This window comes from Bos taurus, chromosome 1 (assembly GCF_002263795.3).
Source record: "Bos taurus isolate L1 Dominette 01449 registration number 42190680 breed Hereford chromosome 1, ARS-UCD2.0, whole genome shotgun sequence".
NCBI lineage: Eukaryota > Metazoa > Chordata > Mammalia > Artiodactyla > Bovidae > Bos > Bos taurus.
In genome coordinates this window covers 142,309,415-142,453,593 of record NC_037328.1, presented here as the reverse complement: position 1 = coordinate 142,453,593, position 144,179 = coordinate 142,309,415, and the positions used below count along the sequence as shown (strand labels likewise).

General features: G+C 49.1%; 1 protein-coding gene and 1 pseudogene across 1 annotated transcript; one reads left to right on the top strand and one right to left on the bottom strand.

The window, feature by feature from the left end:
- Positions 1 to 50,338: 50,338 nt before the first annotated feature.
- On the bottom strand, positions 50,339 to 125,844 carry UMODL1 (uromodulin like 1). Its single transcript, XM_059889935.1, has 23 exons — positions 125,549 to 125,844; positions 120,804 to 121,046; positions 112,972 to 113,133; positions 111,424 to 111,545; positions 108,880 to 109,066; positions 106,723 to 106,855; positions 96,719 to 96,726; positions 93,062 to 93,316; positions 90,345 to 90,457; positions 88,174 to 88,393; positions 82,476 to 82,702; positions 80,600 to 80,754; positions 80,106 to 80,245; positions 79,223 to 79,510; positions 77,253 to 77,365; positions 73,717 to 73,930; positions 71,981 to 72,118; positions 69,920 to 70,239; positions 59,338 to 59,483; positions 58,620 to 58,856; positions 58,003 to 58,162; positions 55,668 to 55,752; positions 50,339 to 50,565 (listed from the first exon to the last, which is right to left on the bottom strand). The coding sequence occupies exons 1-23, from the start codon at positions 125,835 to 125,837 to the stop codon at positions 50,384 to 50,386; spliced, it is 4,137 nt and encodes a 1,378-aa protein (XP_059745918.1). The 5' UTR covers positions 125,838 to 125,844; the 3' UTR covers positions 50,339 to 50,383.
- On the top strand, positions 59,536 to 61,103 carry LOC112447007 (ubiquitin carboxyl-terminal hydrolase 1-like; annotated as a pseudogene).
- Positions 125,845 to 144,179: the final 18,335 nt, after the last annotated feature.

The following is a 144,179-nucleotide window of genomic DNA, read 5'->3' as shown; positions in this document are numbered from 1 at the left end:
TTAAATTCTTCCATCAACAGACAGATGGATAAGGAAGAGGTGATCTATCTATCTGTCCATATCTATCAATATATATACAACGGAATATTAGCCATAAAAAGAATGAAAATTTTCCATTTCCAACATGAATGGACTTGCAAGTTATTACGCTTAGTGAAATGTCAGAGAGAGAAAGACAAATACTATATAATACCACTTATATGTGAAATCTAAAAATATAAAACAAACTAGTGAATATAACAAAAAAGAAACAGACTCCCAGGCTGGTAGCAGTTATCAGCTGGGAGAAGGAAGAGGAGAGGGACAAGATAGGGAAGGGGATTAAGAGGCACAAACTACAACGTATAAAATAAATAAGCTACAAGGATATGTTGTACAGCACAGGGAATAGAATCAATATTTTGTAACTAATTGTGAATCACTATGCTTATTTAACTTATATGCGGAGTACATCATGAGAAACGCTGGGCTGGAAGAAGCACAAGCTGGAATCAAGGTTGCCAGGAGAAATATCAATAACCTCAGATATGCAGATGACACCACCCTTATGGCAGAAAGTAAAGAAGAACTAAAGAGCCTCTTGATAAAAGTGAAAGAACAGAGTGAAAAATTTGGCTTAAAGTTCAACATTCAGAAAACGAAGATCATGGCATCCAGTCCCATCACTTCATGGGAAATAGATGGGGAAACAGTGGAAACAGTGTCAGACTTTATTTTTCTGGGCTCCAAAATCACTGCAGATGGTGATTGCAGCCATGAAATTAAAAGACGCTTACTCCTTGGAAGGAAAGTTATGACCAACCTAGACAGCATATTAAAAAGCAGAGTCATTACTTTGCCAACAAAGGTCTGTCTAGTCAAGGCTATGGTTTTTCCAGTGGTCATGTATGGATGTGAAAGTTGGACTGTGAAGAAAGCTGAGCACCGAAGAATTGATGCTTTTGAACTGTGGTGTTGGAGAAAACTCTTGAGAGTCTCTTGGACTTCAAGGAGATCCAACCAGTCCATCCTAAAGGAGATAAGTCCTGGGTGTTCACTGGAAGGACTGATGTTGAAGCTGAAACTCCAATACTTTGGCCACCTGACGCAGAGAGCTGATTCATTGAAAAAGACCCTGATGCTGGGAAAGATTAAGAGCAGGAGGAGAAGGGGATGACAGAGGATGAGATGGTTGGATGGCGTTGCCAACTCAATGGACTTGGGTTTGGGTGGACTCTGGGAGTTGGTGATGGGCAGGGAGGCCTGGCATGCTGTGGTTCATGGTGTTGCAAAGAGTCAGACAGCTGAGCGACTGAACTGAACTGAACTGATGTTGTATACCTGAAACTTAGGTAATATTGTAATTCTGTAGGCAAGAATACTGGAGTGAGTAGCCATTCCCTTCTCCAGGGGAATCTTCCCAGCCCAGAGATCAAACCCAGGTATCCGCCATTGCAAGTGGATTCTTTACCATCTGAGTCACCAGGGAAGTCCGTATTAACTCTATCTCAATTAAAAATAATTTTTTTTAACCCTCAAAGCTTATGTTAGAAAAAAAAGCAGAGACTAAAATGATAATAACATGTTTCCAACACAAGAGGTTAGAAAAAGAACAAACAAATAAACACAAGGAAAACAGAAGAAAGGAACTAATTAATGCAGAGCAGACATTAATAAATCAAGAGACAAATTGCACCAGATGCCATGTGCAGCTCAATTCAGCTTGGCCTCTGCCTGTTGCCTGCTGTGGTCTCAGCTTCCAGCTGATGGCCCTCACTTCACCCCACATCTCCCAAGTCTTCTCTGATCAGGAGCCCACTCAGTTCTCACCCCAGAGCAGCCCAGAAGTACAGGAGGTTACCACCCAATGGGATAACTGCCCCATCCCCACCTATGGGAAGCAGGAGTCCCAGTCTTTTATTTCTTGGACAGAAATGTCTGGGAGAATTCTACACCCATCTCAATAGGTCCCAGCCAGGCCAAGTCCCAGTTACCCACAGCAGTGGCCAGCAGAAAACCTGTACTCCTTCAAGTCCATGCGGAAACAGGTTAATGAATGAGGTTTCTTTAAGTTTCAACATTCTTTTTATTTTTTTTTATTTAATTTATTTTCTTATTATTTATTGTTTTTAGTTCTTTAAAAAAATTTTATTATTACTATTTTTTTTTTTTTTACTTTACAATATTGTACTGGTTTTGCCATACATCAACATGCATCCGCCACGGGTGTACATATGTTCCCCATCCTGATCAACATTCTTTTTAAATTGCCATCATCCAGAGCACATTCTCAGACCTCAATGCAATTAAATTACAAATCAACAACATAAACTCTTCGAAGATGTTTAGGAAATTTCAGTGTTCTCATAAATGACTCGAGTTAGGAAATTGCAATAGAAATTGTGAGATGCTGGTCCCACCAGAATGGATGATTAGCGCAAGAACACAAAATTTCATAATGTTACTGAGTCCAAGCTAGGACTGCTCACGGCACAGCAGGCAAATAAATTGAGAGATGAGTTTTTGGAGGCAAGAAATAACAACTTTATTCAGAAAGCTGACTGACTGAGAAAGTAGTGGACTAGTGTCCCAGAGAACCATCTTACTCAAGTCAGAATTCAGACATCTTTCACACTCGGAGGGGAGGGAGTGTGGTTGGTTGTTGCAAGCTTCTTGGTGTCTGAATCCGTCCATCTTGCAGGGGTCTCCTGAGTTCTGGTCACAATATTCCAATAAACCTCTAAGACAAATGTTATTCCCTGATCTGAAACTTTTCATCTTTCTGTGAATGGAAAATGTTATACTTTTAATTGAGGTCAAAGCCTTGAGAAGGGACCACCCTGTATGTTTCAAGCTACAGGCAACATTCTTAACTTGTAGCAAAAAGGATAGAATAAAGGTTAAAGTATAAGAAACAGATCTAATATGGAGTCCGATCTGTTCTTCCCTATGACAGTAATAGTCACATATCGCTAGAAACAACAACAAATCAGTAAACTTAGAAGTGAGTTCTTTGTAAAAAGAAAAAGCTAAGAAAACAGACAAACCTACAGCCAGAGAGATATAGAAGAAGAGGCAGGGGCAGGAGAGAGGAGTAAGAGGAGGGGGAGAAGAATGACTCAGAGGAATGAAAGGTGGGGTTTAACTGCAGTGAAAACTAAAAACACATTTAAAAGATACTATGAATAACTTTATCCAATGAATCTGAAAACAGCAATGAAATGGATAATCTTTAGAAAAGTAAAAATCACCAAAATTGAATCGAGAGGAAAACAAAAGCCTGAGTAAACCTATGACCTCTTACATAAAGTCAGTAGTTAAAAGTTTCCCACCTTCCCAGGTATCCCAGGCAGATTTTCAGGTGAATTTTATCAAATATTCAAGAAGTAGATCATCTTCATTTTATACAAATTGTTTCAAACAACAGGAAAAGAGGGAGTGCTATTACAGTTCATTTTAAGCTGCCAATACAAGTTTGATGCTTTTGAACTGTGGTGCTTGAGAAGACCCCTGAGGGTCCCTTGGACTGCAAGGAGATCAAACCACTCTATCCTAAAGATCAGTCCTGAATATTCATTGGAAGGACTGATGCTGAAGCTGAAACTCCAATACTTTGGCCACCTGATGCAAAGAGCCAACTCATTGGATAAGACCCTGATGCTGGGGAAGATTGAGGGCAGGAGGAGAAGGGGACGACAGAGGATGAGATGGTTGGATGGCATCACAGACTCAATGGACATGAGTTTGAGCAAACTCTGGGAGACAGTGAAGGACAGGGAAGCCTGGTGTGCTATAGTCCATGGGGTCGAAGAGTCAGACAAGACTTTATTGACTAAACAACAGCTACAACAACAAGCTTGATAATGAACTATGACTAGGAAAATATATTAAACCCAAGTCTCTTGCGTCTCCTGCATTGCCAGGTGAATCTTTACTGTGGCACCACCTGGGAATCCCCTATATATGTGCAACTCAACCGCAAGGAGTACATGAACTAGGTAAAGAAATTCTACCAACTAATAGCAAAAGAATCTGAACAATCTAACATTTAAAGTGTGCAAAGTTGATGAGCAAGAAAATCACAGAAGTAACTCAAGCGTCTAATAAACAAAACATGAAAAGATGCTCAAATTTGTCAGGAAACACTGACCTAGAAAGTAAAACAATGAAATACCATTTCACGCTCATCAGACTGGCAAATAGCTTAAATCTTTAGACAAAATATTACAACCACTTTGCAGAGCGAATGGCAGTCTTTGGTGAATTTGAAGACACCTGTCTTCTACAATGTGGCTCTTTTAAGGCCGACCAAGCCAAACCACTCACTCCAGGTACACATTCAGCTCAAGACAGGGCCGGGCTCTGTCCATCGGCCTGCATCTCTCTACTCAGGGGGTTCATCCTGAGTGGTGATCAATTTCTAACAGCACTTGGACACTTTGATAAGGTAAGGCTTTTGTTCATTCTAAGGGTGTCTCATAACTTAAAAAAAAAACACTTCTAAAGTGTTTAATCCAAATAGAAGATCTAGCCATCAGATGCCACCCCCTTGAGTGTGTCAATATAAAGGATGTCAAAATTGCAAGTAGAGAAAAAGACAGTGGGTGTATTTTTAGCTTTAATGCTAACACAGATCATCCAGTGCAATCATGTGAAAATGTTTCCAAGAACATTTTAACCACTCAAAAGTGGCCTGTTTTCTCAAAGGAAACCGAGGCTATTTTACTGGGGGAAATCCATGTTTCTAAGAGGCCAAGTCAGATTCTGGGTGAATGGCTAGACCACTTTCGGGAATCATCTAAATAAGGGACCACTTTTAGGAGTCATGTTCCCCGATCCTGCCACATAGACTACTGGAGTAGGTTGTCATTTCCTTCTCCAGAGGATCTTCCTGACCTAGGGATCAAATCTGCATCTCTTGTGTCTCCTGCATTGGCAGGCAGATTCTTTACCACTGAGCCACCTGGGAAGCCCTTAAGTTCATTTAAAAGCATTTATCCCTGGTGGTCACGCATTAAGACTTCACCTTCCAGAACTTCCCTGGTGATGCAGTGGATAAGAATCCACCTGACAATGCAGGGGACACGGGTTTGATCCCTGATCCAGGAAGATCCCACATCCCACAGAGCAACTAAGCCCGTGTACCATGACTACTGAAGCCTACATGCTCTAGGGCCCTCGAACCAGAACTAGAGAAAGCCCTCATGTAGCCACAAAGAACCAGATCAGCCAAAAAGTAAATAAATAATAAAAACATATTGCCTCCCAATGAAGGGGGCACGGGTTTGATCAGCACCGGTCAGGAAGCTGAGATCCCACATGCCCTGCGGCCAAAAAAACAAAACATAAAACAAAAGAAGCATTGTAACAAATTCAATAAAGACTTTATGTTTTAGAAAAAATGTTTTAAAAGCATTTATCGAGCAGAGGCTCTAATGTAAGTCATTATCCAAGGGAGGTGCTGAAAGGGTGCTGATTTGGGGACACTTTACTCCCCCTTTAAAGGGTGCTTGCTCCTTGGAAGAAAAGCTATGATCAACCTAGACAGCATATTAAAAAGCAGAGACATCACTTTGCTGACAAAGGTCCCTCTAGTAAAAGTTATGGTTTTTCCAGTAGTCATGTTTGGATGAGAGAGTTGGACTATAAAGAAAGATGAGTGCTGAAAAATTGATGCTTTTGAACTGTGGTGTTGGAGAAGACTCTTGAGAATCTCTTGGACTGCAAGGAGATCCAACCAGTCAATCATAAAGGAAATCAGTTCTGAATATTCATTGGAAGGACTGATGCTGAAACTGAAGCTCCAATCCTTGGGCCACCTGATGTGAAGAACTGATTCATTGGAAAAGACCCTGATGCTGGGAAAGAGAGAAGGCAGGAGGAGAAGGAGATGACAGAGGATGAGATGGTTAGATGGCATCTCTGACTTGATGGATATGAGTTTGAGCAAGCTCTGGGAGTTGGTGATGGACAGGGAAGCCTGGTGTGCTGCAGTCCATGGGGCTGCAAAGAGTCGGACCCGACTGAGCAACTGAACTGAACTGACTCCCCCTTTGCTCAGGCATAACTGTTTTGTAGAAGCTCAGAGGAGAAAGTACTGCCACAAATTGGAGCAGCAGGATGTCTTCCAGAAAGAAGTGGGAATGTGTCAGGTGTGTGTTGGAGTTAAATTCACAGGGATGCAGCCGCTGGGTCAGATCACCAAGCAACCTGGCATATGGTCCCTGGCTTTGACCATCTAGAGCAGTTCATCCCTGCTTTACAAAGCCAACTTCAAAACTACTACTGAAGTCATTTCTTATGAAAACACATCAGATTACCTATTTGCAGGGCAGAAATAGAGATGTTGGTGTAGAGAACAGACATGTGGGCACCAGGAGGAAAAGGCGGATGGGATGAATTTGGAGAGTAGCGTTGGCATATACACACTGTGCGTGCATGCTAAGTCACTCAGTCGTGTCCAGCTATTTGTGTAGCCCGCCAGGCTCCTCTCTCCATGGGATTCTCCAGGCAAGAATGCTGGAGTGGCTTGCCATGCCCTTCTCCAGGGGATCTTCCCAACCTAGGGATCGAACCAGCATCTCTTCTGTCTCCTGCCTTGGCAGTACAGTTATTTACCAGTGACACCCCCTGGGAAGCAAAGCAGACAGCTAGTGGGAAGTTGCTGTATGACACAGGGAGCTCAGCTCAGTGCTCTGTGACGACTTAGAGAGGTCGTCCAGGGGGTGGGGGGAAGAGGGAGGTCTAAGAAGGAGGGGATGTGTATATACAAAGAGCTGATTGTTGTATAGCAGAAACTAACACAACAATGCAAAGCAACTATAGTCCAATTTACAAAAAGGGAGGCATTGAAATTGCTTCCAATTATTTGATGTTAGGAATAAAAAAAACTACATCAAATTAAAACATCTAAGAGAAGTTATGAGGAGCCAAGAAGCTCTGAGAAGTTGTGATGGGAAGGGTGCTGATCACAAGGTCTCTGCAGCAGGCAGAGGGCCCAGGATGAAGGGGAACAGGCAAGGGCTTGATGACTCTGGGGAAAATGTGGATGTTTTTGAGAACATTGCCTGTGATGAAATAAAATTTATCTTTAAGGCAGAACAAGAAAATTAAACATACAGTTCTCTCCAGGTGTTTGTCTGGGGCTCCTCCCTACCTCCCTAAAGTACAGGGTGTCTCTGCCTTACACATTGACCACACCTTCTCCAAGGAGGGAAGGGCTGCTCCACTGTAAAGATCCATTATTTTTTTTCCTTTCTTCTGACACTAGCAACATAACTTCTTGAAAGAACACAGTTCTTTTCCAGCTCCACAGTGGGTCATGGTGACCTGCTGCTTGCTTGGTATGAGTTTACCTGGACTATGTTTCCTTGGTAAACTTGATGTAAAATATTAGCATGTCATTTTGACAGACGATCCTTTGTCTCAAAAATGTATATGACTGTGCCTTGACTTCTAAGGGACAGAATAGTCCTCAACGTTTATATATATAGTCCTCAGTGTGGGAGAAGGCAATGGCACCCCACTCCAGTACTCTTGCCTGAAGAACCCCACGGACGGAGGAGCCTGGTGCCCTGCAGTCCATGGGGTCGCTAGGAGTTGTACACGACTGAGCGACTTCACTTTCACTTTTCACTTTCCTGCATTGGAGAAGGAAATGGCAACCCACTCCAGTGTTCTTGCCTGGAGAATCCCAGGGACAGGGGAGCCTAGTGGGCTGCCGTCTATGGGGTCACACAGAGTCGGACATGACTGACGCGACTTAGCAGCAGTGTGGATCAAATAAAATTCTCTTTTTTCCTTCTTAACTTGAGAGTTAATTGAATTTTCATCAATACCAGGAAGAGCAGGAATACCCACGTTGCTTAGGTGTTCCTGGCAGGTTGAAGGTTGGTGTGTCAGGGAACTCAGGTGGCCAAGGGCAGCAGGTGGAAGAGTATATGTTGCAAAGACATCCCAGAGCTAAAGCTCCCTCCTTGGAGGTGTTGCTAGATCTCTCTGAATTCTCAAAATTGAGGTTGTGGTACCAGAACTAGTGTCTCTACCTGAACAAAGGTAACGAGACTGAAAGTTAAATAGGATTGTTGTGGATGGACCTAGAGCCTGTCACATAGAGCAAAGTAAGTCAGAAAGAGAAAAACAAATATTGTATATTAATATACATATGTGGAAACTAGAAATATGGTACTGATGAAACTATCTGCACAGCAGGAATATAAACACAGACATAGACAACAGACATGTGGAACAAGGAGGGAGGTCGGATGAATTGGGAGATTGGGATTGACATGTGGGCACTGCCTTATGTAAACAGATAGCTGGTGGGAACCTGCTGTATAGACAGGGAGCTCAGCTCAGTGCTGTGTGATGACCTAGAGGGGTGAAATGGTGGGGGTAAGAGGGTGGGAGGGAGGCTCAACAAGGAGGGGATATGCGTATACATATGGCTGATTCACTTCACTGTACAGCAGAAACTAACACAACAGTGTAAAGCAACTATACCTCATTAAAATTTTTAATTAAAAAAATTTAAATAAAAAAATAATTAAAGCATGGGTGACAAAGACATTGGCAACAAGATTTCTATATGAACCACAATATATGTTTACACATATGTATATTAGGGTCCACACTTGTTCCAGAAAGTGAATGGCGCTATTCGTGAGCCTGTTAAGATAATTTAAGGGCTTCCCGGGTGGCTCAGATGGTAAAGAATTTGCCTGCCATGCAGGAGATGCAGGTTCGTGTGGGAAAGATCCCCTGGAGAGGGAAATGGCACCCCACTCCAGTATTCCTGCCTGGAGAATCCCATCAATAGAGGATCCTACAGTCCATGGGATCACAAAGAGTTGGACACAACTGAGTGACTAACACTTTAACACTTCAAGATAAGAGCTGAAGAACAGGCTCTGACTCTGGCAGGCTTTGTGTGTCCTGCCTTCTTTCAGTTTACCAACCCAGTAATGAAAAATGTCCCTCCAACTGGCTCAGGCAGGGCTGACTTGCAAGCATGTGGTCCAGCTCTGAGTAATCAGAGCCCCGCCATCTCGACCACAGTGATTGGTTTGGACACAGTCATGTGACTCAGCCCAGCCAATCAAAATCCCTCCTGGACCTCTGCCATGTGCCAAATGATGAGCCTGGGTTCTGCCAGGGGCTTTGCCCTAGCCTAGTATGAGAGATGACATCATTGGTGCCCTCCTGGGCGCCTGTGTGCCTGGACTTCCCACTTACGGGAGCCAGCAAGCGCTCTGCTCTGCTTAGGCTAGTTTGAGATGGTTTCAGCTCAGAGAGAGTCCTGAGTAATCAGCCTTTTATGATAATGTCTTTTTAAATGACTTTTAATGGAAATTATAGCTAATAATTGCCCAAAATAGAAACAACTGGCTATTAATTCAGGCCATTGAGAGAGGAATGTTCTACATTTTAGAGGCACAAATACACCTTTGCAGTATACATGTTTCCTCAAACACACACTCTCTCTCCCTGTCCCCTTTCTCTCTCTCTCACACACACACACACACACTTAGAGAGTGTCAGAAGATAAAATCAATTTTCCCAGGTTCTAGGATGTCATCAAGTACTAGAGAGTGGTAATTTACTAAATGGCCTTCTCCCTTTGGAAGAGTTAATAGAACTTCTAGAACAGCACCTGGCTCACTTTCTCAGAGCAGTTTTTGAATTAGTTGAATCAGGCCGAATAGTTCCAGAAAATCCCCAGCTCTGGCAGTAGGCTGCATTATGAATGTAAAGGAGATATTGCCCTACTTTGATGCAATCACTTGGGGTCTCAGATGACAATCTGGAAAGGTCTTCCAGACCAGATGTGCTACCTCTTCCCTAACGATCCATATAAGGGGTTTCCTGAGGGAAAAGCCCCACCCTGATTCCTGTCGGGGGATCTCTTGGATGTCTCTAGGTCAGGAGTCCCCGTGCCCCTTCCCACCACAGCCAGCAGCCCTCCTTGCTGTCCGGAGCCCCCAAAGACACAGAACAGGCATTTACGTTAGGACCTGGACTAGGCATCCAGGCTCAGAGGGATCCCACTTCAATGCCCCCTGGACACCCGGGAATCCTGACCACTGACTCAGCCAGTCACACCGCTGCAAGCCCCTGTCCAAATGCCAAGCCCCTGTGCAAATGCCGAGGTGCTGGTCATTTTCCATGACTGCCCCCTGTCTCCCTGCTCACACCCCTGGCCACCACAGAGGGACAAAGCTCTGAGAATAAGGCAACACTGGCCCAGGAGTCACAAGACCCCACATCCAGACCAGCTCTGCCACAGGGGGCTGTGTGGCCTTGGACAAGTCACTGAGCCTCTCTGGGCCACAAATTCCCCATGGGAATTTGGACTAGGTCAGTGAGGGAATTTGGACTGGGCCAGTGAGGAATGTGGACTGGGCCAGTGAAGGAATTTGGATAGGTCAGTGCTTTTCAAACAATTACTGCCTACAGCTCGGGCCAGATGGCAGGGCTGGAGGGCAAAGGCAGAAGTGTGAGTCTCCTGCCCCCTCAGCAGTCAGGTGATTCCTCTTCCACCAAAATCGCGGGACCATGGACTCCTTGGCTAAAAGCAGTTTGAACCCCACCTCCCACCCCCAGCCCAGTACATTATCCTCAAAGGCCTTTCCAAGTTGTGATACAATGAATGGGATTTACCCACCAGGGCATAGAAGATATAATCAATCCAGAGAGAGCCATTAATCAGCTGGAGGGCAGGGGCGCTGGCCCTGTCTTTGGGCCTGAAACACGATTGCCTGGTTCCACAGTGACGTCACCTCTCTCACCCACTCTCACCCATCAATGAGTGCTTCATACATACGTGCTAAATATTAACAAAACACAAAACAGGAAGCTTGGTTTTCTTTTTTTTTAGGAAACTTGTTGAGCCTAATTTTAATTTCACATTTGAAAGAGAATTCTTTAGCTTTATAAGAAATTTTACTTCTGTTTGCATTTAAGATCTCTCTTGGAAATGAAAATAAGTAGTAGTGTAGCTTTTACTGACTGTGATATTCAGGTTTTTTTTTTTAATCCCTCTTAGAAAAATTTTTTCCCTATCATACAGGGTTAAGACTGACTAACTGGAAGGGGGAAATATTATTCCAGGGTTTTATTTATTTATATGGAACATTTTTAGAATCTACCCAACATTTTAAGAATTAGAAAATTAGAGAAAGGTCAGAGAAGCAGGCTAAAACCCACAATGCTCTGATTGTTCTAAATTCAAAACCTAGAAGAGAAAATATCCCCACACTGTCATTTCCAGAAGAACTCCCGGTGGCTATTGCCAAGTCGCCCAGCCGCTTCAGGAAGCACTCAGGATATAACTTCCAAGTTGTAGGCAGGGGATTCCCTCGTGGCCCAGTGGTGAAGACTTCACCTTCCAATACAGGGCCTGTGGGTTTGATCCTACATGCTTCCTGGCCAAAAAAAAAAAAAAAAAAAAAATCAATAGAGGCTTTAGAACGGTCCACATCCACAAATAAACAAAAAAAGCTGCAGGTCTGACTCCACATCCCAGACAATTACACCATCTGCACTGTTAAACAGCCTTCGCTCTAGCTTAGCTGCAGAGAATTCTGCATTTGATAATACTTTGGGCCTCATTTTCCCCAGGGAGGTTGGGAGCACTCGGGTTTTCAAAGATTCAAGCACTCGGGTCCACAAAGATTCAAGCAGCAGGCACGGGCCACCAGGCCACTTCCAGGCCACCTAGAGCACGTCCCAAAGTGACCTGCTCTCCATTCCCAGACCCACCCACAGTCACCTTTGTTCACAGCACACATGTCTGAGGCCTCCAGACATAGTGACATATCCAACCAGAAGGCAGGGCCCAGAAGGCAGCCAAAGACTCTCTCCACACTGAGCCCTGACTGTGACCTTTTAAGGTCATGTCTCCTTGGTTTTGTTTTTTACCTGGCCCAAATGGTCACTGGCAAGTTCCACAAAACATTTAAGGTAGAGAAAATACTAATTCTTCATAATTTTTTCTGAACAATAAAAGCGAAGGGAAGACTTTCTCCTTATTTTTTTTTTTGTTATACATACACATGTGTCTATTCTTTTTCAAATTCTTTTCCCATTTCAGTTATTACAGAATACTGAGCAGAGTTCCCTGTGCTATACAGTAGGTCCTTGTTGGTTATGTATTTTATAGATAGTAGTGTGTGCATGTTAATCCTAAAACTCCAGTCATGTCTCTTTGAAGCGAACTTTGGAAATCCATGTCTTCCTCTTCCCACCTGTCAAGGTTTGAATGGTAGGCTGATGGTAACAGTGAAGACAGAAGGGAGAAGTTCCACACATAAGGAGTTATGTAGGTGGTGTGCACACCTGTCTGCCTGATAAAGTCTGCTCCATCTATGCTCAGTATTTGTATGTCAGCAAGTCAGTTGGGAAATTAGTGAGTGGTAGAACATTTGTTACGCTCCTCTGAGCTCCAGGCACTGTGCTAAGGTTACCCGATGAATAGATATTGTTTCAGCTCTCAAGGACTTTATTGTCTAAGGCGGGAGAAGGACAAACAAATAATAAGTGCATAAAAAAGCTTCAATCACAGCACGAACAGTACATTTCTGGAAGCAAGAAGCCATGCATTTGTATTATTTTGACATTTTGTGTGAATATTTTTACTTGAAATGTATTTAGTTTCTTTAAATTGTGATTTAAAACAAAAACCTTTAAAAAGTGATACCAATTATTGTGGGATCCCTAATACGTGTGCAGACAGTGTATTACAAAGCAGAGACATCACTTTGCTGACAAAGGTCCATATAGTCAAAGCTATGGTTTTTCCAGTTGTCATGTAGAGATGTGAGAGTTGGACCATAAAGAAAACTGAGCACTGAAGAATTGATGCTTTTGAACTGTGGTGTTGGAGAAGACTCTTGAGAGTCCCGTGGACAGCAGGGAGATCAGGTCGGTCAATTCTAAAGGAAATCAGTCCTGAATATTCATTGGAAGGAACTGATGCTGAAGCTGAAGCTACTTTGGCCACCTGATGCGAAAAGTGGATTTTTTGGGAAAAGATCCTGATGCTGGGGAAAATTGAGGGCAGGAGGAGAAGGGGGCAACCGAGGATGAGAGAGTTGGATGGCATCACTGACTCAATGGATGTGAGTTTAAGCAAACTGAGGGAGATGGTAAAGAACAGGGAAGCCTGGCGTGCTGTAGTCCATAAAGTCAGAGTCGGACACTACTGACCGACTGAACAACAACATGTGTGCAAATGAAAACAGTATTACAAAGGAAAGGGTGTGGAAAGGAAGACACACCACTGCAGGTGCAAGGTTTGAACACTCTGAGTGAAGTGGTGCAATGTTATCTGAAGGTTAAAGATACAAAAGAACGTAACACTAGTAACAATACCATGCCCACAGAGTAACAAAAGATGAGAGAACAACTAATAAGCCAGTGAAGTGAAGACCCTCAGTCATGTCCGACTTTGCGACCCCATGACCCCATGGACAGTAGCCTACTAGGCTTTGTGATCCATGGGATTTTCCAGGCAAGAATACTGGAGTGGGCTGCCATTTCCTTCTCCAGCCAGTCAGATCAGATCAGATCAGTCACTCAGTCGTGTCTGACTCTTTGCAACCCCATGAATCACAGCACGCCAGGCCTCCCTGTCCACCACCAACTGCTGGAGTTCACTCAGACTCATGTCCACTGAGTCAGTGATGCCATCCAGCCATCTCATCCTCTGTCGTCCCCTTCTCCTCTTGCCCCCAAGCCCTCCCAGCATCAGAATCTTTTCCAATGAGTCACCTCTTCGCATGAGGTGGCCAAAGTACTGGAGTTTCAGCTTTAGCATCATTCCTTCCAAAGAAATCCCAGGGCTGATCTCCTTCAGAATGGACTGGTTGGATCTCCTTGCAGTCCAAGGGACGCTCAAGAGTCTTCTCCAACACCACAGTTCAAAAGCATCAATTCTTCAGCGCTCAGCCTTCTTCACAGTCCAACTCTCACATCCATACGTGACCACAGGGAAAACCATAGCCTTGACTAGACGAACTTTTGTTGGCAAAGTAATGTCTCTGCTTTTGAATATGCTATCTAGGTTGGTCATAACTTTCCTTCCAAGGAGTAAGTGTCTTTTAATTTCATGGCTGCAGTCACCATCTGTAGTGATTTTGGAGCCCAGAAAAATAAAGTCTGACACTGTTTCCACTGTTTCCCCATCTATTTCCCATGAAGTGATGGGACCAGATGCCATGATCTTAGTTTTCTGAATGTTGATATTTAAGCCAACTTTTTCACTCTCCTCTTTCACCTTTTTTAGTTCCTCTTTACTTTCTGCCATAAGGGTGGTGTCATCTGCTTATCTGAGGTTATTGATATTTCTCCTGGCAATCTTGATTCCAGCTTGTGTTTCTTCCAGTCCAGCGTTTCTCATGATGTACTCTGCATAGAAGTTAAATAAACAGGGTGACAATATATAGCCTTGACGTACTCCTTTTCCTATTTGGAACCAGTCTGTTGTTCCATGTCCAGTTCTAACTGTTGCTTCCTGACATGTATACAAATTTCTCAAGAGGCAGATCAGGTAGTCTGGTATTGCCATCTCTTTCAGAGTTTTCCACAGTTTATTGTGATCCACACAGTCAAAGGCTTTGGCATAGTCAATAAAGCAGACATAGATGTTTTCCTGGAACTCTCTTGCTTTTTCCATGATCCAGCGGATGTTGGCAATTTGATCTCTGGTTCCTCTGCCTTTTCTAAAACCAGCTTGAACATCAGGAATTTCACGGTTCACATATTGTTGAAGCCTGGCTTGGAGAATTTTGAGCATTACTTTACTAGCATGTGAGATGTGTGCAATTGTGCAGTAGTTTCAGCATTCTTGGGCATTGCCTTTCTTTGAGATTGGAAAGAAAAGTGACCTTTTCCAGTCCTGTGGCCACTGCTGAGTTTTCCAAATTTGCTGGCATATTGAGTGCAGCACTTCACAGCATCATCTTTCAGGATTTGGAATAGCTCAACTGGAATTCTATCACCTCCACTAGCTTTGTTCGTAGTGATGCTTTCTAAGGTCCAATTGACTTCACATTCCAGGATGTCTGGCTCTAGGTCAGTGATCACACCATCCTGATTATCTGGGTCATGAAGATCTTTTTTGTACAGTTCTTCTGTGTATTCTTTCCATCTCTTCTTAATATCATCTGCTTCTGTTAGGTCCATACCATTTGTGTCCTTTATCGAGCCCATCTTTGCATGAAATGTTCCTTTGGTATCTCTGATTTTCTTGAAGAGATTCCTAGTCTTTCCCATTCTGTTGTTTTCCTCTATTTCTTTGCATTGATCGCTGAAGAACGCTTTCTTATCTCTTCTTGCTATTCTTTGGAACTCTGCATTCAGATGTTTATATCTTTCCTTTTCTCCTTTGCTTTTCACTTCTCTTCTTTTCACAGCTATTTGTAAGGCCTCCCCAGACAGCCATTTTGCTTTTTTGCATTTCTTTTCCATGGGGATGGTCTTGATCCCTGTCTCCTGTACAATGTCACGAACCTCATTCCATAGTTCATCAGGTACTCTATCTATCAAATCTAGGCCCTTAAATCTATTTCTCACTTCCACTGTATAATCATAAGGGATTTGTTTTAGGTCATACCTGAATGGTCTAGTGATTTTCCCTACTTTCTTCAATTTAAGTCTGAATTTGGCAATAAGGAGTTCATGGTCTGAGCCACAGTCAGCTCCTGGTCTTATTTTTGCTGACTGTATAGAGCTTCTCCATCTTTGGCTGCAAAGAATAGAATCAATCTGATTTCAGTGTTGGCCATCTGGTGATGTCCATGTATAGAGTCTTCTCTTGTGTTGTTGGAAGAGGGTGTTTGTTATGACCAGTGCATTTTCTTGGCAAAACTCTATTAGTCTTTGCCCTGCTTCATTCCATACTCAAGGCCAAATTTGCCTGTTACTCCAGGTGTTTCTTGACTTCCTACTTTTGCATTCCAGTCCCCTACAATGAAAAGGACATTCTTTTTGGGTGTTATTTCTAAAAGGTCTTGTAGGTCTTCATAGAACCGTTCAATTTCAGCTTCTTCAGCATTACTGGTTGGGGCATAGACTTGGATTACTGTGATATTGAATGGTTTGCCTTGGAAACGAACAGAGATCATTCTGTCGTTTTTGAGATTGCATCCAAGTACTGCATTTTGGACTCTTTTGTTGACCATGATGGCCACTCCATTTCTTCTGAGGGATTCCTGCCCACAGTAGTAGATATAATGGTCATCTGAGTTAAATTCACCCATTTCAGTCCATTTCAGTTTGCTGATTCCTAGAATGTCGACATTCACTCTTGCCATCTCTTGTTTGACCACTTCCAATTTGCCTTGATTCATGGACCTGACATTCCAGGTTTCTATGCAATATTGCTCTTTATAGCATCGGACCTTGCTTCTATCACCAGTCACATCCACAGCTGGGTATTCTTTTTGCTTTGGCTCCATCCCTTTATTCTTTCTGGAGTTATTTCCCCACTGATCTCCAGTAGCATATTGGGCACCTACTCACCTGGGGAGTTTCTCTTTCAGTATCCTATCATTTTGTCTTTTCATACTGTTCATGGGGTTCTCAAGGCAAGAATACTCAAGTGATTTGCCATTCCCTTCTCCAGTGGACCACATTCTGTCAGATCTCTCCACCATGACCCACCCATCTTGTGTTGCCCCACGGGCATGGCTTAGTTTCATTGAGTTAGACAAGGCTGTGGTCCTAGTGTGATTAGCTTGACTAGTTTTCTGTGAGTATGGTTTCAGTGTGTTTGCCCTCTGATGCCCTCTTGCAACACCTACCATCTTACTTGGGTTTCTCTTACCTTGGGCATGGGGTATCTCTTCACGGCTGCTCCAGCAAAGCACAGCCATTGCTCCTTACCTTGGACGAGGGGTATCTTCTCACCGCCACCCTTCCTGACCTTCAACGTGGGATAGCTCCTTTAGGCCCTCCTCCAGCCAGTAGAGGCAAGCAAATGGAATTCTAAATAGCATTCAGTTTAAAACAAATGTTATGTCTATTTTACCAAAATTTTTAAAATATCCAAAGCTCAGCTGATCAAATAAGTGAGAGAAAAAAAGAAAAAGTAATAAGATGATAGATTTAAACTGGACCATATCCTAAATTGAGTAAAACATTCCAATTAAAAGTCAGATATTGTCAAAGTGGATCAAAAAACAGAACCTGAATTCATATTTCTATTAAAAAAAACCATTTAAAATATAATGATACAGATGGAGTAAAGGTAAAGGAATAGAAAAAGATATACCGTGCATGTACGAGGCATGAGACTGGCTGGAGCAGCCATATGAATACAGACAAACTGGCCTTCAGAACAAGGACCATCACCAGGCATAAAGAAGACATTCCAGAGACTTCCTGGTGGTGCAGCAGATAAGAATCTGCCTGCCGATGCAGGGGATGTGAATTTGATCCCTGGCCTTGAAAGATTCCACGTGCCACAGAGCGGCTAAGCCCATGTACCACAACTACTGAAGCCCGTGTGCGCCCTAGAGCCTGTGCTTGGCAACAAGAGAAGTCACGGCAATGAGAAGCCCATCGGCAACGAAAACCCAGCGCAACCAAAAAATCTATAATTTTTTTTAAAAGTACATTTCAAAATGATGGAAGAAGTTCATCATGAAGATATAACAATTCTAAATGTGTACACACCTCATTATAGGTCTTCAAATGTACATAAAGGGAAAATTGCAAGATCTAAAAGGAAACAGACAAATCAATAATTGTAGTTGGTCGTTTAAATGTTTCTCCCTCAATAACTGACAGAACAAGTAGAGAGAAAATTGGCAATAATATCACCTTTACTTGAGAACACAGAATGAACACACTTCCCTAATTTATGGTTTCAGACACTCTGCCCAATCATTGCACCATCCAGTCTTTTCAAGTACACATGGAACATTTACCCAGAAAGACCATGTGCCAGGCTAGGAGTCACAATAAATATAGTGATTCACATTACGTAATGTCCATTCCTTTACCATAAAAGAATTAGACTAGAAGTCAATAACAGAAAATTATGTAGAAACTCTCCTTAAAAAAAAAAAAAGGAAATCTTCTAAATATTTGGAAATTAATCATGCATTTCTAAACAGTCCATGGACTTCCCTGGTAGCTCAGTGGTAAAGAATCTGCCTGTAATGCAGGAGATGTAGGACACTTGGGTTTGATCCCTGGGTGGGAAAGATCCCCTGAAAAGGAAATGGCAACTCACCCCAATATTCTTGGGCTTCCCTTGTGACTCAGCTGGTAAAGAATCCACCTGCAATGTGGGAGACCTGGGTTCAATCCCGGGATGGGGAAGATCCTCTGGAGAAGGTAACAGCTACCCACTTGAGTATTCTGGCCTGGAGAATTCCATGGACTGTACAGTTCATGGGGTCACAAAGAGTCGGACATGATTGATCAATTTTCACTTTCACGTTCTTATATTCTTGCCTGAGGCATCCCAGGGACTGAGAAGCCTGGCAGGCTACAGTTCACGAGGTAGCAAAAGAGTTGGAGACAACACACACACACACAGGCCAAAGAAAAACTCACAGAAAAAAAGAGGAAATATCCTAAATAGAGTGCAAATGAAATCAGAGCATATCAAAATTTGTAGGAGGTAGCCTAATTAGTTCCCAGAAGGAAATTTATAGTTTTCAAGACTTTCATAAGGAAAGAACAAAGGCCTCAAATAATTGATCTAATTTTGCCAGTCAAGAGAAACCCAACTTAAGAAAAAAAAATGACTGGTAGTGAGCACTTGCGTGCATGCTCATTCACCCAGTCGTGTTTGACGCTTTGGGACCCCGTGGATGGCAGCCTGCCAGGCTCTTCTGTCCATGGGATTTCTCAGGCAAGAATACTGGAGTGGGCTGTCATTTCCTCCTCTGGGGGATCTTATGGACCCAGGGATCAAACCTGCATCTCCTGCATTGCAGGTGGATTCTCAAGCCATCAATGAACAAACAGTGGTGTCTTCATACAATGGAATGACACTCTTCAGGACAATGTCTTCATTACCAGTACATACAACAGCGTGGCTCTCAGAATACCATGCAGAGGGAAAGAATCCTTACATACAGAAGTACCTGCTGTGCAGGTCTGTTTACATGAAGATCTAGAACCAGCAAACTAAGTTGTTGGGAGCCGCGTTAGGCATTACTGACAAAATAGAGGCACGGCCCCAACCCCCTTTCCTCATCTCGCAGGCATGGTCCCGAGAAGAAGGAGTTCAGTTTTGTGATTCTGACTTGTTCTTTCCTTTCTTCGGTTGAGTTGGCTGGAAAGAATGTTAAAGTGTTTATTGTTCTTGAGAGAAGCATGAAAAAGCACAAAGACTTCTGCAGTTGTGCCCAGAAAATAATCTATAAAGTAACCACTGACATTTGTTCAAGGATCTTTACAAAGAATGTTCCAGGATGAGCACGTAGGCCGCAGCTTGAGGCCATGGGAAGGATTGTTATCTGAGACCTATTTGTGAGGGGAATGTTTATGGCAAAGGAAGTTTGTTGAGCTTAGGGTTTAGAAATAATTAAGAATAGCTAGAAACCTTTTTAGGAGATAGTGAGCTTAAGATACTAGGGGCAAGCAGGATTTAGAAAGATAAGAAATAAACTGAGGAATGTGGTGTGCAGCCCAGACATAAGCATGAGTTACAATGTAATCACAGGTAAACAGAATTCTGAAAGAATCACTGAAGCAGGAACTCTGTTTGAAGGGCAACAATGAGACAAAAAATCTGGGTGAGGGGGAGCTGAAAATGTAAAACTGCTGACCTAATGCTTTTGTCAAAGTATAAAAGAAGACCTGATGCTTGAAATAAACATATAGTCCCCTACCTTGAGTCAGAGGCTACATCATCCTTTGCTGACACTGCTCATCCCTTCAGGCTGAGTCCCTGGCTGCTAGAGCTGGACTCCGGCAAGTGGCGCCCAAACAGGGACATCTGAATGGTAAGTAACTTGGTGACTGCTACGCAGAGTGGTTAGGATTGTACCTGTGGGTGGCCAGCACCCCTCTGCAGTTTAGGCAGGGTGAGGGGGGTACAGAAGGAATAAGAATATTCTCTAGGAAAATGGGTCTCTCTGCATCCAAGAATAGACAAATGTTTATTGAAATATTACTTCACATGTTAGCCCACAGAGGCGTTAAGGTAACCAAAGGAAGACTGTCTAAATTTCTAATTTTCGTCCAAGAGCAATGCCCATGGTTTCCTGAGGAGGGCACCATAAATCTAGAAACCTGGACTAAGGTTGGAAATCAGTTACATTTGTTTTATACTTTACATGGGCCAGAAAATGTTCTGGAAGATGCTTTTGCTCTGCGGAATATGATTAGGGACGTCCTGGACCCTCGGCATGAGGCTGTTAGACAGCCTATGGGAGAGGCTGCAGCAGCGGGTGGTGGGCCTCCACCTTCTGCACAGATCATGTTTTCTGCCATTGACGAAAAAAAGGAGGGAGACTGTGCTCAACCTCCTGAGGAAGGAGTGGACTTGCCGGACGCTGCGGCCGGGCACCTTAGCGAGGCCCCTTCTCCTCTACGCAAACCTTTAAAAATTTATCCATCACTTTCTGATTTAAGGCGATCTTCGCTGCCTCCGTTTGCGCCTCCCAGGGCCAAGGAGTTCCCCACTTTGCCCCCAAAGCCTCCCAGAACATTGCCTGAGGCAGATAAAGAGTTTTCTGAAACAAAGGAGCTCTTGAAACAGACGCATGCACAATATATGGAGCGTGCTCCTTGGAGAAAGCCCCCTTAGGGGGCCCCACCCAGACTAGAAGAGAAGCGGAACAGGCGGACTTGGAATTCTCTATGGCCTTTCCAGTAGTTTTTACCAAAACAGAAAGGGAAGGCGAAAAAGAGGGAAAATAGGAACCGGTCCCATATAAGCTACTAAGAGCTTAAACAAGCTTGTCCTGAGTATGGGTCCCCCTTCCCCACTAGCTGTGCCCTTTCAATATAATGTGATAATTATAGATCTACAGGGTTGTTTGTTTACCATCCCCCTGGCTGTTCAGGATTGTAAGCAGTTTGCTTTCAGTCTCCCTTCGGCTAATTTTAAACAGCCCTATAAAAGGTTTCATTGGAAGATTTTGCCTCAGGGAATGAAAAATAGCCCCACCTTATGTCAGAAATTTGTGGATCAAGCTGTGCAGAACATTAGAAAAAAGTATAAAGATGTATATTTGATACATTATATAGATGATATTTTGGCTACCCATAAAGATAGAGCCTTGTTACAACAAATCTTATCTAAATTGATTCAGGCCTTGGAAAACTGGGGTTTGAAAATAGCTCCAAATAAGATACAAGTAAATCCTCCATTTTCTTATTTAGGGAGGGTGTTAAATACCCATACTGTGAGTCATGCCCCTTGGCAGCTGCGGAGAGATCGTTTACTAACTTTAAATGATTTCCAAAAATTATTAGGGGATATTAATTGGATACGCCCACATTTAAGACTGACTACTACAGATTTAAAGCCTCTGATTGCTTAAAGGGTGATCCTGATCCCAGTTCTAAGAGAAAATTGACTAGTGAGGCAGAGTCGGCTCTTGTTAAAGTGGATGAGGCTTTAAATGATCAGTTAATTAGGATTAATATTACCACAAGATGGGATTTAATTATTCTCGCCACAGAACATACACCTACGGAATGCTTGTGGCAAGAAGGCCCATTGGAACAGCTCCATCTACCAGTGACCCCCTCAAAAAATAGTTTTGTCTTATTCCAGCTTGGTGGCACAATTAATTATAGAAGGTAGAAAAAGAAGTGTGGAACTTTTTGGAAAGGAAATAACAAATATAGTGATTCCATTTAATAATGATCAACTGCAATTTCTTTTACAAAATAGTGATGATTGGCAATTTGTCCTGATAGACTTCAGGGGTCAAATTTTGTTTCATTTGCCCTCAAGCTCCTTTTTGCATTTTTTGAAAACACATTCTGTGATTTTTCTGAGGAAATTTTCTATTCAGCCTTTAGAAGGGGCAATTTTAGTTTTCACAGATGGTTCCTCTAATGGTAAAGCAGTCACAATTATTAAAAGAAAATCCCATGTTCAGGTAACTGAAGAGAAATCTGCCCAGAAAGCTGAATTAAGAGCAGTTATTTGGGCTTTTCAACATTTGAGAGACCGTACCTTCAATCTTTTGACTGAATCCTAATATATTGTAGGGTTGTTTCCTCATATTGAGACTGCTAATATTCCGGAAAATAAGACTACCATCTTCTCCTTGTTATTTGATTTACAGAAGGAGATTAAACACAGAGATAAAAAATATTTTGTGGGACATATTAGAGCCCATTCTGGCTTGCCCAGTCCTTTACATAAAAGAAATGCTTTGGCAGATACATTAACTAAAGAAATTGCTTTCAGTTCAGTTCAGTTCAGTTCAGTCACTCAGTTGTGTCCGACTCTTTGCGACCCCATGAATCACAGCATGCCAGGCCTCCCTGTCCACAAAAACTCCCGGAGTTCACTCAGACTCACGTCCATCAAGTCAGTGATGCCATCCAACCATCTCATCCTCTGTCGTCCCCTTCTCCTCCTGCCCCCAATCCCTCCTAGCATCAGAGTCTTTTCCAATGAGTCAACTCTTCACATTAGGTTGCCAAAGTACTGGAGTTTCAGCTTTAGCATCATTCCTTCCAAAGAAATCCCAGGGCAGATCTCCTTCAGAATGGACTGGTTGGATCTCCTTGCAGTCCAAGGGACTCTCAAGAGTCTTCTCCAACACCACACTTCAAAAGCATCAATTCTTTGGCACTCAGCTTTCTTCACAGTCCAACTCTCACATCCATACATGACCACAGGAAAAACCATAGCCTTGACTAGATAGACCTTTGTTAGCAAAGTAATGTCTCTGCTTTTCAATATGCTATCTAGGTTGGTCATAACTTTTCTTCCAAGGAGTAAGTGCCTTTTAATTTCATGGCTGCAGTCACCATCTGCAGTGATTTTGGAGCCCCCCAAAATAAAGTCTGACACTGTTTCCACTGTTTCCCCATCTATTTCCCATGAAGTGATGGAACCAGATGCCATGATCTTCGTTTTCTGAATGTTGAGCTTTAAGCCAATTTTTTCACTCTCCACTTTCACTTTGATCAAGAGGCTTTTTAGTTTCTCTTCACTTTCTGCCATAAGAGTGGTGTCATCTGCGTATCTGAGGTTATTGATATTTCTCCTGGAAATCTTGATTCCAGCTTATGCTTCTTCTAGCCCAGCATTTCTCATGATGTACTCTGCATATAAGTTAAATAAGCAGGGTGACAATATACAGCCTTGATGTACTCCTTTTCCTATTTGGAACCAGTCTGTTGTTCCATGTCCAGTTCTAACTGTTGCTTCCTGACCTGCATACAAATTTCTCAAGAGGCAGGTCAGGTGGTCCCAATAGAATGGGAAAGACTAGAGATCTCTTCAAGAAAATTAGAGATACCACGGGAACATTTCGTGCAAAGATGGGCTCAATAAAGGACAGAAATGGTATGGACCTAACAGAAGCAGATGATATTAAGAAGAGGTGGCAAGAATACACAGAAGAACTGTACAAAAAAGATCTTCATGACCCAGATAATCAGGATGGTGTGATCACTGACCTAGAGCCAGACATTCTGGAATGTGAAGTCAAGTGGGCCTTAGAAAGCATGACTATGAACAAAGCTAGTGGAGGTGATGGAATTCCACTTGAGCTGTTTCAAATCCTGAAAGATGATGCTGTGAAGTGCTGCACTCAATATGTCAGCAAATTCAGAAAACTCAGCAGTGGCCACAGGACTGGAAAAGGGCAGTTTTCATTCCAATCCCAAAGAAAGGCAATGCCAAAGAATGCTCAAACTACCGCACAATTGCACTCATCTCACATGCTAGTAAAGTAATGCTCAAAATTCTCCAAGCCATGCTTCAGCAATATGTGAACCGTGAACTTCCAGATGTTCAAACTGGTTTTAGAAAAGGCAGAGGAACCAGAGATCAAATTGCCAACATCCGCTGGATCATGGAAAAAGCAAGAGAGTTCCAGGAAAACATCTATGTCTGCTTTATTGACTATGCCAAAGCCTTTGACTATGTGGATCACAATAAACTGTGGAAAATTCACCCCTTATCCTTTAACAATTACTAGGTGACATGTTAATAGATGGGTTCCTCCTTCAGTGAGTTTTGATGGAACAGGTCCCATACAACCTGAATTATGGAGAGCACCGGCTGCTATGACACCGGTGATTTTACGTAGACCTTTAAATGAACAAAGATATATTGTACAGGCCTGCATACATTCTCCATATGCCTTTTTGTTGGCCAAAAATCAGAATGAGTTGAGAGTTTTTGAAAGAAAAACTGTTTATAATGTTGAATGTATAAACTGTTTTATATCAAATTGTGTTGATGAGAATGATTATAGTAATTATAAGGCTGTGATGATTGTAAAACAACCACCATACTTGATGGTTCCTGTAAAATTAGAGGGGCAATGGTTTGATGATTATGCATTGAAAGTTTTGTATAAACTTAATGGCTTATTTTCTCGACCTAAGAGATTCATTGCAGCTCTGATTGTGGGAATAACTGCCTTGATTGCTGGAATAACTGCCTTGATTGCCATAATTGCTTCAGTTATGGTTTCTGCTGTTGCCCTGTCAAAAGGAGTGCATACTGCCTCGTTTGTCGATCAACTGTCCAAAAATGTCTCCATAGCTTTTACTACACAGGAAATTATAAATAGGAAAATAGAATATAAGGTCAATGCTTTAGAAGAAGCAGTCCTGCTTATAAGACAAAAAATTACAAATTAAAAAATTAAGTTGTCTTTAAAGTGCCATGCTGAATTTAAATGGATGTTCATTACTCCTCTACAAGTGAATGGTTCTGTACGTTCTTGGAATCACATTAAAAATCATATTTTAGGCATTTGGAATCATTCAGATTTTAGTATTGATGTTTCTAAGTTACATCAGGATATTCAAAATATGAAGCAGGCGGAGTCTGACTTTTTCTCTCAATGGCTTTCTAAACCCCTTTTAAAAAATATGGAGGGATATCTTTCCCATGAATCCTTTTTTACAATAATGATTAATGCAGCCATGTGCTTATGCCTGTTGGTTCTGATTTGTGTAATAGCCCCATGACTTTTCAAAATACTCAACCGAAATTTTTCTGCTTTATCTGCTGAGTTTCATACTTATGCTCTGAAAAATAAGAAAAGGGAGATGTCGGGAGCCGCGTTAGGCATTACTGACAAAATAGGGGCACTGTTCCAACCCCCTCTCCTCATCCCGCAGGCATGGTCCCGAGATGAAGGAGTTCAGTTTTGTGATTCTGACTTGTTCTTTCCTTTCTTCAGTTGAGTTGGCTGGAAAGAATGTTAAGGTGCTTATTGTTCTTGAGAGAAACATGAAAAAGCACAAAGCCTTCTGCAGTTGTGCCCAGAAAATAACTATAAAGTAACCATTGACATTTGTTCAAGGATCTTTACAAAGAATGTTCCAGGATGAGCATCTAGGCCGCAGCCCGAGGCCATGGGAAAGATTGTTATATTTGTGAGAGGAATGCTTATGGCAAAGGAAGTTTGCTGAGCTTAGGGTTTGCTGCTGCTAAGTCACTTCAGTCGTGTCTGACTCTGTGTGACCCCATAGACGGCAGCCCACCATGCTCCCCCGTCCTTGGGATTCTCCAGGCAAGAACACTGGAGTGGGGTGCCATAAGCTAAAAATGTAAAAGTGCTGACCTAATGCTTTTGTCAAAGTATAAAAGAAGACCTGATGCTTGAAATAAACATGTAGTCCCATACCTTGAGTCAGAGGCTACATCATTCTTTGCTGACACTGCTCATCCCTTCAGGCTGATTCTCTGGCTGCTGGAGCTGGACTCTGGCACTAATTAGAGTGGAAAAAATCAGAACTGGGTTGCCTTAGTGTTGGGAGAAGCCTGGGAAAGACCTTGAGGGAATGTTAATTTTTTTTTTTAGATGTAAGGATTTTTAAAAGTTGTATTTTATTAAAATATAGTTAATTTACAATGTTGTGTTAATTTCTACTGTATAGCAAAGTGATTCAAACATTTCACATATTCTTTTCCGTATGGTTTATCACAGGATATTGAATATAGTTCCCTGTGCTATACACTAGGACCTTGTTGCTGATCCATTCTAAATAGTCTACATCTGCTAATCCCAAACTCCCTATCTATCCCTTCCTCACCACTTTCTCCTTTGGCAACCACGGGTCTGGAATTTTGTCTATTTTGATAGAAGTTTGGGTTAGGCTTAAATTTGATATATTTTGCTGCTTAGAAATTTTATAAAAAAAAAACCCCATAAACTAATACAGTAAGTCCCATATCATGAGCCTTCAAGTTGCAAACTTTCAAAGATGTGAACGTGCTTTCCCATCAAAGTCTGTCATGAGTGACATTGTAGCTTGCCCTTTGTCTCCTATCTCCAACGATCCTTCAGTTCTACCATCTCCAATCTCCTCTCCCTCCTCTAGTCAGTAACTCTGCTTGTCTGTTCACTCAATACCAGCCCCTGTATGTCAGCTGTTGTACTGGACTACTGTACTTTTCAAGGTGCTATCAGTTCAGTTCAGTCACTCAGTCATGTTCAACTCTTTGCGACCCCATGAACTGCAGCACACCAGGCTTCCCTATACTTCACCATCTCCCAGAGCTTGCTCAAACTCATGTCCATCGAGTCGGTGATGCCACCCAACCATCTCATCATCTGTCATCCCCTTTTCCACCTGCCTTCAATCTTCTTCAGCGTCTTTTCCAATGAGTCCGTTCTTTCCATCAGGTGGCTAAAGGATTGGAGCTTCAACTTCAGCATCAGTCCTTCCAATGAATATCCAGGACTGATTTCCTTTAGGATGGACTGGTTGGATCTCCTTGCAGTCCAAGGGACTCTCAAGAGTCTTCTCCAACACCACAGTTCAAAAGCATCAATTCTTCAGTGCTCAGCTTTCTTTATAGTCCAACTCTCAAAACCATACATGACCACTGGGAAAACCATAGTTTTGACTAGATGGACCTAATACACTATACTCAGAGGTTAAAACTGTTTTCTTTATTGTGTGTGTGTTTTTTATAATTATCTGTGTGGAAAATATTATAAACCTATTATGGTACAGTACTGTAGTGCTTCCCAGGTAACACTAGTGGTAAAGAACCACCTGCCAATGCAGGAGGCATAAGAGACATGGGTTTGATCCCTAAGTTGGGAAGTTCCCCTGGAGGAGGGCATGGCAACCCACTCCAGTATTCTTGCCTGGAGAATGTTACCACGGAAAGGAAAAAATAGGAATGAGTTTTTCTCTTTTCCTTTCCTGAGAACAAAGAAGATAAATAGAACAATGACCGGGCCTGAACATTCCTATTTTATTTTATGTTTTTTTACTTTAACTGCTCTTAACTCTGCATGTCTGTAACTAAGTTTGTTTTTCTGCCCCCTAACTCTGCAGGAGCTACACTTCACATTTTTTTCCTTTGATTCTAAGCTAAATACATTCCCTATCTGGTGTTTATCCTTGCAACACCCTTCCCCTTGTAGGTACATATCAGAGAGAAGGAAAGAAGGCTGCAGAGCGACCGAACTGTCAGACTCAATCACTGGGTTACTGATGCCAGTTTATGACTGTCTTTGAAGCAATGCAAGAGGAAGAAATCAAGTTCCTCCCATCTTTGTTCCTCATCACTGACTCCTGGCTGCAAGTCCTTGCCTTATATACATCCCTAGACTCCTCATGGAAGTGGGGCACAGTTCTTGAAACATGAGGCTACTGTGTTTCAATCTCTGTTGGCTATCAAAGCCACCTTTTTATTTCCTCCAAACTCTGTCTCTGTATGTTTTTTTGTTTTGTTTTTGTATTCAGCTTTGGTGGGCAGAGAAGGCCAAGAGTTTGGCCAGTAGAAAGGATCCCATGGACAGAAGAGCCTGATCGCAAACAGTCAGACATAACTGAAGCAACTTAGTAGAGGCACAGTTCTGTCTTGTTGACTGTGTTAGTTGGGTAGCTGGGCTAACGTTGTTGGACTTACAAACAAATTGGACTTATGAGCATGCTCTCAGACCGGAACTTGTTCATATGTTGGGGACTTACTGTAATGAACTCTAATTAATGATATGCATACTGAATCATTTAAACAGTGAAATATATTGCTATCTAAAACGTTAAGGTGATTCCAAAACAGTCTGGATTAATGGATGGAGGGATAGACAGATGTGTGATAAAGCAATTATAGAAAAATATTAACTTTAGAATATAGGGCAGGGGTGGACAAACCTTTTCTGTAAAAATCAAATAGTAAATGCTTTAGACTTTAAATACTATCTGATCCATCCATTTAGCTCATTCATTGGTGCAAGAGATCCACCATAGACTATATGTAAATGCCTGAGCTTGTGTTTCCATACAGCTTTATTTAGGGATGCTGAAATTTCAATTTCACATGATTTTCATATGTCACAAGATATTTTTCTTCTTCTGGATGCTTTTTCACCATTTAAGAATATAAAGACAGCAAAAAAAAACTGTAAAGTAATTATCCTCCAATTAAAATAGATAAATTAATTTTAAAAAAAGGAACATAAAGACAGGTGTTCTTAGCTCACAGGTCCTATGAAAACAGGCAGTGGTGAGGTTGGGCCCACAGACCACAGGTGGCTGACCCCTGATCTAAGGGATGGGTATATGAGTGTTCAATGTGTATTTATTTCAATTTTTCTGTGTGTTTGGAACTTTTTCATAGTAAAATAATGGGAAAAATACCAAAAAAGGGTAGAAAATTAACCACAGCATGTATTTTCTTAAGTCGGCTATTAGCACATTGATCCTATGCATATGTCACTACATCTCCTGTAATTCTTACTCTGTACATGTTGAAACCTGTCCTGCATGTTAATGCCTGGGACTTGTTTGTGAACAAGTTGGTTGTGAATTGCATTCTTGATTCATCAAAAGAGCCCTTCTTGGTCTTGCTCAATGTTTTTCTACTTAAACCCAGCCTGGCCTGACATAACTGACTTCTCTTCACACCTATCTTATGGGTTAGAAGTGCCCCCTGGATAAGGCACAGAATTGTGTTTTTAATTGTTGAGCTTATTCCATTTCTAGAAGACCTACAAGACCCTTTAGAACCAACACCCCAAAAAGATGTCCTTTTCATTATAGGGGACTGGAATGCAAAAGTAGGAAGTCAAGAAACACCTGGAGTAACAGGCAAATTTGGAATACGGAATGAAGCAGGGCAAAGACTAATAGAGTTTTGCCAAGAGAATGCACTGGTCATAGCAGACACCCTCTTCCAACAACACAAGAGAAGACTCTACACAAGGACATCACCAGATGGTCAATACCAAAATCAGATTGATTCTATTTTTTGCAGCCAAAGATGGAGAAGCTCTATATAGTCAGCAAAAACAAGACCAGGAAATGACTGTGGCTCAGACCATGAACTCCTTATTGCCAAATTCAGACTTAAATTGAAGAAAGTAGGGAAAACCACTAGACCCTTCAGGTATGACCTAAATCAAATCCCTTACAAGATTATACAGTGGAAGTGAGAAATAGATTTAAAGGACTAGATCTGATAGAGTGCCTGATGAACTATGGACGGAGGTTTGTGACATTGTACAGGAGACAGGGATCAAGACCATCCCCAAGAAAAAGAAATGCAAAAAAGCAAAACGGCTGTCTGAGGAGACCTTACAAATAGCTGTGAAAAGAAGAGAAGTGAAAAGCAAAGGAGAAAAGGAAAGATATATCCATTTGAATTCAGAGTTCCAAAGAATAGCAAGGAGAGAAAAGAAAGCCTTCCTCAGTGATCAGTACAAAGAAATAGAGGAAAACAATAGAATGGAAAAGACTAGAAATCTCTTCAAGAAAATTAGAGATACCAAAGGAACATTTCATGCAAAGATGGGCTTGATAAAGGACAGAAATGGTATGGACCTAACAGAAGCAGAAGATATTAAGAACAGATGGCAAGAATACACAGAAAAACTGTACAAAAGGGATCTTCAAGACCCAGATAATCATGATGGTGTGATCACTCACCTAGAGCCAGACATCCTGGAATGTGAAGTCAAGTGGGCCTTAGAAAGCATGACTATGAACAGAGCTAGTGGAGGTGATGGAATTCCAGTTGAGCTATTTCAAATGCTAAAAGATGATGCTATGAAAGTGCTGCACTCACTATGCCAGCAAATTTGGAAAACTCAGCAGTGGCCATAGGACTGGAAAAGGTCAGTTTTCGTTCCAATCCCTAAGAAAGGCAATGCCAAAGAATGCTCAAACTACCGCACAATTGTACTCATCTCACATGCTAGTAAAGTAATGCTCAAAATTCTCCAAGCCAGGCTTCAGCAATATGTGAACCGTGAACTCCCAGATGTTCAAGCTGATTTTAGAAAAGGCAGAGGAACCAGAGATAAAATTGCCAACATCTGCTGGATCATCAAAAAAGCAAGAGAGTTCCAGAAAAACATCTATTTCTGCTTTATTGACTATGCCAAAGCCTTTGACTGTGTGGATCACAATAAACTGTGGAAAATTCTGAAAGAGATGGGAATACCAGATCACCTGACCTGCCTCTTGAGAAATCTGTGTGCAGGTCAGGAAGCAACAGTTAGAACTGGACATGGAACAACGGTTCCAAATAGGAAAAGGAGTACGTCAAGGCTGTATATTGTCACCCTGCTTATCTAATTTATATGCAGAGTACATCATGAGAAACGCTGGGCTGGAGGAAGCACAAGCTGGAATCAAGATTGCCAGGAGAAATATCAATAACTTCAGATATGCAGATGACACTACCCTTATGGCAGAAAGTGAAGAGGAACTAAAGAGCCTCTTGATGAAAATGAAATAGGAGAGTGAAAAAGTTGGCTTAAAGCTCAACATTCATGAAACTAAGATCATGGCATCTGGTCCCATCACTTCATGGGAAATAGATGGGAAGACAGTGGAAACAGTGTCAGACTTTATTTTGGGGGCTCCAAAATCACTGCAGATGGTGATTGCAGCCATGAAAGTAAAAGACGCTTACTCCTTGAAAGGAAAGTTATGACTAGCCTAGATAGCATATTAAAAAGCAGACATTACTTTGCCAACAAAGGTCTGTCTATTCAAGGCTATGGTTTTTCCCGTGGTCATGTATGGATGTGAGAGTTGGACTATAAAGAAAGCTGAGTGCCAAAGAATTGATGCTTTTGAACTGTGGTGTTGGCGAAGACTCTTGAGAGTCCTTTGGACTACAAAGAGATCCAACCAGTCCATCCTAAAAGAGATCAGTCCTGGGTGTACATTGGAAGGACTGATGTTGAAGGTGAAACTCCAATACTTTGGCCCCCTGATGTGAACAACTGACTCATTGGAAAAGACTCTGATGCTGGGAGGGATTGGGGGCAGGAGGAGAAGGGGACGACAGAAGATGAGATGGCTGGATGGCATCACCAACTCAACGGACATGAGTTTGAGTAAACTCCAGGAGTGGTGATGAACAGGGAGGCCTGGCATGCTGCAATCCATGGGGTCGCAGAGAGTAGGACACGACTGAACAACTGAACTGAACTGATTCCACTTGTATTTAATGACCCAAGGTGTGTCTGATCCTCCTTCTCTTGTATTTGTGTAGGGTATGTTTCCTGTTTATGTAATAAGAAGACGGGACACCCACACACAGACTCCTTGTAGTGTGAACTGCTAGGCAGTTCCTCACTCACTCAGCCCCACATGCTCAGCTTCTCAGAACCAAAGCAGGTTTGAGGACCGCCCTCCCATCAGCCCCTCCATCTAACCCAGCCTCCTGAACCCACCCACCTCAGCTCAAGGCCACTTGCAGGGTGCCACCTGCAGGCAGCTCCCCCTCCTCGTTGCCCTCCATTTCGCACCCCCCTTCCTTTCTCCCTCCCATCCTCTCCTCCCCCTCCTCTCTGTGCCCACCCTGCCCCTCCCTACATCTCTTCTTCCTACCCTGTCCCCTTCTCACAGGGGTCTACTGAGTCTTTATTTTTTTAATCTGAAAAGCAAATGAGAATAATAGAAACTTCCTCCTGAGACTTTGGCATGAGATTAGGACCACAGGTATTTTGAAAATTCAAAGGGCTATGTTTGGTAGTGTTTATGCAAATAGAAGCAGCCTTGTGAGCAGGGTAGCAGGTAAACTGCTGTGTCCTGGCCACTGGGGGTAGCCACAAGTATGCACCTCTGTGTGTGTGTGTGTGTGTGTGTACGTAACCTGCTGAAGAAGCAAACAAGTTGGTTAACCTTTGCCTGTGAGCTGCTGCTACCTCGAGCCCATCACATCTCTGATTGGAAGTGATTCTAACTATGTTTGCAGTCATGGTAAAACCTGGCACTGTTCCCAGTCGGAGCTGTTCGGAACATCCTTCTTGCCACTTCTTGCCTGAGTTTAGCTTCTTCACACCGTAAGAGAACGTATTCATATCTCTTGTGGCCACAGGCACTCAGCCATACCCTGAGACGTATGAGGGCATCTCAGGGAATCCTGCAGCCAACAGTGCTGGAGCCATCCCCCTGGAGGCCTGTCCTTCTGCCGTCTCCCTGTCTGTATGTCTCCCATCTCTCCTTCCTGTCTACCCCGGTCAGCAGGCCTTCCTGGAGGAACACTGCTTTCCCACCACTTCCCAAGTCCAGAAAGAGGCCACATGTCCTGCCTCTTCATTGGTTCCCTAACTTACCACCTGCCTCGATGCCCGCTGGCATTTCACGGCTTCGTCCTGACAGGACAGACAGACAGCATGAAGGCCCACAGCTGGGAGGGGCCTCAGGGACCCAGGGGTCCTGCCCTCCCACCCCGCATTCCCAGGTGGGTGTGTCCCCCTGGGGATCAGGTGGGGACAGTAGAGGAGCCCCCAGTTAGTGACGAGCACAGAGGATGTTGCGGGCTCACAGTTCAAGGCCAGGAGCTTGCAAATGGCACCCCGTGTCTGACTAGCACGGTCAGAGAGCATTCTGTGGTATTTTGTCCCAGCCTGTGTCTGGGAGGCCATCGTGGTGCTGACATTCATCAGGGACAAACATTCAGTATTCCATCTGCAAAATGAGTGATCCTGAGAGTCGTCCACATGGACCTGCACATAAAGAAGGCCCCGTGCCAGCAGGGCAGGGTGCCCGCCAGCACAGTCAAGGCACCCCGCCCGACTTGGTACCTCTCCTGGGATTCCATGTGGTCTCTCCTCCACCTCTACCCATCACCCTGCCCACCAGTAACTACACAAACACGTGAGGCAGGTGAGGCCTGCAGCCTTCATCAGTGCCTCCACCATGTGCCTGGTGGGGCTGGGCAAGTGGGGAGGTGGGGCAGTGGGGAGGGCCCCCCACGGAGGGCCCCCACCCAGACAGTCTCCCTGCCTCCCATCTCACCAGGGTCTCTGGGAGCTGTCTCCTCATTAACCACCTCACTTTTGCTCCTGCTGATCCTCTGAGCATACCTGACCCAGGATCTCAGCTCCCAGGATCCCCCAGGAGGCTACTAATCTGGTCTAGACCCCCAACGGATCCCTAGATCCCCAACCCCTGTGGGTTTGCATCCAGAAGCCCTTTGTTGGGGATGTTAGATGTGGAGGCGGAAGGGTAGGGGCTCCCTCCAGACTCAAGGGGATGGGGTAGGGGGCCGTTCTCTCACCCCCTTGACATTCCCTGGAGAGCCTTATAAGCTAGGAACTGGCTCCCTCCACAACCGTCAATAGCAGGGCTTCCTCCGGGTCCTGGGAGAGACTCGAAGGCCTTACCCATTGAAAACAGTCCCAGCTCCTTCCAAGGATATTTGTCGAGAACCTGCTATGTTGGGGTGGTTTTGGGCTCTGCACAGCCAGGGCCAGTGGCAGAGAGAGAGAAGTGGCTGGGTTCTGAGTCAGGGGTAGGGGGTGGGGGGCACTGTGAGCTGAGATGGGAGAGGCCAGGGGTGGGGGGCAGTGAGCACCCAGGACGGGCACTCCACCCCACCCAGGGCCAGGAAGGCTCCCAGGAAGGTGACTCCAGCGTGGTACCTGCAGGGCCAGCTGGACAATGGGACAGGCAGAGCGGGAAGAGGTCATGCCACACTGTGCAAACAGCGTGTGTACAGCAGGGAGGATTCTGGAAAGTGTAAGAGGTTCAGAGGACGAGGGCAGGAAGCAGCGGGACAGGCAGGAGAGTCTGCGGCGGGGAGGAGTAGGTGGGGATGTGCTGGTAAGTGATTAATAACCAGCTGTCTGCAAAGAGAAGCATGGGCAAGCATACAGATGTCAGTTTAGTCTCCATTTTCCTGAGATTAAGAAAGTATAGTATGCCGTTTACACATAATAACAAAGGAGAAAGTACTTTTTGTTATGAGGTCCCTGTGGCCATGATTCACTCAGAATGCTTTGGTTGATTTTTGCCTTTTTTTTTTTTTTTTTTTCTGATAACTTTATTCTGACCACAGGGCATTTAGAACTTTCCCGATCAGGGACCAAATCCCTGCCCCCTGAATTGGAGGCATGGTGTCCTAACCAGTGGACCACCAGGGGAGTCCTCATTTCTTGCCAAACTCTTGCATCTGTAGCCAATCTGGAGTTGCAGTTCAGCTCTGATGGGACAATTTTCTATGCTCTTCACAATGTAATAGTTACAAACACGATACACCTTTAGGTCAATCTGCATTACTAATCTTTTCTCCGCCACTTTCTAAAGACTAAACCATCAACCCAAAATATAGCAAGCCCTAATCTGTAGCCTCTGCTGAATTCTGGGATGTAAACACTCCCCCCGTGGCCAATTTCAAGCTGCTGCCATGATGTCACTGAAGACAGAGTCAAAAGAGTTGTGCAGGGAGGGGGCTGCGGGGAACGGGCATTAGCTAGGACTTCTGCCCCTCAGATGCAATAGAGGCAAATAACCGGAAAGGCAGAGGTGATAGTAACCTGCAGTAAAAGGATTAGGAAGTGATGAGTCTTTTTCCTTTAAACTTTTTATTTTATATTGGGGTATAGCCAATTACCAACGCTGTGATAGTTTCAGGTGGACAGCAAAGGGACTCAGCCACACAAACACATGTACCCATTCTCTCCCAAACTCCCTCCCATCAGGCTGCCCCAATTCACTGAGCAGAGTTCCCTGTGCTATACAGTAAGTCCTTGTTGGTTATCCATTTTAAATATAGCAGTGTGCACACGTCCATCCCAAATTCCCTAACTATCCTTTCCCTGCCCCCCACCCCCACCCCAGACAGCCATAAATTCATTCTCTAAGTCTGTGGGTTTCTTTCTATTCATTTGTATCGTTTCTTTTTAGAGTCCACATATATGGGATGTCATACGATGTTTATCCTCTGTCTGACTTAAGGAAGTGATGAGTTTTGAGCATTTCTTACCTCTGTTTTTTAATATATTTCATTGCACATTTATATCCACTTTTAATAACAACTGTTTCATAACACTCAGCTCTCAAAAGCTAATCTGCAGGTAGAGACTGGACCTTGGAGGGGCGGCCAGTCCAAGCGACAGAGGGGAAGGTGGCTGTGGAGACACAGATCCTGCCATGCCTCTCCAGGTCCCCATCCTGGAATTCGCGAATGTATTATTTTACACGCATGAAGGATTAAGGGGAGCAGATGGAATTGAAGTTGGTAATCAGCTGGCCTTAAAATAGGGAGCTTATTCTGGATTATCAGGGTGGGCCCAGAATAATCAACCAGATCCGCAAACCTGGCAGAGGGAGGTGGCAGAGAGGCTCAGAACGATGGGACATGAGGAGGCCATGACCTGCCATCCTGCCCTTGCAGATGGAGGAAGGGCTACAAGCCAAGAACTGAGGCACCCCTTGAGTTGCAAAGATGAATCTTCCCCTGGAGTGTCCAGGAGGGCCGGCCTGCCCACACCCTGATTTGAGCCCAGTGACTCACGTCAGAGGTTTAACCCCTGACATGTACGATGATCGATTTGTGTAGTTTTAAACCACCAAGTTTGTGCTGGTGTGTTTCAGCCACAGGAGAGGAGCGCACCACCTTCCATATTTCTAGCTCCTGTTCTCTGAGTCCTGTGAATAGCCCAGCAGGGGAGCAGCTGGGGGTCTGTGCTGACCCACCGGGGCCTTGGGCGGGACTTAGCTCCTGAAAGAGGACCCGGAAGAGCCGCCTTGACCTTGGTGGGTTGTTATGAGGATTAAAGAAGATCACAAGTGCAGAGGTTTTAGTGCATGGTGAAGCTCCGAGTGCCCATGGGCCACGATTATCTTCGCAGCTGCAGAAACTGGAGGCGGGAAGGGGCCAGTCCTTATGAAGCCAGTTTTTCTGGGAGGTTGGGTCCAGAGTCAGCCACAGATGGAAGCCAGACCTCCGGCTGGCATTGTTCCCCACAGCTGTGGCTGCAGCAGCTCCCCAATCCTGACCGCAGCGTGGCCCCTGGCCAGCGAGGCCGCTGATGTGTTTGCCTGCCTTTGTCCTTTAATGTCTTGGGCAAAAGCCATCTCTGGGCAACACGTCCTTCAAATGGATCAACAAAGCAGAAAATACCCCTTTTCTCTGCCACAGCTGGATGGGTGGAGGGGGCGGGTGGGGGAGTGTCAGCCCCCCCCCAGCTTCCAGCACCCACATCTCGGGTGCCCAGGGCTCACATGGAGGTGCCCACCTTGAGTCCTGTGCGTGGTCTCACCTGAAAGCAGGTGTTGGAGGCAGAGCAGGTATAAGCGCTGGCAGAGGCTAGGACGTGGACCAGCAGACCACACTATCCTGTGAGAGAATGAGGGATAAAGACCAGAAACCAAGACAACAGTCTGCTGTTTCCAACATTCCTCCCACCTGCCACAGCAGACCTGGCCGAGTCAGAGTCCCTCTGGATTCACAGATACAGGCCAAGGGGGACGCGGACAGGAAGGGACAGACTGAGAGTTTGAGGCTGGGAGGTGCAAACTATTCCATATGTGATGGATGAGCAGCAAGGTCCTTCTGTAACGCACATGGAGTGAGTGCTCAGTCGTGTCTGACTCTTTGCCACCCCACATGGACTGCAGCCCACCAGGCTCCTCTGTCCCTGGGATTTCCCAGGCAAGAATACTGGAATGGGTTGCCATTTCCTCCTCCAGGGGATCTTCCCGACCCAGGGATCAAAGCTACGTCTCTTGCACTGGCAGGGAGTTCTTCACCGCTGTGTCACTTGGGAAGCCTGTAACGCAAAAGGAACTATATCCAATTTCCCAGGATAAACCATAATGGAAGAGAATATTTAAAAAAGAATGTCTATATGTAAAGCTGAGTCACTTTGCTATGCAGCAGAGATTGGCACAACACTGTAAATCAACTATACTTCAATTTAAAAAAATACAGGCTTCAGAGCCTAGAAAAACCCACAGAATTGAGCTGCTGCAGCAGGGCACACTGAGAGCAAAGTGGGGAGCTGGGGATGAGCTGCGGGACGCCAGGCTCCCCTTCTGCCTGTCCTCCCAGCCCCCTCCTCCCACCCTGCTCCTCGTCTCCCTGTGCTGTTGGACTCTTCCCCAAGGGGCCCCGCATAGGTGCCACCAGCGTGCCACCCCCCCCAGACCCACTCTCAGGAAAGGCTTCCTGCCACGTGCCCGCTGGCCCACCTCCAGCACAGCCAGGCTTCCTGCCACGCGCTCTGGTTCAAGTTCACACTCCCCCTGGTGCCTGTATAAGGGCTTCACAGTGGGAGGAGCTGCCAGTGCCCCACTGGCCCCAAGGACCACCAAGGGTCGCTGATGGCGAGCACCCGGCAGGCTGGCCCTCCCTCAGCTTGGCCACCGTGGCCACAGCACATTTGAGGTCATAGAACTTTCTGGACTGCACTGGAAGGGGAGGGCAAGGCCACAGGAAGGAGATGTGGGGTCCTGTCTGCATTTTCCAAATATTCTGAGATCGTTTTCACAAAACATTTCTTCTAAGGCTGCCAACCCCAGCTTAGCTCATGCCAAGAATGCATGCATGCCCAGACCTGAACACTCAGACCAGATGCTGACCGTGCCCAGGCCCCTCTCTCCTCCCAGTATCACAGTCCTTGCTTCCTGGGGGGTGTGCTCCCTGCTGGCCCTCTGTCATGCTCCCCCCTGCCTTCTCTGCCCCATGGTGCCTCTGTTTCCTGTTACAGGGTGGAGAGACCTCCATATCACACCTTAGCATAGACGTGGTGCCCAAACTCAGAGTCACCCTGCAGGGCTCTCCTCTCACCTTACCTGGCGTGGATGTGATAAGCTAGTTGTAACTTGTACCAGATAAAAGTCTCCATAATTTGTGGGGAAGTTGTCGACGATTTGGGGGTAATTTTCCACTGAAAATTCTGCATGCTAATTATATATTTTTTTCTCTCTGTCTTAGTCCCTTGGGGTTTTATTGTTGTTTTTCATTCTCTCTCTCTTTTTTCTTTAATCACAAAATCCACAGAGAGAAGGCTGGAGTTAGCTGGTCAACTTTGCAATACCTGGGCTTCCTGGCAACAACTTTGTGAAAAAGAACCAACAGCATTGGGCCACCGGGAAGGAAGCCTGGATGTGCCGTGTGCAGGACTCGTCCCAGGTGGACAGAACTTGTGCCTGGGGAACTCCTGCCTGTGGCCTCAGGGGACCGGCCTGGGGCTTCAAAGGTTGTGAAACTGGACAGACACTCTGCAGGAGGATGAAAAACACTGTGAAGATCTTCAATCTGATTGATTCCACCTGGAATCAAACCCCAGGATAACCATTAAACCTTGAGTCCGCCTGCTGTGGTTTCTGCCCTGGACTGAAACACCCAAGTCCCCATGATTACCAGCATGTTTATTTCACTGAGATGATGGCAAATTCAGCAACATTCTAAAACATATTTATAAACACTTGGAGAGATGTGTAAAATCCAATGCTGCCCAAAATGATGGAGGGAATGTCTTCCCCTGCGTACTCTTATGACCCCATCCCCCCAGTGCTGGCTGTTACACGTGGCCAGGTCTGGGGCTTTGAGCTGAGGCCGCCCCCACCCCCTTAGCCCAGCTCTGCCTGGGTCATGGGGTGACTTCTCTGCTCTGTAAGGAAATCAGAGCTGGGGCAGAAAAGGGCCAGTCTCCTGGCAGCCTGAGCATCTCTTTAGCCAGATTCGGCTCTCAGAGGGGCCCTCGATGACTTCAGACACCCGGCCCCTTCTGCACCACCCCCACCCGCCCCTATGCAGGAGAGGCTCAGTGGGGCTAGGGTGTTGAACCGTGCACTTTTCAGTTCTAGCTGGGTCCTAGGAATGTCCACAGTCAAAGCTATGGTTTTCCCAGAAGTTAAGTATGGATTTGAGAGTTGGACCACAAAGAAAGCTGAGTGCCAAAGAATTGATGCTTTTGAACTGTGGTGTTGGAGAAGACTCTTGAGAGTCCCTTGGACTGCAAGGAGATCCAACCAGTCAATCCTAAAGGAAATCAACCCTGAATATTCATTGGAAGGGACTGATGCTGACGTTGAAGCTCCAATACTTCGGCCACCTGATGTGAACTGACTCCTTGGAAAAGACCCTGACGATGGAAAGACTGAAGGCAGAAGGAGAAGGGGATGACAGAGGATGAGATGGCTGGATGGCATCATCGACTCAATGGACATGAATTTGAGCAAGCTCAGGGAATTGGTGATGGACAGGGAAGCCGGGCATGCTGCAGTCCATGGGGTTGCAAAGAGTTGGATGTGACTGAGCGATGGAACTGAACTAAACTGAGGAATGTCCACCTGATGATGCTGTGTGTGCACCCAGGGACCCAGGTCCTGCTTGGTATTCCTGCTAATGCTGTGAGTGATGAGGGAGCTGTGGGCTGAGCACCTCAGTCTGGCCTGGCGGGGGAAGGGCCTGGGGTCTGAGTAGTTCACAACACCAGTGTCGGTGCTTCATGCCTATACAACTAACCAGAAAAACTCTGGACACAGAGGCCTGTGAGCTGCCCTGGTTGGCAGTGACCCCCATGGGTCATCACATGCCATTGTCAGAGCTTAGCATCATCCACAAGACAGGAGCCAGGCCAGCTGCAGTCCACGGGGTGATAAACTGTAACGTCTGTGCCTGAGTCTTTCTAGAGGGTCATCAAACCGAAAGGTGGTCTTGGGAACTCCCGCACACCCTTCTCCACAACAATGTCCCTGACTGGTTGCGCTGTGCTTAGTCACTCAGTTGTGTCCAACTCTTTGCGACCCTATGGGCTGTAGACTGCCAGGCTCCTCTGTCCATGGGATTGCCCAGGCAAGAATACTGGAGCTGGTTGCCATGCCCTCTTCCAGGGAATTTTCCCAACCCAGGGATCGAACCCAGGTCTCCTGCATTGCAGACAGATTTCTTTACTGCAGACTGAGCCACCAGGGAAGTCCAAGAATACTAGAGTGGGTAGCCTATCCCTTCTCCAGGAGATCTTCCCAACCCAGGAATCAAACTGGGGTCTCCTGCATTGCAGGTGGATTCTTTACTAGCTGAGCTACCAGGGAAGCCCATCCCTGACTGGAGCCTAAATCAAAACAAGATCAAGATGATTCCTGCCCTTTATGGGGCCTTCTCACATTCTCATGACAGGAGGAGGGGTGGGCAGTTATGAAGGGGAGGAAAATGACATCACCTCCTTTGGTGCTTCCAAGACTTGAGATCCAGCTGATGCGGCCCAGCCCTCGTCTGCAGCACGAAGCCCGGGACAAGGCACTGGGCCTCTCTTCACGTGTTCTAGGACAGTCAGAACAGCGCGGTGCCCATCCTGATTACAACCGGGGTCTTGCTCCCAAGCTGGGGCTCCTACACTGAAGCCACGCATGGTGGTCGGCCACTCGGAAGCCCGGCCCCGCCACCACCCTGGGCCTCAGGCAAGTTCCTTCCTCCCTCTGGGCTCAGTTTCCCCACCTGAAGAATGTGGAGCTGGGTTCCTGCCTCAAAGGGTGGATGAAACTAAAATCTATGTGAAACCTGAGGTTCTGTCAGTGTGAGCCCTGGAAAGAGTGCCCACGCTCAAGTCAGAGGCAGAGTCCAGCCCTGAACTCTGATCAGGGCTGCAGTCACCCCCCTACCAGGTTACTCAGCCACAGAGAGTTGAATCTGGTCACTGATGGAACCACTGGGAGATGACTGAAGACTAGTCAGAGGGGCGGATGGGAAATGATCTGGGGGAACCCATGGGCTTAGCCTGGGAGAAAGACACCTGGGAGACACTTCAGCAGGCTTCAGGGTGACGACTCTCAGCAGAGGTCTCCTCAGTGGCCTGATAGAAGCATCTGGAATGTCACAGTCCCTGGTCTCAAGTCCAGATCCAACCCTCTCCCACTGTGACAGGATAACTTGCTTGGAGTGGTGAGATGGTTTCTGAAGTGGAGAAGCCTCTTTTAACTCCAGGGATGTTTAGAACAACGGGCAGGTGATAAAATAAAGCAAACCCATTGTGTTAATTCTTTCCTGTTACGTTCAGGAAGAGTCTGTATTTGCTTTAAACTCTGCAGAATTTAAGAGAATGAGGCATATTAGAGGCTCCCACAGCATAGATTTTTTTTTTTCTAGTTTATCCCATAGAATAGCTAAAAACTGGCTTAAAGGTCAACGTTCAAAAAACTAAGATCATGGCATCCAGTCCCATCACTTCATGGCAAATAGGTGGGGAAGAAATGGAAACAGTGAGAGACTTTATTTCCTTGGGCTCCAAAATCACTACAGACAGTGACTACAGCCATGAAATTAAAAGACGCTTGCTCCTTGAAAGAAAAGCTATGTCAAACCTAGACAGTGTATTAAAAAGCAGAGAGAGATTTTGCTGACAAAGATTTGTATAGTCAAAGCTATGGTTTTTCCAGTAGTCATGTATGGACAGTTGGACCATAAGAAAGGCTGAGCGTCAAAGAATTGATACTTTTGAACTGTGGTGTTGGAGAAGACTCTTGAGAGTCCCTTGGACTGCAAGGAGATCAAACCAGTCAATCCTAAAGGAAATCAACCCTGAATATTCATTGGAAGGACTGATGCTGAAGCTTCAATACTCTGGCCACCTGATGTGAAGAGCCAGCTAATTAGGAAAAAAACTTGATGCTGGGAAAGACTGAGGGCAAGTGATGGGGATGACAGAGGATGAGATGGTTGGATGGCATCACCAACTCAATGGACATGAGTTTGAGCAAACTCCCAGAGATGGTGAAGGATAGGGAAGCCTGGTGTGCTGTAGTCCATGGGCTTGCAGAGTCGGTCACAACTGAGCATCTGAACAACAATGAATAGAAGAGCTGATTCTAGTTTAAAATGCCCTGCTCCTTGTAGGCTTGTACATTCAAGTTGAAAGGCATGAGAGAAATGGATTAGATATGTAAAGAGAATCCGTATGTGCCTCAGACCCTGAGACCAAGCTTCTAGGCTTGGTCTGTTCTCAGCAGCCTCACTGGAGATTTTTAAAGCACAGGGGTCATACAGTTGAAGCTCCTTAGAAAGAAAATCAAAGAAATAAAATTTGTAAATACAGTTTTAAATGCCCAATTTAATTAACAGGATTGGTCATGACAGTTTCTATCACTTTTCACCAAACTCCAAGGTCCCCTTCAAAGTGATTGGCAGAAGTCCCCAGATGCATGCAAAATAAATTTAAAAGATTCACAAGTTGAATTTAATTAAGGAAAATGAATTGTCTTTTAAAAATCAACCTCATAAATGACATTTTAAATTTTCAGTCCCCATGAAGGTGTTTTCTGCACCTAGCAGCCTCCCAGGGCATCAGAGCCCCAGACCTTGGTCAGCAGCTGGCAGGAGTGGGACCAGACGGTCCGAGGACTGGAGGCCGGAAGCCCCAGGGTGATGAACAAGCCAGGGCAGCAACCTGGATCCTGTGCTTCGTCCCATCCCTCCCCACCCACAGGGGTGGGCCTGGCTGCAGGCCCGCAGGTAAGGGAGGGGCCCGGTAGAGGCGACCCAGCAGGCATGGGGGCAGTTGCCCACCCAGCACCTGCCCCCTTCTGGGCATGGGGTGGGAAGCGGGTGACAGATCTTCCCTGACCTGAAAAGCAGGTCACCCGGGCACTGGGCTGCCCACATGGAGTCCCCAGCTGCTCCAGGCAGGGCTCCGGGATCAGCTTATTGGTGGCACTTCTGTCCATGACCGAGGCGTCCAGGGGCTACTGGGGCATGCGGGGTCCGGTCTGTTCACCCCTAAGGCAGCACGTGGCCAGACCTGGTGAAACTCAAGAGTTACAGGAGGTTTGCTGGGAAAGAGACGGAACGTCTGGTGAGCCGGACCTCTGTCATGGGGACCAGGCCTCTGGAGAGGGCAGCTCAGGTTAGAAACTAGATTGGAGTGCCGTGTGGGTTGCTGGGGTGGGGACAGCAGCAAATGATGGCCGTGGTTCCATCTTGGCGAAAGGGGGAGCTAAACCTGAGAGAGGCCAGTCCTTGGGACAGAAGTCGACTAGCTCCCAGGAAGGCCCACGCGCTCCTGAGCCTGGGCCAGCCCGCCCCCTCCCCGAGGGAGCACGAAGCCTGGTCCAGGGGTGGAAGTGTCTCCGGAGCACAGGGCCACAGCGGGAGCCGGAGGCCTCGCCGGGCTCCACCGTGACGCAACCTCCTGGACGATGCGAGCGCTGAGGTGCCCTGTTCATGTTCAGCCCAGGCTCCACAGCCGTTCCCTCCCTGAGCTACTCTCCTCCTCCACCAGGGGTCCCCGTGGTGACCGGGCTACCGGGGACCCTGGACACAGACGGGACCCCTCAGCCGCTTGAGCGGGTGGTGGACTGGGTCTCCATCCCAGGCCTGGCCACGTTGCCACCTTGACCTCATTCTGTGTCCCTGGAAAGAGACGTGCCCAAGACTCAGGACAACCGCAGAGAGTATTCAAGATGCGCCCCAGGGGCCTGCACCCACATGAGGCTGGTGAAGCTTAGCCCACGCCTGCCCGGTTCTAGGACTCATCTCCCCATGCCAGCCGGAACTCCCGCTGCCGGCAGTCCCGCTGTGGCCCCGACACCCCAGTGCTGGTCCAGGGAAGTTTACCCTGGGTTTTACCGCACAGAGACACCGTTTCCTGCCGTGGCTGCCCTTTTCCTTGCAGAAACAAAGAGGGGTGAGAAGGAAGGCGCCCCTCCCTCGGGAAGTCCAGGCAGGAAGGCAGAGTCCACGCAGAGCCAGCCCCACAGCTGCCCAGGCCGGCGCCTCTAAGTCCCCTGCTATGAAGGCACTGGGTCTGCCCACCCTGAAAGACCAGGGATGAAGTAAAAACTCACATCTTAAGATAAAACAAGGGAACTGAATATAAGCCTTTTTTTCTGCTGTTGGGCCCGCTTTCTCCCCCCTCCCCTTCCTCCGGTGTACATTGTGTTTTAACCAGACCTCCCCAGAGCAGAAATTCCTGCTCAACCCTAAACGTCAATTTTTCTTCTCCTGACACCAACCCCATAACTCCTTAGAAGACAGCTTCCCTTTCTCAGTCCTGTAAGGGGTCACAATGACCCTCCACTCAGCATGTGCATGCAGATGTCTTCAGTGAACTTGATGTAAAATGCCAATATATCATTTCCCTTAAAGGTAGCCATTGGAACAGACTGCTCAGATGACCTGCTGAGTACTGGGCTGCATTTCATGGAAGTTCTTAGCTGCAATACTTACTTTGTGAATGTATGTGCTCAGTCATGTCCAATTATTCACAACCTCATGGACTGTAGCCCACAGGCTCCTCTGTCCATGGGATTTCTCAGGCAAGAATACTGGAGTGGGTTGCCATCTCCTCCTCCAGGGGATCTTCCCAGCCCAGGGATGGAACCCACATCTGCTGCATCTCTTGCATTGCACATGGATTCTTTACCACTGAGCCATCAGGGAAGTCCCAGTAGCAACGAGGTGACCTGAAATGATTGACCAAATATGTAGTCCCATAAGAAAAATGATTGTAATCGTGTAATTAGTTGCAGAAAGAAGCAACAGGAGGGAGCCATTTCCTGGGCCAGACCAGTAGGACAGGCGGGCCAGAAGCTTTGGGCCCCTGTCATCAGGGCCTTGTCCAAGAACAAGTGCACAGAGCAGCCTGTCAGCCTGCACCTGACCCAGGAAAGAGCACTCTTAGAGCCTTGGAACAAACTGGTCATGAAATGCCTGCAAACGTTGGTTGAAATTAAGATCAAAAGGGAAGGGACTGTAAAATAGGAACGTTGCCCTCCCTCCAGTTCCACAAGAATCAAGTCAGCAAGCTCTGCAGTCGCTGACCGACAAGGTGAAGATCAGGATGAGGCCCTCTGTGCTTGGGGAAGACCGGCCCTCAGATAGAGATTTTCAGGAGAAATTTTGTATGATCCTGGATTCTTGCATCTTTCCATCCTCAAGAAAGCACCCAAACCGTTAACCGAGATGCTGTTTCCTGTGACAGCAGCAGCCTTCCACTAAGGTGTATGCTTGACTGCACACCCTCTCCCCCAAACCACACGTATACTACCTACGCCCCTCCCCTCTACCTCTTTGGAACATTCCCGGGAGCTACTGCAAGACATCTCCTGGTCATAATCCTCAGGTTGGCTAGAATAAAAATTTTCGTTTCATTCTTAGATTGACTATTGATTACTTTTTTCCTCACCATCAGCGCGGTTGTCTGAGTCCCACCCCAGCAGACACGTGCCCCTGAGACCCCGAAGCTCTATGGAATGATTTCAGATTTCATTCCTTCGCAGCCGAGAAGCTCACAACAGGGCGAAAGCGTTCAAACCGGAGAAGCAGGGCAGTGGTGGCTGCAGAAAAAACGGGTCTCCCTCCCTGGTCTGCGCCGCCATCTCGTGGTGGTTTAGGGGTAGCGCAGCTTGGGCCGGAGGGTACCAGGCGGTTGCGGTGAGTCTCCGCCTCCATCAGATCCCTGGTTTTCATCAGACTCCCCCTAGCGGAGAGGATCACAGGACTTTCCAAGCAGGCAGGCCTGGTTTCAGTTCCAGTGTCTCCACTTACTAGCTGTTTGGGAAAGTTGCATAAAGACTCCATTTCCCCTACTTTCTCCATTTTAAAGTGAGAAGGTGTATAATTAATATCTACAAGGTGTGTGCACAGGCTTCTCTTGTGGCTCAGCTGGTAAAGAATCCGCCTGCAATACAGGAGACCTGGGTTCGATCCCTGGTTTGGGAAGATCCCCTGGAGAAGGGAAAGGCTACCCACTCCAGTATTCTGGCCTGGAGAATTGCATGGACTGTATAGCACATGGGGTCGAAAGAGTCGGACACAACTGAGCAACTTTCACTTTCACAGGTGTGTGCACCACACTCATGCAATCCCCACCCTGGATAGGCAGGACAGCCCACTCTGTCCCGGGAGGGGTCTTTTGGAGGGTCTCCGAGGTTCCCAAGTCTGGCCTCACAGAGTGTGCCTTGCACAACTCTGGAGGTGACCTCTGCATTGAAAAGCAGTGAACAATCTCTACAGACGTCCAGGGCCGCCCTGGATCCTGCCCTTCCTCCTTCTGTTTCACAATGCTTTGAATTCAGTTCCTGAGCCATGCCAGCAGAGTCTTCAATCAGAGGGATTAAACCACAAGCAACATACAGCCTGAGCCTAACTTTACCCAGCAGCACCCCAGACTCTCTTGGAGAGTAATGTGGGCACACACATGCATAATTCTGGCTCCCTCCCTCTCTCCTTGGCTTCCCTGACTTTACTGCACATAAGATTCATAGGGGCTTTTCTTTAGCTGGATGTTGAGTTTCTGGGGACATGGACTCTACTTCACTCTGTCTTCCGAATGTCAGTATACGGCTTCCCAGTAGCGCTAGTGGTAAACGTAGGAGGCATAAGAGACACAGTTTCGATATCTGGGTCAGGAAGGTCCCCTGGAGGAGGGCATGGCAACCCACTCCAGTATTCTTGCCTGGAGAATACCACGGATGGAGGAGTTTGGTGGGTTACTGTCCATGGGGGTCGCAGAGTCAGACACGACTAAAGCAACTTAGTGTGCACACACACAATGTCAGCATAAGAACGGGAACTCAGCAATCTTTGCTGGTTGGATGGATGGATGAATGGGAGGAAGGAAGGCTGGAGGGAGGGGGTGAGGGATGGATGAAGAGTGGTTGGGTGGATGGGCAGAGAGGAGAACGGTGGACGGGTGGGTGAGTGGATGGGTGGACCAGGTCAGGGCACCTCACGACACACACGTTCTTGCCCCTCTCAGTACTTGTCATGACTCCCATCATCAGTCAATTTGAGTGTCTCTCCCCCACAAGACCATGTGCCCTTTGAGGGCAGAACCAAGTTGCCTCTCATGATCTCCCGCTCTGAGCTCAGGCCCTGGTGCATAGTATACACTCAGGAAATACTTGTCAAAGAGGGGACTAGGGCAGTGGAAGGAAAAAGAGGGGGTGACCAAAGTTTCATTATTACAGAAAACACTAGTGAATGGACACAGTGGTAACTGAGATTACACGAACACTGTGGATGAAGTTTTAAAGATGGAGTTCTAAAGTCCACATCCACCACTTTACCTAAGATCCAAACAGCCACACAGTCACAGGTCTCAAGCCTGAACACGAACTGTCTCTTCCTCAAGAAAGGTCAGTGAGAGGTCCTGAGCTGATGTCAGAACAAGTGGACACAGCTCAGGAAGAGCCAAGACGGGCTCCTGGTGTCCCTGAAACACAGCATGTGCAGATGCTGAGTGAGTTTGTGAGGTGGATGGAACCAGACAGAGCAGTCAGCACGGGCCTCTTTCAGTGTCGTAGCAATTTATTCCATTCGCTCAGAATCATTATCCATGGTACTGCATATTGTAATTCTATCGTGACTCTGGGATTTTCAATAAATCAAAATACATCTCCCTAATGTCCCATGTTAATTACACTCAATAAAATTAATCCTATGAATTAAAAACATTCAATAAAATTAACTATGAATTAAAAACTAAGACCATGTTCTAACTCCAAGTTCATCAAGGAAAAACACTATACTCTTAGGTGTTAGGTATCAAATACAAGTCCATGTACTTCAAGTAAAGTAAGAAGCATTATCTCTTAGCATGGTGCAATGAAGAAAACTCTAAACTAAAACGTAGTTTCTAGACCTATTTCCTCATGAGCTCATTTTGTAAACTTATGTAAAGAACTCACCCATTCATTTTATGGTTACCCATTATGCAATGGGTAAATAGTGCCTCACCCCCAGGTAACTTATTTATTTTAGTAGCTGTGAAAATGCTTGGAAAAATATAAAATAGGGATATATATATATATATATATATATATATATATATATAATATTTTCCTACTTGCTATAAAGATTTTCATATTAATAGAGTGCTTTCTGAGTCACTGCTGTGTACATAGAAACAATATCTTGGTAATAATGCAGGACTAAAGTCAAAGGGTATATGTGTCTACTAAAAATCACATTAGCAGTACTTTTTTATGACTGACCTATTTTTAAAAATAGGATTTCAAGTGTGATGTCAAATATCTTTGAGAAAGTGAAATATTGTGTATTTAACAGAGGGGCACAAGGATTGGTGGGTGGGTGGTAAGTGATAGATGTCAATAGTGAGCAAAGCCAAGACAGGGGCTTGGAACACTTGCGGTGGTAACAGGGCTGGGAGCTCTGGATGGTGGCGGTGATTGGGTGATGGCAGAGCTGTACTGGAGCTTGGTTTGAAAATCCCTATGTCTGGGGCTCCCGGCGTCCAGGCTCCTGCATGCTTCTCCACCAGCTCCTCTCGCCCTCCTGCTGCTGCTGCTTGTCTGGGACCCACATGGAGGACGGGCCTCCTGGGGGTAGGCATAGTCTGTGTGTTCTCTCCATTCTGGGGCTCATCGAAGCCTGGATGTAGGACAAAACAGGCTCCCATCAAGGCTTGAGTGATGACTGGAACTTGATCACAGCTACCTGTGTAGGGAAGATCATCTGGGTCAGTCTGTGCCAGGAAAGGCAAGGTTTATGCTGGAAACCCCGGGAGGGTGAGGAGCAGAGAGTTACTGCCAGTGCTGAGGACACGACATCTGTGCTTGCTGAATGGGGCCAGGCTGGGCCCAATAAAAGGGCAGAGACTCCAGGAGGTATGGGAACCTGGGCTCGGCTGAGGGCCACCCCCTCTGGTAAGCAGGCAGCTGTGACGGCGCACACACTTGAGCCAGGCGGCCACACCCGGGGGACTCTGTGCCTTTGCACTATTTGTAGACCACCCACCCGGACACAGGGCTCGTCGCCCAGTGGGGCTGTGCCAAGCGTCACCTCGGGGATGTTTCTTTGATGTTTTCCAAAGAGCAGATTTTTGCAAGAACTTGAGAACTAGTTATAGGTTTCTTCCTTATATACTTGGGAAGACAGAAGTCCCAGGAGCTTAAGAAAAGACCAGGGGCCAATTTTCCCTCCGTGTTTTAATTTTGAGGAGGGGCCAGCCTCCCTGGTCAACTCACCAGATTTCTTTGGAAATTCCCCAGGACAAGTATTGGCCTCCTTGTTGTCATTCTTATTTTATATCTGAAGTAAGAAAATGAAATTTCCTTGTGATTCTATGTGGGGTGGTGATGGGCCTGGGCCCAGTCCTTCCCATGGGGATGTTAGGGCTCCAGGGCCTGGAGTCACAAGGGCTCTCAGGTTAGTGGGGGCTGAGACCAGGTGAGATCAGATGAGGACATCACGTTCCCAGTGTCTCCAGGCCCAGCTCCTGGAGCAGGGGATAATTTCTCTGGTCACAACGAAGTCAATCAGAAAGAGACGCTACCTCATGGAGAAGTAACCCAGGCTCTGCTGTGTGACCGACCCGGGTGATTGAGCTCTCTGAGCCCACTGTCTTCATTTAAAGAATGAATCCCAGGTCTACCACACTGTAAAACTGAATTGTGCTGAAGGTCTGTTATCTCGAGAGAATGACAGGCTAAATGTGGGGATGGAAGAAGGGGACATGGGCTAGCCCCTGCAGAGCGTGTCCACGTGACAGTACCCCCAATGAGGACAGTATGGAGCAGGGTCAGTAAATGTAAGGGTCTTCATGACCACGCCTCGAGGGTCCCAAATCAGATGAGAAGGTACCTGGCCAAGGCAGCTGTTGTCTTTAATGTTAGAGGAAAGTTGAGCTGAAGTTGGGCTTCCCAGCTGGCACTAGTGGTAAAGAACCTGCTTGCCAACGCAGAAGACATAAGAGATGTGGGTTTGATCCCTGGGTCAGGAAGAGCCCCTGGGGGAGGGCATGGAAACCCACTCAAGTATTTTTGCCTGGAGAATCCCATGGACCGAGGACCCTGGGGGGCTACAGTCCATGGGGTCACAAAAGAGTCAGACATGACAACGACTGAGCACACACACATGTACCAGGAACAGTGGATAAAGACCAAATATATATTTCTTATTAAAAATCACACAGTGTTGCAGGTATGAGACAATAATACCCACAAATCTACCCGCAGCCAAAACCCCTGGATACGCTGTGTGGTCGCCATCAGTGGTGAAGGCGGGACTCGCACGTCAGAAGGTCTCGCTTGGCACCCACCTGTGGGGCAGCCGGGCTCCTTACTCGTGGAACACCTGGTAGCTGAAGTTGTCGGTCCGGACTTTGAAGTCGTATTTTCCAATCATTCTCTGGTAGTGCCGGACAAGGAGGGCAGTGGCCCCGGCCACCAAGGCGCAGGCGGTCCCCACGATGAGGACCAGGTAGCCGGCTCCCAGGCCCAGCCCTGCCGCCAGAGGTGACCCTGTGTTGCACAGAAGAAGCCAGTTCTGACTCCATGTTGGAACTGTTTCTTTAACTTGCTTTTCATTGCTTTTGACTATTATTACAATCATACACAATGGTCAGCCTCAGAGGACTCTGTCCCTCTGCATGTCTGAGAGTGCCTTTGCTCAGCTTACAGATAATCGGACCCTACCCACATGCAGAGTACATCATGCGAAATGCCAGGCTGGATGAAGCACAAGATGGAGTCAAGATTGCCAGGAGAAATATCAATAACCTCAGATATGCAGATGACACCACCCTTATGGCAGAAAGTGAAAAAGAACAAAGAGCCTCTTGATAAAAGTGAAAGAGGGGAGTGAAAAAGCTGGCTTAAAACTCAACATTCACAAAATGAAGATCATGGCATCTGGTCCCATCACGTCATAGCAAATAGATGGGGAATCAATGGAAACAGTGAGAGACTTTATTTTGGCGGGGGGGCTCCAAAGTCACAGGAGTTGGTGACTGCAGCCATGCAATTAAAAGACACTTGCTTCTTGGAAGAAAAGCTATGACAAACCTAGACAGCATATTAAAAAGCAGAGGCGTTGCTTTGCCCACAAAGGTCTGTCTAGTCAAGGCTATGGTTTTTCTGGTAGTCATGTATGGATGTGAGAGTTGGACTATAAAGAAACTTGAGTGCCGAAGAATTGATGCTTTTCAACTGTGGTGTTGGAGAAGACTCTTGAGAGTCCCTTGGACTGCAAGGAGATCAAACCAGTCAATCCTAAAGGAAATCGACCCGAATATTCATTGGAAGGACTGATGTTGAAACTGAAGCTCCAGTGCTTTAGCCACCTGATCTGAAGAACTGACCCATTGGAAAAGACCCTGATGCTGGGAAAGATTGAAGGCAGAAGGAGAAGGGGATGACAGAGGATGAAATGGTTAGAATGCATCACTGACTCTATGGACATGAGTTTGAGCAAGCTCCAGGAGTTGGTAATGGACAGGGAAGCCTGGCATGCTGCAGTCCATGGGGTAACAAAGAGTAGGGCATGACTGAGCAACTGAACTGACCCACCTTTGAACAGAAGTGATTAGCACACCCCTTCCAAAGGCTGGCCACTCCCGTGGAGATGTTCTGCAAGACTGCAGACCCTTTTGCTTTACTTCCCCACTGCCCCTCCCTCTCTGTTCTGCCTTTTGACTTTAGTTCCTCCTTGCTTCTTTCTCTCTGACTCTGTAAAGGAACCTGGCACCCAGACCCCTGACAAGATGGTTATTTTGAGGCACAAGCCTGCCATCTTCTTGGTCAGTGGGCTGCCTGAATAAAGTCGCTTATCTTAACCCTTTGTCTCTCAGATGTATTGGCCTATCATGCAGCGAACCGAGTAAGCTTGGACTGGGTAACACCTACAGGGGTGAGACGGTGCGGGTGGGAGGTCCACCCACAGCAGCGGGGCCGGGTCCCGGCTGAGCCCCAGCACCGCCCCTAGATGGAGGATTCAGGTTGGAGCCCATGATGGAGCAGGCTCTCCCATGGCAGCTGCTCAGTGTGCCTGTGAACCCGCAGGCTCCCAGAGGTGCCAGAGCAGGTGCCTCAAGCCCAGGAGAGCACAGCAGAGGGGACAGCTCCTCCTGCTCATCCTCTGGATGGTCACTGGCCAAGAAGAGGAGGCCACGTGGGAGCCACAGGCAGTGCAGCGGGGGCCGAGAGCTCAGTGGACTCGTTGCCTGTACCCACATGCAACAAAGCACCGGGGAGCCGGCCTTTCCCAGACTCAGGGGCAAGAAAGCGCATGGGAGTCTGGACCCAAAACTGCTGAAAACAGGGATGCAAATAAATACTCATATATGCAGGTTCACAGCAGCAGAAAGGGGAAACAGACCCGAATCCATCAAAGGCTGAATGAACAAACGTGATCCATCACCCAGAGGAATGGCATTCAGCCATAAAAGGGAGGAGGTTCTGCCACACGTTACGTGGGACACAGATGAGCCTTGAAAACACCCACTGCGCTGAGTGACAGGCACGATTGCCGAGGACCACAAGTAGTCTTGTGATCCTGTTTTTAGGGAAACGAGTCAGAAAGCGACCTCATGGTTTCAGGAGTGGGAGTGGGGCTGGGGTTCACTCTCTGTGGGCTTGCAACTGCTTTGGGGGATGCATATGTTTTGGAGCTAGAGAAAGGTAATGGTCGTACCACACTGTGAGCGTGCTAAATTCTACCCAATAGTTTATTTTTAAAGTTAACTTTATATTAGGTAAATTTTATCTCAGTCTTACCACAGGAGCTTACCAGAAAGGTCTGGGTATGAAAGCCTTCCTGGGCAAAAAGGGACACTTGAGACCCCGTTTCCCGTTTCTGGGGCTGTGGCCTGAAGTGCCTGCTGCCCTGGGCCCCCAGTCACAGCTCAGGCATGTGCAACAAAGTGGTCAACGATGGCTTAGAAGAGGCTCTCTTCAGACAGCCTGCATGATGGGTCAGCTGGAAACCAGGCAACCCCGTCCTCCAAAGGGAGGGCCACACTGGGATGAGGATACTGGGAATGATTGCTGGAGCACCTGCAACCTTCTAAGGAACCTGAGGCCCCAAGACTCTGGGTCACCAGCTTCCTAACAACTCATTCACAGCTGGCCCTTAAATCCAGCCTCCAGTGGATGGTACCATGGAGATTCCACCCTCCTTCTGTATCTCATGTCAGGGGCCAGCTTGTGACCATAAGGGGGGGACTGTCTCCCTTGAGGATGCTGCAGGAGAAAAGCAGAAGAGGCCCTACATGGTTGGCCCTGTGGAGTCTAGCCGCAGCCCCAGACTGCCAGCTCCAGAGACAAGGGAACCTGTTTGGTTGCTGCCTCTCCAGCTGGGTTTCTGTTCCCTATAGTCAAGTGGTCTTAACCAACTACTGACTCAGAGCTGCTCTGAATGGAGTCCACAGGCCAGTACTATCCACTGGTTATCAGGGTCCAGGAATGGTTACTGTTTCAGGAGAGATGCTTACAAATAGAGAGCAAGCCTGTGTTGCAACGTGACCTGCACCATCAGTGGGAATGTCTCCTTAAACATGACATCCACATGTCAGCCCTGATGGATGAGACACTTAAAAGACATGGGTCCTCCCCCAGAAGCGTAAGCACCCACGCACAGGGCAGTGGCGACATCATGGTGTGACGTACATGATCACTCCTTCTGCAAAGACTGTCACTGCCCCTGTGACGGGGACACATCTCAGTGAGGGATAGTGATGGAGGTGTGCAAAAACCCAGGAGCTGGGAACCTAGAACCCAGGCTTTCCAGAGGCTGAACTCAGCAACCATCTGGGGACCCCCAGGCTTCTCACTTCTGAGCCTCCTCCACAATTGTTCCAGACCCTTCCCACTGGTTCATTTCAGAAGCCTATAGGACATTAACCTCAAACTTTCTCAACTTCTTACACACACACACACACACACACACACACACAAAACTGTAGTGTCTGAGAAATTATGTTCTCTGGAAAAGTAAATGGCCATGGATGATTTCCAAAAATTAAGTGCAAAAAAAGTATGATGCTGATAGATGATCTGTTGGCAGCACAGATTCAGGGATTGCCTGGGTGGATTCTTCCTTTAAAAGGCCAGCAAACAGTGTTACATGTTGAAGCACAATCCTCCAAAAAATATGTGTTGGGTCTGAACCTCCAGTGCCTCAGAATGCGACCTTATTCAGAAATATGGTCCTTGGGGATGTCATTAGTTAAGAAGTTATACTGAAGTGGGAGAGGCCCCTAATTCAATGACCAGTGTCCCCATAAGAAGACAGAGGTGCTCAAGAGAAGCCATGAGATGACGGAGGCAGAGGCTGGAGGGAGGCGGCCACAGCCAGGTCACCCAGTAGGACCGGCAGAGGCTGGGAGCCAGGCCTGGAACGGAGGCCCTCGGAGACTTTGGAAGGAGCCAGCCCCACCCATTATGTGATCTCCAGATTTCAAGAGTATTTTCTGTTATTTTAACCACTCAGTTTATGATTCTTAGTGAATGTAATTCACATATATGTTCTCTTTCATATTAGAGCCCCAGATCAACCAGCTCTCGGCAATTTAAGACAATGAAGAGGCCAGGAAAAGCTCTGTCCCAGGACCCGGGCCAGTGGTTGCCCAAGGACCAGTGCGAACGCCAGGGCCTGGAGTCCAGCTTGGGAGACCCTGAGTGGACAGGCCTGGGCCTGGCTGGGGACCTGTGATCTTTTAAATTTCTGAAATGTTCTGGATGAGAACCAGCAGCTGAATATCATTGGCTGAAAGCCTTCCTTCCCAAGCTCTGGTCAGGACTCCTGTCCTGGTTTACACCCTGCCTCCAGAACCCAGAGGTTCTTGAACAAGAAAATAGAGAGACAAAGAAGGCCGTCCGGATTAGGAAGAAACAGAATAAAAAGGGAAAATCAACTAGGATTAGGTTTAGCTGCCAGAAAGAGAAAACCCCAAAATAGCAGTACAAAGAAAACGGCAGTTTCTTTCTTTCTGGCATAAAAATGGGAGGTCAGAGCTCAAGCCTGGCCCCGCAGCTTGGCTCCAGGGTGTCCTGGGGCACCAGTTCCTTCCAGCTCCTGTCCGGATGGTCCTCATGGCCCCAGGTGGTAGCTGGCTGCAGCCACCTCCCCTGCGTGTCAGGCAGCGGGGTGCGTGACATGTGTTTATAAGGAGGGCGTTTGACACTCCCGTTTGCATCTTATTGGGGCTTCCCTGGTAGCTCAGATGGTAAAGCATCTGCCTGCAATGCAGGAGACCTGGGTTCAATCCCTGGGTCGGGAAGATCCCCTGGAGAAGAAAATGGTAACCCACTCCAGTATTCTTGCCTGGAGAATTCCATGGACAGAGGAGACTGGTAGGCTACAGTCCATGGGATCGCAAAGAGTCGGACACGACTGACTCACTTCACTTCACTTCACTTTGCATCTTATTAACCAGAGTTCACTCATGCAGCCACTCGTGCTGTGAAGTTGGCTGGGAACTAAAGTTTTTCCTGGCAGCCACCTGTCCCCTAAAAACTGAGGGTTCTATTACCATTGAAGGAGGGAAGAACAGATATTTGGGGACAGCTAGCAGTTTCTGAATCAATGCCCAGGTTTAGTTGTCTAACCCGAGTCACCTGCTCACCTTCAGACCGAATCAGGGGTCCCCAGGACATCTGGTGCATCACGGATGGCTCGCTGCTTCTCAGTGACCGAAAGTCATCACAGTTCTGTTGTTTTCATAGGAAAAAAGTGTTCACATTAGTTGAAAAATGGTTATGAGAAAGGTACCCACTCTCAGGGATGGTACACTGATTTGCACACGCTCTTTCCTGCTAGAAACATCAAGTCACAAGGGATGTGTTCAATCAGTGGGGAAGGATGTTGGGGAGCCCAGATCACCTGGACCAAAGGACTGTACCAGGCTGGATGCCCAGCTAGATGAGGGGAGTACCAGGCAGCAGGCGGGTCTGAGGAAGTGAGATGTAGCCTCCTGAGCTGTCTCCAGTTACTAGCTCTGGCTTCATCTCAGAGTCACCTTTGTGTTCTTCACAGCCTGCTGCAGACACTTGCTCCTTTTAATGCCTTTGCCTTACAAAAAGTTTCAGTGACATAGAATCTACTTGCTATATACCTGTGACCGAGTGCACTGTGCCCCGCCCCCAAAGATGTTACAGTCCTAACCCCAGTACCAGTGGATGTGACCCTAGGTGGAATTAAAGTCTTTGCAGAGGATCCAGGTAAGATGAGGCCGTTAGGGTGGACCCTAACCCAGTGTGATTGTGTCCTTGTAAACAGGGGCATTTGCACACAGACACAGGCGTGCACAGAGGGAAGATGTGTGAAGACATAGGGAGAAGGTGGCACTGACCAGGCAGAGAGCCGGACCTCAACAGATTCTCCCCACAGCCCCAGGAGGAATAACCTAGCCGACACTTCCATCTTGGACTTCCAGCTTCCAGAGCTGTGCGAGGAGAGATTTCTGCTATTTAAGCCTGTGTTACTTTGTTACAGCAGGGCTTCCCAGGTGGTGTTAATGGTAAAGAACCCTCCTGCCAATGCAACAGACGCAAAAGATGGGGATTCGATCCCTGGATTGGGAGGATCCCCTGGAGGAGGGTATGGCAACCCACTCCAGTATTCTTGCCTGGGAAATCCCATGGACAGAGGAGCCTAGCGGGCTAGAGTCCATAGAGTCACAAAGAGTTGGACACAACTGAAGCAACTTCGCACGCACGCATGCACGCACACACTTTGCTACAGCAGCCCTGGGAAGACAATACAACACCTATCCCAAAGGAAGTTGGAAAGAAGTATGTGCAGCCCATATTAGAGAGAATTTGAGAACTGGCAGCTCCTTACCGAGGCTGTCATGGCCATTAACGTCCTTGGTGCTGGAACCTCCCTGGTGGTCCGGTGACTAAGACCATTCCATGCTCCCAGTGCAGGGTGCCGGGGTTTGATCCCTGCTCAGGAAACTAGACCCCACATGCCCCAACTAAGAGTTCACACGCCACAGCTAAAGATCCCGTGTGCCATAACTAAGACCCAGCACGGCCAAATAAATAAATAATAAAACACCCTTAGTGCTTCTAAGAGGCCGATGCAGGTCAGGGTCCCTCCACAGGCAAGCACTGGGAGTCCGTGCTCCCTTCCTCCTGTTCCAGAAGATCTTCTGTTTGAGAAAAAGTAACAACAAAACCAAGAGTCGCTGGGCTTCTCCTATGCATTCAGACGATGCCCTGCCGCTGATCACCCTGGAAAACCACCCAACTTCAGTGAGGAGCACAGGAAAAAGTGTTTCCCCCAAAGGAAAGAGAAACAGGCAGTGGCTGACCCAAAGACCAGCAGAGCTCTCCGTGCCATCCTCTGCCACAGGCGACACGTGACAGTCACTGTACCTACTTGTCTGTAGACAAAGAATAATTCTCCAACCCAGGAATGCAAAGCACATCTCAGTTTCAAAGGTCTGAGGAAATGAGAATGTAAAGTTATTCATAATCCCAGCATAAATGCTGAACGGGAAAGAATAAAAAAGATTAAACAGCGTAATGGCTAGGATTCAGTAGCGTTCCGTCAACTTGCTAAAAAGAATTCCAAATTAAAACATTTTTACACCTAAATATGTTGTTCGATCACCTTGAAGAGAGGCACTACAGCACTATGAGAAGGATGTTCGATCACCTTGAAGAGAGGCACTACAGCACTATGAGAAGGAAGGTCTGATGTGACGGCCAGTGGAAGGGTATGGCCCCAGGAAGGGCTCCAGTGAATCACCCAGCAACATGGGTCTTCCACCCAAGGCTGTCCACCATCAAGACCTCATTGCATGCCTTTTAAAAGCCAATTCTGTGGGGCCCAGAACCTCCTCCATGAAGTCGGGTCCCAGAGCTGCCCAAACCCCAGGCTTCTGATCCTGGAGCCTCCCTCCTCATAGCATAGAGCGTGAGTCCAGAGGTTTAGAATAGCGTTACACTTACTATTTTGCATGTGGCTCCAGGGGATTCCATGCAGATGCGGAGTTTGCAGTGCAAATAGACTATGGAGTTGTTGATGAAGGAAAAGATTTTCAGCTTAAACCGGGCCTTGTTGGAATTGCCGTTCTCGATCACGTTCGTGTGTGTATTCGGGATGGGGCAGCTGGGAAGAGAGAAGGTGACTCATTAGTTCTAAACTGGCCCTCCTGTCCTTGTTGCCAGATGAATTTCCTTACACGGCACCTGAGTGCAGCTGGAGCATGCCCACAAGTCTCCAAGTAGGCAAGGATGGCTAGGTCTCCAGTTCCCAACAGGACGGTATCCTGAGGGCACTGCCTAAACCCATGTCTGCATCCACGTGTATCTGGGAATTCTCTTGGGAGTCCTTTTGACTGCAAGGAGATCAAACCAGTCAACCCTAAAGGAAATCAACCCTGAATATTCATTGAAAGGACTGATGCTGAAGCTGAAGTTGCAATATTCCAGAAGACAGTGAAGGGCAGAGGAGCCTGGTGTGCTGCAGTTCATGGGGTTGCAGAGAGTCAGACATGGCTGAGCAACAACAGCAAAATCAGACTGCACAGCAGGGGGCAGGTGCCCAGTGGCCCCTGAGCCCTCACCTGTTGTTAATGAAACCAAACATGACCGGGTCCCTGGCGTCGCTGGACGGCGTGGCCCAGCACTCGGTCAGGACCACCTTCAGGTTGCTTTTCTGCTTATAGAGCCCTACTTCGATCTTGACGTCATCGCTGGCAGACACGCTGTAATTCTGAGGAATCGGAGAGTCTCCAATAAATAACTGCATTTCAGTGATGAAACTTCCAGCGCCGTGGAGGTCCTCGATGATAGTGTAAACCCTGCAAGACAGAGTGTTTGCAGGGGTCTGCTTCTTTGACCCACTTGTTCCCATTCCTCCCCAGAATGCAACTCCAAAGAAGGGCGGAAATAAAAGACCATCCAGTGAGAACAAGCAGAGGAAGGCTATTTTTTCCCCCAAGCTGGCTGGAGCTGGGGCCAGCCCCGGTGACTAGAGCTTGGTGGAGACCTGAAGGCAGGCAGAGGAGGGATGAGTTTCACAGGGGAAAGGGGAGCTCAGGTGTGCCGGATGGCATCCTATGTGATGGGCTGGGGGAGCAGACCTGACTATCTCTGGTTGGTTCAAACTGGAAAAGGGGACAAATCTAGGGAAACTGGCAGTCAAGTCCTGGCCAGTATCCGTGTGTACGTTCAGTCTCTCAGAAGGGTCTTCAAGTGACTGAAACCCTAAAGAAACCCTCAGATGAAGGCGCTGGGAACAGTATGAGCCCCTTTGAGTAGGGGAGAGACCTCTGCACTCACCCCCACTCGGGCGTGTAGCCGGATGAGGTCAAGAGGTCATTCTGGAAGGCGCAGTGGATGGGGCTCTCAATCTTCATGTGGTGGATGATGCCCTCTGGGGACACGTCGTTCCTCAGTGTGGTCCTCACCACCGTAGTGGTCATGTTCTGAGAACGAACAGGAAGTGTGTGAGTTCCCGGGCCCCAGTCAGCCACCAACATGGCTGCCGATCACGGCTCTGGGTGCAGGGGCTGTTTAAAGTTTATCCCCTCCAAGTGTGAAAACGCTGACAACTTTTCCCCCAGTATAAACTGCAAAAGAGAACTTAACATTGGGACACCTGATTTAGCCTATTTCCTGTGCTCCTTTTCTGCATTAAAAGAGAGCCAGAGACAAACTAGATCAGATACCCCAAACAACAGATCAGGCTGCTGCCCAAATAATCCTCAAGGGCATTTCTGAAAATGAGAGTACAGAGCCCTTACTGAAGAAATAGAGTTAAAATAAATCGGTTAAAGTCCGTGACTCAGAAAACTGCATTGTAATTTTGCAGAGAATAACACAGAACCAAAGATCCAGAGGGCAACCTAAAGAAAATGAATGTGATCTGGAAGAGGACTGGGGGATGTGAGGTGATAATGCAGTTCACGCCTGAGGACACGAGTCCCCAGGGAACATTGTGATGCCCATTAGTATTAACGAGGTTAAGCCCATAAACAGAAGTGCAGAGCAAATAGGTTTCATGCTAGAGAAATGACCCCAAGGTCACCTGGTATTAAGGACTGGCTGCTCAGAATGTGAATGTTTAGCAGAAAAAAAAAAAGAGATTTTCAGGCAGTTGTGTACCAACCAGTACAAGGAGATGGGCTTGCCAATATCAAAGAGAGTTCTGAAATTTTTCCAGAGTCAAAAGCAGAGATGAAAACCCTGAGATGGGCAGTTTCATCATTTGATTCAGTGGAGAGCACTGTTGGAGGAGATAAGAATTTCTGTGAAATTCCAAAGTCTTTTGTTTGACAAAATGCCTGAAGAATTTCTGTGAAAGCCAAAGTCTTTTGTTTGACAAAATGCCTGAAGTTGTAATTATCTGTTTGAGTTGCTTTACTTGCCAGTGGCTTGGAGGTTGACTGTCATGGTAGTAGCCTCCCCAAGATGAATACCCCTTATTGACACCTTCACAAGTATCACTAGAAGGACAGAGCTCAGTACCAACCGAGAACAGCCTGGGTGACCTGTGGTTGTAAGGCTTATTGTGCACCATGGCCAGCAGTGGGCCTTGTTCTGCTTCTGTTAAAGTCACCAACCTTAACAGTTTAGAACTAGACAAGGGAAATTTTGTGTGAAGAGGAAACAAGAGGCGTGGCTGAAAATTATGCCAATGAAGAAGCTGGAATTAGAGTTGGTGGAAATACACAGCCAAGTAAAGTAAATGTTATTGGACTGCTTGAAGGACGACAGAGCAAAGCAGAGTATGAGCCATATGACAAATGGCCTAATCCTGATAAGGTTGCCAGTAGAGCATTTGCTGAAAATAGAGATTCTGAGATTACCGATACTAATGTGACCTGTGCCTCTACCTGACAAGAAACCCAATGGACAATTAAGCCTTGACTTGAGTGGGTCTGAAAACAAAACTTCATCTGCAGGACAAAGCTTAGAGGAGTAGGAAGGGAATTGTCTGCTCTCTGATGATCAGAAAGTTCCTGAACAGAAGGACATTTTGAATTATCTTTCCTTCTACAGCTACTGCATCTACTCCTTATTTGCTGTATTATAATAAATCATAGAATGAGTATGTTTTACTTGTGTGCATAATAAACAGACCGGACAATCTGGTAAAGTTGTTTACATCAAAGAATCTTCAGCTCTTTAACATCACACTCAAAGCTGAAAGCATTTCCTCTAAGATCAGGAGCAAAACAAGAATGCTCACCACTTTTATTCAACATACTATTAAAGTCCTAGTCACAGCAATTAGACAAGGAAAAAATAGAAGGAATCCAAATTAGAAAGAAAGAAGTAAAACTGTCACTCTTTGCAGATGACATGATGCTATACATAGAAAATCCTAAAGTGAAAGTCACTCATGCCTGACTCTTTGTGACCCCATGGACTATGCAGTCCATGGAATTCTCCAGGCCAGAATACTGGAGTGGGTAGACTTTCCCTTCTCAAGGGGATCTTCCCAACCCAGGGATCAAACCTAGGTCTCCCACATTGCAGGCAGATTCTTTACCAGCTGAGCCACAAAGGAAGTTCAAGAATACTGGAGTGGGTAGAATAGCACTTCTCCAGAAGATCTTCCCAACCCAGGAATTGAACCAGGGTTGCCTGCATTGCAGGCGAATTCTTTACCAACTGAGCTATCAGGGAAGCCCCCAAATCCTAAAGACATCACCAAAAAAAAAAAAAAAAAACCCTCATCAATGAAATCAGTAAAGTTGCAGAAACATAATTAATATATAGAAATCTGCTGCATTTCTGTACACTAACAGGAGCTATCAAACTAACTAATAAGCTACCAGAAAGAGAAAACAATCTCATTTACAATTACATCAAAAAATAAAATTAAAAACCTAGGAATAAATTTAAATAGGGAGGTAAAATACTTGTACTCAGAAAACTGTAAGACACTGATAAAAGCAACTGGAGCCAACACAAACAGATGGACAGATATACTGTGTGCATGGACCGGAAGAATTAATATTGTTAAAATGACCATTCTACCAGGGCAATCTACAGATTCAAGGCAATCCTTATCCAAATAACCAAGGGCCTTTTTCACAGAACTAGAACTAAAAATTCTAAAATTTGTATGGAAACATAAAGACCCCAAGCAACCAAAACAATCTTTAGAGAGAAGAACAAAACTGGAAGTATCATACTTCCTGACTTTAGACTATACTACAAAGCTACAGTAATTAAAACAGCATGGTAGTGGCACCTAAACCGACACATAGATCTACGGAACAGAGTGGAGAGCCCAGGAGTTAACCCACACTTACTTGGGAAATTAATCTATGAGAATACACAATGAGGATAAGTCAACTTATCCAAAAAATGGTTTTGGGAAAACTAGACATGCCAAAGAATCAAACTGGTTTACTCTCATGCCATGCAAAAAAAAAAAAAGTTCAAAATGGATACAGACTTAAGTGTTAAACCTGAAACCATAAAACTTGTGGAAGAAAACATAGGCAGTATGCTCTGTGAAATCGGTCCTATTAGTATTTTTTGATATGTCTTCTCAGGAAACGGAAACAAAAGCAGCAGTAAACAAATGGGACTACATAAACTAAAAACTTACATAATGAAACACATTATCAACAAAACAAGGCAACCTACTGAATGGGAAAAGATATTTGCAAACGATATATGGTGGCTCAGTTGGCAAAGAATCCACCCGCAATGCAAGAGACTCAGGTTCAATTCCTGGGTCAGGAAGATCCCCTGGAGAAGGAAATGGCAACCCATTCCAGTATTCTTCCCTGGAAAATCCCATGGACAGAGGAATCTGGTGGCCTGCAGTCCATGGGATTGCAAGAATCAGACACAACTTAGCAACTAACCCACCACATATCTGATGGGGTTAATATCTAAGACATACAAAGAACTCATACAACTCAACATCAAAAAAAACAAACCCAATTTAAAAATGGACACAGGATCTGAATAACCCTAAAAGATGATGCTATCAAAATGTTACACTCAATATGTCAGCAAATCTGGAAGACCCAGTAGTGGCCAGAGGACTGGAAAATGTCAGTCCTCATCCCAATTCCCAAGAAGGGTAGTACTAAAGAATGCGCTGAGCATTAGACAATTGCATTCATCTCCCATCCTAGTAAGGTCGTGCCTAAGAACTTGCATGCTAGTCTTTAGCATTATGCGAATCAAGTACTTTGAGTGAGTGAATGAAGTCGCTCAGTCGTGTCCAACTCTTTGCAACCCCATGGACTGTAGCCTACCAGGCTCCTCAGTCCATGGAATTCTCCAGGCAAGAGGGTTGCCATTTCCTTCTCCAGGGGATCTTCCCAACTCAGGGATCGAACCCAGGTCTCCTGCATTGTAGGCAGACACTTTACCATCTGAGCTACCAGGGAAGTACTTTAAGACGTACAAAATGAGTTTTTTAAAAGGCAGAGGAACAAGAGATTGAATAGCCAACTTTTGCTGGATCATAGAGAAAGCAAGGGAATCCCAGAAAAACATCTACCTCTGTTTCATCAACTACACTAAAGCCTTTGACTTTGTGGATCATAACAAACTGTGGGAAGCTCTTAAAGAGATGGAAATACCATACCATCTTAGCTGTCTCCTGAGGAACCTGTATATGGGTCAAAAAGCAACAGTTAGAACCCTGTATGAAACAACTGACTGGTTCAGGATTGAGAAAGGAGTACCACAGGGCTGTCTGTTGTCGCCCTGTTTATTTAATCTATATGCTGAGCACATTATGAGAAATGCTGGGCTGGATGAGTTATAAGCTGGAATCAAGATAGGTGGGAGAAACATCAACAACCTCATGCAGATGATACCACTTCAACGGCAGAAAGCAAAGAGGAACTAAAGAACCTCTTGATGAAGGTAAAGGAGGAGAGTGAAAAAGCTGGCCTAAAATTAAATATTAAAAAAAAAAAACTAAGATCATGGCATCCAGCCCCATCCCATCACTTCATGGCAAATAGAAGGGGAAAGGGTGGAAGCCGTGACAGATTTCCTCTTCTTGGGCTCTAAAATCACTGCAGAGGAGTGATTGCAGCCATGAAATCAGAAGATGATTGCTTCCTAGCAGGAAAGCTATGACAAACCTAGATAGTGTGTTGAAAAGCAGAGACATTACTCTGCCAACAAAGTCCATATGGTCAAGGCTATGGTCTCCCCAGTGGTCATGTATAGTTGTAAGAGCTAGACTGTAAAGAAGGCAGAGTGCCAATAAATTGATGCCTTCAAACTGTGGGGCTGGAAAATACTCCTATGAGTCCCTTGGACGGCAAGGAGATCCAACCAGTCAACCTTAAAGGAAATCAGTCCTGCATACTCATTAGAAAGACTGATGCTGAAGCTGAAGCTCAAGTATTTTGATCACCTGATTCGAACAGCCAACTAGTTGGAAAAGTCCCTGATGCTGGGAAAGATTGAGGGCAGGAGGAGAAGAGGGCATCAGAGGATGAGATGGCTGGATGGCATCTCTGATGCAATGGACATGAACTTGGGCAAACTCTGGGAGATGGTGAGGGACAGGGAGGCAGAGGGACGGGGATCGCAAAGAGTCGGTCATGACAGGACAACTGAACAACAATATACATAATGGAATACTACTGAGCCATAAAAACAGAATGGAATTTCGCCATTTGCAACAACATGGATGGCCCTAGAGGGTGTCATGCTAAAGGAAATGAGTCAGAAAAAGGCAGATACTGTATGTTATCCCATGTGTGTGGAATCTAAAATACAAAACAAATGAACAAACATAACAAAATAGAAATAGTTATAGATACAGAGAACAAAGAGTGGTTGCCAGGAGGAAGGGAGGAGAAATAGGTGAAGGAGAGTAAGAGATTCAAACTTCCAGCTACAAAATGAATGGGCCATGGTATGAAATGTACAGTGTGGGGAATACAGTCAATAGCTAGTTAATATCTTGGTATGGTGACACAGCAGAACTAGACTTACATGGTGGTCATTTTGAAATGCATAGAAATATTGAATTACTATGTTGCAACAGATACTAACAGTGATATAGATCAATTATACTTCAAAAAGAAACAAACATAGAAAAAGAGATTAGATGTGTGGTTACCAGAGGCAGGAGTGAGAGCGGGGGGAATTGGATGAGGGTGATCGAAAGGCACACACTTGCAGTTATAAGATGAATAAGTACTAGAGAGGTAAGATGTATCATACCTCATATGTATCACAACATAATACGTATAATTAGCCCTGCTGCACTTTATACATGGAAGTTGTTAGAGAGTAAATCCTCAGAGCTCTTATCCCAAGGAAAAATAACTTTTTATATTTTTTAAGTTTTGTATCTATATGAGATGATGGATGTTTACTACACTTATTGGATAAGTATTTCATGATGAATGTAGGCCTGTGTATGTGTGTGTGTGTGTGTGCTCAGTCCTATCTGACTCTTTGAGACCCCGTGGCCTGTAGCCCATCTGGCTTCTCTGTCCATGGGATTTCCCAGGCAAGAATACTGGAGTGGGTTGCCATTTCCTCCTCCATGGGGATCTTCCTGACCCAGGGATTAAACCTGGGTCTCCCGTATTGAAAGTGGATTCCTTACCTTCTAAGCCACCAGGGTAGTCCCTAGTTGTTTTGGTATATACCTTAAACTTCTACAGTGCTATATGTCAGTTATCTCTCAATAAAATTGGAAGAAAACATTTTTTAAAGAATCTTTAGCTCTTGGATAGTATTGGTCTCTCTAGGTTATTATACAAACACTGAAATTAGAGTGAAAGTCATCATAATTTTTAGAGTTCATTTTCCTTGGTAGAGACTCCAGATGCATTAGCGTCTAGGAAGAAAGTCACACGGGTTCTTAAGTGAACGATTCAAAATGAAAACATTTAAACATCTTTGAATTTACACCTATCTCCTATGATTGCTTTTTAAAATAAAGTGTTTGTGTTCATATCTCCAGGCTTCCCAAGCGGAGCTGTGGTAAAGAATCCTCCTGCCAAAGCAGGAGACACAGTAGATGTGGGTTCAATCCCTGGGTCAGGAAGATCCCCTGGAAAAGGAAATGGCAACCCACTCCAGTATTCTAGCCTGGCCAGTTCCGTGGACAGAGGAGACTGGTGGGCTACAGCCCATTGGGTCACAAAGAGTCAGACACGACTGATCTATGAAGCATGCACGCACGTTCATCTTTCTGCGTTTTTGAATGATCTGCATGATGTTTATAAGTTGCGTGCTTTTTGAGTTCATTAACAGAATCTCATTGAGCACATCTGGTTTTACAAAGCCATGAAGTCACATCTTGGATGAGCTTTATTAAAGACAACGAATCTAGAACACGTTCCCTCACAGCGGTGGAAGTCATGTGCCTTAACTCACTTTAAAAACTGCCTCGGAAAACCTGGGCAGTCTCCTTCCATCGTCGTACGAATTTTACACAAATTATGAAGATGATTCTGTACTCCAGGAAATCTTTGGGGCATGGGCTCATTTCTATCTCTTCCAGTGCTTCGCTGTGCTCAGTCACTCAGTCGTGTCCGACTCTTTGAGACGCTGTGGACTGTAGCCTGCCAGTCTCCTCTGTCCAGGGGATTTTCCAGGCAAGAACACTGGAGTGGATTGCCATTTCCTCCTCCAGAGGATTTACCCAACCCAGGGATCAAATCCACATGTTCCGTCTCCTGCACTGGCAAGCAGGTTCTTTACACTGAGACACTGGGGAAGCCCCATCTCTTCCTGCTGCTGCTGCTGCTGCTGCTGCTAAGTCGCGTCAGTCGTGTCCGACTCTGTGCGACCCCATAGACGGCAGCCTGCCAGGCTCCCCGGTCCCTGGGATTCTCCAGGCAAGAACACTGGAGTGGGTTGCCATTTCCTTCCCCAATGCATGAAAGTGAAAAGTAAAAGTGAAGTCGCTCAGTCGTGTCTGACTCTTAGCGACCCCATGGACTGCAGCCTACCAGGCTCCTCCGTCCATGGGATTTTCCAGGCAAGAGTACTGGAGTGGGTCGCCAGTGCCTTCTCCTAGCCAGATCTAAATCATCTGTGTAGAGTGAATCAAACTCAGAAGTGAGACCCTAAATTTCACTTTTATTAAAAACTAGGAAGTCAATAAAATTTAACCAAAAAGAAAAGGAGGCAGAACCCACTAACAGCATATACTCTGCTGTATTTGTATAAGGAAGCCTTGGGGAGAATCTTAGTTTTTGACAAATTTCAAAACACTTAAGAGCTCCTGTGGCTTCCAGGGCTTGGATATGACTCATAAGACATGAATTTCCTTTTGTTCTGAATGGGCTCCGAGTCTTACTGAATTTAATTGCTCAACCAGGTGTTTGTCCAACTCAGAAAGACAAGCAAGCAGGAGAGCTGACAAATGCAGCCTTCTCCTTGTCTCTGGGCCCCTGTCTGCCCTCCAGTCCTGTGGGCGGCGACGATTCCCCCACGGGGCAGCCCAGGGCCCCTCCCACCTGAACACCACAGGCAGGAGCATCTTATTTCTCATATCTTTCCCTGGTTCTACAAGCCCCGCACCAAAGTGGCCCCAAGAACCACGGCAGCAGCTTCGCCTCCCCTCTCTGTGCACCCACCTGCATGTGAGAGTCTTAGGGATCTTTAAGAAAGAGAACCATAACCCTGGTTGTTTCCGGTTGTACTGGTTAGAGGGTTGGAGAGGGGCTGAAGAAGGCTGTGCTCACCAGAAGCATCCTAACTGGTCCTTCAATCCAGGGGCCCTGTCTGTGGATCTGAGGACCCCTCCAAGGGGCAGCCAGGCCCACCGGTCCCTACTGACCTCCAGCTGCCTGGCCCCCCTTGGCCCAGGGTCTGGCATCGAGGTGGGCTGGCACTCTGAGCTGCGTTTGCACCACATCTCCAACCTCCCCTCCCCCAGCCCATCCTATGCAGGCCCTGGGTCATGTCCGGGCCTCCTGCTTAGCACAACACTGATTCTGACCCTTTCAGCCTGAGATGCCGCCTCCCTGTGCCCTAGACTTGGGGTCATCAGCAAGCTGTGCCCAGGCTCCCCTGTCCCACGAGAGAGCTCACCCAGGGCTCCAGCCAGAGCCACTGAGGGTCCCACCCTGTGCCACTGAGACCCTCGGAGCAGCAGAGTCACAGAGGCTACAGGGTTCTCGGAGGCCAGGCAACCTTGACCTTGACCTACCCCTTAGACCTTGGTAAGCTTCCAGGTCCCATTGATTAAACATGGATAATAATACCCAGGGGCTTCCCTGGTAGCTCAGAGGGTAAAGCATCTGCCTGCAATGCAGGAGACCTGGGTTCGATCCCTGGGTCAGAAAGATCCCCTGGAGAAGGAAATGGCAATGCACTCCAGTACTCCTGCCTGGAAAATTACATGGACAGAGGAGACTGGTAGGCTACAGTCCATGGGATCACAAAGATTTGGACATGACTGAACAACTTCACTTTCTTTCTTTCTAATAATACCCAGCCTGGCGCTGATGAGGGAGCTAAATACCCAGCCAGCAGGTCCCAGTACCCTCCCCACCCCTGTTCTAGGAAATGAAGCCAAAGACCCTCAGGGCCCTCCCCACCCAGCAGCACAGTTAACCCAGCAGTTTCCCTGATAAGGACTATCCCCCACCCCCCCCCGCCGCCAGGGCCATGGCCTACCCTCTGCGAGACCCTCCCTAGCCTACTTCCAAAAGGGGACCCTTCCCCTTGGTACGGCCCTCCCACCCAGAGCCCAGCCTGTCCCACTGGCCAGAGCCACTTAGATACCCTCTATCACGTAAACTCCTGGCCTCCCTCATCGGCCACCACCACTTGTCCCCGGCCACAGGCATGGTCCCCTCCATATGTCCCTTGGGACCATTTCAGCCTCCTTTCACAGGCTCGCTGCAGAGGCCTCTCCCCACCCCAGGGCACGAGCCGGGTGCTGGGCTGAGTGCTGGCCTGGCCCCACCTGGCTTTACTGGGTGATGGCCCCCACTCCATGCCAGGACCAAACATTTCTCCAAGGACAACCTGCTTGGGACTGCTTCTTCTCCCCGAGTCCTGGCGCTGGCTGAACCCACAGAATGTGTTGCCACTGCCTGGTGTGGCCCTGAAAGCAGAGCCCTCGTGCTCAGGGGCCAAATGTGGGGAGCAGGGGGAGGGGAGATGGGGGGAAACAGGGGTTTAACCGTGGACTAGAGACAGCCTTCAGAGACTCAGGACCTGGAGCCGTCAGCCTGCCATATGGGGATGCTGCAAACCAGAGATGTGGAGTGGGGCCCAGGAACCTGGCCCAGAGTCACCCCAGCAGTCAGTGGTGAAAGGAGGCCAAGAGCCCCTCTCTGCACGTGAGATGTGAATGCCTTCTGGCCAGGACAAGCCCACTCCCCACATTGCACCGCAGAGGAAAGACCCTCAAATAAAATTTTGGATGGCCCTCCATCCAGGTAACCCCCACCAATGCGCACACACACACACAATTATTTATACATTCTTCACAAACATCCCCCCAACACACATGAACACTGACACATTGTCATACACAAATACACATGCACACACAGGCTCCCAGCTTTCCTGCCACTTCATACACAACCTCTGACACATATGCACATGGACACATTCTCATACACAAACACACGTACACACAGACACCTCTTCATACACATGCACACGTGAACATACATGTACACGCAGGCTCCCAGCTTTCCTGCCCCTTCTTCTCCTTCACTACCTCTCCTTCTGGCCTGTGCATCCAAATCACCGGGGGGATTTTACAAACGCTGACTTTGCACCTGTTCCCCCATGAGAACTCTACCCTATTCTAACCCCGGCTCAGTTCTGCACTCAGAGTCAGAGACCCCGGAGTGCAGTGTCTTCCCAGTCCCCCAGGCCAAATGCTGACCCTTCCCACCCAGAGATCAGATGCCCGGAGCCTTCTCCCCAGCCTCACGCTCTGCAGGGTGGTCCCGCACTCGCTCCACGTGGCTGCCAGGGTCACGTGTGTGCTGTTTCGGTCGCTGATGTTGCAAGACGGCTGCCCCAGGTAGAGCGAGGACTCGGGGATGCCCTTCTGCTGCAGGAAGTGCCTCTGGATGACAATGGCCACCTTCTCTATCTCGCAGAGCACCCTGACCGCCCCAGTCAGGTTCAGCCGTGGGGAGAGGCCCTGGGTGGCAGGGCGGGCATCTTGCCCAGAGGCAGCTCCAGCTCCCGTTGGGGTCGGGGGCTGTTCTGGGCCAGGGGGCTGGGTTGTGTTGCCAGGAGAGTCACCTGCAAGACAGGAGACAGAAGCATAGAGTGGGTCTGTGTTTAGGGCCCACCACGTGAGCCTGGCCAGCGGGGTGGCACAGGGTGGGAGGGTGTGTGCAGAAGGTAGACAGCAGATGGGAAGCACTCACAGCCTGAAGCCACGCATGATGAGGTTACAGATGCCAGCACGGCTGCACACACACGCGTGTTGTATGTTCCCGCCAGCCCAAGCAGCTGGGCATGCCCTGGCTTACTTTTGCCGCCGTGGCCAGGGAACTGTGGGGCCCTCTGTCCTCCCAGGCTGACATTGGGCGTGTGATGAGTCCATGGACTTGGGACCAGCCATCACCCCTGGGAGCCCCTGAGTCTTCTCTGTAAAATGGGTTCTGAAAGACTTCTATGGTGGTCCAGTGGTTATTGGTCTGTCTGCCAATGCAGGGGACACGGGTTCGATCCCTGGTCCAGGGAAGATCCCACATGCCACAGAGCAACTAAGACCTTCTACCTCAACTAGAGAGCTGCCCCTGCTCACTGTAACTATGGAAACCCACACGCAGCACCAAAGACCCAGTGCAGCCAAGAATAAAGTACATAAGTAAATAAAACAGGTTAATGAAGTATACTCTGGATCCTCAGATTCCTCACTCCTATCTAGCTTCCCGCTTCCTTAAAGCACGCTCACTTTCAACCTCTGGGAGAGCATGAGGCTCTGTAAGAACATCCCCCATCCTCTGAGGGCAGACGCAGGACACGCTCAGCCCTCCCGGGGCCTCTGCTACAGCCCAGCTCCACCACCTGCCCCCCTGATCCCTGCCATCCCATCTTGAGGCGCTCACCAGCTGCCCGGCCCCATGCAGCAGCCCAAATCCCTGTTCCCAGTGCTCACAGCCTTCTCAGCTGGCCTCATCTGGCCTCGCTGAGCAGCCTGCTCCGGCTCTCCTGCACACCTCCTGCAGGTGCTAACTGCAGCCAGCCCAGGTTGTGTGCCTGGACCCTGCCCACCCTCAACAGCTCTGTTCTCACTCCTGCACCCACCACCACACCCCATCCCGCAGCAGCCCCTCTGCCAGATGACGAATGAGCCATCCTTTAGGACTGGCGCTAAGACACCTCTTTCCTGACCACACCCTGACCATCACCCATGGGACTGAAGCAACTTAGTGTCCTCTGGGCCTCCTGCTTCTACCTCAAGTAGCCCACATCTCGCATCCCCTGAGGCATCGTGTTCACTCCTATAAACATCTGTCTCCTCCAATTGACCACAGATCCCTAGAGGGCAGGGGTCATCTCAGGGTCAACAGTGAATCCACAAGGTCGCATTTAGTGGAAGAAGTGCTGCATGGACAGTGCCGCTGAGTAGAAAGATTTCCATATGTCGTTGGTCACACAGACTTGGGTTTTGAAAGATCATCTTTTAGCATCTGAGAGGACACACCTGAGTGGCTGTGTGTGTTTTCTCATCACGGGCGTCAGAGGCACTTAGGAGATGAGGTACCTCCAGAAGGCTGGCGGTGTGTGGAAGGATGGGGAGGTACCAGAATATATACACATGCACACACATGAACACATATGCACAAGTACACACATATGTATCTACACATGCACATGTGTGGCACACACATGCACACGCACACTCCAGAAACTTGCCCAGGACTTAAAAATATGTTGACCTCATTTAGAAAAGACGCACTTTGGGGATGAGTGTCCTTAAAAGAACAGACTATCTGACGGTATTCCAGACAAAGGATCCTGATAATATTACCTTCGCAGGGTCTTCCAGAAAATTCTACCAGGAGGTCAGGGGCACCTCCCTCGCAGCTGCAGGTGAAGGAGCCCAGCGTGTTACGGCAGGCAGAGCCCGGGGCACAGTCATCCTCCTGGCTTGCACACTCATCATAATCTGCAGCATTCAGAAAGCAAGACGAGAAACCCTCATGGGGACCTGAGCATTGCGGCCGTGCCGTGGTTCACAGCAGCTTGATGGGGGAGGTGCATCTTGGGGAGTAAAGTTAAAATTATCAAGTGACAGAAAAGATGGCCAGTTCTGGAGGGCTCAAGAGCAGGGTGGCACCTTGAATTTCTACAGGGGATGGGGTGGGAGCAGGTGGCAGAAAGTCTGCTAAGATTGTTCTGGATGGAAGATTCCTGGACCCGGGGATGCTGGGGTGGGGGAGGGGCACAGCAGCATCCCCTCAGCTCCCTGGAGACCAGAAGACAAGGAGGACCCCACCCTCACCCTGGTCTCAGGCAGAGGGACCCCGCCACCCACCTGCTCTCATCTCTACACTCAGCTACTCATCTTATTAGCAATAATGCAGCTTTACTAAAGAAAATGGATAAAAACTAAAAGGGCTCAGCAAAGCCTTCCATCTTTGTGTTTCATCTTTCACATACCATCTATTTGGGTCTTTTGTACCTGTGTCTATTGCGTTCTTAGTATTTTATTACCAATGCAAGTGATCACTCTATATTTGGGATATAATTCTTCACCAGATTGTTGAAACTATTTTTTGGTCTGTTGCTTGCTTTACAATGGTGACTATTTTGTTTGAATGAGAGCTTGAATTTTTCATAGAGGTAGCTATTCCAGTCTTTTTCTCTGTAGGCTTAACCCTTCTCATTCCAAAATTCAGAAAAATATTCATCTATATTGTCTTGGATTTTACCCATACATATAACTCTAAGCCTTTTATCATGTATTCTTGGGCCTGGTGCGTGCTAAGGACAGAACTGTGTGCCCTCAAAATCTGTATGTTGAAGCCTTGACACCCAGTAGGACTGTAATTCGAGATGGGCCCTTCAGAAGATAATTAAGGTTAGCTGAGATCGTAAGAGAGGGGCGCTGATCTGATCAGGACTGATGGCCTTATATAAGAGACACCAGAGCCCTCTGTCTACACACAGAGAGGAAAGGCCACTCAAGGATACAGCCGCAGGGTGGCCCCGACACGTCAGGAGAGGGCCCTCACCAAAATCAGCTGGCATCCAGTGTCTAGAATTGTGAGACAATAGATGTCTATAAACAAAGTCACTCCATCCGTGGTTTTGTTTTGTTTTTTTTTAACGACAGCTTGGGCTGACCAATACAATATGAGAAGAGACTCTGAATGGCCTCTACTCCCTGCTTTTCTTTTCAATTATTCTTCCTAAGATCTCCTTGGCAACTGTGCTGGGGAGGAAGTCTGGCTGCAGAGAGGGGCCTGTCTGCCCTCTGCCCATCCTATTGAAGAGCAGCAGAGGAGGAAGGAGTAGGACGCAGAAGGGAGACAGTGTCCCTGGGCATCCTGGCAGGTTCATCAGAAGATGTGTTCAACCCTTACACCTTTTCAAAAAAACCATAGTAGCAATAAGAGAGACAAGGGTCCTATAGGTTTCCATTTTCATCCCACGCAGGGAGGCCCTTACGAGGAGGCACATCTTTCAGAAATGAAGCCAGTGGGGGGATTTCACTGCCTCCTTTGGGGAGTGAGTCTCCATGGGGGCCTGGCCTCCACCTACCCCCTATGAAGGTGTCGTCTCTGACCACCTCCAGCAGAGAGGTGTTCCGAAAGGCAGCCAGGAATGCAGCAGACACCTCCCAGACATCCACGTCTGTGATGACCAGCAAGGTGAACTCCACCACGACGCTGCCGTTGGAGATGCCGGTCACTTCTATGCGTACCCCGCCTGTGTCCAGATGCTGAAGCATGAAGGCTGGCAAGGAATTCCGCACCTTCAGAGAAACAGGGCTGGTGAGAAGAGCTGTCCACTGAGAGAGGAGACAGGGTCCTCATTCTAAAGTGGTTCCTCTGGGGACTGTGGCCAGCAGCAGGGCTGGCCTTGGGAAAGGCGTCAAAGCCACGGGTCAGCTCTGGCCTGGTCCCTGTCTGCCAAGTCCCCAGGCCCAGCACAAATACCAGTGGAGTCTGAGACAATGAGTCCTGTCCTCCCCACCGACCAGCCAGTCAGGGGCTGAGTGCCAAAGCCCTACCCTATGGGGCTCATAACCTGGTAGGGGGCTCACGAGGGCAGTTAGGATCTGCTGATCACTCTCGGCTCAGAGCCGTGGGGGTGGGGGATGGTTGAACAAGTGGTCAAAGGGAGCGACCCCACCTCCCCAACTTGGTTTGTTCCAGAACAGTCCTTGTGATTCTCACGCTGCAGGACATTCGCCTTTCTTTCTCGCCGCTTGCCTTCCCGAAGACCGCTTCCTTGAGCAACCCAGCTGTTGTTGCTGTTTATTTGCTCAGTCGTGTCCGACTGTTCACGACCTCATAGACTGCAGCACACCAGGCTTCCCTGTCCTTAACTATCTCCCGGAGCCTACTCAAACTCCTGTCCATTGAATCAGTGATGCCACCCAACCATCTTATTCTCTGTCGTCCCCTTCTCCTCCTGTTTTCAATCTTTCCCAGCATCAGGTTCTTTTCCAGTGAGTTAGCTCTTAGCATCAGGTGACCAAAGTATTGGAGCTTCAACATCAGTCCTTCCAATGAAGATTTAGGACTGATTTCCTATAGGATTGACTAGTTGGATCTCCTTGCTGTCTAAGGGACTCTCAAGAGTCCTGCCCTTATAAGCCTTGCTTATTATTCTATCAGTTTGGACAGAACCCTGTGTATAATAATAATAATATTATTCCATTCTAACCTATCATGGCCTAAATGCCTAAAAACTACCCCCATCGTATGATGAGCTTTGAGTGGTCCATATAGCACAAATCTGCCATGGAAAAGCCCACCTCCATGGTTTGCCCTCATAAGAATACCTCATCTGCGTCTAAACTGCATGAGGTTCAGGCACAGGCTTGTGGATCCCCAGCCTTGGGACAGCCAGTGTGAGCATATCACCCACAAGAGACTGTGGACGCTCAGGAGACCCCAAAGCTGCCTGCAGTCACGTGGCTGCCACCACTGTCGTTGGAAGAGCTGGTCTTCTCTGTCTCTGTCTCTCTTTCTTTCTCTCTGGGATTTCCAGAGATGGCTCTGTCAGAGCCTTGGGTTAAAGTCACTCTTGTCTGCATTACAAGCCAGACTCAAAGCAAAGCTCCAAGCCCCTTGCTAGGAAGTGACAAAGAAAAAAGAGACACATTATCCCACAACATCCCAAAACGTGTCCTAATGTCCTATGTAGGTGTTAAGTTACACAATTATTTGCTATGCAGAAATTCCAGATAGCAAACTGTCCCCTCAAATAGGCAAAAATATGAAATGTTTTTAAAAAGAAAGGTTAATCAGGGAACTTGAGTGGAAAAGACTCTGATGCTGGGAGGGATTGGGGGCAGGAGAAGAAGGGGACGGACAGAGGATGAGATGGCTGGATGGCATCACTGACTTGATGGACGTGAGTCTGAGTGAACTCCGGGAGTTGGTGATGGACAGGGAGGCCTGGCGTGCCAAGATTCATGGGGTCGCAAAGAGTCGGACATGACTGAGCGACTGAACTGAACTGAAGTGAGTGGTAATGAAGCTGTCTCGTGAGGCCACTAGAGCTGTGTGATATGATCTCAGTGATTGTTGCTTAATGTGATACGTGTTGTTTTAGGGGCCTCCCAGGTGGCTCAGTGGTAAAGAATCCACCTGCCAGTGCAGGAGACACAGGCTCAATTGCTGGTTCAGCAAGATCCCCTGCAGGAGGGCATGCCAACCCACGCCAGTATGCTTGCCTGGAGAATTCCATGGGCAGAGGAACCTGGTGGCCAGGCTACAGTCCGTTTTCAGTCACTAAGTTGTCTCTGACTCTTTGCAACCCCATGGACTAGAGCACACCAGGCTCCCCCGTCCTTCACTATCTCCTGGAGTTTGTTCAAATTCATGTCTGTCGTCAGTGATGCTATCTCAACATCCTCTGCCCTCCTCTTCTCCTTTCGCCTTCAGTCTTTTCCAGGATCAGGATCTTTTCCAATGAGTTGACTGCATCAGGTGGCTAAAGTAGTGGAGCTTCAACTTCAGCATCAGTCCTCCAACGAATATTCAGGGTTGATATCCTTTAAGATTGACTGGTTTGATCTCCTTGCAGTCCAAGGGACTCTCAGGAGTCTTCTCCAGCACCACAATTTGAATGAATCAATTCTTTGGCACTCAGCCTTCTATATGGTCCAACTTGTGGTGTGCAACTATCGTTTAACCCAAGGAGGCTGGTGATACACACGTGAATCAGACCATCAACAGCTCTTGAATATATCCACACACTGGGCCAGGAGCTGGGGACCTCAGGATAAATAAAGCAGGATCCCAGACCCCAAACATCACCAATGGGACAGTTCCTGGAGGCAGTGTGCCTATTTTATCAGTAACGCTGATGGGGTTGAGAAGTATCACCAGACATCGCAGCCACCAGCGTTGCTGAGGCTTCGTCCTGTTATGACTCCACCAATAGGTGGCGCTGCCAAGCTCTCTCAGTTCTGCATCTTAAACTCCCAGAGTAAGGAAATGCTAAAATATCTCAGATGTCCTCTATGCCAGCGGTCCCCAACCTTTTTGGCACCAGGGACTGGTTTTGTGGGAGATAAATGTTCCACAGACCCGGGGGAGATGGTTTGGGATGATTCAAGCACATTACATTTATTTTGCCCTCTATCTCTGTTATTATTACGCCAGCTCCATCTCAGATCTCCAGGCGTACGATCCTGGAGGTTGGGGACTCTTGCTCTATGCAAACAAGATCTCAACTAGTGCATTCTCTATTCATCAAAAGGTAACCTAACCACCAGCAAAAATAACATATTGCTACTATAAATAAATTGTAACAATGTACATTCTTAGGGATGCCAAAAAATGCCAAAGAGGTTCCAGAGTGCACTGCAACGAAGAGAAGGAAAAAGAAAACAAGGAGAAGCAGAGGAGAAGGTGTGTCCCTCATCTGCTGGTGTGTCTATTTAATGACAGATCGGAACACACAGGCCCCTCAGCAGAGCTGGATGCCCCAGCTTCCTTCAGAAACGAGGAGTCCGTGACCTTCCTCAGTCAAGTCTGAACCCCCACTGGCTTTCAGGATACTACCACCTCCCTCCTTCACATCCCAGGAGAAAATAAGGACCGATTCCACCAACTTACCGTCCTCAAGAAGAGCTCTAGGAAGGCCTGGAACTGCTCACTGCTGGTGTTGCTGAAGGATTCTAAATACCTGACGTTCACTATGCTGACTTTCCCACTGAGCTTCTGAGCCACTGCAGGATGGAGAATAAACATGTTTGCCATGGTAAGTGTCAGGTAACAGGTTATCATCTCTGTCTTAATAGTAGTATTTTCATATCAGTCAGGAAGAACATCAAAGGGAGGCTGGTTTGCACTCTGTAAAGAAGGAACAGCACCCAATGTGTATAGACACAGCCCCTCAGGTCCAGAGGACAGCGGGACAAAGCCTGGAAACAGAGACCTTTCTGGAGCCACAGAACCAGATCAGCCCTTGCAACCTGGACTCGTCCAGCCAGCAGCGACCTCCCCTCCTCCAGCTCACCGTGAACTTGCACTTAGCACCCTCACCCACCGTCTCCTCTCTAAATCCCAGTCCACAGTGAAGTTAGAGCATATAAACAAAAGTTCTAGACATTTCTGACTACACCCTAATGGGACATCTTAGGTATCACCCGAGGGGTGCACACCGCACCTTGGAGATGACTGTTACCAATTCTTTGATGGCTGCCCAAGATTTGATAACTAATCTGCAATACCAGGCCTGCCCTTGGCTGCTCAGGCAAGTTAGATATTCAAGAAAATATGTGGATGACAAATGCTAATGAGGAGAAAAGAGGAATATTACCTGAATATATACCTATCGACAAAAATCACCTTCACCTTGGGACTGCCCTGGTGGTCCAGTGGTTAAGAATCCTCCATCTTACACAGGGAACTAATACAGGTTTGTGTTAGTGGCTAAGAATCCTCCTTCTAACACAGGGGACTCAGGTTTGATCCCTGGTCGGGGAACTAAGATCTCACATGCCTTGGGGCAACTAACCTGTGCGCTGTACCTACTGAGCCCACACTCTGCAACTTGAGACGCCCTCGCGAGCCACAGGCTCTCACAAGCTTGTATAGAACACAAGCACCACAAAGGAGACCCAGACCCCCCCGCCCCCGCCTGCAAAAAAAAAAAATCAGGTCCACCTTATCAGAGTTTAGTAATACATTTGACTTGCTTAATTCTACTCCCCTCTCTCTTAGTCTGCAGCCCTAGGCTCAGGGTGGGCTCACGCACAGATCTATCCATCATCATCTTTCCTGAAGGCTGTGTCCACTAGGAGTGAGAGAGGTCAGAGGAATTGCATAGACCAGCACTGCTCAAGCGCCACAGTAGCTCTGGTGGTCCCGTCTACTGATGCAGGAAGTGAAAGAGACCCTGGGTCAGGAAGATCCCCTGGAGAAGGGCATGCCTACCCACTCCAGTGTTCTCGCCTGGAAAATCCCATAGACAGACGAGCCTGGTGGGCTACAGTCCACAGAGTTGCAGAGTCGGACACGACTGAGCACACGGCACAGCACTGTGCCCATTTCCCTGCCGTGTAGCCATAAGGACACAGGTGATCGAGGGTCTGCAGCCTCTGCAGAGTCTGGACACTGTGCAAAGCAGCCTCTTTGCCCACCACCTGTCCCTGAAATGGGGCTTCCTTGGTGGCTCAGATGGTAAAGAGTCTGCCTGCAGTGCGTGAAACCTGGGTTTGATTCCTGGATCAAGAAGATCCCCTGGAGAAGGAAATGGCAACCCACTCCAGTATCCTTGCCAGGAAAATTCTATGGACAGAGGAGCCTGGCAGGCCACAGTCCATGGGGTTGCAAAGAGTCAGACATGACTAAGCGACTTCACTCATTCATTCATTTGTCCCTGAAATAAGCCCCCTCCCAAATGGCCTTTGAACCCCAGCTGAGGAAGAAGCAAGCCAGGTGTTCCTACACTGAGAAGAATGGAAAGCCAACATCCACACATAAATGCAGCTGTTTTAAACCTTCACGCATTGAAAAGCTCTTTCCTACTTTTTCTCCTCCCTTTAAGAACCCATGGTGACATTGTTTCTAGAGCCTGTTACCTGTCCTCACTTTCAGCTGGGCTTTGGCACTTTCTTGCCCACATGCTCTGGCCACGATCTCCACCAGGTACAGGACGCCGGGCTCCAGGCCTGACAATGTCAGGCTTGCTTTCTGTGTCTGCAGGTGCATGGTGGGGCTCCGAGCAGAAACCAGGCTGAGCTGGAAAGTGGGGCGCAGGGTGGGATCAGCCACCCAGGCCACATGAAAGCCCGTGCTGGTCACGTTGGAGACAGTGACCCTTCCGATGGGGACAGGAGCTGAGAAATAGAATATAAATGCCCCTGATTAAAATCAATCCAATGTACCCAGCAACAGGAAGGATAAGCTTCACCCCACCATGCGGGGACACAAGCATCCTCAGGGGATGTCAAGTCCACTTGTCACCAGCTGCACGCTCGGGTGCAGGGTCCCTGGATTGCCCCCTGAGCCCTGGGCTCCCAGGCATAGCTTCCCTGCCCTCAGGTTGCTCTGTGTCCACCTTGAGGTCCCAGGACCTCCAGAAACAAAGTTTTCTTGAGGAGGTCCTGGGCGGCTCCTCCAGGGGTCCCCCTCCTCAACCCCCAGGCAGACTTTCCAAGGAATCAGCCAGGTGGCCATTGCTGGTCACAGACCATTCCTGCAGGTGACTTGGGGCTGTTTATGCAGGCTTAAGAGTTTAGTCTAGAATCCAGCCTTGTGCAGCAGAGGACACACATCAATGGAGCCACAGTTGACAGTGGGTTCCACGTGGACGCAATCCCTGGTCAGACTGGCTTGGGGAACTCACACAAGGGTGCCAGGGCTCTCTCCTTCCATGGGAGCTGCATGGCCAGGCCTGTTTCCTTTTCAGAGTGGCCACCTGACTCCTGGGGTATCACCCTGGACTATTGACGATGGCCAAACCTCTGCAGGTACTGGGTGATGCAGAGCTGCTGGGGGTGGTGCGGCTGCGGGTGGTGGGAGGAATACAGAACTGCTGGGGGCTGCAGCGGGCTTGAGGGTGCAGCCCTGCTGGGTTCTGTACCTGGGTGAGGGGTGCAGCCCTGTTGGAGAGGGGCAAAAAGGTTGGGGCCCAACACTACTGGGGGGAAGCGCCCCCGTGCTCAGGGCCCTTAATGCGACACCTGCTCAATTTCCTGCTCCTGCTGTTGGCCAACAGGGAAGCAGGAAGAGGGAAGACAGGGTTGGAGAGAAAGAGGAGACACCAAGTTCTCACCCTAACTAGACTGGGAGCTGGCCTCTCGGTGACTGGGTGTGCTGCAGTGGGTCTACACAGCATAAAATGAGGGCCCGCCCAGTGCTGCTGATGGCCCTGGACGGTGTGAGCCTTTGCTTATGGGAGCTCACACACCACGTGTCTCCACACAGGCCCAGGACGCGCTCTCCCTGCCACTCACCGCAGGCTGGGGTCTTCAGAGGCGCAGGCGTGGGGGCCAAGGGCTGGTCTGGGGAGCTGAAGGGCCTGGGGTCCAAGTTCTGTGCCCACGTGGGATCCAGAGGCGCTGGGGGTGTGTCCCTCACGGGGAGGCTGGAGTGCCACTCGATGTGGCCCCTGGGATCCGGGGCAGGAGTGGGCCAGAAGGGCAGCTCCTCAGTAGAGTTAGGGGGTGACTGTCCAGGGGTGTCTGGCAGGCTGTCCGTGGCCCCAAGAGAGGAGCTGTGTGTTGGCCCAGGAACCCTGGGGGAGAAGGCCACCCTGCTGGCCGTCCACTGGCCAGTCCCCAGGCCTGGGGCCACGCTGGCCTTCTCCATGCTATGCCCGGTGCTGTTACCACTGTGGCTGCCCAAGCCGCTGACTCCTCTCCTGGGTGGGAGCCCTAGGGTCCAGGCCTGGCCTGCTGCAGGGGTGCTCCATAGGTGTCCAGGGCCGGGGGACAAGGCAGGGGTCTCCAGACTGAAGGATGTTGTTTCTGTGCTGGGAACTGAGGCTGTGACCTCTGACACTGGAGATGGAACATCTGTGGGACTCTCCATGTCACCTGCCAAGACACAGCCAGGCTCAGACGGGGCATCTGGTCTACCCTGACCAAGCGTGCCCACCCCCAGGGGACCTCAAGAGGGACACAGGCTGTCCCATGGGTGATTCAGAGTGTTTAACAGGACCCATGTTTTTGGTTTCCCAAGAACTCTCTTTAAAGGCCAGGGGGCTTCTTCATTTGACCAGTGAGGATGCCCCTACCATGAGTAGGGGGTCCACCCAGTGACTGCAGAACCAGAACATAAATGCAGGGTTTGGTTCCTGCAGGCCTCAGATGGGTGCATCTGGCCCTTAAGAAACTTGGACAGTTTCCCCCAAATGTGTGCCCAGTGTGGGGGTTGGTGCTGGTCACTCTTACCAGCCTGCTGGGCATTACACGTGTAAGAAAGAGGATGGGAGGGGAGTGACTGTGTGGTTCTCAAGAAGCAGGACAGTATACACTGTAGGTAAGGACTAGAGGCTTGCTCCCCAGGGAAAAATTCTCTGCTGCTGCTTCCAGCCAGAAGGCTTTAGCAGGGATGGCAGAGCAGACAGGTGGCTGAGCATCTCCATTGCCCACCTGCCCCCAAAGCACTGTGCATCTGTACATGAGTTCCTCCTGCTTCTTAGCTCAGCACTCCAGGTATCCCCAACCAGCTGGTCAGAACCACACCCTATCCCCAGAATCTTGGGGCCAAGATGTGCCTAGAATGGGGCTCAAAGGCCTCACCTCGAGGCCTTCTCCATGCTTACCTGGGGTCCTACCCCTCTCAAGATCTGGGCCACCCAAGAAGGGGCCACCCTCTCCCTCCAGGGGTTTCATCAGGACTTTCTCAGGCCTTTTCATTCAAAACAATAATTTAAAATCATACTTTACAACTGTATTGGTACAGGGGCTTCCCTGGTGGCTCAGTGGAAAAGAATCCACCTGCCAGTGCAGGAGATACAAGTTCGATCCCCGATCCGGGAAGTTCCCACATGCCACAGAGCAACTGTGCCCGTGCAGCAAAACTACTGAGCCAGTGCTCTAGAGCCAGAGGGCTGCAACTACTGAAGCCTGAGTGCCCTAGAGCCGTGCTCGGAAACAAGAGAAGCCACCACATTGAGAAGCTTGTGCTCGGCAATTAGTGTACACGGCAGCAGAGACCCAGCATGGCCAAAAATAAATAAATAGATACATTTTCTGAAAACTGCCTTGTTATAAAGACTAGGTTCATAATTGACAGTTATTATATTAATTTTTTGTTTTGGTTTTAAAAGAAATTAAGCCATGCTCATAGGTCCCTAACGGTATGGTGGGCCCCAGGCACTGTTACCACCCTGCTGGATGGAGGTCGGCCCTGCTCCAGCCCAGGCCCTCGGGGAGGGGGCTCCGCCCAGAGCTGGGGGTGGGGAAGGAGCGCACCGTGGCAGACCCGGCCGGGTCTGGAGGGGTTGGCGTCCCTGGCTGTCCGGCAGCGGCAGGTGTAGGAGCCCTCGAGGTTGATGCACTGGGCTGCCGGCGAGCAGTCGTGCTCCAGGCTGTCTGCACACTCGTCCCAGTCTGCAGACAGGAGGGAGCGAGGACATAAGTGAACACGGCCACACGGTGAGAACACTGCAGAGGCTGCTCAGAGAACAGGTGGTCGTGGCATCGAGCTCTCCGTGACCGTCTTTTCAGTGAACGCACAGAGGTCTGGGGCAGGGCGTCAGTGAGGCCGTGGCATCCAGCACCTGATGGGGACGTGGGGGGCCCTGCACAGAGCCCTCCCAGAAGCTTCCATCTGAACCAAGGACCACCTGAATGGAGTGTCTGCCTGCCTCGATTGCTGTCTGATCTGGAGGCAGAAACGGCAACGTCAGTTCCTTTGGGGGTACTAGTGCCCATGGGCTTCCCTCATAGCTCAGTCGGTAAAGAATCTGCCTGCAATGCAGGAGACCTGGGTTCATTTCCTGGGTTGGGAAGATCCTCTGGAGAAGGAAAGGGCAATCCACTCCAGTATTCTTGCCTGGAACATCCCATGGCAGAGGAAGCTGGTGGGCTACAGTCCATGGGGTCGCAAGAGTCAGACACGACTCGGCGACTAAACCACCAAACCACCGCCACCAGCACCCACAGGTGTGAATATAGTCCCATCTTGTGTATTCTTTGCTCCCAAGGGGCTGTCTCTTCTCTCTGATGTGCCAGCATCCCTTAATATTTAGTGTCTCAAGAAAGAAACAGGAAAATAACTGAGCCAGGTGGTATCCAGTCACTACAACATGAACCTTCTGAGACCCAGGACGGCCCTTGCACACCTCCTCTCCGGGTCTGGTAAAAGACCAAGAGAGACTCAAAGGCCTCGAGCCACTAGAAGTCCTGAACCTTCTTCTGATCTGGGCAAAGTAGGCTGTTAAGTGAGCCCTGTAAATACCCACTGCCCCCAGCCCTGTAAATCCCCCCAAAGCTTCCCGTCCTTTCTCACCCAGGGCCAGCTTTAGGGAAAACTCATCAGGAGCATGCCCCCTCCTCCTTCTCCCGCTGCCCCCTCCCCTCCCCTCTTCTGGGCCCCCTGGTCACCCCCAGCCCCATGTGTGGCCCTGCCGGAGGAAAGAATCTGATAGCTTTGGGCATGTTGACGCATGACTGATCAATAAGGTGCTATAGGAGAGTTAGCAGGATAAAACCTTAAGGAACAAAGACAAACATATATCACTTATATGGGAAATCTGGAAAAAAAAGGTACAAATGAACTTATTTACAAAACAGAGAGAGAGTCGCAGATGTAGAAAACCACCTTATGGTTACAAGGGGAAAGGGGGAAGGGATAGGCTGGGATTAACATGTACAATACACACCCTACTGTGTAATAAAATAGATAAGTAATAAGGACCTACTGCATTGCACAGAGAACTCTGTGCAATCTATGTATATGTATTTCCAGCAGTTTTCCCAGTAGTCAGGTACGGATGTAATAGTTGGACCATAAGGAAGGCTGAGCCATGAAGACTTGATCCTTTTGAACTATAGTGCTGGAGAAGACTCCTGAGAGTCCCTTGGACAGTAAGATCAAACCAGTCAATCCTAAAGGAAATCAACCCTGAATCTCGTTAGAAGGACTGATGTCGAAGCTGAAGCTCCAATACTTTGGTCACCTGATGCAAAGAGCTGATAAATTAGAAAAGACCCTGATGCTGGGAAAGATTGAGGGCAGGAGGAGAAGGGGACGACAGAGGATGAGATGGTCGGATGGCATCACTGACTCAATGGACATGGGTTTGAGCAAACTCTGGGAGATAGTAAAGATAGGGAAGCCTGCTGGCCAAGAGAGGTTGCAGAAGTTGGACACAACTTAGGTACTGAAGAACAACAAATGTATATGTAAAAGTAATTCACTTTGCTATACACCTGAAACTCACACAACATTGTAAATCGACTATATTCCGATTTAAAAGTAAACAAAAATAAAATACTCAAGCTATATCTCCTGGGAGGAGCCGGGTGGGGGAACAGTCTTCCCCAGCCCTGGAAATCCATCCTTCAGGTCTGGCTCTGTGGGTCACTGCCTGTCCCACCCCCACTCCAAGAGAACAGGTGGCTCTGAGCAGAGTCACCCTCTGCCATCAGGGGAAGCTGGGTACTTGAGGTGGCTGATGGTCCCCATGAAGGGTGGTCACCAGCCCTCTGCACAGGTTTCCCAAGAGCTGCAGGGCAGGTTCCCTGGCCAGGCTCAGGGTGCCCGAGGAGCCTGGACTTGGCTGGGCTTTGAGTGAAGATAAGGCATAAAAGGTTCAGTTTTGTGCAGAGAAAGCTCTGCAGCTGGGTGCTCAGAGGCCCATTTTGTGGTTTTCAGTTTTGCTTCATGTGATCTTCACAGAAGACCAGCAGGCTCATCAGCTGATGCAACAGTTACACCCCGACCCTGGGCTCCCCGCTGGCCCAGATCCCCTGGAGTGCTGCCCACCCTCCAGCCTGCAGTGGCTCAAAGGTGCTGATGGTTAAGGCCAGGGCCGGAGCCAGGCCAGCCGGGGCAGATGACCATGAGGAGAGTGGAGGCCCCACTGAGACCTGAGTTCAATCCACAGATCTTCGGAGGTTATCTTGGGGAGGTGGTTCCCTGCTCACTCAGCCAGCACAGGGCTCAGGAGCAAGCCGGAACAACTCTGGTGTTGTACCAAAGCCTGGGGCTGTGCAGGTCTCGGCTTCAGGCCTGTGAGCCGTGGGAGCTGCCGCGCAGCCTTCGTGTCTCCCGGACCACCAGACAAGGATGCAGACAGGATCCCCTATGGGGCCTGCGCTCTGCTCCTACAGGCAGGAGGCTGGGATGAGGGTGTGGCTCCCTGACCAGAGGAGGGGGAGGCCATGGGAGAGTTGCAACTCCCTACACAAGTAACCCTCAGGAATGAGGCAAGGAGGCCCAAGGACAAGCCACCCCATCCCTGAAAAGGCAGGCTCCTCGGGAGGCTCCAAGCTGTCGTGGAGGCCCCGGTGGTCTTTGGGGGTGAAGCCTGCCTGGCCAGAGCCCTCAGCCCTTCCTGGGGGCCAGCGCCAGAGTCTCACTCAAGGAGGCAGGTGGGCACAGAGATCTGGGTTCTGACGGCAGCTGGCGCCAAAGGCAGCACCACCAATGAAAGAGGTGAAAGAGCCCCATCAGCAGGTCAGGGGGATGTGACAGTCCCGGGGCCAGGCTCCCCTGCCCACGCCTTCTCCCACTGCCCACAGAGGCGATAGGAAGGGCCCCTGCATCTGCGAGGCTGTCAGGGGTCCGTGGCCGATGGGAAGTTTTGGGGAGAGTGGCTGGGCCTGTCCTGAGCTCACAGGAGGAGGCATCACTGCCCCGGTACTGCGGTGTCCCAGGGGACCCCTCACACTAAACGGTGCCACTGTCAGGGCCTTGCTGGGCCGAGGTCTGCACATGGCATGATGGCATGAAGGGGCCACGTGGACACACGTGGAGGCCCAGTGGGTCGTCGGTACTTGGAGCAGGTGAGCAGCACAGCCCTTTCTGAGCAGAGTTTTAGGAAGGGGTTGGGGGCGAAGGCTGGAGAGACAAGGGGAACAAGGGGAAGGAGCAGGGGGAGGTCCGGTGGGGGACCGTCCAGGCCTGAGAACTCTTCCAAAGTACGGAAGTAAATCCTAGAGAAGCATTACCCCGACGTGTTGGGCGGTGCTGTCAGATTGTATCGGGCACCTGCTAACTGCCCCCCATCCCCCTCAGCACTCCCTCGTTTACCCACGAGGTGGGATGTGTCCTCACCTTCCCATCTCCCACATGAGTACACTGAGGCCCAGGAGGCAAAGCCCCTTGTACAGTGGCCCACGGCAAGCCAGCATCAGAGCTGGGATTCCACCACAGCCAGCCTCCTTTGCTGGGTAGTGTGGACAGGATCCAAGAACCAGGGTGCTGCTCAACACTGGGCCTCCCCGCACATGTACACCACCCCGGAGGAAGACCAGGGCACGCGGCCACCCAGTGTCTTGGCGGTGAATGGACCTCAGGGAAGACATGAGGTCATGACAACATAATGGCCACGCTGCTGGGACCTGGTCATTTGCAAAAACCCTTCTTCCAAACACAGTCACATCTGAAGTTCTGTGTTCTCTTATCTTGCAAGATCACCATTCAACCCACAGCCTCACTTGACAAGGATATGGAGTAACCTAAGCCTTGATGCTGGGAGATGTGGCTGGGAGGCACCTCGAGGAGGACTGGATCTTCCAAAGACGGTTCAGATCTGCCTCAAGTGGGCCCTGGGGGATCTACCACAGGCTGCCTGGTGTCTGCCCGGCACTTGGCCTCTGAGCCCAGGCAGGCAGAGCTCATCATGTTAGAGAGGGCCGCCACCATGTCCATTCCCGTGGGGGTGAGTGACAGAGACGGCAGGCTAAGCAGGCAGTGTGCCCAGGTGTGATGCTCCAGCGGCACTTTCCCTGCCTTCATGGGTTGGGGGAGGTTGAGACAGCAAGCCGGAAGGGACTGAGCTCACAAGAGCTAGCAGCACCCACTCAGGGCCCCGCTCCACTGAGGGGGACCAGCCATGCCCAGACTGAGCCCCACACAGGCTCTTTGATGTAGAGACGGTGGTGCCCTCACCACACGAGGGAACTGCATCCCCAAGTGGACGGCGAAACTTTCCTGACATTAAGGCTCACTGTCTCTGTCATCTCTGTATCTGTCTCTCCAAGTCCCTGTCTCTCCCCACCCAGTCCATTCTGGATCCCCTGTATCTCTCTCTCTGTCTCTCAGTGTGTCTGTCTCTGTCTTATCCCTGATTCTGAGCCCCCTGCTCCCCCATCTCTCACTGCCCCTGCCCCCACCCTCCCCCCACTCTCTCTGTTTCTCCATCTCCCCCTCTACCCTGATCTGTGACTTCCTGCATCACCAAGTCAAATTACAGGTGTTTGGATTAACGACATAGACCCCCATGCTGGCGAGTCGCACAGCGGCCAGCTGGCACTGGGCCCCCACGCAGACCCAGGAAGCTCCCGTTCTTGTGCCCCTTGTCATTCCTCCAGCCTGGTTCTGCCCTGGGTTCCAGGCCCACTGCAGATGAGAGGCTCCATCCAAGGGAGTAAGTGTCTTCAGGCCCCACGGGTCACTTCTCCTGTCAGAATCAGGAGGTGTGGGATGCATGAGGGCTCCATGGTTTGGGGGGGCTGGCCCCAGGCCCCAGTTCCCAAGGAGGAGCACAGAATAAGGACTCACATTTCATTTACTTTATCTACCTTTTGGGCTTCCTAGCTGGCGCTAGTGATTAAAAACCCGCCTGCCACTGCAGGAGACACAAGAGACCCAGGTTCTGTCCCTGGGTGGGGAAGATCCCCTGGAGAAGGGCATGGCAACCCACTCCAGTATTCTCGCCTGGAGAATCCCATGAGCTGAAGAGCCTGGTGAGCTATTGCCCATAGGGTCCCAAAGAGTCGGACACAACTGAAGTGATTTACCACCACCACCATCTACCTTTTGGAATAAAGTGAATGTTGACCAGAACTGGTGCAGCCTAGACTCAAGGGCATGAGGGTGGCATGCCCAGGGTGCGGGGAGAGGGACCCACCTTGCACGCGTGTCCCCTGCTGGTCAACCTGGAACACGGTGCTTGCCCACAGAGCCGGGAGCAGAGGGGCCAGTGTGGACACACCCACTGGGAACTCAGAGTCCCATACGGTCAGCCTGAGCCTCACCACCACGCTTCCGGACTGGAGAGACACGACCTGCAGCCTCAGCTTCCCTCTTCGGTACAAGTCGGAAATGGCCGGAGGCAAGGAGGCAGCGACCTGGCCCGGGAGAGGCGACAGATGCTCAGATGGAGCGGACTTCTCCATCAAGGTCTTCACCACTCATTGAGGCCCCCGGAGTGGCACAGGGATGGTGCACAGAATCCACGGGTCCCCTTCATGACCGAGAGGAGGTGCCCTCACCCACCTCTTGGGGCAACAGTGTCGACCCCCAGATGACTGGAGCCCTGGGAGAGTGGGCCGGGCCTCATCAGTCTTTCTGAGGATGCTGAGACCACGACAGCCAACTCCCCGTCCTGCAGCCCTAGATCCACTCCCTGTGACCCGGAAACTGGTGTGAAGGTTAACGTGTGTGTGAGAGACAAACAGAGAGTTGGGTTGACTGGTGGGCTGGTGGAATGACCAAGAGGGGCAATCTCATGGCTGTTTGGCACTGCCCCCCTCCCTGGGCTGTATCCCCAGGAAACACAGGTACAAACAGGTGCTCAGGGCAGCCTGTGCCGGAGCAAGGAGACCCCAACCCCTCCCCACCACTCCTGCACCCACAGGCCAATCACTGCTAAAAAGTAGGAAGACTTCTCCAAGAAAGGTCAAAAACTGACCCCCGCCCCCGCAGGTGAACGTAGAGAGGCAACCCTCCTTCAGGGTGTCCCATTTCCACACATCCTGCAAGTGGAACTTGCAGAACTTCTTTCTTGCTCCAGAATATCTTTCCAAGACACATGTGGGATAAATGCCTTGGGAGAGAGAGAGGATGGCCCGATTCAGACCAAGGGCAGATCTATTCACTGGCTGATGTTACAAAGATAACGTCTCTTGGGAGCTCCCTGGTGGTCCAGTGGCTAAGACTCCAGGCTCCCAATGTAGGGGGCCTGTGTGCGATCCCTGATCAGGGAACTACAAGCCACATGTCACAGCAAAGTAGACATAAAAATAAAAAATAAAAGCAAATATATTCATTGGAAGGACTGATTCTGAAGCTGAAGCTCCAATACTTTGGCCGCCTAATGCAGCAAGCCTATTCATTGGAAAAGATCCTGATGATGGGAAAGATTGAGGGCAGGAGGAGAAGGGAGTGACAGAGGATGAGACGATTGGATGGCATCATTGACTCAACAGATATGAGTTTGAGCAAACTGTGGGAGATGGTGAAAGACAGGGAAGCTTGGCGTGCTGCAGTTTATGGGGTCGCAAAGAGCTGGACATGACTCAGCAACTGACCAATAGCAACAAATATTAAAAAAAAAAAAAAGATAAGGTCTCTTTCTGCAAGGTTTAGGCAGGTTTGCATGGGGACTGTCAGCAGTGATGCAGAGGTCCTACATGTGCGTCAACCACATGCAGAGGGAACCAGTTTCCCTCTGTGTCACCTGCTCGGGACTTGGGGGCCAGCAGGGGACCTGGCACCCATCTGATGCTCATGCTGCCTGCTCTGCTGTGAGCAATGAAGTCCTTATCTCTGATCCAGGCATCTCGCATCCTCTGCCAGCTTCCATCCAGTAGTCTAACTTACCAGCTTGCAGGCAGGGTGAAATCCTAGACTTTTCGTAGTTTCTGACAGTTCAGCATTTTGTTCTTTTCTCCTACTCAGCTTATGAGGATAAATGGTAGTCACTACTGGCCCTGTTCTCCCAAGCCTTGTGCTGCTGACTCCCCTCAACCCCAGGGAGGGACGGATGCTGTGATCACTGGTAAATACATCTTCAGTGAAGCTGCCCCAAAGCAGGAGGGTAGCAGCCCCAGACCCCCGAGATGGAAGGTTCAACAGAAAACCCAGCTAAGCCATCAAGTGGTCCAGTCCATTTGAATCCAAGATACTTTGGCCCCAAATCTAGGTAAGTTATCTATAAAGGGGACATTTTGAGTAAAACCACGGGATTTGAGACTGCCCCCTCCCCAGCCCTGTTGACAGGCACTCGTCCCACACTCACATTGGTCACCAGTTGGGTTCCTGGCTCAGACCCTCGGAAGCCCCTCTCCCAGGCTTTACCTCATGCATCAGTTGCTGGGAGAAGTCCTGGAACTCGGGGCTCCCACGGTCCAGCAGCTCCTCCGTCACACTGTGGTTTAGAATCCTGACCATGACCTCAAACACTCGGGCATCTGAGATAGACGATAATGTGAGTCAGCTGAAGTCCGTGAGCTTTTCTGTTAACATTTTCCAATCTCCCTTACTCTTTGGAGGGGGAGGCTTTAGAAAACAGATTGAGGCATGTGTCTCCGGTTGGTGGCCACATTAGGAGAAACCAACACAAGGAATATGATACGTCTGCACTGGCATGATGGAAACTCAGACGCAAACACACACCTTTAGAGCCAGCACAGGGGAACGAGGTATAAATGTCACACAGTTCATAGCAGCGGGAACCGGTCAACCAGCCACGTAGCCTATGAAGACCCCTCCCTCCAGCAATCCCTCACAAGCTGTGGCCGCTGCTTTCCTTGGCCTGGATCACAAGTGCATGTCCCACCCTCTCAGGTGACCAATTCATCCTGACTTGCCCAGGAGTTTCTGGCTTTCCAAAAATAAAATTCCCACCTCTCCAGGGCCCACTCCAGGGCAAAATGGTAGGGTTGGTCACCCGACAAGGAAAGCATCCTTTCCTGTGGACATAAGGGAAGCTGGAAGCCTCAAGGTGGGATGTGGGAGCTTACGTATGTCTCTTTCATTATCAAAAATGAAGCCCACACCCACAGCAGATGCTGCAGCAGCTCTAATGACCTATAGGCCACTCACACTTCTTTCCCACCCTGGCTGTCTCCACTAGCCAGCAAAGGCAGAATTTATCACCGCTGCACATACACAGTCCCAGAAATGTCCCCAGGTTGAATAGTGCCCATTTCTAGACCAGGACTCTTCTGAACTGTCTCCCACCTCAGCAAGAGAAACGAGTGAACCTTGAGGCCCAGGATTCCCGAGCCCCAGCCCTGCCCACATCACAGAGCCTCCCGAGTGGTCGGTATCCACCAGTGCTTGGGGAACCGGGATTCACCATGAGGCCCTGGGTCTCCATTGCTACAATAATCTCCACTGCCTCCAACATAGCAGGCTTGTACCACTGTCAAATTAATTAGCTAAGACCTCTAAAGCCAATTGAGTTTCTTTAAAAAAAAAAAAAGGCTCTGCAAATAGAAGGCATTTTTGCAATATACAGAAGGAAAGAGAATCAGCTGGGGAATGAATAAGCTGGTAATCAGGAGTCTTCTGGAATCTTCCAAATGATCTATCGTGCATTGGAAGGGAGGGAAGGGGGCACAGAGTCAGTGGGAGTGGGGGGAGCTACGTGTTCCTACTACACGTCCTAGCAGAGATGAATCTGTGCTGGGATGTTGGCTCCATAAATGGTCATGTCTGAGGCAAGCTGGGGGGAGGTAGAGGGCAGGGGGCGGAAGACAGAAGCCAGCAGTCAGAAGGGCTGGGCCATCCCCAGGATGACTCACAGGGATGAGCCCCACCCATCCCTGTCTCCTCAAAGGGAAGCGAGTGGTCCCCCATTTTCTTCATGGAACAATTTGAAAATAAAACAAGAAGAGGAGACGGCACCAGTTTGGAAATTGGAGGCTTGTAGCAAAGTCAAGGGCTTACATTTTTTGCATGGCTAGGGCTCTAGGGGCCCTCTGGGTAGGGACCTGTGCTGTGTGCTTTGACGATTTTGCATGGGACAGCCCTGAATTGGTTCATAAAGGGTATGACAGGACAGCAGGGTATGACTGCTCCTGTCATACCTCACTTATTTCAGTCATGGGTATTATCCCTGTGCATGAAACTGACCCCCGTAGGGTCTTTTTCTTTTTTCCTTTTTTAAAAAATGTTTTATATTAAGTAAAGTTGATTAACAATGTTATGTTAGTTTCAGGTATAGAGAAAAGTGGTTCAGTTATGCATATACATGTATCTATTCTTTCTCAAATTCTTGTAGCATTTAGGTTGTTACATAATATTGAGCAGAGTTCCCTATGCTCTGCAGAAGGTCCTTATTGGTTACCCATTTTAAATGTAGTAGTGTGTCCATGTCGAGCCCAAACTCCCAATATATCCCTCCTCCCCACCCTTTCCTCATAGGGTCTTTCATGCAGGGATTTCTGCCCTTTGCCTGCTCAGAACCCCTAGGCTGGGGCTCCCCGCTTCTCTGGTCCCCAGAATGTCTCAGAGCCCACTGTCCCCACACACACTTCCTTGTCCTGTTGCCAGGGGCCAGCCTAGGAGGGAACTCCCCAACCCCGGGGGCCAAACCCAACAGAAGTCTCTAGAACCCAGCACCACTGAGACCAGGCAGAGGGGAGGTGGCCAGTGTCAGCCACCAGTCAGAGTCACATGGATACTGGAATCCCCAATTCATGAATATATTGTGTTTATGTGGGAGGAAAAGTGTCTTCAGCTCTAGTTCACTTGGGGCCTCACTCTATCTGACCACTTCATGCATCCCTCAAACCCCAGAAAGATGAGGTCTCCATAGAGCCCCCATCGAGCCCTCAGTCAGGGTGAGGTGCTGGGGAGCGAGGGAGCCTGTCCAGACAAGGAGTGCTGTGGCACTGCTCCAGGACATGGAGCGCGTCCACTGTCCCCCTCCCAGGAGGGGTGGGGTCGGGCCAGTGACCACCCCTGCTCTGCTCACAGGAAGCACAATGATTTGAATCACTACGGCCAACAGAACTGGACTAGACTGAGAAACTCACAGGTGATAAGGATTTTGGATGTGGCCTTACCGGTCCTGGCAGTGACCATGGCAGTGATGTTGGCCCCGCATGCCTGGTAGCTGGTCTTCACCCCATACCTCACTCCAGCCTCCAGCCCGGCCACCTCCAGACTCGTCCCGGGGGTGCTGGCACTCCTGAACAACTCTTCACCCTGGTAAACCTTTACCCAGAAAGTGTGGTTCTGGGTGGAGTTTAAGCTCCAGGACACTTGAAAGCTGCTGCTGGTGACATTGAGGATCATGAGGTCTCTGATGGGAGGGTAATCTGCAAAAGGGTAGAACAAGAAAGATGCAGAAAACATCAGAGGGAAGCAAAAGAAGCAAAAGTCAACAAGTGAACCAACATCAAACTGAGAAGCTACTCCCTGGCAAAGGAAACCAGCCACGAAATGAAAAGGTAACCTACAGGCTGGGAGAAAATATCTGTAAATTATTCATCTAATCAGGGGCTAATATCCAAAATATATTTGAAATCATGCAACTCAATAGCAAGAAAAAATAATACTCCAATTTGTAAATGGATGGAAGATCTGAATAGACATTTTTCCAAAGAAGACACACAAATGGTCAACAGGTCCAAGAAAAGATGCTCAATGTCACTAATCATCAGGAAATGGAAATGAAAACCATCCTGAGGTAGCAATTCATAAGTGTTAGAATGGCTATTATTAGAAGGGTAAGAGATAATAAATATTGGCGAGGATATGGAAAAATGGGAAACCTCTGATGGTTTCAAGAGTGTATACTTATCTTCAAACTCATCAAGTCATGTGCGTTAAATACATACAACTTTTTATATGCCAATCACACCTCAATAAAGTGATTTTAAAATGTGAAAAAAAAAGAAAAATGAGAACCCCCATGCACTGCTGGTGGGAATATAAAGTGATACAGCCACCATGGAAAACAGCATGGAGTATCCTCAAGAAAAGAAAAATAGAGCTACCATACACTCCATTAATTCCATTCCTGGATATTGATCTAAAGGAAACAAAATCACTAGCTCAAAGAGACACCTGCACCCCCATGTTCATTACGTTATTATGCACAATAACCAAGCCATGGAAATAACCAAGCTGTTTTTGTAGTTGCGGTCAAAACACATTATGATGTGCGATGGACAGAATTGTGTTCCCCTAATATTCATGTGTTAGGGTCCTAACTCCCAATGCCTCAAAATGTGGCTGTATTTGAAGGCAGAGTCTTTAAGAAGTTATTAAGTTAAAGTGAGGTCATTAGGCTAGATCCTAACCCAGTGTGACTGGCGTCCTTACAGGAGGAGGCAATCAGGACACAAATATGCAGAGAGATGGCCCTGTGAGGACGCAGGGAGAAGACAGCTATCTACATGCCAAGAGGCCTCAGAAGGCACCAACCTGCCCATGCCCTGATCTTGGACTTGCAGCCTCTAGACAGAGAAAAGTAAATGTCTGCTGTTCGTTGTGGTTCTTTAGCCAATCAGGCGTGTCTGACTTTTTGTGATCCCATGGATTGTAACCATGGCTCCTCTGTCCATGGGATTCTCCAGGCAAGAATACTGGAGTGGGTCGCCATGCCCTCCTCCAGGAGATTTTCCCAACACAGAGACTGAACCCAAGTCTCCTGTGTCTCCTGCATTGGCAGGCGGATTCTTTATCACTGAGCCACCAGAAAAGCCTGTCTGCTGTTTAAGCCCCCAGTTTGTGATGTGTATCATCAGCCTGAGCAGATTAACACATGGTGTGAGCTTTCTGTGCTACGTTTATCTCAACACAAAATCAAAGGGCCCGCTCTTCTGATTCAGGAACACTTCATCACTTTCCTTTGGACTTCTGCTTGGCTAATTCATCCCCAAAACAATGGCCCGGTAGGAAAGCAAGACCAGAGTCAGGCTGAGGTGCTCTGTGTTTTCAAATCGAAATTCATGTTTTAAAGAGCAACACTTGAATATAACAACCAAAATATATTTTAATGCTCACATGGAATTAAATCCCTCTTGTGGGAGAAAAATTCTGGCTTTACAGCAAGCAACTGGGCAACATGAATTATACAAAAAGTAAGGTGGCCGAAAGTCTAGGCACAATCACTTTTACAGCAGAATTCGAGTTCAATAAGAAACAAGCAAGAAGGCAATTTTTTAAATCTTTTGTAAAGCCATACTAGAGAATAAAGAATTAAAATGTGCGTTGTTTTCAAAGCCCTACTTATAAGGATTCATAGGATATATGGTTTCAAATATTATGAAAAAATGTCTTTTCAGACAAAGCTGTATGCTTCCTTTTAGTAAAAATTATCACTGGTACAAGTCAACCATCTCCCTTTTTGCCCTGGCTGCCAAGAGGCTCAGGGTCAGACCGGAGTCCCTCCCTTGCCCTGCAACCCAGCCCTGTGTGCCCTCCCTGAGCTGCCCTTTAGAAATGGCAGTGCCCTGTGCTTCCCCACCAGAAGCCCTTGCGAGACTCCTCAAAGAAGAGGGTATAAACCAGTGGATGCTGGAGAGACATGTGAGCCCAGCTTCCCTCCATCTGAATTCCCGCAGCTTTCTGAGACCTCTCCTTGCAGGAGGAGGGAGCCTGTACACGTCAGTCCTTTCACTGAATCATCCAGTGTTTTTCTGTGCCTTTGTCAAACAAACAGTGGCAATTTCATATGGTTTGATGTTTATTGAGTAGCTACTGTGCCCCCAGGCAGTGACGGAAACAAAGATGGGTTAATGTCCACAGCAATACCAGACACATGCATGGGATGTGCAAGCCAGTGTGGCTGGCATCGTATCAGCAGAGGGATATGGGAAAACCCCCTCCCATGACTCCATCACACTGCTGGCCAGGCTATCGGTAACACACTTAGAGATGCTATTGGCTGAGTGCTGTTGCACAGGATATGTCATACCACACAGCCTCTCCAACAATACCAGGTACTACTATGATCCCATTTTACAGAGGACAAAACTGAGGCCTAGAAATGTCAAGGAGAAAGTAAGTGGCAAAGCTGTCTAATAATTAATGACAAAGCTCCCCACTGCCCTGTGCTGTACTCCTAAATGATTCCATCACCAGGAACAGACTGACCTCCAAAGACAGCAGCTCCTGATCCCTAGAACCTGCAAATGTGACCTTATTTGGAAAAAGAGTCTTTTCAGGGGTGATGAAATTAGGGGTCTTGAGAAGAGACGGTCCCGGATTATCCAGGTGGGCCCTCAGTGCAATCACAAGATGAGAGAGTGGACACACACACACAGAAGAGGAGACTACGTGAAGAAGGAGCAGAAGAGTTGAAGATGCTGTGTCGGCCTCGAAGGTGGGAGTGATGTGGCCACAGCCAAGGACTTCGTGCTCCCCCAGAAAGAGGGAGGTACAAAGCAGCGGTCTCCCTAAAGCCTCCAAAGTAGACCTTCCCTTCCAACACCTCGACCTGGACCCAGGGATAAGGATGACAGGTTTCTGCAAATCTCTGTTGCTTTAAACCCCTAGGTTTGTGGCACTTCATGACAGCAGCCCCAGAAAATGAATCCACCTCCCCAGTCTAAGTAGTTCTCAAGGCAGCAGTTGGCGAGACAGCACAGCTGGTTGGAAAGTTCTCCATGTTGCTGCAAACCCAGCCAACTTCTGACACGCTAAGGCTACTCCCTCCCTCTCCTGTAGGACAGACAGATACTGTAAGCTGGCAATAATCCTTTGTTTCTGACCCTGCCACCTTCCCTCTGACTTGGATTTAAGTTCATCAGCCAGGACAATTTCTGTTGCTGTCCCTGGCCTGGCAATGCTCCCTCCTTTTAAAATGTGGTCCCAGAAAATAAATCAGTCGATTCTCGACTGTGAGTGATCCCAGGGTACCACTGCCCTGTGGTCCTCCCCAGGCTACAGCTGTGAACCTGAATTCAGAAGTCGACGTTGATCTCAGTGAAGCATGTTAGATTCTTTGTGTCCACGGGTCTCAGCCCTTGTTTTCTCCAGGCAGCCCTGACCCATGTCTGGTGGGGCCGGAAGGTTGATGCCCGCACCATGGCCTTTCCCATGTCTCCCGTGTCAGGCTCCACTCCTTTCTAACCCCTGGACCTCTCAGTTGAACACCTGAACCTTGTAAAGGTACAAACACAGGACTAGAGCGAAGGTGTTGAGCCTTCAATTGTCAGAAACCTGATTGCAGATCAGGCTTGTGAACTTGAGTGGCTGTCTTTGGCAGCCTGCCTTCCTCAAGCAGCAGACCCAGCACAGTTATTTACCAAGATGCTCACCATCATCAGGCCCCAGCTGGGAAGGGACCATGTTGAAGGGAGTTAGGATGACCCTTGAATCCAGTTCCTTCCATCCATCCTAAACGCAGAACACGTTCCTGGAACATTAAGTGCAAACTGGGCGATATCTCTTACAGTTTTTGTTTTGTGCAAGATTCCAGCTGCCCCGTGTGTCATTAATTGGGTGACTAATTTCACAAGAAAAACATCTGAGATTTGTGCTGTATTTTCCATGGATTTGTACCTCTAACTCGTTCCAGCAGATAGCTCATTTATTATATTAGCTTCTAAATTTAAAACATGTGCTGTTTCCCCTTAGCCATATACAATTGGAATTTACTCTAAATGTCTGATCTGGAGACACTAGCCATGTCTTTCCTGCCCTGTTGGAAGTGAACTTGGGGTGGTGCGCTGTCTCTGTTTGTGTTCAGCTGTCAGGTGGCCCTTTACCTTGAGGGAAACTTACAATGCAGCAGCATGGCAGTTTGGCAGTATTCCTGTCTGTAAGTGGAGCCTGATGTTTTTGCAGATGCCTGAGCCGATGACTATTCCGACCTTCTACGTTCACTGGTCTTCCCAGGTGGTACTTGTTGTTCAGTCACTCAGCCGTGTCTGACTCTGACTCTTTGTGACCCCATGGTCACAGCACACCAGGCTTCCCTGTCCTTCACCATCTTCCAGACTGCTCAAAATCACATCCATTGAGTCGGTGATGCCATCCACCCATCTCATCCTCTGTCACCCCCTTATCCTTTTGCCTTCAATCTTTCCCAGCATCAGGGTCTTTTCCCATCAGTCACCTCTTCACATCAGGTGGCCAAAATGTTGGAGCTTCAGCTTCAGTCTTTCCCATAAATACTCATGGTTGATTTCCTTTAGGATTTAAAGAATCTACTGCCAATGCAGGAGACATAAGAGACTCGGATACAACCTCTGGTTGGAAAGATCCTCTGGAGGACAGCATGGCATCCACTTCAGTATTCTTGCCTGGAGAATCCCATGGACAGAGCAGCCTGGTGGACTACAGTCTATAGGGCCGGAAAGAGCCAGACACGACTGAAGTGACTGAGCGCTCATGCTCACTGGGGGTCGGTCCAGGTGATCTGGGATGGTCTGTAGGGGTTCTGTGAAAAGCTCTGTGGGGGCATTTGTGCACAGAAGAGGCACAAGGTTCTAATCAGACAAAGACCCAGGGCACAAGAGAGGAGTGTTTTGTTGCAGAAGTGGGGCTGGCAGGTGCTTTTTTAAAAGAGAAAAAGATGATGTGGTCTGTATACACACACACACACACACACACACACACACACACCCCAGAATATTACCCCATCATTAAGAAATGTTGTTTACAGAAACATGGATGGACCTAGAGACTGTCATACTGAGTGAAGTCAGAGAAAGAAATGTTGTGTGACATCCCTTATATGGGGAATCTAAAAAGAAATGATACCAATGAACTTATTTACAAAACAGATGGTAACAGCAGCCATGAAATTAAAAGACACTTACTCCTTGGAAGGAAAGTTACGAGCAACCTAGACAGCATATTAAAAAGCAGAGACATTACTTTGCCAACAAAGGTCCGTCTAGTCAAGGTTATGGTTTTTCCAGTGGTCATGTATGGATGTGAGAGTTGGACTATAAAGAAAGCTGAGCACCAAAGAATTGATGCTTTTGAACTGTGGTGTTGGAGAAGACTCTTGAGAGTCCCTTGGACTGCAAGGAGATCCAACCAGTCCATTCTGAAGGAGATAAGTCCTGGGTGTTCATTGGAAGGACTGATGATGAAGCTGAAACTCCAGTCCTTTGGCCACCTGATGCGAAAAACTGATTCACTGGAAAAGACCCTGATGCTGGGAAAGATTGAAGGCAGGAGAAGGGCATGACAGAGGATGAGATGGTTAGATGGCATCACCGATTCAATGGACATGAGTTTGGGTAAACTCTGGGAGTTGGTGATGGACAGGGAGGCCTGGCGTGCTGTGGTTCACGAGGTCACAAAGAGTCAGACACGACTGAGCGACTGAACTAAATTGAACTTAACAAAACAGAAACAGACTCACAGACTTAGAGAAAGACTTAGAGTTGTCAGGTGGGTAAGACAGTGGGGTAAGGAAGTTAGGGAGTTTGGGATGGTCATGAGTATACTGCTTTGTTTAAAATGAATAACCAACAAGGACCTACTGTATAGGACATGGAACCCTGCTCAATGTTACGTGGCAGCCTGGATGGGAGGGAAGTTTGGGGAAGAATGGATACATGTATATGTATGGCTGAGTCCCTTCTCTGTCCACTATCGCAACATTGTTAATCGGCTATGAGTATGAAAGTTGCTCAGTGGTATCCAACTCTTTGTGATCCCATGGACTGTAGCCTGTCGGATTCCTCTGTCCATGGAATTCTCCAGGCAAAATTACTGGAGCAAGTAGCCATTCCCTTCTCCAAGGGATCTTCCTGACCTAGGGATTAAACCCAGGTCTCCTGCATTGCAGACAGATTCTTTATAGTCTGAGCCACCAGATAATCCAATATAAAATAAAAAGTTTAAAAAAACCCAGAGACGTTAGGAATAGCCAACCCCTCCCTTCAAAGGGAAAGGAACATGTGGATTAAATTATTAATTCAAACTCAACTGTAACAATATTCTCCAGAACCACTTCATAATGTTAGCAAGAACGTTCTAGTCTTCAGAGCAGAATGTTGGAGGTGACCTAAAAGCTGCCCCCGAGGGAAACAGCTAAGCGAATTATATCACTGCTATAGCATACCACTGTTACCCAACCATCGAAAATCGTAATCAAAAAGACCAGGTTGCTTCTCAGAAATCTTTACACGACATAATGGGAAGTAAAGAAGCCAGAATATAAAATTGCATACATAGCAGGATTTAAATAAGGTAAAAAAAAAAAAAAAAAAACTGGAAGGAAACAGGGGAAAATAAAAATAATTTGCTGGGGTGCTAAGACTAGGGGTGACTTATCCTTCCACTGCTGTTAGCATGTTGTTAAAGTAATAGATCAGATCCCAGAATGATAAGAGGAAGTTTTGGAGGCTAAATTGAATCAGGTGTACCCACATTTCTGCTGAACTGCTTGAGAGGAGATACTAAGGCCATCAAAGACCTCCCCCACAGCATCCTCTTCTGTCCCCCTGCTACTGACCAGGGTTCTTGGCCTCTTTAATAGTAGAAATGCAGATGAGGCTCTACAGGGGCCCCTGCTGCAGTAGGGGTGGGGTGGGCGGGGCCGTGAACAAGTAACAGTTGCCCTTGCTCACTCCCAAGGTGTGGGTGGGGGGCCGTGAGCAGGTTCTTCACATGGGGTGAGGGTAGGGGCAGGTCCAGCGGTCAGGCTGGAGGGGTGGCTTAGGTGGTCTGCCCTAAGCAAACGTCCCTGATCCCTCAGGCCCAGCCTCCTTCACGCTCTGCTCCGCCATCCTTGGTAACTGGGGCTTATCCACAAGGCCACTGCATGACTCTGATGACCGATGGGATTCGGCCTTCGTGGTCCCCTGCCCAGGGGCTCATGACCTTCACCGTGACTGGCATCAGTAGACTGGCTTTGTTACACAGGAGCAAACGGACCCAAGTCTGGTTCAGTAGCACTCATCCAAAATTCAGATGAGAAAAAAAATCTTTATCTTCACTGACCTCAGTCTAAAACGTCACATTTCCTTTCGTTGTGACTTTGGTGCGCACACACATCCCAGGAGGTCTCACGTCGCAGGACCATGTGGCCCGTCTCAGTGTCGCCTGTGCTCCTCTCCCCACAGCCAGGCATCACGGTTTGATAAATGAGTGAAGATGTGCTTGGATCACTACTTAGTGTGAGTTCTCTGGGGAGCTGGCCTGGAGACAGGGATTCTGCAGCCCGCGGTTTGTTTGGGACATTTGGGCATAATGTCCCAGGAGGAAGGAAGGTGGCAATGAAGTGTATGTCATTCAGGCAGCGAGCAGAGTGGGACCCCTCAGGAAAGTCCGGAACAGGGTGCAGCATACGTACCCCCTCCCCTGAAGAATGAGGGAGCTGGGGGTGTCCTTAAACCACTCCAGAGCCGTTGGTGAGGGCTTCGAAGTGAGGGAGCAGGGCACACAAAGCTGCTGAGTGCAGCCCATTCTGAATGCAACAGGTGGGAAGGGACAGCTGTGTCACCCGGTCAGGGTTGTAAGGTTTTCACAGTTGTGTCTCGGTAGAGCTGGTTTACTCTACCACCCTATATGTTCAACGCACTTGTAAGCACTCATTAACTTCACCTGATACAGAGCAGGCCTGGGCACCACCAGAAAGGCCTGCCCCAGAGCCAGCTGCAGTTTACAGAAATTCCAGCAAGGGGTCATGATGATGGGGAGCCCCAGGGATGCAAACTGGCAAACCCCAGTCGGTGGGAAACTCTGCCGGGCTAAGGGAGCAGGATCCTCCAGCAACTACAAGGAAACAGAGATGGAGGGGCAAACTTCTAGTCTAAAAAATGATGTAAGAGATACCATTACTAACGGGTGAGCATGCATGCTTGTGTGCTGTCATATCCAGCTGTTTTGTGGGGATGGACTCTAGCCCACCAGGCTTCTCTGTTGTGGGATTTTTCAGGCAAGAATACAGGAGTTGGTTGCCATTTCTTCCTCTAGGAGAATCTTCTTGATCAGGGATCAAACTTGAAGCCTACTAATGGGTAGATCTGATTTAAATTGTAACTCAAATTGAAAAATTATGAAAATGAGACCACTAGGTGAGACCACTAGAAATTTCAACACACTGTTCAATGATATTAAGGAATTACTGCTTTGGTTTTTTAAATGTTTTAAAAATCTCATTCTTCTCTCCTAGGAATTCATTCTGATGTAGTAACAGATGAAGTGGTTTGAGGAAGGAGACTTCGGCATAATGGGGATGGGGGAGGAGGGGGTGGATGGACGAGGAGATATCTGTTGTACTCTTTTCTCTGTGTGTATCAGTTCAGTTCAGTTCAGTTCAGTTGCTCAGTCGTGTCCGACTCTTCGAGACCCCATGAATCGCAGCACGCCAGGCCTCCCTGTCCGTCACCAACTCCTGGAGTTCACTCAGACTCATGTCCATCCAGTCAGTGATGCCATCCAGCCATCTCATCCTCTTCGTCCTCTTCTCCTCCTGCCCCCAATCCCTCCCAGCAGCAGAGTCTTTTCCAATGAGTCAACTCTTCGCATGAGGTGGCCAAAGTACTGGAGTTTCAGCTTTCGCATCATTCCTTCCAAAGAAATCCCAGGGCTGATCTCCTTCAGAATGGACTGGTTGGATCTCCTTGCAGTCCAAGGGACTCTCAAGAGTCTTCTCCAACACCACAGTTCAAAAGCATCAATTCTTCGGCACTCAGCCTTCTTCACAGTCCAACTCTCACATCCATACATGACCACAGGAAAAACCATAGCCTTGACTAGATGGACCTTTGTTGGCAAAGTAATGTCTCTGCTTTTGAATATGCTATCTAGGTTGGTCATAACTTTCCTTCCAATACTTGTCTACAATTTTCTAGAGTAAAATGTTACAATTCCCCGTGGTCTTGCTGTGCCTACACCATGTGGGCCTGCCTGGCTCTGCCTCCTGTCCCCGACTCCCCTGCCTGGCTCCACCCCCGCCGGCTTCCTGGTCCTTGAATTCCATGCTGCTGGGCCCTGATTCCTGGCATCAGTTTCCTGTGGCTGCTGGGAAGAATTACCACATACTTCGGGTTTCCCTGGTGGCTCAGACAGTAAAGAATCTGCCTGCAATGCAGGAGACCCAGGTTTGATCCCTGGGTTGGGAAGATCCCCCGGAGATGGAAATGGCAACCGGCTCCAGTATTCTCACCTGGAGAATCCCATGGACGGAGGAGCCTGGTGGGCTACATAGTCCTTGGGGTCGTAGGGTCAGACAGGACTGAGCGACTAACACTTTCGCTTTGTTGTTGTTCAGTCGCGGAGGTTTGTCTGACTCTTTGAGGGTCTCCCGCGCACGTATGAGCCAGCAGTGACCTGCTGACGGGGCACTGGCAGCCGCGGCCCTGGGAGACGTGTGTCTGCATAAGCCCTTGTGGAGGTCACCATTAGCCCTACCACAGAGTTTGTAGACCCCAGGACTGACTTAACTCAGGGCAACCAAACAACTAACAGGGAGGGAGCACAGCCCCACCCATTAGCAGAAAATTAAAGATTTACTGAGAATGGCTTTGCCCGCCAGAGCAGGACCCAGATTTCCCCCACAGCCAGTCTCTCCCATTAGGAAGCTTGCACAAGCCTCTTATCCTCATCCATCAGAGGGCAGATAGAAAAAACAAGAACGACAATCCCACAGTCTCCAGAATCAAAACCACAATCCAGAAAACTAACCAAAATGACCACATGGATCACAGCCTTGTGTAGCTCAATGAAACTATGAGCCAAACCATGTAGGGCCACCCAAGACGGACGGGTCATGGTGGAGTTTGACAAAACGTGGAGAAGGGAATGGCAAACCACTCCAGCATTCTTGCCTTGAGAACCCCATAAACAGTACGTAGAGGCAAAAGGTATGACATCAGAAGATGAGCCCCCAAGTTGGTAGGTGTCCAATATGCCACTGGGGAAGAACGGAGAAATGGCCCCAGAAAGAGTGAAAGGGTGCACCAAAGTGGAAACGATGCCAAGTTGTGGGTGTGTCTGGTGGTGAAAGTAAAGTCCATGCTGTAAAGAACTTTCACTTTAGAGGCTAAAGACAAGAGGAATGTGCTCTCACAGCCCAAGGCCGGAAGCCTAACATCGAGATGTGGCTGCAATCCTTCTGGAGGCTCCAGGGAGAACCATCTCTTTCTGCTCTAGTCCATGGAGAGGCACACACTCTGAGGCTGGTGTTCCCGTCCCACCTCCAAGGCGAGAGAGGCGGCTCCTCTCCCCTCTCTGCCTCCCTCGTCATGTCTCTGGCTCTGACCCTCAGCCTCTCTGTCCTGATGAGTCTGTGATGACATTGGACCCACCCAGATTATCCAGGTCACCTCTGTGTCAAGGTTCTCAGCCTAATCCCACCTGCAGAGCGCCCTCCGCACCTCGTGGTATGAGATGTCCTACTCACAGGTCCTGGGCTAGGGAGAGGTCATTTGGGGATCATGGCTCAGCCCACCACCTCCTCCTTGTCCCTTGTCGGTCTCATGACCCCCTCACACTCACAAAGCTCACCGCACCCCAGGGCAGCCCCAGCCACTCCACCTGAGACAGCGCACCTGCCCCACCTCTTTCCTACGTCATTTTCCTCCGCAGCAGAACTGTCGCACCGTAATTTGTATCATATTCGTCCACATCTTTTTCATCTTCCGCACTGAGATATGAGTTCCAAGGGAGCAAGGGAATCTCGGACTCTGAAGAACCTCAGCTAGAGCAGTTAGTGACTGGCATACAGTAGGTGCTCTTTAAAATGTATCCGGTAAGTGAATGGATGTGCCCCTGACCCTCAGCGCCCTGTCGGTGCCAGCTGAACCCTCTACCTGTTCATCTCCAACCCACCATTTGAAGCTGTGAGAATCAGTGTGTCCCTTCCACTGCACACAGATATGTTTTGGCACCACCGTCTTTAAATAAGACCCTCCTGGAAGCGCAAAGAGTCGGACACGACTGAGTGACTGAACTGAACTGGAAGCCCATATTTTCTCCAAATTCTGCTTGATGTCTCTGAGCCCCTTCTTGGTAAATGTCTGTAAAGCATCACCCATTCTTGACTTCTGGGTATCATCTTTCCTGCTTTTCTTTCCACCTCACTTCACTTCTGCAAGCCCCTCCTCCTGGTATCGTTTAGTCACTCAGTCGCATCTGACTCTTTGCAACCTCATGGACTGTAGCCCGCCAGGCTCCTCTGCCCCTGGGATTCGCTAGGCAAGAATACTGGAGTCGGTTGCCATTTCCTCCTCCAGGGGATCTTCCCGACCCTGGGATCAAACCTATGTCTCCTGTATTAGCAGGCAGGTTCTTTACCACTGAGCCACCTGGGAAGATGTTTAAATACAGGGCTCCTTCCCTTCTCGCAACCAGCCCAGAGTTCAAATGCCATTTGCACGTGGACGACCCAGGTTTACTGCATCCCAGGCCCTGCTCTGAGCTCCAGCCCCAATGATCCAGCACAGTCAGCACCTCGCATCTCCACCCGCTTTCATCTCCATCTCAGTCTAAACTGTTATTGTCAACATGATTTTAAAACCCTAGTCTTCCTAGTTCTATTCGTGGTTACACCCAGACACGCTGCCTTGTTCCTCTCTTCCTCTTCTGCATTTCTTTAATCAGTGAGTCCCAAAGCTTCAGTCTCTAAAATGTTCCTTGAATCCGTCTCTCCTTGCTGCCTTTCACCACCTAGACTCAGCTCTTTGCGAAATACAGTGATTTCTTACAGGAGCCAGTCACATACACCAGCAGCTTGTTCATACCTGGCTCCCGCAGATGACCCCATGACCAGACCCACACAGAGTAGGACTTCCTTCCAGGTGTGTCCACCAGCACTCGGCACTTTAGTTTGCCATCCAGTTGGTTGCTTTCAACTGCTTTTTTAACCAGTTTAAACTGGTGTGGAGTTGACCACACCAACCCATGGACAGTCCAGGTTACTCCTGAGACCCAGTGTAAGTAGTAATCATGCTGCCTTCACTCTTAAAGAGTCCCAGTTTAAACAATAAATTATACAGACATCCTGTTTACATACCAGCCTGGAGAGTATCTGGCATGTTCTCTACTAAGTTCCCAGAGAGCAAAGATTATGACCTGTTCATATATCTGTCACACCATATTCATAAATGTTTACCAGCATCTAGCATGGTGAATCGGAGAAGGCAATGGCACCCCATTCCAGTACTCTTGCCTGGAAAATCCCATGAAGGGAGGAGCCTGTTGGGCTGCAGTCCATGGGGTCGCTAAGAGTCGGACACGACTGAGCGACTTCACTTTCACTTTTCACTTTCACGCACTGGAGAAGGAAATGGCAACCCACTCCAGTGTTCTTGCCTGGAGAATCCCAGGGACGGGGGAGCCTGGTGGGTTGCTGTCTATTGGGTCGCACAGAGTCAGACACGACTGAAGCAACTCAGCAGCAGCAGCAGCAGCATGGTGAATGGCATATAAATAAACATTTGTTAACTCAAAGAGAATAAGAATATCCCACTCTTTCACAGGGAACTCTACTCAATATTTTGTAATACCTATAAGGCAAAAAATCTGAAAAATCATGTAAATACACACACACACGTATAACTGAATCACTTTGCTACACCTGAAATTAACACAACATGGAAAACCAGTATAAAAAAAAAAAAAAGAAACGAATATCCAGCCACGAGGTCGAGAACGCTCAAAAGAACTAAGTGAGCCTTCCCTTCTATAAGCCAGTCTTTCCCTCTTTGCAGAAGAGAGGGTCTTGCTGTCAGAGGACCGTCCGGCCTGGAAGATTCCTTAAGGCCCTTCTTCCCCACCCGGAAAGCCCAGTTGCTCACCTGCACACATGCCGTCCAGCCCCGGGGGAGATGAGCTGGGGGACTTCAGGTAACCCACACACTGGTGTGAGCCCTCCACGTTCAGACACAGTTCCCTCCCTGAGCAGGTGTTGAGTTCACCATAGGAACATTCATTCACATCTGCGGAGAAGGAGAACAGGTAAGGACGCTCATCGGAGCCATCCCCGTCAACCTCGAGATGTGTGTCACACGAGCTGAGGAAGTGGGTGAGGCTGCGGTCTTGGGGGCCCTCTTGACGCCTTGCCCCAGAGGCCTCTTTGGCCACAGCCTCCTCCACCAGAGCAGCCAGCTCACAGCTCAGTGTATGGTTGTGGCCTGAGCAAATCACTTTGGGGCTGTGTTGAGTCTGATTTCATGGCGTCCGGGCTTCCTCCCCAAGCATCAGCCCTGTGTACAGCAGTGTGTGGATGGGGAAAGAGGGTAGAGTAGCCCCTGCCGTGCAGAAGGGGCCTGGTCCTCCCCTATCTGGTGGGAGCACAGCTCAGAACAGGCAACCAGGCTTCTCCGTGACCAGGACAGAGTGACAGAAGGCAAGACCATTTATCTAAGCCATATGGAAAAAGACCAGCATCGCCCACTAACTACCAACCCCCTCTCTTGGCCACAGTGATGGGCTATTCATTCTTACCAACCCTAGCACATCTTCATGCTGGCTGCCCCTTCCTGTGGGTAAGATTTGTTGAGATCCCAATCACAGAATTGCCTCTGCTTTGGGACAGCACCCAAGCTAGAACAAGCCCCACATCCTCACCTCTTCTTCTCCCAAACCACCCAATTCAAGCTGCACCCATAATGGATGCTCTCCAATGCCCTCCCCCAGGAGATGCAAGTGATCAAGACACAATCCCTCCTTGTTCACCTACAGGGAAGTTCTCAGGGTCCCCCCCTATGGAAACCTGTCAGAACAGACAAGACTAGTGCTTGGCTTATGGGCATTGCTCAGTCTGGTTTTCAAGAACATTTGTGGAATTTGAAGATAATTAAATGCCATCATTAGAGCTTTCCCCAGGCTCCCCAGGTGGCTCAGTGGTAAAGAATTCGCCTGCCAATGCAGGAGATGTGGGTTCCATCCCTGGGTCAGAAAGACCCCCCTAGAGAAGGAAATGGCAAGCCACTCCAGGATTCTTGCCTGGGAAATCCCATGGACAGAGGAGTCTGGTGGGCTATAGTCCACAGGCCCTCAAAGAGTCAGCACGACTTGGTGACTAAACAACAGCAGCAGCAAAAGAGCCTTCCCCAGGCTGTGGACTCTGGCATCTTGGTGTATGGCCTTCAGCGTCCTGGCATGAGCTGTCTCATAAGAGCAGCCACCCTCCCAGGGCCACAGCAATCTTCAGCTGCCTCCTGTAGCTCAAAAGAGCCCTCTACTGAAGTCCACCCATCTGCTCATGGACTGGCCACAGCTACTTTCATGTCACGTGGCAAAGCTAAGCGGCTGAAACAGCCCGTGAGGCCCACAGCCCCAAAATAATTTACTAAAAATTTTTAGTAAATTTACTAAAAATTTACTAGAAGGTAAAAAAAATTTACCTTTTTCAGAAAGTTTGCCGACCCCTGACATAGACACACACACACACACACAAATACCAGGTAATTTCTTCCAGAAACACATTGGTGTGCTTCACCAAATTCAGCTCTGTGTAAATTCTGGTTCAAGACTCTTTGGGGACTTGCCTGATGGTCCAGTGGTTAAGAATCTGCTTTCCAATACAGGGGACTCAGGTTCAATTCCAGGTGAGGGAACTAAGATCCCACATGCCATGCGGCATGGCCAAAAGAAATCTTAAAAAAGAGCCTTCTAGATACAAGGATGTCCTTGGCAAGGGTGGGAAAGAGACTAGAGGGCAATTTGGGACCCTAAGAACAGAGGACGTGGGTTACTTGTAGGGTATTCTGGGACTCAGCCTCCAGTCCCACCTGGATGGAAGGAGAAACCCGTCATGAGAAGTGGACAAGGTGGGGTGAGGGGAGAGGAAGGCGATGCTGGTACAGAATCAGTTCTCAAAGTCTTGGCTTCAGCATCTAGAGTTTAAACTTCGAGCTAGAGTGAGCCAGAGATGAGTCCACCCTACCCCCTCAACTGGATGATTCTCCTAGCAGTCCTGCAGCCCCTGACCCAAGGGGACCACTGAAGGGAGCCCCACCTTGCACTTGGACATCGATCACTTCATAGATGCGCTTCACCATGCCATCCAGCACTGCGGAGACGCGGGCCACGGGCATCGGCCTTGGCAGGCCCAGCAGCAGCCAGGACACTGTGGTGGAGGTGTCCCCCCTGGCCGAGTGCAGGTGGTGGACAGTGGTGTCCAGTGGCTGCAGAGCACTGGTGACCTGTGAAACCAGGGTCAGAGCATCACGCGGTAGAAGGGCACCCCATCAGGTAGACTGGGAGAGGACGGAGGTCCAGAGATGTTATAAGCTATACATACACACGGTACACACACACACGCATCATTCACCTGTGCGAAAAAGAGAAATCTTTACAATATTTTCACTTCTGCCTTCATTCCAATAAAAGTCCTGCAAACCGGATTATAAATACTTAGGGGCTGAATCGTGTCCCCCGCTACCAAAAAACAATCCCCACATTGGAGTCCTAGCACCTCAGAATGTGACCTTATTTGGAGACAAGGCTGCTGCAGATGTAATTATTAAGATGAGCTCATTAGGTTGGGCCTTGCTCCAATGTGACTAGTGTCCTTCCACCAAGGAATTTGGACACAGACAGACACTGGCAGAAGGGAATGGTGTGAAGACACAGGGAGAAGCCAAGGAGAGGTCTGACACGTACCCCTGCCTGTGCGCTCTGCCACGGCAGCCCCGAAAAGAGACACGGGTCAGTGCGGGACCCCACCACCACCCCTTGCAGCTGACAGCAGAGAATCAGGTCTGGAATTAGGTGTCAAGTCACGTCTGATATTTTCTGAAGTGTAATGATCCCTTTTCTTATTCCACTTGATTTCCTTTTGCTCCAGTCTAGGATCTTGACATCTCAAGGTATTATTTGCCTTGGGAAGCCAGGCAAAGCAGCATGACCACCAGGAGAACCCTGAAGCGGGCTTTGCCAAAAAGCTCCTGAGTCTCCCCAGGGAACCAGAACGTGTTTGGGTGCGGGCACCAAAGCCCGTGCCCTCCTCAGCAGGCTTGAAACCCTTCACGAGGGTCAGCAGAGCAGAAAGCCAACACCGGCCTCTTGCAAACCCCTTAGTCAGAGTGCCTAACATTTGCTACAGTCAGGAGCCCGTGTGGACAGGCCCCTCCAGCAGCGAGGAACAAAGCTTACACACACGAAGAGATAAAGGGCGACAGGAGACAGTGACATACAAAACCCAGCAACTGCCCCAGCTCAGAACCTACCCAGATCAGTATCATCTTAAGCTCTTTACATGGACTGTCTCAACCTCACAGCCACTGTCTCAGGTAAGATTATGATTATTTCTGTTTAACAGAATCTAAGGCACAGAGAGGTTAAGTAACTTGCCCAAGGTCACACAGCTGATGAGTGACAGTGCTGGGATTTGAATCCAGGCAATCTGGCTGCAGACTGGCCATGTTCTTACTGGCCTACTGTGCATCCCAAACTCTGCAACAAGCTAAGGCGAGACAGAAATCTCTTCCAGTGGGGGCAGTTAAGGACACTTCTGGGTCAAGGTGATGACTGAGAATACCTCTCAAACCAGTTACTGCACAGCCCAGAGCAAGGGGAGGGAGTGTGCCCTCTGTTAACTGGGCTCATCCCATCCAACTCTGGGTCTGATGTCATGGCACATGAGACACATCTGTTGGGCCTGATGGTCAGGCGGAACCAGCCACACCGTGCGGAGCCCAGTGCACAGGGGAAATGTGCAGCCCCTCGTTCAGGAATCATCAAGCACTTCAAGAGGCAGTGGCCGAGCATCTCACCAGGTGCAGGGCCTTTCGCAACATGTGGGGGATTGTGTGGGTCATCCGCCTGAGGTCAGACCACCATCTAGGGCAGGCGCCTCACAGTGGGTGACGAGCAGTGCCTGCCCCTGCTGGCTGGGTTCCTAGAACTTGGGTGGGGGCTGTGGGGGACACCCAGCAGGTGAAGATATCCTGCTGGTTGGAGGTGTTGCTGAGGCGCCAGAAAGTTTGAGCTGTGTCTAGGTTGGGGCTCCCCCGGGGGCCAGTGTCACCCCTCAGGGGACCTGTGGCTACACCTGGAGACAGTTTTGGTTGTCACAGCTGGGCACATTTTGTGCTTAGAGCCAGGCCTGCTGCAAAATCCTATGGGACAGGCAGCCCCACAGCAAAGACCTGTCCAGCCCCAATCATGAATGGTGGTGAGGGGGTGGAGCCCTACCTAGAGGCCTCATCCAGCACCTTGCAAACTTCTGAGATACTCCCTCAATCGGGAGCCAGAACTTGGGATCCCTAAGGGAGGTACTCGAGGGCACAGCTCCAGGGCCTGGGAAGGCTGCACCCGGCACCCTTGTGTTTAAGCAACAGACCCTGGAGAGAGGAGGGGTTCCCTGCTCCGTGCCATGAGGGTGCAGGGCTTGTATATTAGATACCTCAAAACACGCCAAACTGCACGCTTGTAAGAGTGCATTTTGTTGCATGAAAAATCATACCTCTTTCAAGCCATTTTTAAGGAAGATCTCACGTTTGGTTCAGAGGCAGTCACTTGGGGTCATTCATGGAGCCCCTTCCTCCCCCCGACCTACCATGGAGTGCAAAAGCCTCATGTGATCCAGAAGCCGCGGGTCCACCTGCTGGAGCTCCTTGAAGTCCATCTTCACCACAACTGTCACGTTGTACCAGCAAGCTTCCCGGTTGCTCTCTGGAGCTGCGCGAGGGAACATGGGTGAGCCACAGGCCCAGGACAGGGTGGGGCCGCCAGAGGTCACTGGGGCGGTGTGGCACATTCCCCCACCTCCCGTCCCTGCTCCTCTCATATTACAGATAATCCTATGTATACTACATAATATATTATTACATACAATGTATACTAGATGGGCTTCCCTGGTAGCTCAGGCAGTAAAGTATCTGCCTGCAATGCAGGAGCCCCGAGTTCAATCCTGTGTCAGGAAGATCCTCTAGAGCAGGGAATGGCAATCCCTCCCATATTCTTGCCTGGACAGTCCCATTGACAAGGGAGCCCAGCAGATGACAGTCCATGGGATCACAAAGAGTCAGACACAACTGACAGACTAACACTTTAATTTCACTTTGATACTAGAAAATACAGTATATATTATTTATAGTATATATATATGTAATATAATACCCCATGGACTATACAGTCCATGGAATTCTCCAGGTCAGAATGATGGTATGGGTAGCCGTTCCCATCTCCAGGGGATCTTCCCAACCCAGGGACTGAACCCAGGTCTCCCGCATTGCAGGCAGATTTTTTACCAGCTGGGCCACCAGGGAAGCCCAAGAATACTGGAATGGGTAGCCTATTCCTTCTCCAAAGGATCTTCCTAACCCAGGAATCGAACTGGGGTCTCTTGCATTGCAGCCAGATTTTTTTTTACCAGCTGATCTACCAGGGAAGTCCTGTAATATAATATAGTAAATTATATATACTATATGTAACATATCAATAAATAATGAATTACAATATATATTGCACCATATATAATATGATGCATGCATGCTCAGTTATTCCGATTGTTTCCATGGACCATAGCCCATCAGGCTCCTCTGTTCATGGGATTTCCCAAACAAGAATACTAGAGTGGGTTCCCATTTCCTTCTCCAGTGGATCATCCCAAACCAGGGATTGAACCCGAGTCTCCTGTGGCTCCTGCATTGGCTGGCAGATCCTTTACCTCCTAGTGCCGCTTGGGAAGCCTGTATAAAACGTACACAAATGTGTGTTTCCCTGTCTCTGAACCTTGACGAACGCCTTCTCCTAGGGGCCTGCACTGAGAACCAGGCCATGGACCTGCCAGACAGGGGGGTCCCCACGGGGCTGCACCAGCTGACAGCCCAACACCGCCCAGCTCTGACACAGCTCAGCTCCCAGCAAACTCACCGGGGCCCCAAGGGCTTCCCCTGGCAATGTGGGGAAACTGAGGCACCTGCTCTTCCAGGAACGTCTTCCCCACTTGGGACATCTGTGAGCACAGTTCCCCCCAGAGGTCAGTGGCCAGATATTGATGAGTGAAGCAGGCCAGACACAGGCTGTAGGCTCTCCGTAAAACCCAAGCAGCTGCTTCCGGAAACCCACTCCCCCCTCCTCCAAGATCAGGCCCCTGTCCTACCTGGGGCTGCAGGGGCTGAGCAGCGGTGGCCCCCTGATGAGGGGCAGCACTTCTGAAGACCAGGACATTCAGCATCCAAAGTGCACAGCAAGGCGGATGTTTCCAACCCCACCACTGGGCAGCTCCCAGGTCTGGATGCAAACTCCTGAGACCGGTTCAGGGCTGGGGGAACAGGTGATGAGGTGATAAGTGATGAGTGGTGTTGGCTCTAGAATCCCAGTGGGCCATGTGGTGCTGCATCCGGATGCTTCTGGGCAGAGGGATCCATCTGCGGCTCCGAGGCACGCAGAGCAACCCGCTCAAGGGCCTCGCCATGCCCTGCAGAGCAGCCATTAAGACTGTTTGCTCTGACTCTAATGCAGCCTGACTGACTTTTCTGGGAGGAGGGCAACTTTGGCTGGGGGCCTGGGTGTCCTCTCTCTTGGCCTTAGGAGTCTGTGAAGAGAGGCCCCCACCACCCCCTGAGAGGCCCCTTTGCTGCTTTGCAGCTTAACAGCTCACTCACTCATCCAGTATTTACTGAGCACTTACTATGTGCCAGGCCTAGCACAAGGTGCCCAGGACCCAGCAGAAGCCCAGAGGCAAAGTCTCTGCCTTCAGGACACTTAGAGCCTAGTGGATGGGGGCCAGTGTACAGACAGAACTATGGGAGTTTGAGCAGATGAACACTGCAGGGAGGAAGGCAAGGCCCGGGAGCAGGTGGGCAAGAAGACTGCACTGGAGACGAGCGTCTGTAGGGCCAGGGAGGTGGGGGAGCCTGCAAACCGTCAGCCTTTATGCCTGGGCAGGGGGCAGCAGTGTGCAGAGTGAGGGGTAAGGCAAGAATGAGGAGTGGGCCTGGTGATGGCATAGTGGGTAAGCAGGGGGGCTGGGTCATGGAAAACCCTCTGGTGTTGTCACGGGGGGCCTGGAGGGTCAGGGCAGTCCTGCGGTGAAGGGGACACCGTGGCTGCCCTGCCCAGATTCTCACGTTATTCTGACCCCATATCACGTTATTCCGTGTCCCCATCTTCCAGGACCCTCAGGTGGTTCTTGGGGACTGGAGCTGCCGCACATCATACGTAGAGCCCCCAGTACCTGTAGTTTGACAAACCACCTTTCCACCCCTCTGCCAACGCCATGAAGTCATCCACATCCTCCGCTCCTTCCCTCCCCTATCCTGCTTCGCTGACCTCCACGAGAGCAGTCTGACTTGCTCGTCTGAGCTGTGTCCCGGCTGCCAGGGAGGCAGGGGCCTGTCTGAGAGCCCATTGTGATGCTCCAGGTGAGAGATGGTGCAGGCTGGACCAGGGTAATGGGTGGAGGCAGCGGGAAGCCTCCGATCCTGGGAATATGCAGCTGCAACTGTCCACAGGACGTACTGACAGACAGGACAGGATGTGAAAGAAGAAGCTTCAAGAAGGCGTCAGGCCTGGTCATCCACTTGGCCCCATTCCTGGGAGAAGCTGCAGGAAGAACGGGCTCAGGCACAGCCAGGGTTTGGCTGTGCAGATGGGAAGCTTGGCACGCCTTCGGGACCTACACATGGAAATGTGGGCAGCCTGGGCTGTCCCCTCCTCTGGTCAATTCCCGGGAGGTCCACCAAGATCAGGCAGCATGGCTGTGGGCTGCACATCTCCAGGGCCACCACTCACAACGTGCTCTGCCTGGAGTGATAAAGCTCTGGGCAGATGATGCAGACATGCGGGCAAGGGCAGGGCCACCACTCACAACATGCTCCGCCTGGAGTGATACAGCTCCAGGTAGATGATGCAGATGAGCAGGCAAGAGCCCACAGGAAGTGAAAACGATGGAGGGGCGGGGCGTGCGGCCACATGTGATTGGAGCCACCATGTGAGACTCGGGGGAACCGGTGCCCTGACCCTTAGCCAAGGGTCTGGGGGAGTCATGAGTGGGCTTTTAAAGAAAAAGAGCTTTTAGAGATCTAAGAAAGGTAAGAACTATCTAAGAATCTGCAGGCTCCCAGGGGATCTAGCCAGGAGCCAGGTGCCCATATTCAGGGATAGAAAAGCACAGAGCTGAAACCTGGGGAAGCTGGCTGGAGGCAGGTGGCCAGGTATTAGCCAATGCTACGGGACACTCAGGATCCAGGCACTGGGGGCAGCAGGACTGACCCCTGGGAGAATCTGTGGGTCTGTGCAAGCCCAGCAGTAGATGGAGCCGAGGGCAGCACAGGACACCAAAGGCTTCACAGCCCTGAGCTCCAGGGGGCTAAGAGCAGCAGGGAGAAAAGTACAAGGAAGGTGAAACCCCAGTGCCAGCATCCGAGAAAGGGCCTGCATGAGGTCTGGCTACCCACCCTGGGATAAGTGCTCCATGCCAGCATGAATGTCACTCAAACCCATCCAGCTCCCACCCAGATCCACGTTAAGGCTCTGTGTCCCACACGACATTCAGAAGCACAGCTCCAGGCCCCTCAAACCCCTGAAAAGTCAGAGGAGGCGTGACAACCACGCTCTGGAAGGACGCCTACAGAGCTGAGGAGGACCCGCCCCTGGGGAGACCTGTGGGCTCGCCCGGTGGAAGGCAAGTGCTGAGTACTGACGGTGGTCCTCTGGGGTCCCCTGGGCTCTCTGCAGGATGCTCCACAGACAGAAAAAAAGGGGAGTGGCCCCTCCTGCTGGGAACACATCACCAGGGCAGCTACATCAGCCAAGGAGAAGAAGATTTAGCTGCTGAAACATGCAGAGAGGGTCCCCGTCAGCTCTCTCCCTGTGGAAGCCGAGTCTGGGCTTGGCGGTCACTCTCAGGAGTGTTCTCCTCTCCACGCTGCCCTTGGCTCCTTCCTCACTTCCTAGTTGTCTTGGTGGCTAGTCCAATGTCTGAAGTCCTGGAGAAGCGGCCACACAGGGAAGGTTTTGGGGTGTGAAGAACAGACATGCAGGGCAGCCCGAAAGGCGGGGCTGGGATGGAAATGCGGGAATCCCTGGAGGGCCACCAACCAGGGATCCGGAGCTCTGTGCTTTCTCATCCATCATAAAAACCAACCACCTCAGCACTGAAGGTATTTGATACATGAATCTAAATGTATTAATAACCTGGTCTCCTGGGACAGAAAAGTGATGTTACGGAGGGGAACAGAAATCCAAATAAAGCATGGAGTAGAGCTAACAGTAAGGCACTAGGGTTGGTACTTGCTGGTACATGCACCCTGGAAATGTCAGAGCTAACATTAGGAACTCTGGGGGAGGAGGCGGGGGACTTTCTTTACTGTCTTTACAAATCTTTGTCTGGAAATCTAAAACTATTCTAAACCAAGAAGGATGAGCACCAAAGAATTGAAGCTTTTGAACTGTGGTGCTGAAGAAGACTCTTGACAGTCCCTTAGACAGCACCGGCGATCAAACCAGTCAATCCTAAAGGAAATCAACCCTGAATATTCATTGGAAGGTCTGATGCTAAAGCTGAAACTCCAATACTTTGGCCACCTAATGCGAAGAGCTGACTCATTGGAAAAGACCCTGATGCTGGGAAAGATTAAGGGCAGGAGGAGAAGGGGACGACAGAGGATGAGATGGTTGGATGGCATCGTCAACTCAATGGACATGAGTTTGAGCAAGGTCCAGGAGTTGGTGATGGACAGGGAGGCCTGGTGTGCTGCAGTCCATGGGGTTGCAAAGAGCTGGACACGACTGAGCGACTGAACAACAAGAAGTTTATCTAAATGAAAGGAAAATACAGGACACAAAGAAAAATTGACTTCCCAAAATGCTTGCTTGCTCACAACAGAAGCGTTTTCGAGTTACAGTTTGTCTTAACTGGAAGGCTGCTGGTAATCTCTCTCTGTCCCTCAGGGCTGGCCAGCCTACGGAGAGCCCAAGAGAACAGTCAACAGTTCCGACTTGGTAGAAAGTTAAAAATCTGCTTCTCCTTCCCTAACCCGACACAAGCAATGCCTCCGGACTGCCCAGCACCTGGCCATCCCACGTTAGGCACATTCAATGAGATAAGGCAGAGCTTTCTGAGCCACAGTCCTGAGGACTCTCCAGGGCTGGGGAATCTGATCCACTCTGGGATAATCAGATTATAACCCTCCTCAGAATCCTCTTTCCTCAAAGGGACCCTGGCCATCAGCCCAGGAGATGGGAAGTTTGGGGTAGGCTCCCAGTCCAGCGGGGTCCTAGGCGTGTTGTGTGAAGGAGACCAGCCATGCAGGAACAGCAGGTATTGAGTGTCCACTGTGATGCTCGGTCCTCCTCTGAGGAATCCATCCTGGGTCAATATTCCAACTTGTGTGCAGCCGTGTTTGCACCATACATTACTCATTGCAGCATTATTTATAACGAAAAAAAAATTGGAAACTACGAGATATTAAGTGGTAGGAGATTGCTGAGTGCTGATCCATCCCTATGAGGTAATGCCTTGTGGGCATTAAATCATGCTGGAGAATGCGATCCATTGACACAGAAGATGTTCCAGATAAATTGCCAAGGGGTGAAAGCGTGCTATAAAATGTCTTCAACAGGGTGACCCTGCTATTGTAAAACGTCTGCCCTGAAGGAAACTAGAAGAAAATGTTAACCGTGGTTATTCTTGTGGGGCAAGGAGGGGGTTGATTATGGGCAATTTCCCTTTTTTTTCTCTCTCTCTCTTCTTTGTTTCCAAATTTTCTCCATGGCTTGTGTATTCCTTTTTGTGTTTTAAGGAGACATTTAATTAAAACCACGTATGGCTTATCATTGCTTTCAAAATGTGGGACTTAAAAAAATTGAAAAGGTCATCTAGACTGAAAACCATACCACATGCTCTCATAATGCTCTTCCCTTTTTTAGATCCTCAGCAAGGCTGAGGTTTTGGTGCTGCTGAGATGAGACCCCTGAGCTGAGGTTGCCGAGACGTGAGAAGCCCCACACACAGGTGAGCCGCGTTTGGCCAGCACGTTCAGGGTCTGGCCTCTGCCTGGTTCCCTGACGGTCAGCCCCAGCACAGGTCTCGGTACATCACTTCCAGAGACTTCTCACTTCCAGTTCCAAAGAGCCAGGCTGTCAGGAGGCATCACAGAACCAACTTTGGTCCAACATTCAGGCTTTGATCAGAGAAGCCAGGCAGGCGTGGAGAGAATTGAGCTGCTGGTACCCATGGTGTAAACTCTTCTGACGGGGTACTTTCCAGCTGCCCACATGGTGCCCCTGAGCTTGGAGGTGGGGGGAATCAAATGCTCACCAGGGACCTTACAAGCCATAGCAAATGAGCGCTGCAGGTCCCTGCCCCAGCTCTGTGTTCACACACCAGTCCCCTCAGCAGCCGCGATGCCCAGTGGGGTCCAGACACCAAACCAGGACTTTCCCAGTGGGCTCTGGGCCCATCACCACACACTGAACCCGACGGGGGTCAGGGAGACTCAGGCCCAAGTCTGCCCCATTTTGGTCAAGGGACTTGCCTTCCCCGGGCTGTGTCCCCATCAGCTCCTGTCCAGTAGTGAGGAGGAGCCTCCACTGAACATTATAGGATGCCCTCAATCAAGCCCCCTTTTCCTCTCTCTTCTCCATCCTTCGGGGCTCCTGACTGGCTCCTCTCCATGCTGCTTCTGGAGTGACCCTTTTAAGGTCCAGGAGGATTGCGGACCCCCCACTCCATCTCAGCCCCCTTTGTGGGGCTTGGGGGGCCTTCTGGGTGAGTGCTCCTTCCTTCACTCCCAGCACCTCCACCCGGTCCCCACCCTCAAACATCAGTCACCCCACGATCTGCAGTTCCCAGAGCAGATCTGCCTACAGGACTCTAGTTAGAATGTTCTGGGCCTCTCCTGCCTGGTGAGTTTCTATTTAAAGGTGTTAACACGTTACAAGTGGGGCTGAGTCCCCAAGAGGCTGGTCTGCTGGGAAGAAACATGTGCGGCAGGTGCCTCCCTGCCTTCTATCCGGGAGAATTTGCTTGTCAGCGCTGCAGGGGCAGCAGAGTGCAGAGAAAGGTGACCGCTGGGCCTGGGTGGAGCCGAGGATGCCTCTGGCCTTCTGGACTTGTGACCTCACCAGCCCCATGACAGCCAGCAGGTGGGAAGTGTAGTGAAGGTGAGTGAGGCAGGATGGCCCCTTCCATCAACCAGAATCTGATGCTCCAAACCAAGTGCCATGAGCCCCATCCAAGGCCTCCCCAACATGGCACCCCCCCAGGAATAGGGTGCTCCCAGGGCAGGGGCACCACCCTTTGTACATGTGGCCCTTAGAGACAGGGAGAGTGGAGAGGGGCCCACACTCAGCACAGGAAGAGACTCTTTGAACCCAGAACCAAGGGACAGCCCCTCCACACACAACGCCCACAAATTTCCCTTTAAGGAACCAGCATGAATGCACAGCATCTGCCCAGCTCCAGACCTGACGCCCCCTGCCCCTTCCTAGCTTTACTGGTGGTGGCCATGGTATCATTTCAAAATTCCAGGGAGAGGTACGCTTCCTGGACCTGCTCACTCTGAGCTGTCCTGTCATCTCTGAGTCTGGCCACTGAGCGGAGAGATGTCAGCTCTCCTGACCTCTGCGGACTTTGGGGGCCTGAGGGAGGGCAAGCTCAGAAGGACTCTGTGTTCCACCCACGCAACCATCTGCAGGGTCTGGCTGATTCCTGACTCTACATCTTATAGCCCCCGGGGTTGGGGGTGCGGGGTCCACACCTAGCCTGCTGCCTGTCCTGGCCTCCGGCCCTGGCGATGGTGCACTTGGGACCCTCCCTGCACCCTCCCAAGCTGGCACTTTCTGCTTTTGGAGGTGGTGGCCCTCACGTCTCAGGGTGCCCCATGGCCACCCACGGAGCCCCACCCATCTCGCTTCCCCTCCATCATGGGTGTGGGGACAGGGCAACCTCCTGACTGTTCAGAAACCCATCTTAGCTCTGGAACTGACTCAAAGTAACGGTCACACCTCCCCCACATTCACACATGCACCCACCTGCAACCTCACCCTGGAAGAAGTCTTCTGGGAAGTTCCCTTTGGGCCAAGAGGCTGAGCCCCAAACTCCCACACAGCCTGGTCCCCTCAATCTCAGACATAGCCCGGACCAGCCACACCAGTGCTGATCACCACCCCAAGCATCTTTAAATCACACAGAAAGGATAAGAGGGCCTGGAGGCCTCTGGACAGTTAGGGGCCCCTGGGGGCCCCTTTCCATCTCTTACAGATTGGCGTTTAGATAAGGATTTCACAGTCTTTAGAATGAAAAACCTGGCTGCCAACATAGAGGAGATACAAATTCTGGTTCTCAAACTTAGCCGCCAGTTAGAATTTCTGGTGCACATTTGTGCCTGTTAAGCACTAAGTCACGTCTGACTCTTTGTGACCCCACCGACTGTAGCCTACCAGGCTCCTCTGTCCTCAGGATTCTCCAGGCAAGAATACTGGAGTGGGTTGCCGTTTCCTCCTCCAGGGGATCTTCCCAACCCAGGGATTAAACCCTGGTCTATTATGTCTCCGGCATTGGCAGGTGGGTTGTTTACCATTAGTGCCACCGGGGAAGCCCAAGAATTGCTGGAGGAGCCTTAAAAAAAAAGATCTCAGTACCCAAGCTCTGCCCCAGACAGAATCCATCACAGTCTCTGAGAAGAGACCCAGCCATCAGCATTTTTAAAGCTCTGGGGACTTTAATATGCAGCCATGTCTGAGAGCCAACACCTACAACAGGTTCTCAAAGTGGGGCCTCATGCCAGCAGCATCAGCACCCATGAGAACGTGTACTCCACGCCTGGATGTGAAACCTTGGGCTGAGGCCAGTGCCCTGCGCTTGGGCTAGCCCTCTGAATGACCCAGCTGCTCACGGGAGGCCGAGAAGCAGCGTTCCAGAAGGATCTAGTCAGTTCAGGGCTAAGGGTGTGAACAGTGGCTATTCCAACACTGGACAGGACTCACGCAGGACACAGTAGAGGCCCAGCTGCTCGTAGCCCTCGCAGCAGTCGGTCACATTCCTGGGCTCCGGAACTTCCACCTCCAGGTACCGGGTCTGGTAGACGGTCTTCGGGCAGCGCCATAAGGGGATCCAGCCCCCGCAGGGAACGCGGGTTAGGCGGGACATCTGCACAGCCTTCACGCTCTGCACGCTCTGGGTCACGCTGTAGTTGCACAGCCGGAAGCCCAGCAGAGAGAGGCCTTTTTCTATAAGGGAGGGAGGAAGATGGAGAAACAAGAGAAGAAATGTTAGGATCAAACAATCTGTGGGGTCCTCTGCAAGTCCCCCGCTTCTGCAAGAACAGGTGAAACAAAATCCCTGCACAGGGCAGACCCCAGAGGGTCTGCCCACTGGCCTGTATCTGAGAAGGCAATGCAGGCATGGAGACTCAAGGGATAAAGCATGACACCTATGATGAGCAAGCCTCCTCTGTAAGACAGGAGACACCTCCCAGCCTGCTCCTCCTCCCAGCGGTGCTCTACATTGAAGAGAGGGATACAGAGGAACCAAGCATCTGGGGCTCATGTCCTGGGCTCTGCTGTGGGTCCTCAGACTCTCCAGGCCAGAGACACTGTGCACACCTCTCATCTCCACAGTAAGGGCTGTCACGTGCAACGTGAATACACAGAAGTTCCCTCAGTGAATACGCCAGCCCAACATGTGCTGGGCACACTGGCAGTGACACCCGTTTTGGAATGAGATGGAAGATAAACACACATGTCAAGCCCATGTGAGACATGCATAGATGGTAAAGTACAGTCTGATTGTTGCTATCGTCAGCAGGAGATGAGGGCACAGCGCCTGCAGTGAAACACCCAGGTTGCCTTATCCGGCCCTGAATGTCTTTCACCTGGAGCTTGGCTCCTGGGCACAGATGCCCATGGCCTTCGTCAGCATCACTACTTGGTTCTCAAGACCCTGTGGCACCTGCTCTCACCAGCCCCATGTCTCAATGTCATGGACCAGCTCGCTTGGGGTCCTGGGGTGTTCTATCTGCCCAGGGAGCCTCTACTGCCTCATGGATCAGGGACTATTATTATGGGCTGAAGGGTGGTGGCTGTTGTTCAGTCGCTTAGTCGTATCCAACTCTTTGTGACCCCATGGACTGCAGCACGGACTTCCCTGCCCTTCACTATCTCCCAGAGTTTGCTCAGATTCACGTCCGTTGATTCAGTGATGCTATCTAACCATCTTGTCCTTTGTTGTCCCCTTCTCCTGCCCTCAATCTTTCCCAGCATCAGGGTCTTTTCCAATGAGTCAGCTCTTTGCATCCAGGCTGAAGTGTGTCCCACCCCAAATTCACACATTGAAGTTCTAAGGCCCAGGACCTCAGAATGTGACCTTACTTGGAAGTAGGGTTTCTGCAGACATAACTGGTTGAGATGAGTTTATACTGGAGCAGAGTGGCCTCTAATGCAACATGACCAGCATCCTTATCAAAGGGGAAACAGACACAGAGACAGGAATACACCCAGGGAGATAAGATGGGCGATGAGGCTGAGGTCAGGGTGATGCTCCTACAGGCCAAGGTCACTCAAATCACAAGTAGACCCAAGCCCCTGGAGACGTGGTGTCTGGGACAGACCCTCCCTCCCAGACTCAGGAGGCATACACCATGCCCACACCTTGATCTTGAACTTCTGGCCTCCAGACTGAGAAGAAATAAATCTCAACTGTTAAGTCCCCCAGGAATCCCTGGTGGCTCAGTGGTAAAGAATCCACCTGCAATGCAGGAGACCCGGGTTCAACCCCTGGATCAGGAAGATTCCCTGGAGAAGGAAATGGCAACCCATTCCAGTATTCTTGCCTGGAGAATCACATGGACAGAAGAGCTTGGCGGGCTGCAGCCCTTGGGGTCGCAAAGAGTCAGACACAGCTCAGTGACCAAACCACCACCACCAAGTCCCCCAGTCTGTGGTGCTTTGCCAAGACCCCAGGGCTGACATGGGGACCATGGGGTGCCCTCCACATTTGAGGCTAGTGTGGGACTCACTGCATTCATGGGCTGTCAGTGAAGGACGAATGAATGACTTGAATATATCTTACGTCTTCATATATTCAACCTCATATAGAGCTCTAAGCTCTATGAGACTGTACACCCACTGGACAGGGCTCTATGTTACAGTGTAAACCTTCAGGGAGAAGCTGGATTTCTGGGGCAGAGCTCAGAGGGGACATCAGAAATCACCTTCATCCCCACACCAGCACAACACCCCTGGTGACTCCCACCTTTGTCCTCCACGTGCTCAAGTGCACACGTGCTAAGTTGCTTCAGTCGTGTCCAACTCTTTGCAACCCCATGGACTGTAGCCCGCCAGCTCCTCTGTCCATGGGATTCTCCAGGCAAGAGTACTGGAATGGGTTGCTATGCCTTCCTCCAGAGGATCTTCCTGATCCAGGGATTGAGCCCACATGTCTTACATCTCCTGCATTGGCAGGAGAGCTCATTACCACTAGTGCCACCTGGGAAGCCCATGGGTGCCCACAGGCATGCAGAAAGCGAGGCTTGGGTTGGTGACCCCCAGAAGGATGAGGCCAAGCCAGCCCTCATGCTCAGGCTGGCGGGAGAGCCTGCAGCCTTCCTTCAGACAGAGTCGGGTGCTGAATCCCACCACCCCAGAGTGAGTCTGCTCCCAAGCCACATGGTGGCCTCCCTGGGGATGGCCAGGCCTCTGGGAGTGGACACAACCTGCACCCACCAAAGAGCGGGTCCCAGGAAGCCTTGGGAGGGACCAGGAGGCCCCTGGCTGGGTGGCCTGAGGCAGGAGCAGGCGGCTTCCGAGGCCAGAGCTTAGAGGTGACTGGGACGGGAGCTGGAGAAGATGTGCAGCGAGCAGGGTCACCGTGGAGCAATGGGGTGAACAGGACAAAGCTTCCTGCGTGGAGAAGTTGGTGAGGCCGACCTAGACCTTGTTTTTCATCTGAACTGAAGACAAGATGCAACCACTGATGAAGATTACTCCTCTGCCTCCAGAAAGCCTCTGGGCCTGATCATGACAAGGTCCCAGCTGATCCTCAGCAGAGCCCTCCTGCACACAGGCATGCGCGCGCGCACACACACACACACAAACACACACACATGCACACAAACACACGGACACATATACAAACACAAACACACACACACAACACATAGAGACACTCAGACACACACAGAGACACAGACACACCACACACACAGACACGTGTGCACACACAGACACATGCACACACACAGACACACGCACATGCACACAGACATAGGTACAAACACACACAGCAGACACACGTACAAGCAGAGACACAGGCACACAAACAGACACACACACACACACACACAAATCTTCCAAACTCCACTTGCCTCTCCTTTGTCTTTTACTTTGTGCTAGAGGCCACCAGGTCCTCCCAGGCCTGGCTTCTTGCCAGAGCCCACCGCAGAAACCACTGGGCATATTCTGCTGTTCAACAAATCCTTTCCGCAGCACAGAAGGCGGGGTTCCCGGGTTCGAATCCCAGAGGGAGAAAATCTAAGTGCTCTGGTGGGTGCTGAGGCCAGCACTCAGACCAGCTCCACAAATACCAGCCGTGTGGCTCTGACCTCATTTCATGTCCTCTCGGTGCCCTGGTCTTGCCTTTAGTAAAATAGCTGTGCCTGGGATTGTAGGAGGATTAAATGACATCATGGCCGTCGCCTCAGTATGTGGAACCTGGGAGCAGACAGACCTGCAGCCTGAAGGACCACTGAGCTGCCACTGCCCAAGCCCTCACGTGCACGAAACGCCCCCTGAGATCTCATCTGGCTTCCCGACATTCCCATTGTCCTGCCACTGGCCTGAATGATGTGCACGTTACTCATTCCGGAGGAAATACCAAGTTTCCTTACAAAATCACAGTTCATAGAAAGAAATAACAAAATTTTGCCAATTTGTGAAGAAATTTTAAACCAGTTCAAAACTGAAACTGAGAGCAGGAACTCAGAAGGGCTCTGTTTGAATCCCCAACAGAATAAGATGGATGTGTAGGAGAAAACGACCTAAAAGCTTTGCAATCTCAGCGCTCTGAAATCTGGGGCTTGTGAATCCCAGTGTTTGGCAGCTGACACGTGTCTCTCAAAGGCCCTGGATGTGTTCCCGACCCTTCTGATCCCCCTGAGCCATAAGCATCCTCGTTTAATGTCGAGGAAATGGGCTTGGCAGAGCCCCAGGTGAGTGGGAAGACCCACATCCTGAACCCCCCTCCCTGGTGGGGGAAAGGAGGTCAGAGTCAGGATCAAGGGCAGGGTCGTCCTGGTGGAAATCTTGCCCTTGGCCAGCTGTGTGACCCTGTGTGAGTCCCTGGCCACTCTGGGTCTCCCTCCCCTTATCTGTAAATTGAAGACTAATGGGCCAAGGTTCCCGAGACTTCGATTCTCCATCTCCAGGCATGTGCTACTCTCAGCAGGCCTATAGCATCTGTACTACTGGCAGAAATGCAGAGTTCTGGGTCCCACCCCAGACCCGATGACTCAGAACGTGCCCTTGAACCCCACTCACCCCTAGCTGATTCTGAAGCATTCCCATCACCTCTTTTGTGGTTACAGAAAGTTTTCCCAAAAAGGAGCAGTCCCTGACTCTCCCAGCAGGTGCATCTTTGCCTGCCCCACTCTTGGTAGGGCTGTTGTCCTCAGGAGACCCTCTCCTGGGAGCCCTTGCCCCTCCAGCATCACCCACACGGAGCCCAGACCCCTCACCTGTGAAGCCACTGGCCTGGCTCAGGTTCACAATGATGAGCAGGGCCAGCAGGGCCATCCCAAGGGTCCTGAGCATGGCTGGGCAGTGGTGGTGACTCTGGGTCTCTCCTGAGTGGCAGCACGAAGGGGCCTGGGCTGCCTGGACCCAGAGAGAAGGCCCGTCTCTCCCCTGCACCACTGACTGTGGCAGTGGCTTCAGACCGTGTGCTTGCCGGGAGCAGTCCCTTATGCCTGCTCGTAAACACCAGCCACCACTGTGGCCATGTCCCCCGGGGCACCTTTGTGTCATGGCTCATTCTCCATCCAGGCAGATGGCATCTCTCAGGAAAGGTAAGTACCCACCTGCCAGACTACATCACAGGGTCCCATCTCGTTGTTACGCAGAAAACACATTTCAGACCCGAATCTGACTCCCTCCATCAAGTCCAAAGTATTCTCTTACCTTATCGTAGCGAACTGGCAGGAGAAAACAGCAGCAAATCAAAGTGGTACATCAGATTCAGAGAGCATCCTTCGCACACTTGGACAATTGGACAAACAGATCAAAAGCCATAAACCTACCCCTGTGACCCAGTGATTCCTGCCTGAAGCTGGGTCTGAGGGCCATGAAGCTGCATTCTCAGAGCTGTTCATCACTTGCCAGAATTTAAAGCCGCAGGGTGTGGAAGTGAGCCTCAGGGAGGTAGGGGGTTAGTAAGTTAGTACAGAGCGTGTGAATGTAACATCGCCCAGACATGCACCCCGGAAGGACACTTAGCAGCGTGGAAACAGCTTCTCATCTTGTGACATCAAAGCAGAACCTCAAACAGTTCTGTCTCCAAGAAAAAATAACAACTCCATGATTCTATAAAAGTGGCTCCGGCCCGAGAAGGGCCGGAGAAATAAAACATAGTAAGGATGAACTGATGCTTTCAAACTGTGGTGCTGGAGAAGACTCTTGAGAGTCCCTTGGACTGTAAGGAGATCAAACTAGTCAATCCTAAAAGAAATCAACCCTGAATATTCATTGGAAGGACTGATGCTGAAGCTGAAGCTCCAATACTTTGGCCACCTGATGCAAAGAGACAACTCACTGGAAAATACCCTGGTGCTGGGAAAGAATGAGGGCTGGAGGAGAAAGGGGCAACAGGGAATGAGATGGTTGAATGGCATCATCAACTTAATGGACATTAGTTTGAGCAAACTCTGAGGGATAGTAAAGGACAGAGAAGTCTGGTGTGCTGCCGTTCGTGGGGTCGCAAAGAGTCAGACACCACTGAGAGACTGAGCGACAAACGATGACAGAATGATAGCTGATTTATGTTTTATTTCAGTAGCCATCAGGTGTGAACTGAATTTGTAAATTTCATATCGAATACTTCCCAGCCAATGCCATCTTCTTATTCCTCTATTGGGTCATCTTTCGTTGTGTGGTACAATTTTTAATATTAAACTAGGCACAATTGTGAACATTATACAAAGATCTCATTGGTTCTACTGAGAAAACTTTCAAATAGGATAATAAAGATCCAGCTCGGCTCCATGGTTCAGATGTATAATTCCCTCGTGCTCAGCATACAAAACAGTTGTGCCAGGAGGGCCCTTCTGGCCTAATTCCCAAAGAACATGACTACATCTTTAATTCTCCAGAGATTAACCCCTGAGATTATTAACTGCTCGTTTGCATGGTTAATGACTAGATCACAGATACCAGGACAAGAGAAAAAAACTGGAAATAATCGTGCAGTTAAGGGGCTCAGAGCGAGTCTCCTGGGAGCCAGTACCCTTTATAGAAAAACAGTACTCCAGGACTGACTCACAAATCCTGCTGCTCTAACAGAGGTTTAAAAAAACGTGTCAATATACAGAATGAAGTAAGCCAAAAAAAAAAAAAAAAACACCAATACAGTATACTAACGCATATATATGGAATTTAGAATGATCGTAACAATAACTCTGTATACGAGACAGCAAAAGAGTCACTGATGTATAGAACAGTCTTTTGGACTCTGTGGGAGAGGGAGAGGGTGGGATGATTTGGGAGAACGGCATTGAAACGTGTATAATATCATATATGAAACGAGTTGCCAGTCCAGGTTCAATGCACGATACTGGATGCTTGAGGCTGGTGCACTGAGACGACTCAGAGGGATGGTACGGGGAGGGAGGAGGGAGGAGGGTTCAGGATGGGGAACATGTATATACCTGTGGCGGATTCATGTTGATATATGGCAAAACCAATACAATATTGTAAAGTTAAATAATAAAATAAAATCCAAAAAAATAAATAAAATAAAAAAATAAAAATTTTAAAAAGTGTCAATAAAAGAATGCATGCTAAAGTTGTAATAGAACATGCAAGAGAATAAAGTTCAATTAGCACTGACAGAATAAATCTGTGTATGTGTGTTAGTCGCTCAGTCATGCCTGACTCTTTGCAACCCCATGGACTGCCAGGGTCCTCTCTCCATGGAATTCTCCAGACAAGAATACTGGAGTGGGTTGCCATTCCCTTCTCCAGGGGATCTTCCTGACCCAGGGATTGAACCTGGATCTTCAGAGTTGCATGCAGATTCTTTACCAGCTGAGCCACCAATAGGAAAAGTATTATAATGAAGCTAAATATGAACATTTAAAATATGAGTTGAATCTGTATTCCAGTATTCCATCACCCCTCAGAACGTTTGATGCTGTAAGATATGAGCACTTCCCTAAAAGATGAGGTGGAATCAAGGATAATCTTGTATTTTGAAACTGGAAATTGGCCTCGGGCACCACTTTTTCTCATCTTCAGAACCACCCTATGAAGTAGGTCCCTTATCTTCCTTGTACAGATAAAGAGACTGAGGGTCCAAGAGGCCCTTGGCAAGGGGGATTCAGTTCTGAAGCCCACGTTCTTCACGCTCCACCCCTGTCTGGACGTAGTTCAACCAGGAGAGAACCCAGCCTCAGACTCAAGAGAGGGGAGCAAAATCAAGACATTTTGTCTGCTGAGCACTTCCTGCTAACCAGAAATTGTCCATGAAATATTGTCACAGTATGCTTTCTCTTCATATCAAAACCATGGGATTAAAAAATCCCTCAGTCTTGGCAGCCTGGCCTAGCTCTGTCCGCTCTCGCCCTGCATTCGCATCCTCCGGGCACAGGCAGGGTAAGCGTGTAGGCTGTGTGTTTCTGGTTCATCCACAGCATGGTGTTTCCCTCCTGTGTGCTTTTCTGCCTGATGCCACAGGGATTTCCCACATTTGACTTTCCCCTGTAAACACGTTGAGGAGAAAGAACCATGCCCTGTAAGCAGTGCGAGGGATGGCCCTCCAGGACGTCACATCTGGGTGTATCTGGCCACCAATTTAACCAGAAAAGGGCCCCCAGGTGCCCCTCCTGGTGTATAAATCCAGCATCCTGCCGATGCTGTGTCCAAGAACTAGGGGACTGGGGGAAGCCCGCAGGGTGCAGGCTGGATCCAAGGACCTGCACACACACTCGTCCACACTCACACTACAGGTATCCACACATGTAGGCACGTTCACAGTCACCTATGACACACTCACACACTCACACACACTCACTGTCACACATGCAGGCTCACCCACACATGTCCACATTCACACCCACATGTGTGTGTGTCTGTAAGCACACATGCATACTGGCACACACATGTGTATGTGTGCAATCTCACAGTGCTTGCAGGCACACTGCACAAGCATGCTTGCACACTCACAAGCTCATATGTGTGCCCGTATGTGCAGACACACACCCTTGCACTCTCTCACACGCATACAAACATGCAGGATGAGGATGAGTTCCCCGACCCTAGAACACACATCTTCAAGGGCGGAGCGGTGCCCGCTGCCATGGGTGACAGAGCCTCGGCTGAGCCTTCTGGAGGAGGAGGGGTTGAGTTAGGTGACCTCCAGAGGGCCTTTCTCATCTCCGGTTCTGAGTTCTGTGGTCCTAAGAGCAAGGTTCCGCTGACTCCACTACAGAATCACACCTGCCGTTACCCTGCACTCCAGAATGCATACGTGCCCAGTGTCAACCTGGGATGTGGCATCATGTGTGCGTGTGTGTGCAGGACCATTATGGGCTCCAGCTGTCATCTGGGGTGGAGAGAGCACGGGCGGCTTTACTCACAGCCTCATTCCTAGAATCCTGCTCCACACACAGCCCAAGTGGCCACTGTCCACCAGGAAGGGCGGGCAGGTGGGGCCATGGGGTACCAGGTGCCCTCCTGCTCTATCTGACCCAGGTAGGGGCAGGATGCACAGAAGGGGTGTGGGTGGCAGAGGTGGGGACCAAGGGTGGGAGCTGCACGTGGGCCCTGGGGACGGGGTGGGGTCTGGAGACAGCTCTGCTTGCTGTCCATTGGTGAGGTTGGTGCTGGAGATGGGGAGGTGCCCCCGTCTCTAAAGGGTCATTTCCAGGGACACTAGCCATGATGGGCGAAGTCCTGAATGGACAAAGTCCACTGGACACTCGGCCATGATGGGCAAAGTCCTGAATGGACAAAGTCCACTGGACACTAGCCCTGATGGACGGACGGCTGAAGAGGAGCTTCATCAAGATGGGAAAACGTTGGATTTCAAAGACCTCCTAGGATCCTGGCTCAGCACCTGACCCACTCCAGGCCACTCTCTGCCACCCCGGTCACTTAGAGCCATGTTTTCCAGGGCACAGTGAGGGCCTCCACATCAGAATCATGCGGATGGGCTTGTTGGAAGTGCAGGAGCCCCCAGCCTCACCCCAAACTTCTCAGGCTGTACAGGGGCCCAAGGGGCTGAAGTCCCGCAGGAGCACACAGAAGCTTGAGCACACCCACCAACCCTTCTAAATCCCTGAGGACACAGCCCTGTGGGGAGCAGCCCGTCCCATGGGGAGTGGTTCTGCTGGAAAATTCCTCTTGACGGGCATCAAAGCTGACCTCCACTCTGAAGCCATTACCCACAGGGGTTCTGGTCCTCCCTGCAACCAGATGGCAAAACCACATCAGCCTGCCCCATGATGGCTGACATCTCTTCTGGAGGGTTCTCAGAGCATCTTCATTTTCAGTGTGGTTGCTCTTATGGTCCCTCCCCACACACTCATCTCTCCTCCTCCACAAACACATACAGACACACAGAGAGACACACAGACACACACACAGACACACAGAGACACACACATGACCATACAGGCACACAGAGAGAGAGAGACACACACATAGAGACACACACACAGACGCACAAACACACAGTCACACACACAGACAGAGACACAGACACAGATATATAGGCACACACAGAGAGAGACACACACACACAGAGACACACACACACAGACACACAGAGACACACACATAACATACAGGCACACACAGAGAGAGACACACACACAGAGACATACACACAGACACACAAACACACAGTCACACACACAGACAAACAGAGACACACACACAGACATACAGGCACACACAGAGAGAGACACACACACAGAGACACACACACAGACACACAAACACACAGTCACACACACAGACAAACAGAGACACACACACAGACATACAGGCACACAGAGAGAGAGACACACACACAGAGACACACACACAGACACACAAACACACAGTCACACACACAGACAAACAGAGACACACACACGAACATACAGGCACACAGAGAGAGAGACACACACACAGACACACAAACACACAGTCACACACACAGACATACAGGCACACACAGAGAGAGACACACACACACAGACACAGAGACACACACAGACACACAAACACTCAGACACAGAGAGACACACACACAGAGACAGATGCACAGAAGGGGCCCAGATACAAGGAAGTGAGGTGCAGGAGAAGAGTGGCCTGGGAACAGGGCCCATGCCCAAGGCAAGCTCTGCTCCAGCTGCGCTGCCTCTGGATGGACATCCGACTCTACCTGTGGTGCCTGGAGGCTACACCACCTGCTCTGGGGCAGAGGGAAGGGGCAAGCCAGTGGAACGTGGGGTGACACTCCTGGTGGCTGCCTCACTGCCCTTCCTCCCAGCCAGAGGGCCCACCCCAGGGTGTCCAGCTGGAGGTTTTCACTCCTGCCTGCCCTAAGGATGGGGTAACAAACCTTCCTGGTTTGCCAAGGCTGAGGCATTTCTCAGGATGTGGGACTTTCACTACAAACCCCAGGAAAGCCCCATGAAAACCAGGATGAGTTTGTCAACTACTGGGAATCTTGTTAAGAAACACCAGTTCCCTCTCCCCATCCCCAGCCCAGGAAATGGCTTAGACCCTCTCGGGGAGGAGCAGTTACTTCTTTCCCTTTTTTAAAATATTTTATTTCATACTGGAGTGTAGCCAGTTAACGATGTTGTGAACAGCAAAGGGACTCAGCCATATGTATACATGTGTCCATTCTCCCCCAAACGCCCCGCATCCTGGCTCCCACATAACATTGAGCAGAGTTCCCTGTGCTGTGCAGTGGGACCTCATTGATTAAGGATCCTCTTCCTTTAAGGCATATCGAGGAGGGTGGTTTCAGGGAGACAGCAAGGTGGACAACCTCTTGTCCAATCCAGACCCAGGGCAGTTCGCCAACGAAGAGACAGAAGTGAGATGCCCTTGGACAAGGTGTCCCCGTGTCCCCGCTGAAGAGCGGCCCTCCCAAAAGATATCTCCAGGTCCTAACTCCTGGTCTCTGTGGACGTGCCTTTATCTGGAAATAGAGTCTTGCATACGTAACCAAGACAGAGACAGGAGTGATGCGTCCACAGCTGAGGGACACCAGAAACTGGAAGAGGTGAGGAAGGAGCTTTGAGAAGGAACCACACTGCTGACTCCTTGGTTCCAGACTTCCGGCCTCCAGGATTGTCAGAGACTGAGGTTCCGTTGTTTCGGGGGCCCTGCCTGCCGGGCTGCTCTGCAGTCGCCCCAGGACACTCACGCACCGCACTGGCCAGAGGTGGTCTCAGCCAGCTTTCGCCGGGCCCCCGGTGGTGGTGCGCTTCCCATCACCCCCGCCCTCTGCCCACCTCCCCTCTTCACTCCACAAGTCGGCCGACTTCCAGCAGAGTTTATTTGTGGTGAACAGTGAGAAACATTTGAAGATCGTGGGGTCTGGAGGTGACTTGCATATTCATCCTTTCAGGAAGTGTAGGCATCAACCTAAAATAACCCGGCCGGGTTCCATGGCTTCCAGGTGTGGGGGGCTTTCTGCAGCCTGCAGAGCTGGGAGAAGGCCTTCAGGAGGTGTCTCCAGAGATGACTGAGAAGTCATCGCCCTGGGCATTTCCCGTTCACCGCTCAGCCCACGGCCCTGCACTGCCAGCCATGCCCTGGAAGGTCTCTCCCTTTGATTGAATGGGTCTATAACACCTTCGTCCCATTAGGAAAGCACCTTTTCCATCCTCTGGTGGAGGGAGGTATGCTTGGGGTTTGGCTGTGTTGTCTCAGCCACGTCTGGGTGATTCCCCTGCAGAGGCGACTCACAAGTGGCCCACCCTCAGCTGCTCCCGCTTGGCGCTGGCCCTGCCTGGCTTCTCTGCAAACCTCCACTCACTCTCACTTAGAGATTCTCTCACACTGTTTCTCATACTGCCCACAGTAGGCAGTTTACAGTGAGTGCTGTTTTGTCCTGAGGCTTTATCCCTCTGCATAGTCCTGGGGGTCAACACTGGGGCCTTAGCAGAGCCAGGGGTGGTGCCAGAACACCCAGCACCCAGCACTGGGTGCCCAGGGCCCCAATCCAGACCCCAGCTCTGTCTCTGTGCCCGTCATGGCTTCAACCAGTAGTACCTGGCAGCAGTCCTTGTGTGCTTCACAAGAAAATAGATTTGTGTTGAAAGAATTGGCAAGTACATTGTGGACTGAATGTTTGTCTCCTCAAAATTCATAGATACAATCTTTCATCCCATTGTGGCTGTATTTGGAGTAAGGGATTAATTAAGGTTTGTTGTTGTTCAGTCACTAAGTCATGCCCAATTCTTTGCAACCCCATGGACTGCAGCATGCCAGGCTTCCCTGTCCTTCACTATCTCCCAAAAGCTACTCAAACTCATGTCCACTGAGTCCGTGATGCCATCCAACCATCTCATCCTCTGTCGTCCCCTTCTCCTCCTGCCTTCAATCTTTCCTAGCATCAGGGTCTTTTCCAATGAGTCAGCTCTTCGCATCAGGTGGCCAAAGTATTGGAGCTTCAACTTCAGCATCAGTCCTTCCCGTGAATATTCAGGGTTGATTTCCTTTAGGATTGACTGGTTTGATCTCTTTGCAGTCCAAGGGGTTCTCAAGAGTCTTCTCCAGGATTGCAGTTCAAAAGCACCAGTTCCTTAGCACTCAGCCTTCTTTATGGTCCAACACTCACATCTGTACATTGCTCTAACTGTATGGTCCATAGATTTGACTATAATGACCTTTGTCAGCAAAGTGATGTCTCTGCTTTTTAATATGCTGTGAAAAGTCAGCAGTGGCCACAGGACTGGAAAACATCAATTTTCATTCCCACCCCTAAGAAAGGCAATGCCAAAGAATGCTCAAACTACCACACAGTTGCACTCATCTCACATGCTAGTAAAGTACTGCTCAAAATTCTCCAAGCCAGGCTTCAGCAGTATGTAAACCATGAACATCCAGATATTCAAGCTGGTTTTAGAAAAGGCAGAGGAACCAGAGATCAAATTGCCAACAGCTGCTGGATCATCAAAAAAGCAAGAGATTTCCAGAAAAACATCTATTTCTGGTTTATTGACTATGCCAAAGCCTTCGACTGTGTGGATCACAATTAACCATGGAAAATTCTGGAAGAGATGGGAATACCAGGCCACCTGACCTGCCTCTTAAGAAATCTGTATGCAGGTCACGAAGCAACAATCAGAACTGGACACGGAACAACAGACTGGTTCCAAATAGGAAGAGGAGTATGTCAAGGCTGTATATTGTCACCCTGCTTATTTAATTTATATGCAGAGTACATCATGAGAAATGCTGGGCTGGATGAAGCACAAGCTGGAATCAAGATTGCTGGGGAAAATATCAATAACCTCAGATATGCAGATGACACCACCCTTATGGCAGAAAGTGAAGAAGAACTAAAGAGCCTCTTGATGCAAGTGAAAGAGGAGAGTGAAAAAGTTGGCTTAAAGCTCAACATTCAGAAAGCAAAGATCATGGCATCTGGTCCCATCACTTCATGGCAAATAGATGGAGAAACAGTGGCAGACTTTCTTTGGGGGAGGGGGGCTCCAAAATCACTTAGGATTGTGACTGCAGCCATGAAATAAAAAGACGCTTACTCCTTGGAAGGAAAGCTATAACCAAGACTTAGCAGCAGCAGCAGCAGACATCATATTAAAAAGCAGTGACATTACTTTGCCAACAAAGGTCCATCTAGTCAAGACTATGGTTTTTCCAGTAGTCATGTATGGATGTGAGTGTTGGACTATAAAGAAAGCTGAGAACTGAAGAACTGATGCTTTTGAACTATGGTGTTGGAGAAGACTCTTGAGAGTCCCTTGGACTGCAAGGAAATCCAACCAGTCCATCCTAAAGGAGATCAGTCCTGGGTGTTCATTGGAAGAACTGATGCTGAAACTTGAAACTCCCAACACTTTGGCCACCTGATGCGAAGAGCTGACTCACTGGAAAAGACCCTGATGCTGGGAAAGATTGAGGGCAGGAGAAGAGGCTGACAGAGGATGACATGGTTGGATGGCATCGCCAACTCAATGGACATGGGTTTGGGTGGGCTCTGGGAGTTGGTGATGGACAGGGAGGCCCGGCGTGCTGCAGTTCATGCGATCGCAAAGAGTCGGACATGACTGAGCGACTGAACTGAACTGAACTGAACTGAGGTTTGTCATAGCTTTTCTTCCACAAATGAGGTCAAAAGAGCGGGGGCTGATCTGATAGGATTCGTGCCCTTATCAGAGGAAACTCCAGAACCCTCTCTCTCTCTCTTTCTGTCTCAGCCACGTGAGGACACAGCGAGAAGGCACCTGTCTGCAAGCTGAGAAGAGTCCTCACCAGCAAGGTCCACCTACCCTGCTGGACCTTGATGGTGGACGTCCAGCCTCCGGAACTGTGAGAGAGTTAATGTGTACTGTTGGAGTCACACAGTCTGTGGCCCCTGCTGACTAAGTGCCAGAAGCAGTGTTAATGATAGTGACCACTCAGCACTGTGGATCTTCCTGGTTTTCTGAGATTGGGTCAGAGATAAGGCCCATGCCTCCTGGTGGCAGAGCAAGTTCCCAAGATCACAGCCCGAGCTGGGCTCTTGAGGCACCCTGGGTGGGATTTTGCCGGCAGACAAGTGGAAACAGGAGGACACAGAGGTGCTGTTCGGCCTCCGAGGGGGGAAGGGGGTCCACATCACAGCCTAGCGTGCTCTCGTTTCCAAGGTGACAGGAGAAGCTTTTGGGGACCGATGGATGTGGGCCAGAGCCCAGGAGAACATCCAGCTCTGATGGCTTCATTCTGAAACAGCTCGGAGGAGGGGCAGGAAACAGGAAGTGAGAAAGGAGGAGGGAGAAGGGAAACCTTGACACAGAGGATTCAAGTCAGAAAGAATCAAAGGTATAAGAAAGGAGACTACGGAGAGCTCACTAGCGCATATCAGACTCCTCTGAGATGTCCAACCTTTTCATCCACATGTTTTCAGTCAGCTCCTTATCTGTCTGTCTATTTATCCCATAGACATCGCTGAATGCATTCTGGGGCCACCTGGGGACTCAACAGTCTGGGCTGCTATGGGTTAAATCATGTCCCCCTCCCCAAAAAATATATTCAAACCATACCCCCAGTACATGGGAAATAAGGTCTCTGCAGCTGTAATTTAGTTACAGTGAGGTTGTCTTGGCTTAGGGTGGACCCTAAATCCAATGAGCTTGTTTTCCTCCCAAGAGGGAAGTTTAGATACAGACTTACAGAAGCCGGGAGATGACAGAGCCAGAGGTGGGGTCAGCTGCCAGTCAAAGGGTGCTGGGGACTGCCTGCCACCACCAAGGGGGCACAGCCCTGCGAACACCTCAAGTTTGGACTTCCGGTTAGGCTATGAAAGAACACGTTTCTATAGTTTTCAGACCCCCAGTTTGTGGTGCTTGTTAGGGTGGGCCTAGAAATCCATTACAGAGTGGACTTTGTTGTTGTTGCTTAGTCCCCAAGTTGTGTCTGACTCTTTGCAACCCCATGGACTGTAGCCCACCAGGCTCCTCTGCCCATGGGATTCTGCAGGCAAGAACACTGGAGTGGGTTGCCATTTCCTTCTCCAAGGGATCTTCCCAACCCAGGGATAAAACCCACATCTCATGTCTCCTGCATTGGCAGGTGGGTTCTTTACCGCTGCACCAAGAAGCACAGAGAAGACTCTCCAAGAAGCTGGAGAAGACTAAAACTGAAGTGAACATTTCACAGCTATTTCTGCCCTGGGGTGAGAGCTGCACCTGGACGGGGAGGCACTGGCTGCAAAGGCCTTGGGCCAGGAGCTCAGCTCCTCTAAGGAACTGATGAAGGGGAGGGCCCCGAGGCTCAGAGAGGCCAGACACCGCCCCAGCCCTCACAAAATGGCATCCTTCCAGCAACAGCTGAGAACAACACGGCATCTGAGAGCTGAGCCTCTCTTGAAGTGGGCACCGAGGCAGAGAGCCAGGGAACGCATTGCTGGGTCACCTCCACCCAGGAGCAAGGTGCCGGCCTCCAGGAGATGCGTGACGCGGCCTCCAGGTCACTCAGGGCCGAGTCACAGGAGGTCGAGGTTAGTTTCAGCAGGAGGTATGTGGGTCAGATAATGAGGGCTGTTAAGCCCCGGAATGCAGTGTCCAGAGCACTGTGATGAGGAAAATCTAGTGCTATTGAACCTGCCGAGGCCGCTGGGGCTCCCCCACCCCATCCCCCATCCTCCCCACCAGGTCACATCCAGGAGCCCCACCTCCACGCCTCCAGACTCCACATCTGAGATTACAGCACAGGGCAAGGCTCACTTCCCAAGAGGGCGACTTCAGCTGGGGGTGAATAGGAACTCAGCTCCAGGAAACAGGATACAGAGCAAGAGGGACCCACGGACCACCGGGCAGAAGAGGATGAGGAGCCTGCCCCGGGCCTTTGGCCTCAAGGATCCGGCTCCATCACCCTGTCCTCATGGCTTTCTGAGAAACCTTGGAAGGCACCTGGGCACAGCCTTGTCTGCAGACAGGGACAATGCACCTCCTCACGGGTGGTCTGATGAGCTGGAGACCCTTGCATGTGACCATTGCTTCATCACAGCTTCCCCCTCGTGAAGACAGAAAACGAGAGTGACCATGAGATGACCTTGTGTAGGAAAAGGCCGTGCAATGTCATGTCCATGTGTGGGTCCCACTGGACACGTAGACTCCTTGCTACTGGTGATCAGGGACAGATACACAGGCAGCAAGGGACCCCATGGAAGCTGGTGGTGCTGGGGGAGCTGCTCTCACTCGTGGTGTGGGGTTGAGAGGCACTCAGCCAGGGCCATGTCAGTTGTGGGCTGACCCACAGCGTGGATCACGGGTACGTAGGTACCACAAACAGTGAACCAGGGCAGGGGTGAGCCAGCCAGCTTCAGGGAGATCCACTGGGGTGGCAGAGCTGGTCATGGGCCAGAAACTCCTGATCCCAGAAGGACAGTGCTCAGGGTCATCTCAAGACCAGGAGGGCCCCTGAACAGACCACAGGACCAGGGCACAGACAGAGGCAAAGCTGAGCAGGAGGAAATGGTCCAAGGTCCAAGTCAGCCTGGGATCAGAAGCCAAGGTCAGGCATCACAGTTAGAGCTTGGCCTAAGGGGCCGATGCTCAGGAAGGACCCCAGGCCCATCAGATCAGAGTTGGCCCAACAGGGAAACAAATATGGGTCTGATCAGCACCTGCTCAAATACTAATTCCTCCTTTCGACCTCCTGTCCTTGCCCTCTCCCATCTCTTTTTCTTCTGATGTTTTTGACCCCTTGGCCCCCTGTAGCCATGGCAATAAACGTGTCTTCCCCTGATGGATGATGGGCAACTCAACAGGAGGAATCATAGCTAAGACCACCTCCTCCTAGTACCTAGCCCAGTGCCTGGCATACAGGAGGTGCTCAATAAGTGCTTATTGCATGAATGGCTTTGGGTCGGCCCACACGCACATTAGAGGATCACCAAGACAAGCACATGGAAGAGAGGTCCCCATGGCTGGCTTCCCCACCCTCTGCCCTGAGGGCACCTTGTTTTGGGGTAAACAGACCCTAACAGAACCACAGACTTGCATCCCCAAGTAACCAAGACCACACTGGTGTTCAGCCCTTCAGGAAAATGCTTCCTTCTTGTGATTAGACCGGTTGGGCCTCCTTTCCCCTTAGAGACTGAAAATGGGGAAACGTAATTTTTGGCAGGTTTCTTCATCTACTTCCTAAAGTAGGTATCCAAGAGTGAGATGAAGACATTCCCAGGAGAGAAACTGACTCCCAATAGCGCATGTGGTCTTGGAAATACATCTGAATTTTATATTAATTGAAATTTAATATGCAATCACTAACTTGTGTCCAACTCCTTGTGACCCCTATGGACAGTAGCATGTGAGGCTTCTTGGTCCTCCACTATCTCTCAGAGTTTGCTCAAACTCATGTCCATTGAGTCAGTGATGCTATCTAACTAACTCATCCTCTATCGCCCCCTTCTGCTTTTGCCTTCCGTTTTTCCCAGCATCAGGGTCTTTTCCAATGAGTAGGCTGTTTGCACCAGATGGCCAAACTATTGGAGCTTTAGCTTCAGCATCAGTCCCTCCAATGAACATTCAGGGTTGATTTCCTTTAGGGTTGACTGATTTGATCTCTTTGCAGTCCAAGGGACTCTTAGGAGTCTTCTCCAGTACCTCAATTCCCAGGCGTCAGTTCTTTGATTCTCAACCTTCTTTATGGTCCAACTCCCACATCCATACATGACTACTGGAAAAACCATAGCTTTGACTTTATGGACCAGTGTTGGCAAAGTAATGTCTCTGCTTTTTAATATGCTATCTAGATTTGTCATAGCTTTTCTTCCAAGGAGCAAGCATCTTTTAATTTCATGGTTGTAATCACAATCTGTAGCGATTTTGGAGCCTAAGAAAACAAAATCTGTCATTGCTTCCACTTTTTCCCTCTTCTATTTGCCATGAAGTGATGGGACTAGATGCCACGATCTTAGTTTTTTGAATGTTGAATTTCAAGCCAGCTTTTTCACTCTCTTCTTTCACTGTCATCAAGAGGCTCTTTAGTTCCTCTTTGCTTTCTACCACCAGAGTGGTACCATCTGCACATCTGAGATTGTTGCTATTTCTCCCAGCAATCTTGATCTCAGCTTGGGATTCATCCACCCCGGCATTTTGCAAGATGTTCTCTGCATAGAAGTTAAATAAGCAGGGTGATAATCCAGGTACCTCTAAACGGGACCGCATTACAAATCATTAACCAAGAAAAGACTCAAAAAGAGTATCACACAATAGGACAAGGAAGACCCTCTGGAAAATCTTGGCCAGTATTTGAACCTGGAAGATTCCCGGTATAACACAGAAATCTCTGCTGAACAATGCTTTCTGGGGTGCTGGACAGCCAGGCCATCACAATCACCTGAGGGTTTGGTGATGGGTTCTTAAAACTGTGAGCTTCCTTCCAGATGAGATGAGTAAACCCTTTTCCATTTTCCGAAGCTTAGGACGTTTTTTTGTTTTTTTGGTTAAGAAATACATTGGAAGTGATGTTAGGAAAAACATACCCTTTCAGAAAACCTCAAAGTATGTGAAGAAAGTCCCCTGGCATCCCAGTGCTTTGCCTAGGCTTCCCCAGGAGAGGGAGGGCCTGGGACTCCAAGCCCAGCATTTGCAGAGTAAATGAATGAGTGTTTACCACGCAGCGTTCGGTGGTTTGGGGCTTGTGTAAATAAAAGACAGACAGATGAGAAAGCCCAAATGGAAAGACTGGACTGGAATGTCTCACTGACTGGCGGGGCCATGGAGAACAGTTTTCCATCCCAGAAAGAAACCGGGCACACAGCGTTTCCAGCACAACACCCAGGGAATTTGCTGAAGAGTTTGGGAGAAATGATACACGCAGTGTTTGGGGGCAACCGTCTTACAGATCTCAGCAGTGCTGGAAGGAAAAAGGAAGGGCACCTGACCCTACTCAGTGCCCTGTGGTGACCCAAGCAGGAAGGAAATCCAAAAAAAGAGGGGATATGTGTGTATATGTGGCTGATTCACTTTGCTGTACAGAAACTAACACAACATTGTAAAGCAGCCATACTCCAAAAAATTAAATTTAAAAAATAAAAAGAATTTTGATTAGAAGAAGGAAGAAAGGGCATCTGAGAAGGAAAAGAGGCAAGCGTATTAAATGTAGTGGGCTGAACAGTGTTCATTGTTGTCGTTCAGTCAGTAAGTCCTGTCGACTGTGACCCTAGGACTGCAGCATGCCGGGCTCCTCTGTCCTCTACAATCTCACAGGGTTTGCTCAGATTCATGTCCATTGAGTCCATGATGCTATCCAGCCCTTCTCACCCCCCAAAAAGTGGTGTCCACTCAGAACCTCAGAATGTGACTCTTAGAAGTAGGGCCTTTGCAGATGTAATTAAGGTAAAGACAGAGAGTGAGATCACCCTGGATCTGGGTGGGCCCTGAATGGAATGAGCCTGTCCTTCTAAGAGGACATCCAGAGGAGCAGAGACTGGAGTGATCCATCTCCACGCCCAGGTCAGAAGGACAGACACCACGGATAGGGAAATTTCAAGAGTCGGAAGAGGCAGCAGTTCATCCCAGGAGCCGGCTGAGGGAGCACGGCCCTGTGGACAGCCTCCACAATTCCGAAAATAAATTTCTGTTGTTTTAAGCCACAGACATTGTGGTAATTTGTTGCAACAGCCCCAGGACACTATTACAATGGAAAGGGATTAGGCAACCCACAGGTCTCAGGCAGGTCCCACCCCTAAGTCTTTGCCCCGTATCCACAGATGTCTTAAGGTAGAAGCGTGTGTTAATGCTTGCTCGGAGGCAAACCACAGGAAGGGGATGGCTCTCCTGCTGAGATATGTTTGCACACAGTAACTAAGGCCTCTGGACACAGAACTAGTGCAAAGTTTTTAAGTGGTTTGCCCTCAGGATTTCCCAAACTATTTTGAGAAAATTAGACAAGGAAACTGTTGAGCAGGCAGTGGTGGGAACAGAGGATACAGTGAGGAATTCTGAAACCGAGCTTGGACTCTGCTTCCAGGCTGAGGAATCTCCTCTCCCCCAGCCAATGAGCCAAGGGAAGAACGTTGTAGTTCACTAAGCGCCCAAGAAAGGGAGCATGGCCGGGGAGCGGTGGTGGGGGATGGGGGGTGGGAGGCAGGACCAACTGGGCTAGGCCTGGCCTTGCATGGCCAAAGGGGCTTAAAGCGGAGACACGGCCACCTGTCAACCAAGGGATTCAAGCACATCTTGCCTTGGGCCCTGCAGAGCTGAAACACAGGGACGTACAATAATTTTGAATTCTCCTTTTCTGAGTTGGATGTGAAGAAGGCTGAGCGCCAAAAATTGATGCTTTTGAACTATGGTGTTGGAGAAGACTCTTGAGAGTCCCCTGGACTGCAAGGAGATCCAACCAGTCCATTCTGAAGGATCAGTCCTGGGATTTCTTTGGAAGGACTGATGCTAAAGCTGAAACTCCAGTACTTTGGCCACTTCATGCGAAGAGCTGACTCATTGGAAAAGACTCTGATGCTGAGAGGGATTGGGGGCAAGAGGAGAAGGGGACAACAGAGGATGAGATGGCTGGCTGGCATCACTGACTTGATGGATGTGAGTCTGAGTGAACTCCGGGAGTTGGTAATGGACAGGGAGGCCTGGCGTGCTGCGATTCATGAGGTCGCAAAGAGTCGGACACGACTGAATGACTGAACTGAACGGAACTTTCTCAATTTTTATAAAATAGAAATAAAAGGGCCTTGTGATCATCCAATTTATTCTCCTGGAGATGCTTTCTTAGAAGAATGGAAGGAAAGAAGGAAGACTGGATGGGAGAGAAGGAGGCAGGGAGGAGGGAAGAGCTCCCAGAGAGATGGCTATTCCCTGGGGGTCAGGGCCATCTTCCTGCATGGTCACTCTGTTCCCCGTGGTGCCACCCCCACTGCCCTGGGCTAGTGAGTCCAGCCCTGGCCTTGGACTTGTCATCATATGCTTGGAGTTCCAGCAGAGACACCTGTGACTTTGCCTTCTGGCCTCATCTCTGTGGGGAGAATGAGAGTCACCTACCACCCAGGGACCCGACACCCCAGAGGCGAAGGGTGGGGGGACACCAGGAGAGGCCCTTCCCTGTGGTGTCACCCCCTTGGCCCTGTGGCCTGTGTTCCCTGCACAGAAGGTCCCAAGTAAGGAGACATCTATTCAGCTGAGTTCCAAGTCATTCATCTGTGCCAGGCTGGCTCCGCAATGCCCAGGGCAAGGCTGGGAGGCAGGTTTTAAGTCTCAATCTACCCTTTCTTGGGGGTCTTCCCCCCATTCCCGAGTCTCAGCACCTTCCTGCTGGCCCAGGCTCACAACACCTGCCCCCGCAACTCATTCCACTCCAGTCACATGGTGTGGGGCAAGGGCATGGCCAGGCTAGGCCCACCTTCTGCAGCTTGCCATACTGACCCCACTTCACTCTGGACACCCAGTCCTGGTCTGTACCCGTCTCTGCCAACACCAGCTGGAATCCAGATCTTCTGGAAACACAGGGCCAACTACTAGTTAATTGACATCTATGCCAGAAGAGAAAAGATTGATGAAATCTGGGCTCGCTAGAAGTGGGTCAGGAGCGGGCAGAACAGGTATGGTGCCCACGTATGCAAATAGCTCTCTCAGAAAAGATCAAAAGCAGGCCTAGTGGCCGATGTCAAATGTTTGGGCGTCTGTCAGGGATAAGCAGCACGTATTTATTTGGTAGAAAGCCAAAAAGTAAGACAAGAAATAATGGCTGGAGGTTATCCCCAGGTGGGTTTCGGCTTAGCTCAGGAAGAGGTTTCTCATGCTTGTGGGTGTGCTAAATTGCTTCAGTCTTGTCCAACTCTCTGCAACCCCATGGACTGTAGCCCTCTAGGCTTCTCTGTCCATGGGATTTCCCAGGCAAGAATTCTGGAGTGGGTTGCCATGCCCTCCTTTTAGGGGATCTTTCCAACCCAGGGACTGAACCCACGTTTCTCATGTATACTGCATTGGCAGGCGGGCTCTTCACCAACAGTGCCACCTAGGAAGACCCAAAGTGAAAGTGTTAGTCGATCAGTTGTGTCCAACTCTTTGCAACCCCATGGACTATAGCCCAGCAGGCTCATCTGTCCGTGGAATTATCCTTCTCACGTTTAGATCAGGGTAGATGGCTTTCAAGGGTGGTAATAAGCTCCCCGACACTGCGAGTATTCAAGAAGACTGAAGACCATGTATGGTTCTAAGAGCTGGAGGATTGCAGGCTGGGCCCATGGTGCCGGGACAGGCTGAGCCCTTGCCCGGGGCAACAGTCTTAGACACTGATTCACAGGAAAGTCCCTAAAGGGGAAAGTGGGTTTGTCCAGTGAGTGGGAGGGAGCTTTGGGAAGAGAGCACAGCAGCAGAAAAACAATGTGAACTTGGATCACGTAAGGACATTCAGAGGCCAGAGACATCCTTGGGAGCCACTAATGTTGACAATTCATCAAGATTC

Coding starts and splice junctions, on each gene's coding strand:
- UMODL1 (XM_059889935.1), bottom strand. CDS start 125,837: ATGACACAAAGGTGCCCCGGGGGACATGGCCACAGTGGTGGCTGGTGT. Junction 82,703..88,173: donor GCAGGGGACACGCGTGCAAG/GTGGGTCCCTCT, acceptor TCCTGTCTGCAG/ACTGGGACGAGTGTGCAGAC. Junction 55,753..58,002: donor CTGGAGCCACATGCAAAATA/GTAAGTGTAACG, acceptor TGAAAACAACAG/AACTGTGATGACTTTCGGTC.